Below are 144,179 nucleotides of genomic sequence, written 5' to 3'. Positions count from 1 at the left end.
TGAGAAACCATGTATGCAAAATCTAGCCTGCCTGATGAGAGAAAGTTTAAGGGTGCCTGGAGAATGAGCCCTTCTCTAACACCTGGTTCTCTCATATTACAGCAGATCTCTCGAATCCAGCTTCTATTAAGGATGGCATAGGCAGAATCTGTCCTCCTAGAAGTTATCAAACATATATAAATAAACAGGAAAGCAGTATTTCTCTCCCTTTATTTAAAAAGCAGCTGCTTCATCAACTAAGTTGTAGCATAGATAGAACATGAAAAATTAGAGCTGGCAGAGGATAAATTGGAGAAACAGTATTTCAGTTGGTCCTCCTACAGGAGCAACTTGTCAGACTAACCATGAGCACGGACGGAGCCAGGTTCTCCACCCTCCCTGGCGTTCAGAGGCAGCTCTGCTGGCAAATCCCAGCCAGAGTGCTGTTGGCCCAGCCTTAGCAAAAGCAAAGCCAGCACAGTGCTGAGCAGCCAAGAACAGGGAGGCTGAGACAGCCAAGGCTGGGTAACATGGCATTAGGCAGGAGTCCTCTGTGTGTCTGAAGGCACCAAGTGGAGGAGAGAAAACAAATTGGCTCTGTTCCAAAGAACTTTCATTGCTCCAAGGGGCCTGTAGCCAGCATCTTCTAGTTTCTATTTCTGCTAGTGGGTATTTTTTATTTCTTAATGTGAGCAATCTCTCATATATTGTAAATGCCATTTAAATATGCGTAATGTAATTACAGATAAACTTTGGAGAACAAATGAAATTCATCTCTTTTTTACTTACAGAGCCATAGAAATAGAAGAATGAATAGGACTTTCTTTTCAGCAAATTAGAATAGGAATAATGCTGTTATTTCACTGGCATTATTACTTTGCCATTATTATTAAGACTTTTAACCCCTGAAGTTAAATGCTAATGCTAGCTCCTGCTAAATGTTCCACAGGAAAAAAAAAAATGCAGGGTTACATTTAGACAATCAGCTCAAAAGACAGAATTTAGGTCCAGACTAAATCAAGATGCCACAATTTAAGCTGCATGTTTAAGCTCATATTATACTCAAGGGGGGCCAGTCAATAGTCAGGGAGTACAAAGAGTGATCCAGATTTCTCTAGCACAGTCACATCTACAGCGATTCTCAGACACCAAGAGCCATTTGAGATGCTGTAGACACCTTGCTGGCATTCCAGCAGTGACTTCCCAGGCTTGCTGCCATCCTCACCAGCTTAAACAAGTGTTTACATCTAGAAAAATGCAAGTGGCTCTGTTTAGGCATCCTCAATAGCTGGGAGGACAACTTGCTCTCAGGGCTCAACTAATGGTATACAGTTGCCTAAACAGAGGCTTCTAGTGATATTTGAGGTGCTCAAGAATCTTCTTCCTCAAATACAGCTTTCACACATGGTCACTCTGTGCTGTATCTGCCAGGCTGCTGAAGTTGTTTCACGCAGAGCTTTTCAAGCTGTTCCCTCATAACTCAGGCACTTAAATTGCACTTTCCACTGCCTGTCCTGGGGGTGGCACTCCCCAAGCCCTATCTGTGGATAGGTGCCTCAGAGAGCTCACTAATCTTCCAATACTGGAGTCAGATGGTCCAGGATATCCATCCTCCAGCACCTGCAGGAGCCTCTCTTGTCCCAGACCAGCTTACGTGGGAAAACTGACTCCATCCTGGTGCTGAAGACAAGTATTTCAGCTGCTGAAGTGTCACACTAAAGCTAACGTGCTTTAGTGTCCAAGCCTTCTGCTCAAGCAGTCCATCCAGATCCAGTTGCTTAAAGTCCACCTTAATGTGAGGTTTCTGCAAGACTGTGATGGACAGGTCTGAGATTCATCAGCATGAATGCAAGTAAATTAAACTAAAATAGTAGAGCTTTTCAGGGGTGTTATGACCCACCCCTGAAGGCAAAGTAACTGAGATTCTTCTTAATAGATCCCTTGGGGCAGATTAGAGTGAAACACCACCAAATAACGAGTGTTTATAAATATGCATATGGCAGGTTTATTTCAGAACAATTTGCTTGCAAGGGAAAGTAGGTATGTAGCTGGTTTGGTTATTATCTGTAGAAATATAGCAATATAAAAGCACAAAAATAGCAATTAAGAAAATGTATAAGGAAAAGAAAGAGAAAGAAGGGTTAGAGTAGAAATATATTGCCACCCATGTATCCAATGTGAGACTCGATTGTTGCAGTTTTGATGGCCACTGATCAAAGTGGTGGTGACAGTCTTGATCCATCAGGGGAGGGGGAAGCCTGCGAAACACAACGTTCAGCAGGTTCAGGTTCAGTGGGAATGCCCAGACTCTCCTCCTGGGGCAGGGAGTTTACACTGTCTGATGTAACACTGGATTTAAAGGACACAATTACTGCTAAGTTAAGTGGTGCATATTTTCATCAAAGAATCAATCAAAGAGAAAGAGGAAGAATTGTGAATTGTGAAATAGAAGTACTTGCTTTACTCCTGCAAATAAGTACAAAAACCTCAAATGTTAACTTTGTAATTTAACTCACCCTCTGCAACCATTCCTAATCCCCTTTGAGACTCACCACTTTTAATATTTTAAATAACTCTGCAAGGATTAAATAAGGATTTGGTACTTTTATCCTCCTATGGATAACAACATGAGGCTCTCTCACCTGTTCATTGCTTCATTCACTTCCTTTCCTCTCTGTGTATGTGACAGCAATGTTTTCTATTCCTCTGCTCCCAAAATACTGACATGCTTAACAGCTGTTGTTCCTCAATTTGCAAAAAGATCTAGTATTATTCCATAATGCCACCTAATTTGTCAGCTCTTACACCTCCACAGTCCTGGAATCTTTTTCTCTTTGTCACAAGGTATTTGCATACCTCAGGCCGTATCTAGCCTCCTTATGAAAACCAAATGCAAGCTATGCCTGTTTGTTTTGTAATGTATCAGCAGCCCGAAATCTCTGTTATCTGAGCTAGTTGCAAACAATCCTCTCAGTCAGGGACCCTGTGGAATTGCCTTGGATGGCAGATCTGCCAAAAGCATCACCCTCCCCATTGCTGTTGGGTAAATTCAGTGAGAAATTTGGGGATTTGCCCTAGGGGAAAGCACCCAGCAAATGCCAGTGTTCAGAGCATGCAGGAATGCAGCCCCTGCCACCGTGGTGCCACCATAGCTCCCAGCTGAAGTGCATGAGGCACAGCATCATGACCAAAGACAACTCCCTCCATCATCAGCACCCACATCCAGGATGCTGGCTGCTGCTTTGTGCATGATGCTGATACTGGGAGGACTGAGCTGAGTTGGAGGAGACCAGCTGCTCCTAATCTTTGGATGAGGAGTGGAGCTGTGCATAAATCCCTGCCTATTTAGGGGTGTGGACTCCATTCCTGGCCATATTGAAGTGCCTGCACCTTATGCTATACCAAAATAAAGTGTTTAAGCTTCACAGGCAGCCAATGTTGCTAGAAGTTCTTGATTTGATCTTTGCACATCTTAGCAAAAGATTTGGAAAAAGGTGCAGCTTCCCAGGGAGCACAGATGTGCATAAACAATCTGCCAGGCCACATCCACAGACAGGAGACCCAGGCAGAGGGTTTAGAGGCAGGGGATAGGAGAAGAGAACACTACTTGGATGCCACCATGTAATGTTGGGCCTGCACAAGGCAGCACCAGTGCTGTTTGCAGTCTTACCATCAAAGAAATTCAAGCAGGATCTTCAGGCATCAGAATTTCCTCTCCTGTAGTCACAAGGGAGACTGTGCACATTGTCTTACTGACTTAGGTTGCTACATCTCTCAGGAAGATTCTTGCACTCCCTCAAGCCCACTTCAGCTCCTCCTGTAGAGGTGTCTGTCTCCAGCCCCATCCCTGGCTCACGGATGGAACCTGCTGCTGCCACACCTGCTAAAGGGCAGTGACAGCCATGGCCCCCACCAGGGACCCTCACTGCTCTGCTCCTCACAGAGAAGCTCTCACTCCCCAAAGTCTGGACCCAAAAACCCATCATCACCAGAACCCAGCATACCTGAACACTTCACACACAGCAGCTACAAGACTGCCCTTTTTAGCCCTCTTGTTCCTACAAAATCAGATGAAGATACTGTTCATTACCCTCCAGTTGTCACCTGTGACACCTCTGCCACCTCTCTGCCAGTAACCAGCTGCTTGGTCTAGTCTCTTTCTTGATTTTGGAGTCTCTGCAGCCCGTGGAGAGGCAATGAGAGAGATGTGGGGCTGTGAAGAACCACTCATTTCACATGACAGTCATACCCCACCATGTCCCCTCTGGGCTGGGGTGCTCCTTGGGCAGCAGAGCTGACAGCTCCTGGCAGCAGAGCTGTCCTGCACTTAGAAGACATTGTGGACATGACAAGGGGTAAAAATAGTCTTGCACATTTCAGCCAACTGCATTTCACAGTCTTCCTGAAGTGTCAGAATTGAATTTCCAGATACACCACTCTGCTATGGTGAGGGGATGTAATGCTTCAAGAACATATTTTCTTTCTTGTTCAGATGTAGAAGAAGCCTCACAAGAACAACTATTCTCACGGGATTTTGCCCAGAATTGGTAGAAATCTTAAGAAAACAATTCCATTTTGTAATACCTCTGACTCTCCTGTTCAAAAGTCTCATGAGGATGTTTTCCAGGACAGTTGAATTTAAAGATGAGTGCAACCTAGGTTAGTTGTCAAGTCTTAGTGAGTCCACATATATATTTTTTTTTCTCCCTTCCTTCTTAATAATGACTTGGGTTACTGAAAGAGAGCAGTGTTCCCTACTCTAATGTCTCTGCTCAGTGCTGTGCTATCAGGGGATTTAGGCACAGGTGAACTCAAACCAGCTGCAGGGTAAGCACAGTACAGGGCTGCTTCCTGAGCCACACATGGTGGGATAAGGGCAGAAGCTGGCATTATTCACCACTGATTTTTCACAGCTTCACAGCCTCACTGTGATTACATGAAACTGATGAAAAGCTGGCCCAGCATTGTTCTGCAGCAGCAGGAGAGCACAGAGAGCCTGGAATCTGTGACTGCTTTGACCAGGCTGCCTGACAGTCACACACCTCTGGCCTTCCTGTTTGGGCCTCACTGCAGCTCTACTATGGAATTGTTGAAAAGCAAAACCAACAAGAGCATTTTAGCATTTCAAGTTACCCCATCACCAGGTTCATCATCGCTACATGGCAGGAGTAAGGCACGGGGATTTGCTTATATTGCCAAAGTTTGCAGTGTGGGAGTATCCTGCAGGACTGAATTGTCCTTCATGGTAAAGATGTGTAGGCAGGATTTGTAGCTGGCAGTGCATATTGGCTTTAATGGGGAATGTTGTTTTGAGGAGAAAACAAGAAAAAATAGGAGAGAGAGAGAGAGAAAAAAAAGGAAAAGGGAGAGTGCTTAAGGTCCTTTTCTCTACAGTAACAAATGGCTTGGAGATTGATGGGTAAAACATCTTTGGAAAGAAATAATTGGAAAAGGAAGATCAGGGAGAAGAAAAACACAAGGAAGGGAAGGGGACAGGCTGCAGGAGAAAGGAAATGAACAGATCTGAAGATGTTATCTGTGGCTGACAAACCCTTCCAGTTTTGGCTCGGTGCCTGTGAAAGTCCTTGCAATAAGGACTAATACATTCAGAAGCAAGAGACAGGGATGAAAGAAAAAGAAGAAAACTCTGGATTTTATAAATTTTGTCTTCCAAAGTTACTCTAAGCAGAACTTTATGAGACAGTGAACAGATCCCCAGGAAGCAACACTTGCCTGCATCTCCGGCTGTTAAAACCTGCTCCCTGTAGTCCCAGTGAGCTGTGCTGCAAAATAACCAGGCACAAAGGCAGCTAGCCCCAGCCATGGCTATGAGGAAGAATTTGTGGCTTACCACTCCAAAATCTGACTCCTTCAGACAGATTTTCTGTTTGCAATGTTGCAAAATTCCCCATGTGCACCTCTCCATGCTCCCCCTGGAGAGTGGGTGGACTGCAGGTCAGGACCTGCTTCTCAGTGGGACACGTGCAGCACTACAAGGCCAAGGGCTCAGTGACTATTAGGATCCTCCAGGTAAACTGAAGTTACATTAAGAAAGAATAATGGTATAACATTTACAGACATCCCCAATCCAATTCTAACAAAACTAAAGACTCTCAGTTGGGCAGAGAAGCAGTATCAGATTGCTGTTACTCATTGATAAGATTGGCAGGGCATCCCCCCCTTCGGTGCCCACCAGAGCCCAAAGGTTACAGAGAAGTTTTAAAGATCTGCCTGCAGCCTCCACCTGCAATCAGCACTTTTATCTCAAAGACATATCTTGTCTCTGTGCCATTTCCTAGAGCTGTCAGGTAATCACAGCTGTTTGTGTTCTCCCAACAGATTTCATGGCTACAAGGCTTCAAAATGAAACAGCCGGGCAATGAGGCGTTTCTCTGGAGAAGACAGGTTTTGACTAAACAGTTTAGGAGTTTTACTCACAGTAGAAGTAAAATGGGTTGTATACATGACCAGTCCGAAGCCAGCTTCAGTTCAACAGAAATTAAAAGCCATTACCCTAACCAAAAAGGACAGGAGACAGAAATCTCATAGAGGGCATCAGAGATAAAAGGTCAGATCCATCAAAACTTTGAAGAAAAAAATCAAGACTCATCAAAACTGCTGTGAAATTCTGTAGAACACAGATCCCTACAATGTAACCTGGAGAAAAGGTTTCCCCACTTCTTCTGTCAGAGGAGGTGAAAAGTGCAGAATAGTTTCAGTTAGGGTGTAGCACCTTCAGCACCCCATAGGATGGATCTGGCCCTGCCTAAAAGGCACAAAGTGAGAAGAATAAGATGAGGTCCACTGGCAGTAATTGTTTCTGTAATCTTCTCTTAAGTCTCTGCTTCCTTGGCCTCATGCCCTGACCCAGAGAGCTTGACCTGGGGAAATAAGAATTTCTTCCTTGTCTCTTCAAGCCAGAATGTTTTGGATGGAGCTATGAACCAGATAAGCAGCTGACAGAATTTGAGGAATTTGTCCTATGATGCTACGTTTTGGACATGAAGTACTCTGTTTTTCAGCCTTGAGGTCTTTAAAAGGTAATTCCATGCATGAAGGCAAATGGTGAATGTGATAGCCTTGGAAAAGGGAGCATGGGAAGCTCATTCATCGCCATGAAAATGACTGAAAGATTGAGGGCTGCATCCAAATGAGTCTCACCGAGTCTCCCTTCCTAACAACCAGGAGAAACAGACAGATTTAGGGTAGAGTGGCATTTGGATATTTCTAGATCTGTCTCACCTGTCTGGGTATTCAAATGTCTGTGTGGCCAGATCATACACGCCTGGCATGTATAAAGTTTTAAGCAGTGATTTGATTTCCTGCTTTCTCCTGTGACTATAAATTAGGAGTTTCTCCAGTAGTCTCCTGGAAGTCACCTGGCATAGTCAGAGAGGTTAATAAGACCCTGTAGCTAGGATCTGGCTACAGAGCGAGGTGCAAGGAAATACAAAACCAAAGCTCTGCTCATATTTTACCAGGCAAGATTTGTCTTGACAGGGAAAAAAGGTTTTAAAATATAGTAGAAACAGATCAACTGAAAAACATTTAGGAAAAAATGTGATACGTTACTTGCATCTGATGTATTTTAAATGTCTGAGAGTAATGAACTGGCACCTGGCTCAAATGGAAACAAAAGAGGAAAAGGTCTTGCTCAGGGGGAATGGAGAAGGAATAATCCTGATGCACATGTTGTTCTCAGAATGTAAACCTGCTTCACACTCCTGTAGGTTAACACACCCTCCATGAAAAACATCATTACTCTGAAAAGGTTTTATTTATATTCATACAAAGGGAAACCTTCTGTTGCCCAGAAAATATGAAAAAAAAATTAAACCAGATCTGCCACAGACTGCTGTAAATAGCAAGAATAGAGAACACAAGGTGGTCTTGGTGATAATTTTACTTTATCATCACAAAGCACTATCCCTGCTTCCCCTGAGGTGCACATGCTGCATACATGGAATGGCTGTGCGTGGCCATTGGCTTGAGAGTAGGAACCTAGAAGTTAGGAAGAAGAAATAAATAACCAATAAAGAAAAAAACCCAAACACTTGTGCATTGAAACCTTCAGCTCACTGCTAGGCAATTTTATCATCAAAAAGAATACACACAACTCATCCGTACAGTGCCTCTGTAACTCAAGAGAGGGGATTAGGAAAAAAAGGAATAATCCACTAGATAAATGTTTACTTCCTTTTCTCTTCAGTAACCTCTGTGGCCTCAGGCAGTGGGGAGTCCATTCCAATAGGCAAAGTAAGTGGTGCTTCCCTGTCTCCTGCTGCCAGCTCGGTGAGGTTCAGCACTATCTGCTCACGCAGGTACAGCCTGTTTGATATAACTGCTCCTCACTGCACAAAGTGGCCAGGTGCTGTGACAGCTCGTTGGAGCTCTCCAAGTCATTCCGGCAGGGTTTTTCTACCATTATCCTCCCACAGCCCTCGGGGATATGATTAATTCATGGAGCATCAGTGAAGGCATCTTTCTATGGCATATGGAGTTAAAGTGTCCTCTTCACAAAGCTGCCTGGGGACAACTGTGGAATTTGTACAGACAATCCCACTAGGTAGTCAATCCTGTAAAAGCACTGATATTACAAAGTAAATACAAGTGATCTATTTGTTTAAGGTTATTACTGTGACCGACAGGGTATTAAAACAATCTTTCTACTGACAAAAGATATCAGGCCTGCACTCCCATTTGATGTTCCTAAGCAAGCTTTTCTTCTTTCTTTCTCAGCCACTGAGCTTTGTGGTGTTCATCGACTGATTGGAGTGCACCACACAACCAGCCCATTGAAATTCAATCCAGATATGGGGTTAAATTTTAAAAAGAAACCTTAGCTAGTAATAACACTTTGATGTGCAGATGTGTAAAAGTTTTAACTTCTACTTTCTTCTGAAACAAATCAGCTTCAAGTCATGCTATTTGACTCATCTTTTAGCTTTTAATACATCCAAAGCACAAATAGTAAACATTGCCCTCTGTGGTCAGGAAACTTACAGTGGGTGATGTATGAAGGCTTCCATTTCACCCTTTTATCGAGGCTGTATATGGACACTTCCCCACAACAAAAATACATTGCCTGATGTTTAGAGCAAAAGGTCAGTCACTTTATGTCTGGTCCCTTTTCAAAAACATACCACTTCTCTTGGAACTGGAAATTACAGCTAGGAAAGGACATCACCTTCCTAGATGCATTTGATGTTCTGGTAGCAGAGACACCTAAGGAAAAAGTCAACCCTGACACAGAGCAGCCAGACACGCTCCCCTCTGCTTCATGCTTCGCACACCATGCTTAACTCTCCTGTCCACTTCCTTTTTTTTAAGCACACAGTACTATGCAACTCGCAGTTTGCTTATATATTGATTTTTGCTTTTATTTACATTTATCTTGTAATGTCCAATAACACCTGTGCCAGCCCACAGGAGCCTCAGAGGGATGCCTGTACACAACCCTCCTGCAGGCCCTTAATTCCTGGCTTTAAAGATGACCTCAGCTTTAAGCCTGACACACAGCCTGTGAGAAGCTGCATCACCAGGAAACCAGCCCTCACCTTGACCTGTCAATGTCTCCAGGTGTCAGCCCCAGCTCTTTAGTTCTGTGCACATAAACTCACCTGGACAATCCTCTCACCTGGGTTTGTAACAGCAGCCAAGGAATCAAATTCTATACCTCTTTATCTACCTGCCCCATCACTGGCAGTTTTCAAGGCCAGGCTGGATGGGACTTTGAACAACCTGATCTAGTGGAAGCTGTCCCTGGCCATGGCAGGGGGCTGGAACTGGATGATCTTTAAGGTCCCTTCAAACCCAGACAATTCTATGATTCTATGTTACCTGACCATAATGCAAATGCAACCCTTGGTGAGTCCTGTCTGGTTCAAGCCTTTAGTAGAATCAACCCATACAATTTTCCCAGTCTGACATTTGAATCCTGTGAGCTCTGAAAGTTGTTCATTTCTATATCCACATGAGAAAAGGAAGATGGGTCCTTTTTTGCTTTCATGTTACAACCCTTTCATTTACACTTTTCTTGAGTTTTCTGAAGTCCTCACCTGTATGCTTCTGGCTTGACAGGGGCCTTTTGGCTGGCTGTGTTCAAGTTTTCTGTCTGGGATCAGTCCATCTCCATGTCTTTTCCACTACTCGCAGAGGGAGAGGCACTGATCTCTCCTCTGTCCAGCCTCGTGTATGATGGTTCCTTGTCCCCTGCCATTGCATGCACCGTGTGACTGAGCCACACTGCTCGCTGCTTCTAGTCCCTCACCAAGATACTACTGGCTTTATCCTTGTGCCTACCCTTTTTGAGAAGCTCAAGGTTTAACTTTTTCCCAAAGTCATCTCCTTTTCTCAGGAAAGAGAGTAAGGAGAACCTTCGTGGCTTTCATAAAACAAATAACAATAGTGGTATTAACATGGCATTTGAATAACTGTGTGAAAAACTTGAAAGTTAGAAGTCAACTCTAATTTAATAATCAAATTATATTGGAATGTCTCTGATTTAATTTTCACTCTTGGTGCTACACCTTTTAATGGAGAAGGACCTTCCCCTTCAGAAAAACCAACTCCTGACTCTGCTAAAATTCAGCCTGATGCGGAGCTGGGTCACTGAGTCCTTCTCAGCTCCAGAGGGATGGGGCTCACACAGTGCCCTTGTTGAGAACCCAGGGACATGGCATGTGGGAAATCCCAGGAAGGATTCATGGTTCTTGCACTCCAGTGTGTCCTTGGGCACAGTCCATTGAAAAGCAACAAGTGGGACACAGGGGGTCTAAATGCATTTTGGTCCCAGCAGGTCTTTTACCCTCTGCAACATCATCCCTCATTTATGCCTGAATGTACAAAATCCAGGCTGTCCTGGTGGATGGTCAGTGGCAGGTACCTAACTTATCAGCCACTCATTCCAAGCTGAAGCTAGGGCTCAGGTTAATTTTCCTGACAAGTCTTAACTGTAATTTAAATTTCCTACCTATTTAAGATGAGCAATCTGTACTTCAGATCTCCTGAGCATTAGTAAAACAGTTATGAGAAATTCAGGATAAAAGGTTAAGCCCATAAAAATATGCAACTTCTTTATAAAAATAACTCCATCAGGTTTTCAGAGACTAAGAAGACAAAGGTGCTAATTTCTGCATTTGAAATAACCTTGGGACTGTCACTGGTAGAAGTCACTGGAGTAGCCACACTTTGTGAACTGGCTGGTTACATTTTTCAAAATTTGTCACTACCCACAGGCTCTGCAGCACAATCTCAGTGCAGAACTTTCTGCTTGACAACCAAGGAAGCAGCTTGGGAGAACAAGAGGTGCTCTTGGTCCCCTCTGGAGCTCACCCCTCCTATGACATTCAGTACATGACCTTCTCCCAGCAGGAATGTCCCAGCTGGATGGGCCACGTTCAACACCTGCAGATGGTCTCTGCAGAGTCACAATCTCCCTGTTTTCCCTGACCCCAGCAGTGCAGCCTATGGGAGATTCTTCAGGCCACATAAGGCATCTGAACCACTCCTAATATCTTGTGTCAGCTGGTGTGACCCAGTTTATGTCCCCTGTGACTGGGGAACCGCTGGGGCTGGCTCAGATACAGCCACTTGGCATTGCAGACAGCCTCAGTAGGGTAGAAGGAAGCTGTTCTTGTCTCTCTCCCCTCTCAGTGGGGAGAACCAAGGCTGCCAGTGTTATGAGATGGACCCAATCAAACACAGTTAAAATATTACACAGACATTTAAGGGAAATTTTGTTATTAGTGGCTCCCTTTTGGGCTGAGATTGTGAAAAAGTTGATGTGTTAGCTGCCCAGCAGATATACAAACCCAGTGGGGTCTGAAGGCAACTTTGAAGTTCTATTAAAACTCTGATCTTCTGCTTTTGCTGTAAAATACTATGAAAAATGTTTACGCAGTTCCTCAGGAGCTCAGAAATAACTTTAAAATAAATCAGCTTAAAATAAACCAAATAATTCCTTGTTAGACGTGATACCTTATTCATCCTCATATAAGCAGCTTTTCTCACTAAGCATTAGCTTGTATTTGCGTATCAATTTTAGAAAGCCTGGCTTCTTTCCATCTATCAGCCTTTAAAGCCTTTTCCACTGCAGTATTTGCTGGACAGTCAGGTAAATGCAAGGCAAGCATCCTTCTAGCTCATTACTGCTGATTACCCTGCTCTGGCTTGGCTTTCCTCTCTGCTTGTTCTGCAGGCTCGGCCTTTTCTGGGAACTGCCATCATTCTACACAGCAAAAGGAAAATGTTTTCTTTTGTGGGGGAAAAAGATGCTGTAGAGGTGTTGCTCATAGTATGTGATACTCCAGAGGCACCTCTGGGGGTGGCCTCAAATGTGTAAAAAGAGTCTTAAAAGCATGCAAATTTACATCAAAATCTAAGTTTCTATGAGCAGTGACAACCACTGCAACAAAACCCAGCATGGGGGGCTTCTTGCCTGTTTTACTCTTGGTCACATACTAAACTAAGTGACTAACTATACTACTAAGCTCCAAGTGGTTTGTTTTAGTTTTAATCTGACAACTAATATTTATGGTTGGTCCAATGTCTTATCCAGTCTTACTTATTACAAGATGTATTTTAATAGAAATCACTTCTCAAACCAATACCTTTATGGAAGGGAAAATTGCCCTCTCCTCTAGCCTGTCCAGGGGCAAGGGAGCAGGTGGCCCTCACCCATGGCCAGAAAGTGACTTCAAGTGAGGAGTCATCAGATGGGGACAAACTGTGGCTGATGCCACAGTATCTTTCCAGCCACCATAATTTCATATAAGACAGTTCACCATAGGCTGGCAATCCTCTTAGGTGTATCTTTCTGTTGTTCCTGTTTGTGTTAAAAATGAGACCAGAAGCAGCAGAGTACTCAGAGTACTTAAGCATAAGGATATACTGTGGGAATAGAAGTGGCAATAATAGTACTTAGCCTTTATGTGTAGGGTTTTCATCTGCCGATTTCAAAGCACTTCCACAAGAGGACATTTCCATCACTCTCTGTGTTCTCCTGAAAGGAGAAGGGACGTGACCAAGTTCACCAGCGTGTCCCACCAGCCTCCCACAGCTGCCAGCTCTCATGCTGTCCTCCCCACCACTTGTCCTGGTGTGCTTCACCTCTACTGGGCTCCTTCTCATCACCTTCCTCCCTCATGTACCCACAAGGAAAGGAGCAGTCCTAAGTGGATGGGAGCAAACTTTGTGTGGGGGCCGCTGCCAGGGATCCCAGGCTGCTTGGTGCAGGTAAAGGACTCTCTCCAGGCAAAGGCATCATCCCAGCTTCTCAAGGTGGGCTGCCTGAAAAGCTGTTTCTCTCTCTCCTGATGGTATAAAAGGAAACAGTCAATTAGTGGAGTGTTGCAAAACACACCTCCAGGTTTGTTTGCCTTTTCTTATAAATGCATAATATGCATACGCAAAAGTAAAACATATGCAAAACCTAGCTGCTTTTTTCTAAATGGGGAGCAAGGAATGCTCTCAGAGCCCTCTTGCATTCATCCCTTCAGCAGCTACATAAACTTGAGGGGTGTTGAAGCACTGCCTGGAGAGGGGCAGTCATACTGCAGCGGGTTTTGTACCACCTGCAGGTCTTTTACAGAGATGGATTCCGTAAATGTGTTTCAAGGCAGTGAAAGGCTGCAAAGCTGATGCTTAAAAACATTTTAAGGTGAACTGTGGTACTGAATAAGCAAAGAGCAGTGGGGAGCCCCTGGCAGCTGCAGCAGAATCTGGGCCTGTTCTTTATAGGACAAAAATGCATCTTCTGTGTTTTGTCCTCCTGAGCTGTGAATGCTGAACAATACCAGCATTTCCATGGAGATGGAGGCATTGCATATTGTTGAGGAAAGGATGTGAATTTAAAACAGAAATATGATAGATCTCCAAATGCTGCTCAGGAGGCGAGGCACTGTTATGCTAAAAAGTATGTTTTCCAGCCCCCTGCCTTGGGCATGGAGGGCTGACACTGTTAACTCCTTCAGGTCCAAACCAAATGGGCACCAGGATAGTGAACAGTCTGTCACAGCTTAAAATCTATTCAGAAATAGCAAGGTACTTGTCTGCCTCACTCAGCCTCACTTTTTCCATGATACATCATTTCCAGTGCTCCCCCTGCAAGGTATTAGGAAACTTCAGTACTCCCAGAGAATGAGAGGGTAGACTCAGCATCCTGAAGGATAAAACCACTAGATTTTGGATTTGCAGAAGAATTTAATATGAAGAGTTAACAAAAAAAAAATACATATATTCATAATATTTATATGTCAGCCTTCCATTAACTGCCAGGAAATGCAAGGGAAACATGTTATTCAAGCCAAACAAGTATTAGGGGCCATTATTTCTACTTTTACATCTTCATGCGACTTGACACTTAAACTGTGCTTGAAACCAGGAGAAAGCAGAGAAAAACCCAGGAAGGTGACTTGGAAAGTGGTTTCACTTCTAAGTGAAGAAGTTCTCTCCTCACATAAATGTCCTTTCATAGGAATGGGCAATCTCAGAAATATGAAAGACAAGGTGTGGTGTGCCACTGTGGAGGCGCAGGCAGCCCTGCAAAAGCCTCACCCAAATCAAAACGGAGCAGTCAGCCAGGAAAGTACATGGGAGGGGTGCTTGGGAGAGACACATGGAGGCAGGGAAGGTGGTCATCTCAACAGAAATAAGACAGAATGGTACCTGCAAGAAGCCAGAAGGGAGCAGATGTGTTTGCTAACCCTGCCAACAAGGAATTAAGTGTGGTAGGAGGCAGGGAGAATCTCTGCTCCCTGCCCAGGAAAAGCAGGGTCTCTGCTTCCCCAGATGTCTGGCTGGGGATAGGACCTCTGCTTCCAGTGTCCTCCAGACCCACAGATGTACCTGTCACACAGGACAGGGTCCCTGACCGCAGGGCACCCCCCAAGGAACAGGCACTGCCATGAGCAGCAGCACCAGGAAAGACTACAGAGTCTTCCATTTACTTGCAAAGAGCAGAATGCCTCGTGAACATCATTATGAAATTACTTTCTTTTATTTAGAACCAGAGATGGAGGGAATGGAATGAGGAGTTAGCAGCATAGCCCCACATGCTGCATTTCTGTCTATGATAAGTAATGAAACTCTACCCCAGCAGTCTTCAGGGCTCAGCATCCTCTCGTCCTCAGACAGGCAGGCCTGAAGCATGAACAGCCATTCCTGACCCTCAGGCCACAGCAGCTTTCCCAAGCCACTCCCTCCTGCTCTCCAGGATGCCCAGCTGCATGTGTCTGTCCTCATTTCCCCTGTCTGGTTGCAGATGGAAAATGTCACATCATTAATTGCATGGGGGCAGGTCAAATGCTTGTCTTTCACTGCTCTTCAGATGCTACAGAAAAAGAAGCATTTTACATACTTGTGATTAGACAAATGGACCACTGAAGGCAATATTCATTAAAACTCCATATTCATAAGAATCATTAAAACATAGCGCTGGCTTGTCCACACACACACACAAAAATTTTCTAATGTTAAATCAAGGAATTTTAACTTAATGATGTTAGAAAAAAAGTTAATATGGCAACAAACCATGAAAAATCTACCACAGGCCTGAAATTCACAGTAAAACTATGGCTTATTTACTGGGTTAGGTTTTTTACTGTTTTTTTTTTCACTCTATCCACAATGTCTGGAAACCACAGACTTAAAATTTCTTATTGTTGTAAATAAACACACTGGGTGGAAGGGAGAAATCAGAAAACACCAGGCTGCCATTTGGCATGAGACTTTCGGGAGAACAGGGGTAAACCTGGCTCAAGGCTGGGGCTACCTCCCTGGTCAAACAGTCAGCCTTGTCCACTTCAGCAGGCAGGTAATATGGCCTTCATAAACTGACCTAGATCCACATTAAAGTTATTAAGGTAAATGCATTTCCTGCACTAGGACACTATGGTTCTTATTCTTCTAATAGACTGGGACACTTCTGGTAATTTCCAGCTTGTCTTTATTCGAGACCGGTTTATAGCCCACATCTAAGCTGCCCTTCAGATGAAATATCCCTGAGGACCATTCTCTGACTATTGAATATTGAATATATTCTCTCTCTTTATATGTTTTACCAGGCTAAACACAGACCCTTTGCTGCCCTCTTGACTGGCAGCTTTTCCTTACCACAGACAGCCATAATAATGTCTGTGGTTTGCAGGAATCCCTGCTGGACACTGCTTATCAGACCTACGTGTTTGCTGTCCAGAGGATGGGTACAGATTTGAAGGAGGTCTAGAAGGTCAGTGTTGTCAGTGCAAAAGTAGCCTTATGGCTTGATGCTAAGATGTCTCTGATGCTTGGGGAAGATAATGATTTACCATCCAATTATTTTGGCAAAAATAATTAATTTCCCTGGTGACATTCTCTAACACAGCCAAGGAAACGATTAGAAAAGACATCCACCTTTGTGACTCTGGGGCAGGATGGGCTGAAAGCCACCACTCATGGCTGTGGGTTCTCTCATTTCATGCCTGCCAGGCTGCTGACTAGCTTGGCCTTCATGTGGGTGCATCCTTATGCTCCATCTTAGTGAAAGTTGGATCTGACAAAAAGATTCAACATAACACAAGTTTCAGAGCAAGTGACAGAGTACTAACATCTAAGCAGAGGATAAACATACAAGGTTAGCATGATCAAAATTAAATTACCTTCTCATTGTTCTTTATAGACTGCATATTGACCATGAAAGTGAACTTCTTTCTGTAGCATGTTCAATTGACTTTGGGAAACTTCCTTAAATCAAATTGAAAATGTTTTGAGATTTCTCAAGAGAATAAATGGGAAATAAATGGCAAAGCAGCATTTCACTGAAGTGTCTAGTCACCAGTCATCATTAGATCTGACAGACAGAACAAGATGTTTGGAAAACTTATTGAATAGAGTCTGTTATCTAGCTATGCATCAAGGCTTTTATCTGACATATCTATGGTATTCTTTATATAAAAAGAACTCTGTTGCATTTGCAACAAAAGTATCTGTTTATGCTAAGGACCTTGTTGTCTACAGTATGTTGTTTCTGAGCCCTATACAATTTATTTCATGGCAACGTAGTTCTCTGTTTTAGTATTGCTGTGAAAAATTAGGAATGTTGCTGTTTATCTGGTGAAGGGCTGACAAAAATCTGCTCTTATTTATGCTTGAATAAATCTAAAACAAGTGCTGACTTAAGTTGCTAATCTAGATACCCACTGCTGTACCAGAGGAGAAACTCATCCACTGAATGCTCATTTTTTTCAATAATGGCTGTCCCTGCATGGCTGAGCCCAGGCTCCTGATGGATAATGTGCAAAGATTTTGAAGAAGTCATTTTCCTCCATCCTAGATCTTCAGCCTTCCTCTGACCCTTCAGCTTCAGCCTTTTGTTGCTGTGCTAGAGACTCAGAAACTTCAAAAACCTTTTCCCTGGGTAGAGGCTTACAGGCTATGACCAAGGCACTTAAGCTCTTCTGGATAAATTATATTGAGCTCTTGGCATACTCTGAGCTTTTCCAGACTTCAAATCATTCTTGCAGTACTTTGGTGTATCCTCTCCAATTTATCAGCATATTTTTTAAACTGGGGATCCAAGAAGTGGTCAGTTTGTTCCAGTAAAGCTCTTGCTAATGCCTCACAGAGTGATAATTTCCCTTCCCACTTCTCATCAGTGTTTCCTTCCCATGCAGCCATGGATTACTTTAGCATTTTAACCACTTTGCTAGTCTGGGAGCCCACCAGCTATCCACTGTGAAGCCATTTCTTGGCCACTGCTTGTGGAAATACAGTCCTAAGTCCTGTCACTGGTACCTGTAATAAAAACATTCCAGCTGTGCAGTTCCCTCTCCAGGAGTTCACCCCACTGTTACAACGTGCCTCACTCAAGGGAGCCCAAGCTGCTGTGCCAATGGATAGCTCTGAAGGGCTGCCCTTCCTTCATCACTCTCCCCCACAAAAACTTTTTGCAGCCGAGTCCCCTGGGGTGTATTTGCACCCTGGCTGCAGAGAATATTGATGAGAGCAGGACCATGAGCCAGCACCTTGTGAAATCCCAGTGAGCACACTCCACTGGGACTCTGGTTTCTTAGATATAATTACTTTCTGAGATCTGTCCATCAGCTGATTCCTGAGCCTTTTGATAGGAATTTGTAATGCTTTGTGTACAAAAATGCTGGGTTTTTTCCAGCAGAAAGTTATCCATTATCAAATGAAATGCCTTACAGTGTCAAGCTTGGCAATGCTATTGCTTTTATCAGTCAAACTGCATCTCAAAGAAAAAGCAATATCAAGTTCAACAGAAATACTGCGCTGTGCTCATTTGCCTATACATACAAAAAAGCAATCAGTCTGCAAAACCTTGGCAAATAAGAAAATATATTCAGTTATTTAAATTTTCAAAGAAAAATCTTTTGTTCATCCAGTTCGCAATGTACCTGAAAACAGAAAGGTTTTTTCTCCTTCCTGGTATTCAGCAACTCCTATAAAGTCTGAGACAGCCAATTTCACTCTCAAGCCATTTAAAGCAGATGGATTGTAGCCATGCACAAAACTCTCTAATGAATAAGTAAAACTACAGTTACTTATTATATTATATAATAGCCATTTGTAAAGAACTGATCATTGAAGCAGCTGAAGTTTTCAGCTTCTCCCTGCCTTGCTTTATTTAATTGCCTTTGTCTGCCTGGGTTTTGTTGGGCATTTACTGCCATCCAGTGCTTCTCTGAGATATGACTCCGCCATCCACTATTAAGAGCTAGCACAAAGCAAGAATATTTGGCTCTTAACGAACTCACTGACCTCATTTGGAGAAGTGCTACAGGTATTTTACAGCAATAAGTCATCACTGTGCTGCAGCAGTGCTTGAAATGCTGCGGTACCTGACCGTGCTGGCAGCTTCATCCTGGTGGGACTCGGCTGTCAAAGCCTGCAGTCAGACCCTGTCTGCCCACCAGCCAGGGGGGCTGATGTGAGCTGATCTTTCACAGGTGTCAAAGAGAAAATGTTTCATGATAAGTAATGTAAATAACGGTTTGCTTTGGTTTTAAGATATTAATCTTCTTGGATTTCTTTTAATTTTTTAATTCATTGCATACAATTTGCTTTTGTGTTTCGTAGCCTGCAAGTATTCAGTGTTCACTGCTTCTTCTTCCCTGAGAGATAAAGCTCCATATTTGAAAAGTATTCATCTTACTGGGATTTTTTGTTTTATTTTATTTTGAGGGGGTTTTTATTTTTTCGGACAAAACCCACACTTCATAAGACCTGCTCATGTTTATGCAATGTGTAAGAAGGTTAAAATAGTAAAGATTTTGATTATACAATATCCACTTTTTTTCATATTTTCATGAAATATTGAGTGACATTCAAAATGAAAAATCCATGTAGCAAAAAAACCCAGTGGTACTCCAATATTATACTCCTTTTAATAAGACAAAATGTCTTAATTCCACGAGGAATAAAATGTGTCAGGCTTTGGAAAGGCCAAAACTGTTACTTTATATCTCATGCGGAGAGAGAAGACAGAACAAGTACAACAAGAGGTTTAGGGTGGTGAGCCAAGGAGTCAGGCTCAACCTTTATCCTGGCCAAGTTATTCAGAATACATTTTGGAAGCTCTGTACACACCCCTTGTTTTGGTTGGGTGTGAGATACCTAAATAGCTTTGTGCATCCAGCCATCGCATTTGTACCAGCTAGTGGCACTTTCCTTGCTGCAATAAGATAATGCATTGTGGTAGAAACGTACTTAGGATGAAATGTGTGATGGTTTATTTAAACTGATTTCTATTTTGCTTTGCATGGTGATTTAAGGAAGCCAGAATCTGTAGCATATGGCACTTAACCACTATTTTATTGTGAGAGTTCAAACACTGGAAGGCTGCCCCAAGAGGCTGTAGCGTGTCCACCTTGGCTGTGACCCTGTTTTGAGCAGGGCATGGACTAGATGGTCTTCTGAGATGCTTCCAGCTTCAGCAATTTGGTTTTGTGTGGTACAATACATAACTTTGTCCTGAAACAAAATGTTAGACAGATGCAGGAAAAAGTTGTACACCGACAATAAAATTATAGCCAAACTCTTTAATTATGTCATGAACTTGCCACCTTTCACTTTCGATTAAGATAATGAATTTCTAATGACACAGAAACTCATAACAGCATTCATAAATATCACATAATTATATTTCCTACATATAAAAATGTTCAAGCACATGCTTAAGTATCAGAATAAGCCTGCTGTGATCAATACTCATATTTAGAATAAGCATATGTTAGATGAATACATAAACTTTACCTCTTTCAACACATTCATTTCTCTGGTATCTGTATTCCAGACCATAGAGCTGGAGAGTAAAGGGCAAAAGGAAAGTTATATATACTAGAAGTTGGTGTGTGTCCAGATGAGACAGAAGTGAACTGGGAAAATGAGAGCCCAAAAAAGGGAAAAGTTGACCCAGAAAACACTTCTCATACAACCATAAATTCCCCATGTAAAACTTCTAGCACATACAGCTGAGGTGTTCCACATACTCCAGCCAAGTTTGGCCTCAGAATGGAAACATGGAGGGATTATTTTCTTCTACAGCTGTGTTTAACCAGGAAAGTTTGCATATGTGAAGCCCCTCAGCTATCCTGATCCAGTTTTGCTGGTCACCTTTCCTTGCCTGGCACAGCACCCCAGTGGTCACCCCATTCCCAGGAGCACAGATCCCAACAGGGACAGCTCTCCCTGAGCACCAAAGCCTTCATATCTCCTTACCATAAATCCCCCCTACATGTACACCTCCCCAGCTTTCCCTTTCCCCTTGAGTAGAACCAAAAAGCCTCCACAAAGCTCAACTGCACAATAGGAAAAGAGGTGGTGGTTTTAAACTAAAGGAGGACAGATTAAAACTATAAGTAATGAAGAAATGTTTTATGATTAGAGTGGTGAAACATGCTACATGTTTCCCAGAGGGGTGGTGGATGCCCCATCCCTGCTCCAGGTCATGTTGGATGGGGCTCTGAGAAACTTGATCTAGCAGAAGGTGTCACTGCAGGAGGGTTGGGCTAGATGGCCTTTAAAGGTCCTTTCCAGCCCAAATTATGCCATGAACCTGTGATTCTCTGATGTGGACACTCACATCACCACAGGCATCTGAGCAGAGATGCCACACTGCCCTCTTTCCTTAGCTGCTGTCCCACTGCAAGGAGGCTACAAGGAACTGCTGAATGCAATGTTGCAGTATGAGATTTTGTGCTGCAGTGTTGTATTTTATTTTGAGATAATAGTAACTAAAAATCTTTGCCTCAGCTTATCTCCACAGCTTAGAGAATTTCAACTGAACTTTACAAAAATTATTTTCCTCTTTATCATTGTTTGTAATTCTGCATTTATTACACAGTTGTGATACAAAGAGGTTTAATTTGACTCACTTGGCTTTATAATAAACTCCAAATCTGAATAATTCTACACCCTTCAGATGCCTCAAAGAGCGATGGCATGGGAATGCTGATCCATTCTAATAACAAAACTAAACCTGTCCCAAAGACTTTCACCCTCATCTAAAACCAACCACCAAAAACAATAAAGGATTCAGCCAGGATTTTGCTGACAGTCTGTACAGGAGACAAGAACCTTGGGGGAAGCAAACTGTGATTTTTAATCTTCAGTGGGAAACAAAACAACTTATTATTGAATTTTTTTTAATTACCTCTTAATGCCTTAAAAAAAAATCTCAGACACCAAGAAATTGCTTGAGTTTTGTGATTCACAAATGTAGGAGGGAGCTTGTTTGTTGGTCTCACTTTTTTTTAAAGGAAAGTTAGAGTCTGATCCCATGGCTGGATCCACCAGCAGCTTTACCACTCATGTGAGCCCATGTATATCAAAACAATGCTCTTAATTTTAACCTGGCCTCAGCTAGTCCAAAATGGGAGCACTGAGATAAAATGAGCTTTGATATTGCTTTACCAAAGGCTCTAAGTGGAAAACTGATCATTTTCAACTTTATTTTTAAATCTTTATTTATTTTTAGATATTTCTTTTAAAAATTGTAACACATTGAATCCTGAAATCGTAACAAACCACAAAAAAAAATAGGTTTGCCCATTTGAAGAAATGGGTTTGTTTTCTCCAACAAGTGTCTTAAAATTGGAAAAAGAGACTACTTTGCCCTTCTGGTCAGTGAAAATTTTACAAGATCATTTCATCTGTCATTTCTTCAAACCTTCATTTAACTAGGTACCTGCATTTTCAGTGTCTCAACTCCCTATTTCACCACGCCTTAGTTTGTTATTCTGAGGTTTGTCACAGTGTGTAGCCTACCTGGTTTTATCTACCACCTCTGAAGAACTCTTGACCTCCCAAACCTGCTGACATGAAAGTATTTAAAGGCTACAAGGCCATCCCATCAACATCCTTCCCATACTGCATCAGACTCAGTTTCTTCAGGAGCTCCTCATGTCACCCAGAATTTAAATTCTCTTTGGTTTATGCTTTCCTCATGCTTTTAGAAACTCTGTGAATCATGCTAATGCCTCTCCCTGCATTTTAAATTTTGTTTCTGGATCTGAAATGAGCATAAATATGTGATGGATGCTCCAGAGCCTTGGCAGACCTGGGCACTAAAACAAGTGAAGAAAACTTGCTTTGCATTTAGCCATAAAGAACTTTTGATTCCTGCTTGATTGCACCCAGAAATCCTTTCAGTCATTTCACAGTGCCTGATTTGGCAGAAATCCCATCAAACCTAAGATATCAATTGGACCCTGTCTAATGTGACAGCAATCTGGGAGTCAACACAGTTCTGAAGGTAACATAGCACAGATGAATTCACCACAGAGAAATGTGGTGGGTTGTTTGAGTCTCATTTTTCAAGATGGGAATTTGGATCTTTGGAATTTGGAAAAATGAGTCTCATTTTTCAAGATGGGAATTTGGAATTTGGTGCCATTACCAAAAAAGATTGCAATGCTCCAGCAGGAGCTTTCTATCAAAAGAAGGTTTTTATTCAGCATTACTGTGGGTAAATGATGAATGTAGTTACACCCAAGAGAGGATCCTCAGACTCCCAGACCTTCAGGTGTTCCCCGGAGGCTGACGAGAATCCATAAGAAGCTGAGTTGAGAGAAAGCAAAGTAGGTTGCTGTCTAATTGGCATTTCTTCCCCAGGATTTTTGTTTATGAGTTAGCTAAGCCTGAAGATTAATGCTACAAGGGAAAATGGGCACAAAGGGAATCTAAAGTCACGGCCCCAAGGACTGCAGCTCCAGGAACAGGTATGTGCTGTAGATTGCAGCTTGAAACAAAAACATCAAGATGTTTTCAAATTAGAGGGTGTTTTTTGAACAATTTGTTCAGATTTTTATGTGTGCTCATGTGAACATTCCAACTTGCATCAGGCCAAACAACAAATGTTGAAGAACTCATTTCCCCCCAGGATATAAAACCTAATATGTATTTGGCAGTGGAAAATAAACAATCTGCAGTAGCTTAGAGGCTTAATTAAAAGCCAGCTATACCTGTGGTAAAAACTGGCAAACATCAGCTTTCAATGGCTTCTGTGAACAACTCAAAAAAAACCAACCAAAATTCAAACATACTTGACTTGACAGTATAAAGAGAAAAGCAATTCTGAAGAGCAGCTGGGCTTTGGGAACACAGACTTGGCTGATGGAACCCTTGGAGATAAACACAACTTAGACAAACACTTAAGTGATGCACAGGATAGAAAAAGTTACCTTAACAAGATGTATTTTATAGAGCTGTATGTTTTTACTACCAGCTTGCACCAAAGACCTCATGAAAAAGAGAAATAGAAGTGAGTCTGAAATGGTGGAAAGAAAAGTGTATTGGCACCACTGGTTGAACAGCCAAGGGATCTGAGACAGTTCCTCAGGCTTGGAGCAGCTGTGCAGTGATGCAGCTGAACACCTCATGGGAAATGCAGTAAAGCTCAGCAGAGATCACAGGGGCAGGATTTTAAAGAAATTACACTTAAACCTGCAGAGTTTAAGTTTCTTTTAAAGGAACACTTACTGTGAACCTTCCAAGAAAGACCCTCACTTGTTCTAAGCCTGGCTCACAAGTGAAATGAAAGCCATCCTTGCAGAGCTCACTGGTATTCAGCTGTCCTCATTACACATCCCAATAAGAGACAATTAATGGTGTCCAACAGGACAGCAGATGAACAGGAAACAATTTCTGTGAAAGTCTCATCCTTGCTGCTCTAAAACACACTCTAAGGCTCATTCCATTTGTGTGAATGGTTTCGAAATAGCCCACTTATTTAAAACTCCATTTTTGCTGAATCTCCCTCCCAGAAAGAGAGACAGAGTGACATTTATAGTAGTGCTGCAGCCAGAGAACTCCAGCAAGCACAGAACTCCTTCCTGATGCATTTTGGCTTGCCATTTAGTTCATTTCACACTGAAGAATTACTAGGGAGAAGATGCAATAGCAAATCAGTCTTGCTCATCTGTTAGTCAAATAACAAGAGAGGGAAGCTAGTTAATTTGGTAGCAGTAAGTCTTTCCTTATTGAAACATCACAGGCAAAAAATAACCACTCAGTGAGATTTTCTTCTCTTCATTGCTCTGTGACGCTGACAAAAGATAATTCATCTGGTGTCATGTTTAAATGAAGAAAAACATATATATATATATATATATTCATTTATACAGAAGTCATATGGGGGAAACCTAAGATGTTTGCAAAGAAAGGTGATAATGGAAAATAAAACACACACAATTTATAACTGACTTTAATCCTTTTTCTTCTTTCTTTTGGACAAGCTCATTACAGAAGGAGAACTGAAATTCAGCAGTAGCTGCCTTTGCTCACAGGCCTCTGATGAGCAATCAGCACTGTGCACTGAAGCATGAACCCTATATGTGTACAGAAATTCATAGTTCAACAAATTCCCCAGATCAGCCTGGAGACGGAATAACAACAGAATTAGATGTGTTATTAGAGATAGTGACCCAACACCTTCATTTTTTGCCTTTCATTTACCTTTCCATTTGCCTGCATTCAAAATGACAAGCTGCATCTGCCTTCACTCAGTCCCTTCTGTGATGAATTGTTTGATTAAATTTCTGCAGGCCAAAAATATATGGTTTTCTTTTTAATTTTGATGTTGTTTTTCTTGCATTGCAATTCACATAGAAGCCACATACGGGTGGAGGAGATAAAGGAAAATGTCACATTGTGCATGCTTTGAATTAAAATAAAGTTATTTTTTCATGGAGCAAAACACCTGAAAGATCCTGCATTTTTTCCACTTTTTAAGAGGTTCTCCTCAGTGAGTTCATCTTTGCCAGTGAAAGCAGCAAGTTTCAGAGTGGAACAGGTTCAATAATTTTAGTATCTCTTGTTGCCTACAAAGTAAACTTCCTATCTAAATATTCAGCCTCCACATGAGGCTGCCACCATGGCCCTGGTAATGGCAATTTCCAAAGGGCAGCTCCAGATCCTCTGTGGTGCCTGAGCCACAGCAATGGGCACCCCATGACACCAACAAGTGGGAGCCAAAACACTGATGTCTCTGGTTCATCAGGGTCATCTGCAGCCTGCTGGGGTAGGCAGATACTGGTATTAAATTATAAGGATATATTATTAGGTTCAGCATTTTTAGTGTACCTTGGTTTACCTTCTTCAAACCAGGTGTTACATATAAATAATACATATACTATATATGTGTGTGTGTATATATGTATAAGGTAAGGAAAGGGTGGCAGTCTCAAGTTTGGATTTACTAAAACTTTTGAATTTACTTCAAGTACCTCTCCTACAGAAGGTGGACCAAGGAGCAAGTGTTGCATTAGCAAGGCACAGCTGGGCCATGATGACACCAGAGAGTTTTTCAGGAACATACTGCCCAGCTCCCAGCTTTTCAGAGCCTGGTTTCTGGAGAGGGACTTCTCACTACACATCACATGCTGACACAGCCTGTCAGCACTGTTTGTGCAACAACAAATAACACCTAGGTTTACCCCTAGGTAAAGGGAAGAAGGTCAAGCATAAATATTATAAAATCAATACCTTGCTTTTTCTAAATTTTATTTTATTTTATTTGCAATTCATTGTATCTGGAACCAGTGGCAGACAGATTCTAGAGCCAGGTGCTGAGACAAGAGTACTTCCAGTTGTACCTGTTGTGCCTCCTGCACAGGAGCAGCTGTAAGCACCAGACTCTTGCCTCTGAAATTAGAGTTTCACCACTTGTTGGATGACTCAGGATATAACAAGTTCCTCATTTTCAGAAGTGAAAAAGAATTCAGCCTTGAACAGAAGGTGATATTTTTGTCCTTCAGCTCAAACTTTTTTTCTTAACAGGGAAAGGAAAGGCTTTAATTTTCTGGGAACCTTATAAAAATAGTCACAGTAAATTTACCTTGATAGCTCCTGTCTGTCATATCTGGAACTTCAGACTCCTCTTGCCTCATACAAGTCTTAAACCAAAGCAGCATCAGCGACACCAGCAGCATAGGGTCTGCCACTTCATCTATTTTATTATTTTATCTTAGCTCTTCCCCTCCTCCTGCCAGCTGGTCAGTATTTTTACGATTTTCAGTCACTAAAATATATTTTAGAGTATATTTCACTAAACAAGATACTTTGGAGTCAGTGAGGACAAATATTTAATGGACCCAGTTTGCAGGGGGGTGGCATTGCAGGGTGCCCCCTCCCTGGATCAGACCTTGCTGCTGGCCAAGGGGTGATGTCTGTCACCTGCCTTATGTCAACTGTGCCTCTCTGGTATGGCAGCCACTGTCCTTTATCTTCACACAGGACCTGTCAGCTGGGTGGAAACATCCTTCCTAGTGCTGGAGGGCATCACAACTCCTGCTGGCACCAAAAACCAGGACCGCCCTGCACAATGATACTTAAGGATAAGAAGCACATTTACTTTATTCACTGAAGGGTTAAATACCCTTCAGTGAATCATAATTTGAAGCAGTCTCCAAAAGACTTAAGGAAGTGCAGGTGTGCCTGGACAGCCTCATCAGTGCTGCCTGAAGGTCCCTGTCCTGCTTCTGCCCCAGCCCCTGCACAGTGGGCCATCCTCCACGTCCCCTCCATAGCCACCGGCCAGTGAAGCTCACCAGGCACTTCCCAGGCCAGCATGTGTGATGCCCTTCATTCATTCAAAGTCCTCTAGCTAAAGCACCTGTGTCCTGACAGGTAGAGAGGTGTCCTGTGGTGAGGGCTGGGGTTCTCTCCCTGCCTGTTCCCCTTCAGAGCACACACTGCAGCTGAGGTCTCACATCACCACTGCACTTCATCAGCTGAAGTGCTGAGGGTGGTGGCTGATGGAATCCCACCATTCAGCTGGCTGGCTCTGAAGACTTGAGGGCCCAAAAGGTTTGGGAACCGAGTTAATATCTGGTACCACCTCAGCAGGACCAGATTCCTCACAGAGCCCAAGTCCGATGTCACACCAGTGGTGGAGGATGCCCCAAAGGTATTTTTATTAATTCAGGCTGCCTTATTCTGCCATAGTGGATCACAAAGGCCCCACAGCTTTATCATCTCAGAGCTCTGAGCTGATGTCTTTGATAGCAGCTTGTATCAGATCTGTTTGCCATTAAACCATTAGCAGCCCATAAAAATTGAAAATAAATCAGACTACTATTCCCCAGGCTTTGGTCATTTCCTAATCTCATGGAACACACAAAAATAGCTATGCTAATGACATTGTTATGAATTTGGTTTTCTTGCTCATCATTACCATTTTAAAGTGGCTTAAATGGACTAGTAATCACCATAGCAACAAAGCAGTGCTCAGGGGGACTACTATCAAGAGAATTTGATATCTTAAAAGGGAATGTGTATTTTTTACATGTTTTCAATGAAATCTGGATTTTTTAATTTTTTTTCTGACTTTGGACCAGATAACAGACATGAAACAACCAGGAAGAAAATATGTACATTCTCATAATAGCACTGAATATCCCTAAATCTATACTTCTTATTTATTGATGCAAAGTTTAGGGGGCATGAATAGGGAAGCAAGTAGGAATTGGTCCATCAGGAAGGAATGTGGGTTTTTTACATCTTTTCAATGAATTTTTTTTTTTTTTTCTGACTTTGAATCAAATAGCTGAAGTCTTCAAGACGACCAATGTCTTGCTGTGCCTCAGCCTTCAGGGATTTTTTTATAATTGATTTTATTTTATTTTTTTTTATAATTGATTTTAATTAATTTTATAATTTATATCTTTCTTGCTTCTACTTCCTCCTTCCGTTGCTAAACACTCAAAGACTCCTAAAATTACTTGTCAGAGTATACAGCATAGTCTAACATGGTTATTTTAGTTGCCCCTTATATACTGACAGCCACAGTTAATTATATTAGAGACAAGATACACTTTTTTTTTTAAAATGTTTGCTACTGCCTGGCTAAACATGTTTAGATCAATAATGACATTGTCTGTTGTCTCTCTTCTGTCTTTGCCTGTTTTCTGGAAGACTTGATGTGTCGAAAAGCAAATTGAGTCAGAGATATAACAAAATTGTTACTATTTTTTTTAAAATATTGAATCAGATCTGCATATATGTCTGACAAACTGTCTCAATAAAAACCCCTTCTGTGAAAATGAACCTACCTGCAGCTGAGGCTGGAGTGCTGGGAAGTTCTGTGAACCCTTCAGCAGCACACAGCAGCAGGACTGAGAAGCAGGATGGAAGGCAGAGGCCAGTTTTAACTTGGTCAGATATTTACCCTTACCTTATTTTGCCCTTCCTCCCCAGGATGCTGATATACTGATATACCTCAGTAAATAGCAATACAGACAGCAGGTACAGGCAATACACCTGCCTAATGCAGGCCTTATTCAGCAGCCTTAGGGAACAGGGTTTTGTAGTGCACAGCTCCTTCCAGCCCTATAAAACACAGTGTTTTCTGCTCAGGAGGGGCTGCCCCTCAGCATTCCACAGTAGCACACAGCTCAGGAACCATGTCCTGACAGCCAGAGCACAAAGCAACCCCTGTGGGGTTCAGAGCCCAGGATGGAGCAGTGGGTGGAGGGTGGCAGGGGAAGCAGTAGGTAGCTACCCCCAGCCACACTAGCCAGCCCCTGGGCTGACCAAGTTACCTGTTAAAGACAACAGATATTGCTCTCTTGAGGGCAATGACCTTGTCCAAGCTATTTTCCACCTGTTTTCCTTGTTGAAGCCTAAGGAACCAGCACATACCCTGCTGGAGCTAAGGCCTCTCCATCCCTCCCCTGCCTACAGCTGCAGCTGTGTTGGGGCTGTGGAGTAGCAGTTCACCTCAGCCTTTAGCCTCCACCTCGGTACAAAAGCATTCCAGTGTTAGAGCACTTGGATTAACAACATTGCTTCTCCTCTTGGAATCTGCAGAGTTTTCTTCTTATAAAGGACTAGGTGCATGCCAAAACCTTGCATCTCAGTGCCCCTGCAATCACTAGGCACAGGGACCTTTTCCAAGACCTGCACACTGCTCTGCAGCCAGATGTTATTTTCACCTCACTGCTGATGAGCAAGTAGAAACTGCCAATGAGATCTAAAGCAGCACACTTACTCCAAGGGCTTTCCCTTAATTTTTAAATACTTGCAGATGGAAGCAGCCCAGAGCTCAGGGAGGATGCAGGTTGTCTTCAAGTATGAGCTGAACGCGGCAGGGCCCACTAGGAGACAGCTCACAGGAAAACACCTTGTTAAAAAATCTACTCCAGAGGTCTCACAGGTGCCCAGATGACCAATATTTTGGGTGATGGAGACCTCCAGTTTCAGGACAGTGGCTGAAGCCTGTGAGGATGAGCAGCTCTTCCCCATTCTGTGCCCAGAGCACGTCACCCCCACAGCTCAGCAGGCTCCTGCATGGTACCCACCACAGCAAATAGTGCCTCTGCTAATTAAAAACATAAAAAATTAGACAGACCACAATGTTGCTTTTCATAAAGAGAGCATCAAAACTAACATCTGATAAATGTACTTCAACCTCATTTCCCACAGGGGCTTCCCTTTCAAATGGTTAAACACCTCACTCAGCTGTAATATTTCAGAAAAAAAACTAACAAAGGGAAAGAGCATTTAAATTACCTCAACCACATCAATAGCAAGAGGAAATGGGGGGATGGTCCCCTGAGCCCCAACTGGCTTGGCATAGCACAGTCCCCCTGGCTCTGACAGCTGTATTTCTGATTTGCAGGCTTAGGGTCCAAATGGAGAGCCTAGGTAGTTCTTTCACTTCAGGAACTACAGAAACCAATATGAAACCAGACAGAAAGTTAACCTAACAGAAGAGGATAAAAGACACAGGACAGGTGAGACCCTCCTTGTAAAGAGTCCCTCTCTCTTCATCACAGCTGCTCTCAGGATCTTGACATAAGGAGCAGTGCAAGCAGCACAGTCCTTCCCACACAGAGCTGGCTGATTAAAACATAATGGATACCATAAATTGTGGAACAATGGGTGGGAATGAGGGTAACAGCCTAAAAAGAATTCTATTTTGCTAAAGCTTTGCCTGAAACTTTTCTGGCTGTTAATGCAGGAGAGGATAGAAGGACTCCTTTCCACCTCTGCCCCCCATCAGTGCCTTGGGGATGGCACCAGCCCAACATGCCCCCAGCCAGGGGCACAAAGCTCAGGCATTTCTGACCCTTCTCCCAGCTGGGACAGGCTCAAGCATGGGTGGTGATGACCCTCCTGGACAAGAGAGGAAAGCAAGGACTTGTACTCAGCTGGGAGCTGCAGTGGGACAGTGCCTGGCTCCAGCTGCTTGCTGTGCAGGGGTATGGCAGCTGTTCTGTTCCACCTCCTCCTGCAGCTGTGTGGGAGCCAGGAGCTCAGGACAGGCACTTCCAACCAGCTGCTGAGGCCAGCAGAGCAGCACAGACTGGGTTCTGTTGGAGGGGCCATCAAGCTCGTGGTCACTGTGAGGCCAAAAGGTTTCAGCAGCTCTGTCTGGTTGGACAACTGCAGGGCTGAGTACCCACCAAAGGCACTTTAAAGCACCAATATTTGGGATTTAATACCTCTTGGAGACACAGCTTTGCCAGAAATCAGAAGTCTGAGAAAGCTTGTCACCACCTTCTCCCCTGTCACAGTGAGAGTCTTCTCCTGTCAGGTGCTCAGGTCTTCATTCATTGATTCATCCTCCCCTGAGCAAACTGATGTAATCACCAAAATAACACTCCTGAAAGCAGGGGAAAAGTGTCTTCCATTAGGGCTTTCTTGACAGTAATAAAGAAACCAAATAGTGTAATTCCTAAAAACAAGAACAAAAACTTAGAAATAACTGAAACCTGGCACCTATATTTTGATAATATATTCCGCACCAAAAATGTTAGCATCAAGGATTAAAATAGAGTGTTATAAAGTATCTCAGCCACAGAATAACAAAAATAACTTAGAAATAACTTAGTGTGATGCATTTCCATGAGGGGCTTACAGATCTGATTCCCAGAGCTGTCACAGGAACCCCTCAACCTCAGCAGCACTGAGAGACAAGCCAGCACAACATTCCTCACCCTGGTCTGGCATTGGTGGGCTCTGCAGCTCCAGCAGCTCATGCTCTAAAAAAGCAAGGGAACAAATTCATACAGACAGAGGGAAACACAGCAAATGCTGGGATCTCTGCCACCAGCACAAGGACACAGATCTCAGGGTGTTTAAGTACAAGATAGTATTCTTTGCAGGCTGAAGATATGGGGTGTAATAGGAGAAGGACATCCCCCATCTGATGTTAGTCCTTTCTCAGTTTTAAAAATAGCAAGTGTTAGAAATGGTGTATACCTGCAAAAAGTTTATACTCAGGCATTTGCTGGCTGGCATCTGGGAAGCCACCACTGCTGCTACAACCCACAGTACATCTTACAAATCAAGGATGAGATTCTTTTCAAAGATACAGGGCACCAGCACTTATTTTTCATGGTTTAACAGCCCAGCCCTGTAACTACCTGCATTTTACACACCTCAGCAGTGCCACCACGTACCAGGCCACACAGTGGCCCTTGGCACCACCAGACTTCCAGGCTCCACGTTCTCGTTCAACAAGGCTTCAGGCAGGTGGGATTGAATCCAATCTCTGTGAGTACTGCTGCAGGTGCAACTCATCTTGTACAAATATTTAACAAAAAACACATTAAAGCAGTACAAGAGGAAAGTTAAGTATTCTCTGAACAAGTTAAGTATTGTCAGAACACTTAAATACCAGCGTAAAACACCATTAAATCACCAGCTGCACTGCTGCCACCAGGAGAAAACTAAATATTGAAATAAGGAAAGCATTCCCATGTGGAGGATCTGTCCCAGACTGATCCATTTCAGAAAGGAGCACTGTAGAGACAAGCAAACAGGTCTGGGTTAGATGAGCAGGCAGCTCAGTTCCAGGATTACATTCCTACGGGCAGACAAAGGCCTGAGAATGCTGCGGAAGCGAGCGCAGGGCAGAGGGACAGGGGGACAGCTTCCCTGGAACACAGCAGCAATGAGGGAGCCTGGCCATGCACCCCCAGCAGGGGAACAGTGCCACACAGGCACACCTGGTGTGACCAGAGAGCTGAGGTGACACAGGGGCTGCACAACAGCTGCTCCTGATTAGGGAATGCTGCTGCTGCTGGGCACACCTCCCACACACCCTGGGGATGGAGAAGAGACCTGAGCTCCTTATCCTGACCTGCAGTGCCCACCTGCAGCAGTGCTGTGGAGCTCTGGCTGACAGCAGTTTGTACTCCTCCCAATAGTCCTGTGCCATCTATGCCCTCCTGCAGCGGCATCTTAGAAATCACTGCTTGCTTTTTTGTGCATTAAATTAACCATGTAACTACAAAGTGACTGATGTACTCACAGAAAAGACCTAACCAAAATCACACATACACTCCACAGTAAAGTAATGGCATTATTCAAAATGAAAATCAAGTTCCTTGGGCTTCAGAAGCAATGACACCCACCCACTTCCCCCCAGAGATGGACCTGTGGCTGTGAATCTGCCAGAAAGCACTAAGTCACTTCCTTCCAAGAAATCAGCTGTAGTTTTGATAGAAAAATAATTGAAGTTTGCAAGAAGCATTAGCACAAAGCATTTTTAGGTTTATTTAAATAAAAATTATAATTTATACAAGACTTTTTAAACAAACAAGATTTTCTTAAAAAACGTACAGGGCAAATAATTTCATTATTTCAATTATTCATACAGTATAAGTCTTCTGTCAAACAAAAGTTACACTGATAATGAATTATTTACAATTTCAAAATATAGACTCAAACTTCAGACATAAAAATTTTAACATCCATTATATTTCAATGATTAGTAGAAATTAAACATCTGCCAAAATGTACAGAGTTCAATAAAAACTACCAATGTTTTCAAACAGGTTTCAGTAGCCAAAAAACAGGTACATCCTTTCATCTCTTCACAGTCGGGTAAAACTCCTTTTCTCTTTGTCTGCAGAATGAGGGTAGAGTTTTGCTGCTGGCATCCTGTGTGATGTTGCTACCAATAAATAGCTTGTTTCATTCAATCTTGCCTCACAAAAGCTACAGTGCACAGAAAGGCATGATTTCATATTTCAGCTTGTTTTGATTTTGAATTTAAATGGTCAGTGATAAAGAATTAGTCAGTTTTCATCTCCCTTTTTTTATTGTCTTTAAAAGGGACTCAAACTAACCAAGGAACTTCTAAAGAAGTTAAATCCAATTATGCGTGAATGATCCGGACATCCACAGACATGAACAGAATTGCAAATATAAACAGCAATCAGACAGAATGACAAGGACATCACTTTCAGCTATTTAGAAGCACTTTACATTAAGTGTTCCGACCCAGCCTGTTTCTCAAGTGCACCAGGCTGTACTGCAAAACTAAGTAGAAGGTTGGAATTTCAGGTGAGAGCTTCAGGGTAATTACACAAGTCAAGTATACATTCACTCACTGCCCATCCCCTCCTGCCCTCCAGACCTGAGAGGGTGCAGCAGGTGAAAAAGTGTGAGTAAACACACTTCAGTGTTACCTTCAGTCTCTGAAGTCATGGACACCGTGGGAGCAGCTGTGCAGCAGGGAAACCGGATAACCCAATGTAAAGTGAAGTTTGCAAAATATGTACACAGATGTCTGTCAATTATATTACAACTCTATTAAAAAAAAAAAAAAGAAATCCAGTCTGTTTTCTCTACATTAGAACCAATGTTGCATTGCAGTTTGCACTAGGTTTGCTGCTTTAAAGATTGCTAACTTTTAAGTTCACACTGTTAAAGTGTGGATTTATTTCAAACTTCAGCACATTACATTTTATAAGACATTTCTAATTTCTTTGTTCAGAAAATAAATTTTAAGATTATATTGTACACATGAGGCATTTCAGTCTGGGAAAAGGATAATGATTTATTTTCTCCTTCTCCAAAGCCTGGGTATGGGTTAATTGTCCTGGCACCATCAGTATAGATCCTATAGCTCCTCCAGGAACCAGAATCTAGGACAACCCTGTACACGAGGGTCAACCAGTGAAGGGTGGGAGGGGGAGGAGGTAATAAGTGCAAGTCAACTGATTTCCTACTGAAACTGCTGTTATGATCAGAGTGAAGGTATAAATTACACTTGAAAAAATGATACAAAAATAAGAAAAAGAGCATGCTCTCTGTAAAAAATATAGTTTTCTGTTTTTTCGAGAAAAAAAAAAAGGATAACCTTAAAACACACCCAAGGGATTTTTTTCTTAAGACAAAATGAATGAATCTGATTAAGATTTATATAACATTAAGCCATTTTAATGCCTATTTCTTAGCCACACTTGCTATTCAAGGAAGATTCTAGAAAGAAAAGCCAAATTATAATATGTAGCAATTACAAAAAAGGTTATTTATTGATTTTAAAGTAGCTTTGATGAGAAAGATTTAAGATCAAGATTTTTTACTTAAACATATAACCTGAATGTGTAAAGTTATGAAACCACAAACTGTCAACCTACATCCACTTTAAACGGTGGCAACATGGACTTTCCACCAGCTTCATTAGATTTGAAGTTTCCAGGCCCTGAGCTACAGCATACCAAAGGTGGTGTTAGAAATACACCCATTTTTCAGGTCATGTACAGACATGCTCAAGTGCTACTCTAAAGTGAGAACTTGAAAATTGCATTTTAGCCATTACAATGGTTTCTCCCCTGTTCTTGCTTACATTTCCACCCAGGGTACACCCCATTAGTGTTTCACTTTACAATACTCAACCAAATTATGGTATTCAACAATACTTCTTCATATAAAATTTGTTTTGCATTCTCATATCCTACAACTCTTCACAGCCAGACTAAAATAAAGTTTGTACAGTTTGACCTCCACCTTCTTCATTACTCCTGCATTTACTGACACACTTCAATTTAAAACTGTGCTAACAGTTAAACACCCTTTGGTGTTTGCTACCCCTCTCCCTCCTTCATTTTACCCCTTTCCTTACAAAGAAAGGAAATTCCTGTTTAAAAAACAGAGGAAAAAAACCCATGGAATTAAGTTCCATTTTTACATAAGAATTGGCATCTCCATTGCTTTTTTTAGGGCTGTTCATATAATGTCTGGAGACATCCATACTGCTGAAGTCAAAAGACAATAGCAAAGGAAAAGACACTCTGGAAGGCTAGGCATAACTCCTACTGTGCTTCCATGAAAATGCAAATAAAATTCTAAACCTCTCAGATGGGTGCTATTATATAGAGTATAAAAGCTTTCTAATATTAAAGACAAAGGTCAATATGTGCTTTGCTGCTAGACAGGCCTGAGAGAGTTTAGAGGAGTGCAGCCTTCCTGTTTTACCTGGCAGTTGGGCTTATTTGTTACTAAAATTTAATTCTGCAAGGGGGAAGACAGAAGTACACCAATGCTCCTCAAATTATGCTCTGAGAGAAACTAGTGCTTTCAGTTGCTGTATTACAGGATTTTTTTATCACAAGTTAACTCAAGAGCCAAATTAAAAAAGGTCACATCTGAATAAAACTTAATCATTCCCACCTCCCCAGCACAAAAAGCCTTCAAGTCTGTAATTCATTAACATACAAACGCCTTGTACACGCAACATGTACAACAGCTGAGCCCTTCTAGGACAAGTACCTATAGAAATAGAATTCTAAGATGCCTAACATTTTAGGAACAACATTTTGGTGCCCTCTTTTATAAAAAGTATCTGCCTGCCTTCCTTCCTCTTACTTTGGTTAATGAGGAAAGGAAGATATAGTCACAAACTTTCTCCTCCAATTCACTGTACAAGTAATTTAAACATCTCTATGCAGGAAAAATTGAAGTTAACCAAACCAGTAAAACATCCTTCTGCAATGAAAAAATTAGCAAGGAGGAGTTATTTTAAATGCAGTTGTACATATGGAAATACTAAGAAGCTAATACTTCCTTGATGATGCCATCAGTTTTAATAAAGGACACAAGTAAAAACTCCAAGCTGAAGAAGGAGGCTTCTGCAATCATCATTCTCACATCTCAGGGAAAATCAACTAAGATAAAGGGATAAATGTATCCCTAGGGACATCAGTGGAGATAAAGGGATCAATCTATTATACAGTCAGGTCTCCGAGCATCTTTCCAGCTTTTAATGTCAGTAAATAAACATTAAAAGTGCTTAATGTGCAAGGCTAATAGTGATGATAGCACTTTCACTGTTTTCATTTGGTTTTTTTGTCTTTTTTTTACAAAAACCTTAAAAACAAACATGAAGGCATATATAAAATACACTTGGTTTATGTAACAGATAGAATATAAACCACCAGACAAGAAAAATTATTGCAAAATAGATGAGGATGTTCATTTTTTTTCACTACCAAGTCATACAATAAGAAAGTTTCCTTTAACTCTTCCAGGATAAGACACTAGCTTTCACTGCTGGGTGATGCAGATGTTATTTTCACATATTGGTTGAAAATTGTCTCAAAAGCTTCATCTCTGTGTACCATGGCACCAAACACCAAAGGCTAAATAACAGAAAAAAACACATCATGTCAGTCCACAAAGAAAAAGAATTTCATCTAGGTATATTTTTGTCAAGTCACTAGGAACAGATTAATTATACTACAAATGCACTGATAAAGGCAAAAATATTCCTTTTCTCTATTACATCCTTGAGTATGTTGTGTATTTTCTAATATTTTTCACTTCCTTAAAAACTTCATCTGATGGACAGGCCCTCCCACCTCAAAGCCTCCCCACCTATGGATACTCTCAAGCCAACAGCTTTTTGTTTCAGACTGCATAGCAGACTGCATGCTCCTGATGTAGGATGCTGGGGAAAATCTTTCTGAGTGTTAAGAGTAAAGCACTTCAGAGGCAGTAGAACAAGCTGAATATTTAATTCATTAAAATTCTGAAGACAAACATACTGAATAATAGACAAGTGATTTTTTTTTTTAAACGAAAAAAAGCCAGCCACTGGCTTAAGGGGATAAAAAAGCCTTTATGCTGGTGCTAACCAGAGGAGGAAAAGAAGGGTAAGAAATCCAACACAGCAATACAGATACAGCAAGCTACTTACTTTCTGTGTAGATGGTGTTGATACAGCAATACCCATCCCTGATCCTGGGAGAACAGAGAGCACTTTATACTAAAAAATAAAACACAAAGACTTAAGGTATCTTCTGTACTGAACAACTGCAAAAGATGCTGCAGAGGTTACACAATTTAGCACTGGCATTTCCTCCCAGCCACAACCAGGATGAAGCCATCTGCCATTCTCTGGAGCCTCATTCTCCTGGACTCGCTGGGTACAGTCTCACCCAGAGAGCCAGGACTGTTCTCTCCACTTCCTCCCAGAGCTGCAGCAATGCCCAACCTGCTGGAACCAGCCCAGCCCCAAAGTGAGCATCAGTCCTGCTCCAGCACACGGGAGCTGGCCCCGCCGTGCCACGGGCAGCTGCAGGCTGCCAGATGGGGTGGGCAGGGCACAGCCCTGTGAGATGGGCCTGTGGGCATCACCCAGAACTCCTCTACAGGTGACATCCATCCAACTCTTCAGAGGAACAGCAAGCAGACCAGAAAAGGCTGCTTTTTCAACATTAGATAGAAAACAGGGTATCACAGACTCATTGCATCATTAAGGTTGAAAAAGAGCTCCCACCTTTGACCAAACACCACCCCATCAACTAAACCATAGCACCCAGTGCCACACGTGGACTGCTTGCTTGATTATTTAGAAAGAAAGTCCATAAAGATAAAAAGGAATACAGTTAGCTGAACTTGGGAGTACTCACAGGGAGGAAGAGACATTCCAGTCAGAGCTGGGTCTCCCACCTCCAAATAAAACCAAGCACAGTACATTTTTATGCTTGGCTGCATGATCCCTGTCTCATCTTCATTAAAAACACTACACAGAAAATTTTATGGCAGTAAAGGCCTACTGAACAACAAACCAGCATTACTTGAAGTATGATGTTTGAAATCCATTAATATGAATTATTAATTCCAGTAAGAATGTTCAATTTGAGCATAAGCTGTCTGCTTTATAGACATGTCATAGAAATAGGAGGAATTAATTTGAAAATCTGGAGGTATTTATGCAGTAGTAAACACCAGGCTGAGGTGTTTCTTTGCTCAACATGATTTATCTGTGATACAGGATGCAGCAGAAAGCAGGGGTGTCTGTTCTCAAGATGAGGACAAGTTCAGAAAGGGTAACAAAAAGTGATGTTAAAGGCCATGGAGAGTGAGAAAGGCACCAGTAAAGCCTTCAGTAACCACAGGCCAATAAACCTCAACCAGAGGAAGGACAACATTGCCCTCACTATGCTTCCAACCTTCTACTTCTTGCCTCTTACTGATGGGTCCCAACTAGATGAAACTCCAGCCCACCCTCCTCTGGCTGTTCTCATGATCTACTTTTCTCCACTGACAACAATCCTGCCTCCCTCTGAGTCACCTGCTTTTGAGATGGTGCATCTATCAATATCCACACCCAAACTGAAGTTAGCAATACACAATTCCTGCTATCAACAGACCTCCTTAAGGCCTACACAGCTCTGGTCAACACTGGAGTTAGTAAATAACACAATTAATTTTTTTTTTAAAAAATGCAGGAGTGTAAGGGGTTAGTAAACTAGTTTGTCTTCATGCTCATAGCAAGTTTGCTTGTGCTGAGTCCAAAAAAGCAGTTCTAGGGAACATTCATAATCAAAGAACTACATTTCACTTATACAAATTATCAATGGTATGCTTTTTCAAGATAACAAAAGCACAAATGCAACTCATGACTAGCTGAACAGAAAAGCAGTTTTCTCCCCCATTTACACCACCAACCAGACATACCTTCTGGATATCTGTTATGTCCGACAGCTTTATAACTTTATTTCTTTTTGATGAGCCGGATTTTGAGCTTTCAAAGCATAAGTAACTGGAAACAATAAAAGAAAATGCTCATTTTGATACAGTGCTTTAAAATAAATTTCTCAAATATCCTCTTGTCTCTTCTGAAGTTTGAAAATTCACAGGTTAAAATAACTTCCAAAATAAAAGAAAGACATTCAGTTCAGTTATGGCTTCTAATTTAGCACAAACATTTTTAAATTCTAGCAACTAGCTGCTGTGTCTGAAAGCCCAGAACATACAGTATGCATACACACACAAAAATTCTTGTATTTATATTACTGCACTGAATGGTCAAACCTGACAAGCATTTTAAAGACACACAAGGGACATATATCCTTAAACAGTTGAATACCAAATCTCAAAAGGCTTATACATCTTTCACTATCCTAAAAGAAGATTAATGAGAAACACTGTGTTAGTTTCATGTTACAGTGCTGCAGACAAAAGCTCAGATTTCTAAACACTGGAGAGTGGCCTCAATCACTAGGTGACACTGCATACAGATGAGCTTTATTTCCTTTCAGTACACTCCAAAGCAACTTCAGTGCAAGACCCAAACAGTAATGACCACAGTTATTCAGTCCTGGGAGGCTGGGAGGTAAGGAAATAAAAAAAAAAAAAAAAACACTCACCCATAAAAATTTGAAACCAAGGCTTAATTTTCAGTTTTCCTCTTTGTTGCTGTCATTTCAAGGAAGCCTATACCTTAGCTTGCTTAAAAAAAACCCCTAAACTGAGAATATTTGTCAAATAGCTGTTGGTCACAATTTTCAAAGTATACTTAGGTTTTAGGTTTCTTTTCTAGTATCTGTACAGTTAGTATGTCATCCACATCAAGAACTGCAGCTACTAACAACTGTCTATTTAGAGCTATTTTGCATTCCTATGCAAGCCTTTCCAAGGCAAAATCTCATCTGTTAAACATAGCCACACACCAGGTTCAGCTCCCCCTCTCCTATGATGCTTCCTTGATGTTGCAAAGCACCTTGAAATGGCATTTTTGCTTCAAATCACTATTAAAAGATCCTTTATAGATTCAAAGACTTTAATGTCTTGAATTTCCCTCCTAGGAAATGTGTGAAGTGCAATGACTCACTTTTCTGTGACATAGAGAACTCCGTTCCTGATGTAGTCTGTAGGCATCTTCCGATCTCTGTTAATCAAGCAACAGCGCCAGCCATTTTCACACACTGGAAAAGTCATAACAACAAATCTTGCTTTAAGAAAAAGAAAGAGAGACTGGCACTATCCCCAACAGTCTCCTTATACAATAGAAAACACTGAATATTAAAATTTAGATACCTAAAACTAAAAGCGCTTACAAAGAAAAGCCTAAATCAGGTGTTCTAGACATCATAACATCTGTTTTAACACTCATTTTGAAAAAAAAAATAAATAAAAACCACCCACACAATTACTCCCTTAACTTGACTGTTGGATTTGCATAACTACAAAAGGCACACCAGGCTGTGCACTCTTTCAAAGAGCTGCAAGGATATGGAATGAAAGAGACCATCTCCATTCATCCTAATTTAAAGCAAGATTTTTAAATCAAAAGCTTACACCTACACAATGCACAGAAAAGGAATTCAACTTTAAACTGTTCCTGGCTTTTTACAAAATATTCTACTAATGTAGCCTTCCTGTGGCATCATACCTGGCAAAGGACGTTCATTCTCAGACAGGTTAAAAATTTCATGGAAATTTCCTCTCTTGGTGCTATGAAAACGACTTGTGTCTTCATCTTTGCTTATTCCAGTTGGGGCACTTGAGCCCATGTAACTCCTGGAGGCTGTTGTTTGAAGCTGCAGAAAAAGAAACACAATTCCAAAATCTGAGCAGCAACATTCAAGCTACACTCTCAAAAATAATTTAGCTAACTACTCTTTTGGGGAAAAAAAAAATCTATAATGCAATAATTTTCATTAACTACTTACATAAATTTACTTTGGACTACTTCACTATGCTGCTGCTGCTAGAGCACAGGCCTCTAATATGGTACATGAACATAACCTTTCAAAGTGCTGCCCTTTGATGGACACACTTTGCTGGGGTAAAGCACATGGTGCTAAATGCACCTATCTTAAAATACCATTTTTCTACAGTAAAGGCTATGTCTCATTAGATACAGCTAAGTCACTGCAAACAGCTCCAACGATTGTAACTAGTGGGACTACTAACAGACAATATATTATCAGCACTTGGCTTGTCTTCAAGAGATAAACAAAGTATTACTGCACAAAAGAAGTTTAGAAAGAAAAAAGAGAAAAAAAAAGCCACACAGAGCTGCATAAGCTCATTATGAATACAAATGTTGAAAATGAAAGGAAGTTTTCCACGCTATGATCCATACCTTTTCATGCCCTGACAGCTAGCAGGAAAAGAAACAAACAACACAAATGTGACAGTGACAAAAGAAAAGAAAGTGAAATCTATTTAACAGTATAATACACAGAATAAAACATGAACCGAGTGGCACTGCATGATCTTGCTCACAAACCAAGACACTACACACAATGAATGCAATTAAAAAAGTTATGAGTGGTTAGAGCACACCAGTTCAATTTATTCAGGTTGCATCAGAACCATTGATCTTTCCTATGCTTTGAAGTTGCACTTTTGAGAGTGTTGACACATAAAACAAAATCTGAATGGTTGTCAGCATCCCTGGGAGGGAAAAAAGGTAGTACAGAGTTCCTGAAACCGAAGTACTTGAGTAAAATCTACTTTTAAACAGAGCTCCTTAACCACTGGAGACTGCCCTGTCAACAAGCCTTGCTTCTGGAAGGACAGCAGGCAGGTTCTTTTGGAAAGCTCTCCTGCACTTTCATTTTCATCTTGGTGGGGCACTACGTGATTCCAAAAGCAGGCACTGGCAGCTCTGCTCCTAGCCCTACCAAGCACTGCAGTTCAGCAGGAGTCAAACTGACAACATGGAAGCTCAGGACTAAAAGCTCTTCTCCTGTAGAGGCCCAATGCTGCTGAAGGCAAACCAGCCTTCAGCTGCTTTTTTTGTTACTTTGCACTAAATTGGCAGCACTCAACACTTCAGAGGATTTACACACTGAGAAAAGGAATCTAAAGCAATGAAAACATGTGAACTGCAACTGCTAACTAGAAAGCAGACTGACAAAACAAGCATGGCAGAGGGCATTTGCCATTTGTCTGGTTAGGGTACCTCAAAGACAATGATGCCTCAGGGGAAAAGAAATATGGAAACATATTAACATGGAAAGCAAATTGCTGATGGTAACTAATATTGCCTCACTTGTGTGGTGCTGAGTCCCTGGGACCAAGGAAAATAACAGCTTATTCAACAATCTGTGTGCAAGTAAAGATGAACAGAATTTTCTGAAGGCCTTCTTCAACAAGCTATTTGGCTGCACATGCACACCATCAGGTGAAGTGCCATGGTCTAAAACATAAAAATGATCAGAGCAAGAGGTCTAATGCTTTTTGAGCAGGAATAAGGACTATTTCTGCTCTCTGCTACACTGCTTCCTACCTACTTGTTATATAAAGAGATTTAAAAAATGGAGTTTAAACTTCAGTACCATTACCCATCTGGTGTCTGAAAATGTAAGTAGTTCTGCCCTCACTTCTAGTCCTGCCTATCCCACGCAAATGTTTCCTCCTGCCACTCGGGCTTCAGACACCCAATGGCCAATTACTAAAAGAAGAGCATTTTAATAAACCTTAAATCTAACTGGAAGTGGTTGGATTTGTAATGGTGGATGATTCCTGATTGTCTAAAATCATCACCAACAACCTGGAGGTAAGGTATTACTTTTCACTTGATCTGTCATCAGCTTTTGACTTACAACCTTTATCTACCAGATACTGTTGTTAAGACTGTTCTCTAAGGACACAAGGTCAGAGAGGTGATACAGGCAATTAATATTGCATTGTGTCTAAGTTTACTCTGTCTTGTATGCTGTTTAATGATAAGAAGCCAAAGCAAATGCACACATGCTGGCAATACATGCTTTTGGGCTCTGCCTTTTCTATGAAAAAAATGAAAAACTCGCTTTGGTTTTTACCTTTTAGTACAAAAATCTATTTTTCATACTATGAGGTCCGCAGAAGTCTCTCAAGGGGTAAGAAAGTTTCTCTAAAATTACTGAGATCAAGTTAATGTTCTCAAAGACATTTGGAAGCAGGTAATGCAGTCCTGTACATCCTTTCCAGGAAGGGAAACCAAGGCCATTGAGCCAGACCTGGTAGTACAAAAACCAGGTCTCTACTTGCAGAACTAAAGCCAGGAAGAAAAGTCAAAAGGAATAATTACTCTCTAAGTTTATGGACTCAAGTTCAGCAATTCAGAATCTTCCCACCTCTAAGGCAGATTAGAGAGACAAGCAAGATGATGTCACAACTACCACAGTATGTGAAGGATAACCTGTAATTGTGGGAAGCACAGAAGCTTTTAAGATCATCTTCTGGAACCAAGAGAAATAAAGGCCCATGGATGGCCTCATCCAAGGGCTTATTTACCCATCTCATTCCATGGAAAACAGAACAGAAGACTCACTTTCTGTAAATAGACTGTCCTTGTCTACTTCCTTCTTAAACACTCACTTGTGCTGCAGTTATTTTACCACCCTCTGCCCCACCAGCCCCCAAGCCCCAGATTTCTTCTTAACAATGAGGGTTCATGTGCTTAACCCTTTTGCTCTCCAGTTGTATAGCCAGGCTGAATCACTGCTCAGTACTGTGCCTTTCAGACAGCACTCAGAAACTCCATGAATGCAATTAGATATTGTGCTAAGAGGCATTAAGCAAATGCTAAAATGGGATTAGACTCAAGATCTACTATAACTATTTTAATTTTTAAACTAATAAAAATTGACAAATCCAGGCATATGGAAAATCCTGACTCAGTTACCATGTCAGGCCCCAAAACAATTTACCAAGATGCACAAAACGCAATACTTTGAGATTTAACTGTGACAAATTCAACTTTAACAAAAAGAAAATGTACTGTTGGGAGTACAAACATGAAGTTATTTATCACCACTATGCTAAAAGGTCACCTAATACAAATCACCATGAAACATGATGTCTAAATATGTAAACTACCTTTGTTAATTATCATCCTATTAGTAAGCTGCATATTATACTCAAGCCTTTATCTATTTTTTAACTGCACTTCAATTTACCTAAGTATATGAATTTCCACTGAAAAAGAATGCCTAACAGTAGAGAAAGTGGATACAAAAAGACTGTATTTAACAACAGAATTACACAGAATGTATGTTAAAGAAATTGGTATGAATATGTATGGTGTTATATTTGTGTGTTTAGCTTCAAGATTCACAGTGTATCTATACAAACATACACATTTTTGATAACTGATTCCTTTCATACAAGAAACAGAATCCATAGAAGAACTGTGGATCTTGAAAATAATAAAAAAATGCAATTAACTAACATAGATTGTAAGGATTTAACCATCTCTTTAATGTGCTCTAGTCACTGAAGAAAAGGAAAAGGGAGAAAGGGATCTGATTTTCAGAGGCAGAGAACACAGGGGCAAAAAGATTCATTACCCTTACCCGTCTTGACACTGTAGCATTAGATCTTTCTTTGAGCTGAGGATCTGTCAGGAGGCTTATCCAGATGATATAAGGAGTATCATACTTAGCTCTTAGTCTGGGGCATCGTTTGAAGATAAAATCAATAAGGAAAAACTTGATTCCAGCATAGAGTCCTGAAAAAAAGGTCACTTCAGTTTGAATGCTTAAGAGGCATTAAGAACATCACTGTTTTGATCATATTTTTGAAAGCTCACAAATGAAACCGAATTCTGTGCATTTAGTCACAGCGTTAAAACCATTCTCCTGGGTTTACTATTTTACTCTTCTTTCCTTTCCATCCTCAGTTCTTTTAAACATTTACATAGCCACTATTATGCAGAAGAACATTTGAATAATTCAAACATATGTTCCTTATTACCAGAAGCATTCTGAAAACATGATAGACTACCAAAACAAAAAACACACCAGATCATTCAACTATGCAGCTCCTGCAAGAATTTTAATGGCAACAGAGGGCTCTCATGTACTACACAAAACTCTGTCTTCCAGTCCCAACTCTAATCTTATACAAGTTATTTCCTTGCATTCTGCCATTCAAAATGGGCTTAAAATACTCTCTCAAAACTTTATTGAGTGTAATCCAGATCTCCTAAGAGTCAGAGTAAAACAATTATTCCTCACATGTCTAAATTCAACTGCTGTATAAAGCAAACCTACATTTATGTTCAAGCTAACCAAATTTGAAGTTCAGTGCTGTGGTAGTTTGGCAAGTGCCACTAAAAGAAATACTGATTTGATTATATCATTACTTCAATGAAAAAAATTAAAGGTTCACAGTACAGGGCTTCATACCTCAGCAAAAACAGTCCCATGATGTAGTGAGAACCTTTTTCTCAATTCCCACTTAAGACTGAGTTTCTGTAACAGACCCACAGTAGTCTGTTCATGTTGTCCAGTACATTCTCCAAGTTTTACCAGGAATCCCACTTACTCTTTTATTTTTTCCTACATTGTCACTTACACGTCTCCTGTGTCATGCCACTTATTTCATTAACAAGGATGTATGAGCAAAAAACCCTCAACATATAGGATTTTCTGGAAGCCTTACAGCTGACAGTCTGAGAAGTTCTGCTAACAGCTCCTCATGGATTTCTCCTCTTCAAGATAAGCAAAAGCATTATCCAGTCTTTTCCTATTATACACTGAGATGGTTTTCAAAATGGTCATGACAAATGATGCTAAGCACAATGGAAATACTTTAAAACATTGCATGATTTATTAATGCAGGTTTTCTCTCTTAAACTCTAAAATTCTCCCTCTAAAGATCATGTAGGTTTTAACCATTAAGTCTAGACTGTAATAGGTGAATTATTTATTGTGTTTACCCAATGCAAGCCCAAGAATCCTGTAGGGCAAAAAGCAGGATGCAATAAAAGCTGCCCATAGAGCAATGTAGAGCTTCTGCGTTATTTCTGGCTGGACCCACATGAACAAGCTGAAAAAAAACAAAGAAAAATTTTATTATTAGTGTTACACATATTGGCAAGTCTTGTTTTAAAAGGGAAGAAAATCTCACATCAGATAACTTACTTTTTAAATTTTTCCAGTATATCTGCCATCTTGCCAAAAAGGTTCTGTGTAAGAAGGAAAAGAATTAAAACCAATTCCTGCATTGTCTTGGGTTTTTTATCCACACAATGAAAACAAATAGCTTTCTGACTTTGTTGGTAAGCAATTCCCAGAAGCAATTTTTTTTAAAAACTAATTTTTAGCCATTTATATACTTCACAACTGAGTAAATATAGAACAGAATATCAATACTTGGTGACTTCCATCTCATTTAACCTTGTTCTGTAACTTGTGATTGATCATTGTAACTGATGAAATTATTTGATCCCACTGTCATAACTGGAAAGCACTCACATTACTGCAAATATTTTAAATTAAGCTCTCAATCTAAGAGTAAAGAGCTTCTGTTAGTAGGTAACAAAATGGAAAGTTTCTTCACACACTTTGCTGAAATTTCAGGAAGTGGTAACTGAGTTCATCAAAAGGGCTATTAGCTTCTTGGAAACAGACCATTATCAGGTTTTATAATAAACCATTGGAGACAGCAGATTTCAAGTAATTCCAACAAATGGTGAAGCAGCAGCTGACCCCTACTCAGGACTCAGGCCTTATTCTCTCACCAATCCTTACTGTCAGAGCACCTGAAAATTTCACCTTCCAAATAAATTTCCAAATGTGTTCATACAAACATATGCACCACCCCAGCAGAGGGAAGGAGCTGAGCATTCACAGTCAGCAAAGGAAGGTTAAACCCCTTTTGACAGCAACATATCATTAGGCATGGCACAAGGCTGCAGTTCAACTGGATGGTGCAGTCACTCAGCTGCTACCTCATCCAATTTATGGAGCTGGGAGAAAAACCTTCCTTCAGCCTCTCCAACATCAGCAGATTTCAAGGCTTGGAGGGGGTGGAGTTCTTTAAAACATGCTATTTTAGAGATGCAGAGCAAACTGTTGAATTAACACAGCTAAACAGACCACAGCCTTCAGCTAAATCTTAAAGGAACAGAGTCTCCTACATCAGTTTTATGACTAGCAGATTTGGCATGAGGATACACAGTCCAGTACATTTTTAAGATTCACAACCCAATCTGCATTAACAGAAGCTTATATGCATATATAAGGTAGAAAACTATGAGAAGTTGCTTCTGCTTCCCTCTGGAGCTTGCTCAGAGCTGTAGTCAGAGAACCTCAACCCATTCTCTGAAGCATCATGCCATTTCAGAAGCTCTGAAAATCTTACTGAGCTCTCCACTGCTCATAGGTAAAGTTCCCTTTGCAAGGAAAGTATTTCTTCTTTAAGCATTTGTTTTCATATGCTGTATAACAAGCTCCTTTGACCACCTGGACTATGAACTCCCTTGTTTCGAAGGAGGCAGCCGAGAGCAGCACATTACCTGCGCCTTCTGAGCCACGTCTAGAACAAGCTGAAACTTTTCAGACACGGTCAGGTCCTCTTTTGGCTGCTCCTTAGACAAGAAAGTGAAAATTCATTGATTTGCAGCTCAGATAAAACGTATTTTATAAAACTTGTCAGAACAAGGTGACTCCTCAACATTCTTGGTAATACTCATCTCCCTTTTAATAGTCCCTACACTTACCATTTTCCTTCCTTGTTTCAGATCTACTTTTTATGTCTTTCATTGCTGCTTATTTTTAGTTTTCAATGCTTTGGAGGGCTCAGGGGAAACTTTATAATTCTCTACAGCTATCTGAAAGGAGGCTGTAATGAGGTGGGGGTCAGTCTTCTCTCCCAGGTAACAAGTGACAGATCAAGAGGAAATGGCCTCACTTTGCCAGGGGAGATGTAGATTGGCTATACAGAAAAATAAGTTCATTAAAAGGGATGTCAAGCCTTGAAACAGGCAACCCGGGGAAGTGGAGTCACTATCCCTGGAAGTATTTACATGACACTTAGGGACATGGATCCAGTGATGGGGTTGGCAATGCTAAACTAACAGATGGACTTGATATTCTTAAAGAAAACAGAATGCAATACTCCTTGAAGATCCCACAGGACCTAATTTGTTCCAAGCTGATAAATTAAAATTCATTTCAGAAATGTGTTTTAAGTTTGGAATATTTTAGGGTGAAGCATCTGAACCCAAGAGTGCTGTTAGTAAAGACTTTTAAATTACAAGGGAAAGAAAAAAAAATGTAGTGTCTTCACTTGTAGCTTGCTCTTCCTTCCTTTCCAACTACCCACACAAACACAGAGGAAGGTTTAAAGATGCAATTTTTTTTGCAGGTGTACAGGTGAAGCTGATCAAAGACCTACCATGTGTTCAGAAACTTCAGGCACAATGCTCCACTGTATTCTCCAACCCCTAGAAATTATGGATATAGTTAAAGAGAGCAAGAACTCCATCCATCAACATGGATTATTTGTAAAAGGTTAAAAAGTAGTTTTTTGCAATAAGCACTTATGGCTTAAAAGTAAATAATATAATCCCAAATTGACGAAGAACCAAAAACATAACAGAAGTACAAGTGACCAAAAACAGCCAGCTTAAAAATATTAGTTAAGTAGATACTAAACAGAATCACTGCTTGTGGGTTTTACAACAAAAATTAATGGTGTCCATGGAGTAAAGGATTAGGAATATTTTTCTCTTATTTTTTCATAAAAAGAAAATTACATCAACTTATTCAGAAGCCTATTTGCTATCAGCAATTTCCAGGGAATAAAATGTTAAACAGAGAGTATCATTTAAGAAGTCAGAAAATTATTTTACAATATGCACATTAAGATCCTCTATACCATTTTGAAGTCCATTAAAAAAAAACCTCAGACTTAATTTTTGTAAGAGATTAAATTTACAAATGGAAGATATTTTGGATAAAGTAGGTCAAGAGCTCTGGAAAAAGGCAAAACTGCCATTTTAGGCCTAGGTGAACATCCTCTGCTTGGAAAAACAGCAAGCTTCAATATTGAAGGTGATGTTCTTCAATTACTCTAAATATCACAGAATTACAAATATTAGAATTTTAGTGTGCTGAGTGATTTGTCTGAGAGCATGCAACATTGTTTACGATAACCCAAGCCACAGGATACAAAGATAATTCCCAATAACTGTGAAAGATTATAGAAACTGAGCAATGATACTAAGGATATTGCAGTTTGAATTTCACCGTGTTAAATGTAACTCACAATATTAGAAAAGGTAGCAGTTCACAACCTAGTGCAAGAATAACAAAACATCTTTCAAACAAAGCATTACTTAAGCGAGTAAGCTAGTATTTATGCAAATACCTGGCTATGAGGTAATTTAGGGATAACCTCAAAATTGCTAAAAATAAGAACATAGGAATGGCCCAGCCATGCCATACAGCATTGATGTAAATCTGCAGATTAAGAAGAAAAAACAAACAGAGAGAGATGCGGATTACAAACTGGGGTACAGTGAGTTACATTAAATACCACTTCCCACTGTGCTGTTGGGCTCAGGATCATGCAATTCATATTTTTAAAAAATTAATAAATTTTAGCCACTCCATGACTGACAATGGCCCTGCACTCAGAAAGGCAAAATCAAAACTAAGAATAAACCAAATCTCCAGAGATGACACTTAACTAGTTCTCAGCTGCCTCAGAGAGTATTGAGTATTTTCAGCACTACAATTACTTGAAGGGGTAGGAGTTAAAAAAAAAAAAAAAAAAAAGATAAACCCCCCAAGTCTGTGGATCTGCTGCATGACCACGGTATGGTCAGCAATGGACAGAAGCCATGCTATAGAAGAGGAGTTACAGCAATTAGCTCCATACTGGCCAACAGGATAAACTCTTACTCTATTATTTCAGGTCAATTAAATTCCAAGTCTTTTCCAAGACTAAAAAGATTGCAGGAAAACAGGTTTTATTTTATGTAAAAAGTACAAACACAAAGAACTTCAAAAGGTATTCTGTTCTCAGCTTCTGAAAACAGAGACTAGAGTCTCTCTGTGAGAGACACTAGGGTTTTCACTGATAACCCCAAAGTGAAACATTGCTCTGGCTCCCAGGTCCCAGAGCTTTCAAAAAAAAACCAGTTCAAGTTTCTTCTTTCAGCTTTTATCTGAAAAATGGGCTTATCAGATGAGGCAAGAGAAAAATCAGCAGATATGGAAAAGGGACAGACAGAGGGCACTGCGAGGGAAGTCTCCTCCTCAATATTCCTTCCACTGTGCCATGCAAAGTAGCATAAGGTCCATAACTTACAGGGAGGTATTACTTAGGAAAAAGGTGTTACATTTTCACCACACAGCTATTGGTAATTCCTTTGACAGAAATTAATTTTATATAAACTATAACCAAAATAATTTAGATAATTTAATTAGCAATAGGAGGAAGGAAAACAAATCAAAACTCCACTAGTTATATCTTTTTCCAGCATCCAAACCTCATTAAGACAGCTTAGAAATGCTTGAACTTAACTCACAGACCTGATGTTTGCACATTGAATCCTACTGAAATCAAGGCATTTTGCCTCTCATCAGCATGATCCTAACAAATGGCAAAGAGCCCTTATGGGGACAATAGCTTCTCATCAAAATGTAGCCACTATCAGCAGTTCAGCCCTGGTCAAAAAGAAACTTCACAGAGGCCAAAGTAACCACTGAATTACCAGGACTGGGAGATGAGAAACAAGAAAGGAGTGAACAATACTGAGATAGTTCTAAGTTATTTTAACAGTTACAAAACTATGCAACAAGAGGCCCGGGAAACATAATTGAACTGGTTTTATATATAATGGAAGTGACCACTACTGGTATTTTGTGTCAAATGACATTATACCATTTGATTTGACTTGAATTGTAGCACAACCCCTATGCAGATACGGCAGTTTCAAAGAATTTTAGCAAATAATGTATTTTTTCAAGTTCTTACTACTCCTGGAGGAGTAGGATAACTTACAATAAAGGCAATAGCAGAAGTGTAGATAGAATACCAGTCTAGTAAGGCAGAAAGATTCTTCACAAAATTTGTAACAGGTTTGGCACCTCTCTCTAAATGGAAGTTGAGATTAAAAAAAAAATGTTAGAATTAGCTGGCAGTGGTTAAATGACTTGTAAATTACAAACAATCAAATTAGAAAACTATAGGAATATTCAAAACATGTAATGATAAAAAAGGCCTATCCAAATGAAATAAAAATAAAAGCCACCAATGTAACTGAACAATTAAAGAATGCATTTCCAAAAACTAAAGTGTTACCCAAGACAAAGATTATGTCTAAACTCTTAAGTATAGACAAAGGGAAAAAAATCAGCATCCTTTACAGGGGTACCCTGGCTGCTAAAAGCAGCTTGCTCTCACCCACGTTCTTATTACGACAAACACCACTGCACAAGTCAGTTTGTCTCACTGTAAAACAATGTACATTAACCTCACTGAAGTACAAGCCACCAAGGAACAACTTAGAATCACAGAATTATTTAGGTGGGAGAAGACCCTTAGGATCATCATTGCGTTTAACTATTAGCCCAGCACTGCCAAATCCACCACTAAACCATGTCCCTAAACGATTTTCTCTGCAGAGCCCTCCTGTCCACCATCAGATCAACACTCCTATCCAACTTAGTGTCATGTGCAAACTGACAGGGAGCATTCCATCCTCTGCCCAGACCATTGATGAAGACATTAAACAGCACAGACCCCAGTACTGAGCTCTGGGGGCACCACTTGAGACCAGGTGGATGTTCCATCTCCCACCACTCTCTGGGCCTGGCCATCAGCCAGTTTTCCACCCAGAAAAGCATACACCTGTCCAAGCCATGATCAGCCACTTTCTTCAGGAGAACACTGTGGGAAACAGCATCAAAGGCTTTACTACAGTCTAGGTAGACAACATCCAGAGCCCTTTCCTCCCTTGCTGCTGCTTTACCAGCTAGATTAAAGCCAGGCAAGATCTCTTGGCTGTATCTCTGCAGGACTCTACCCATTGCTAGCACTGCTGCTTACTCTTCCTAAGCCAAGCAACCCAGCACATGACTCCCTGAAGAAGTCTCTCCCACCTATGCAGACCCTTGGTCCTGTTGTCACTGCATGGGAGCCTGACCTGTGCTGGGAGAGGCCCAGAGCCAGGTGCACCCAGCAGCAAGAGCAAGAGGAGCTCTTCCTCAGCTCCCTAAAACTCTCTTAACTTTTACCCTCTTCCTCTACACTCTCTCACTACTTGGGCAAACCAGCTAGGGAACACAAGGAAACCTAGAGAGGGCTGCTGCAAACCACTTTTGCCTTCTCTGTTGGACCACACCAGTTTTGCCTTTCCTGATGAGAAGACTGCCGACACCTCCTGCAGAGAGAGCCTCAGAAGCTCTCACTCTCTTTTGCAGTAGAACTCACAACTTTTCAAGTTTTTCTTCAAGAGAGCCTCTGACTTGTCCTAATTTGTTTGGCTTGAGATTCGGCTATCCTAAACACAATTCTCGTGTGCAGTAATTAAGCAATTAGTACTAGATTTCATTAAGAATCAGCAGCACAACCAAAGCAGCAGATGAAGTAAGTGGAAGGGCACACCCAAGGCACTGGAAGAGCTCATAGACTCAAGTGCTGCTTCCACCTGCTCTTCTCCAGTAGCCTACACCAAGCCCGGAGAGAAGATCAAGACTTGGAAATCACTGGTGACAACGTTCTGGAGAGCTGAGTCAGGCTCCTCGGATAACAGGGATCTAGATTTTGTGGCTAACCTACTGGAAGTTAAGAACCACACAAAGCTGAAGTTTAATATTGTTCTTTAAAAGGTATTCTGAAGGCAGTGCATGTAGACCACTGACAACAAGTCACAAGTATTCTCCCAAATGAAACTAGAACAAATACAACAAATAAAATACTGCTAAGTACTTACTTAATCTTCTCATATTTTCAGTCAACCTGAAAAATAATAGATAAAGACAACTTGTTAAATAGACAACTAGTGCACACTTGTCTACATTTGATCCCTGAAATACTCTTCACAGTTATCAACTGTATGTGCATAAAGCTTCATTCTTGCCTGTTACAAAATGTGTTTCTAGTAACTTATACAGTCTACCTTGCATCACACTGAAAACTGAAGTTTAAAAGCTCTCCAGCCTATCTAAGACTTTGTTCACAGTTTCTAGGAGGCATGTGACAAAATCTGGTAAATAATACAGATCTTATTTTATTTCAGACAGCAGATAAAATCTCAGCCTTTGTCCAAAGCAGTCACAAAACTTTAGAGGTAGTTCTGCACTTTTGATGCTACTATTTGTTATTGAAACACTCGTTCAAACCATACAAAAGATTGTTTAAAAAAAAAAAAAGTGAGAAAAAAAAACAACTTCTAAAGGCACCAACAGTTTCTCACAAGGACATCAGGGATTTACCTTCTAGCACTAAGTGGCTCTTCTGTTTCCACTGTATTCTCTTCTGGCTGAAATCTGAAGTCCTCAACATACTCCCCAAATTTGTCAAAAAACCACTTTTGGAGTCTTGAAGAGACTGTGTGACTACTCTTATCTGTAAAAGAGAAGCACTAAGGATCAGGATAATGCTAGAAGACATCTTTATCCAATGCCAGCCCCTGTTCCCACACACCACACTTTGTTGGGAAGCACACTTTGTACAGCTTCCTCATCCTTCACCAACACTCCGTGGAAACCTGCAATTTATTTATGCTGTTGCACAAGAGCCCCAGCTGCATTAAATTGGTAAAATAGGAGTAAAGGTGACTCCTGCATTGCTCTTACGACAGCATGGAAGCACCTTATTACCCGAAGATTAAAACATCCTAACAAAGAATAATTTTTAGCAAACAGAGTAAAAACATTTTCTGGTAAAGAGATTTCTGTAAAGAAAAGACTGACGTAAATATCAGCTCTCTGTTGTGCTGAAGGGTCACCTTGAGAAAAGCAAGTGCAAAGCAAAACACTCCTGAGCACAGAGCTCAAAAACCACCTTGCAGCCATAGGGATTTGACAGGAAAGGGAAGTGGAAACATAAGCAAGATTCTGCTAGAGGTGTTTTTACTTCCACTTTCCAGCCACTGATAGTTTATAAAGACTGTATGTGTAGATAAGGATTTTTTAAAAAAACTTTAATAAAGATTGTGAAAGCTATACAAAAAAACACATAGTTTCATTTTTTCTAAAGTCAGCCTTCATAAATTATGTTGCACATGGCACATTCTATATATGGAATATACAGTCATAATACTACCTAGGAAGTCTTACACAGCAAAATAATGAAGTGATGCACACTTTCTGTACGTCAGTTTCAGTGGAAAAATATAACATAATATAGGGGTACATGGAAATAACATCAGGGTAAAAGCCTTAAGGCACAGCAAGTGAGGACTAATCAATCACCTGTAACTCACAAAACAGTGGTCTAGAAGGAACAGACTGACTATTTGGAAACATAGCTCAATACAGCAATGTCACAAAGAGGATACTGGTCATAATTACTCCAGGACCAAATTTAGTACAGAACTCCATGACATTAATACATAATTAAACAGAGACATGGAAGATTACAACAGCCAAAATGATGCAGTTAAGCTCCTGAGAAAAAGCCACTGGTGCTCAAAAATATAGTAAAATTATTTATTAATGATTTACAATGAAATCTAGAAAAACAACGAATCTAGTGATTATTTACAGCTGAGACACCACTTCCATTTGAGAACAAAAATATGAAGTAGCTTCCCACATGCTAATACTTCAGAAAGTACTGAGAAAGAAATTTTGACAAGAGAAAAAATTGTCAGCTTCACATAACAGAAAGCATTGACACTACGGAAGTACAGGGGGGAGAATTTCAGATTTAGTCTACATATTTAAAAGCCTAAGTCTTGATTACAAGCTGTAGGAAGGAAAGTAAAAATGTACTGAAAGATTCAGACTTTGACTATTGCCTTAGTTCTTTCAGACATTGGTACATTATTGAATTCATAATAAGCATCAGCTTGAGAAATGTAGATAACAGTGTAGGTGTCAAAAAATTTTTAACTCTTAAGCTTACTCCCTCTCCAGAATGTCTCTTCTTTTAGAGGAAGGAAGTAGTAATATGGTTAGTGGCATAAAAGAACTTCTGCAACTAAGAACAAAACAGAACATTTTTTTCTATGTATTACACCTGTTTTCTGGTAAGTCAAGGATCAGCAAGGCATGCGAGAATGATGAGATGAGCCAACAGGTTTCATTACATACCTAAAGGCCTTACAATACACAATAAATTCCTTGCAAAGTCAACTACAAAAAGTAAATGCAGAATCATGTACAAAGAGAGAAGTTGTTTGAATTGTCATTCATATTCAACTCCTTCAGAAGCAAGATTTGATCTTCTAAAGATCAAAAATAAACAAAAAAATCCAAATGAATTGAAGGGCTGTTAGAGATCTGACCAAGCTCACCTGTTCCATTGGCTTGTGCCTGTGGCTTTGCAGGTTGCTGAGCTGCAGGCACCTCTTCTGCCCTACAAATAAAACAGAAACAATGTGAAATGTTACCAAGGAAAAATTTATTCCCTTTTAGGTAAAGGAAGCATTAGAACCTCCATGGTTTCCACAGCTGAGATTATACAATCATGACAAGAGAAAAACCAGCTTGTACCCTCTCACAAGACTCAAAATATTCATTGCACTTAGAATCCTGGGAAATACCATCCACTGTGAGGAGAGGCGGGGTTTAGCCATTCCTGTCGCCAACAGCTCAATTTCATCTTAAAACTGCTCAACAATGTACTATCAAATTTCTTGCATTATTTATGCCTTTGTGTGGTATATTCATTGCAGTGCCTGCCAGGAAAACTCTTCAGAGCCATGACTTTTCCCACAGCAATAAATTAAAAGGGATTCCATATCACAAGCTGATAACCATCGCAGTAGAGCAAAACCACAATTTAATGCATGAGTCTTGAATTCTGCCATCGCTACTAGGGTCAAACACCACTCAACTTCACAAGAGGAACAGGTGTTAAGAATGACTTAAAATGTTATGCTGTAAGCTCTCAAAATATACGGATCACAACCAATTTGAAAAATATCTTGAAAAACTCAAATAGCCTGAAAAACTGCAACAAAAATGTTCTAAAAATATATGTCAAGCAGCAGGCATCATTGGTCTCACCTTTCAAAATGAGTCAAGAATATTCTCATCCATTAAAAGTGAACAGATTTTTTAAAACACAAATGATTTTGGCATTCTGTACATGTGCAAGGCTTCGAATTACATTTGTACACAGCCTCCAACTGCCAACCTATCTTGAGAATACTTCAGGCTTCAGTCCCAAAGCCTTCAGTCATCCATGCAGATATCATACAGAAAGATTTTTCTAATGAAGCAGGAGCTTTGACAACAAAACACCAGCCACAGCAAGCTTTACTTGACAGGGAACTGTATGATTGAAAAGATTACTTCTTGAAACAAAGAAGTGTCAGTTGAGCAATTTCATGATCACTCATTTATCAGGCAATGTAAATACTTTCAAATGTTCCTGTCATCTTTTGCTCCTCAGGAAGGGAATCAAGTGAAACATGGTCAGCAAATGAAGAGCAAGAAGAGGGATCCCACTGCACTGGACCAGTTGCAGCAATACAGACAGACATAAAGTCCTCTCTCCTGCTGTTCCTCTGGAAAGGACATTAGAAAAAGATGCCACTGTAATGTCTGCACATGGAAAAGGTCATTACTATTGTGTGCTGCCCCAACATTACCATATATCAATGAATATGATGGAGAAACTATGGAACTTGTTACTTCCCTTCCTTCCTAAGCATTACCCATCCTTAATGAGCTTTCCACATCCTTGTTCATTTCTAAAAAGAACATTTAGAAGTAATTTACTGATTTATGAATTACAGCTTGACATTTATTGGTGTTGATGAGCTGCATTCAATGTCTTTTGCTTTGAAAGACACTTGTTTTCATGGCTAGTCAGGACTTTTCCCCACGGCTTCTGTATTTGCAGCAACTCTTCTTTTCAAAAGCCACCTTTTATCAGTTTATTTTCTTTTGCTATTTGGTTCCTGGAGAATGGTGCCATTCTCCCCCAGCTTCTATATGCACCACGGGTCCCTCAACTAAAAACTCCTGTCTTTCCTTCTTCTCCTACACCCTTGCATCTCCTCCATTTCCAGCTCTCAAAAAGCAGACAGCAATAAACATGATCAAATTTGCATCGACTATTATACAGTGGTATCTTGTTTTCCTCTATCAGCCACACATCAGATGGTTACACTATAGAGTTGAGCATTTTCATCTGAAATCTGTTGTTGGAACTGTGTTTCATTGAAGCTGAAGACACATTTCTGTGGAAAAGAGGTGGACAACCACAAGCAGGCAGGAGCCAGCTACTCAACCCATTCCAGCTGTGTGGAGGCACTGACTGGGGTGGTGTCACACCAGAACAGCTCCTGTGACAGAGCCAAGATGAGATCCCACCACTGACAGCTGCCAGAGCCTTCAGCCTGGGTCTTCCTTTGACATGCTGGGATATATTTCCAGAAGCATCACAGCATCATTACTCCCCATGTTTCTTAGGCAAAAAATCTAAATCTCATCAAGAAGTAGTTCTGTACAGAGCCTTACTGGGCCCCATCAGGAGCACATGACAGTTGGCTTTGGCCCTTCTTGGTGCTTTTATTGCATTTTTTTGGCAGTGTCTTACTTGCCATCTGCCTGTTACTTCTTCCCCATGAAGAACCTGACCTTTACGAATCATCAGGTTAATGACAGCTCATTACTGCACCTGTGAATCAGGTTATAATTAGCCACTTCAGACATATCCACGACAGGAAGCTCAGAATTCATTGTTTGGGCTTGCACACCTACTGGGAAGTTCAATTCCAAAACCAGGTCATGTTGAACCATCCAGTTCATCAAGACCACTGACGGAGGGAAGAAATTATCTTTCAGAGTTTCTGAACTACTCTTCATGCCAGAGATGATTTAAAAGGCTGAAAAACATAAACAATCCTCAGAATAACACTATGTTCCTACGTGGGCTTCCTAACCGCAGCCTGAACCTAAGAACACAGGCTGCATTAACTCCTCTTGGACCACACTTTTCATCCAGAAAAGGGGTGTAACTAGTAACATCAACACATCCCCAACATGAAGCTAGGTCATCTTCATGCAGCCAGAGATTGCAGCCATTTAAAGCACAGGCTGTTTAAAACAGCTAAGAGCAACCTCAGACAGTGGAGGAGACAAACACAAACTGCCTTTTTTTCCTTCTCTCTTTTTTTTTAATATACTGAGGTTAGGGAAGCATCAATATTAATGAATATTAGAGCTGTTCATGACCAGGCACATGTACCACTCAAAAGCAACTAGCATACTCTGAGACAGTGTCTATTCACTGCTGCCCCATGAACAGCACCCAAATGTCATTTAGTTATTTAGCTGCAAGTGTAACACAAAAGTTAAGGGAACCTTGACACTGAAGGGCATTTCCCTTAAATAAACATTTTTTGTTTGGGCTTATTAGGCCCTGAACACAGCTGCAGGTCGAAATGTGTGTGAATCAACAGATGCCCTCAAAAAACTGGATGCAGATAAGAACTGCTGGGCACAACAGGTGCAGTCACCTGTTCTCAGACGTATTCAAAGCAATTTTCCCACAGGCTAACTCCAGGTTCACAAGCAACCCACCACTAGTTTTTCAAACACTGTTTTAGAAGACATTCAAGGCTATTAACACCTTTCCTACTGTTTAATGCAACCTGAATATGTGTGTACTTCCACTGAAAGCACATTCCAACTTCATACACACAAAAACAAGCCAGTATTCTCTTAGCCTAGTCTAAAAACCTATCTTTCAGGTATGCATAGCTTCTTACCCTGAAGAGCTGTTTAAAAAAACAAGTTAAATAATTTTCATCTCCTTCCATCTCCTTCCCATTAAAATACACAAACTATTTCAGAAGCCCTTGCTATTCTCATCCACAATGAAGAAACAGTGACTTATGCGGAAGCACTGTCTATTTGGTCCTTGTAAAAGTAGTTCACAATGATACTAATAACAAGGTGCGCTGCATAAGTCACAGGCTGCTGGTAAGAGTTGTTGCAAAACTTTTTGTTATTTTTGTTTTCTCCAAGATTGTAGCTCACAATTTGCAAAATATGTCAGTAACAGCTCACACAAACTATTTCAGATTATTTATGCATCATTCTGCTTGTGAAATGTCATAAGCTTCAGCTGCCATACCAAATGCTGGGATGTTCTGAACTATATCTGTGGAAAACTTCAACTGCATATCAATCAGATATACAAACAATAAACACCATGACAAACAAAAGCACCAAAAATCCTCTTCTTCTACTCCACCCTTTCCCTGTGCACAACTGCGACCTCAATGAAGAAAGCCCATGTTTTTCACTAGAAAAAAAAATTAGATTGTGAACTTTTCTCCTTGCCAAACATTTTTTCATCATGTTTTATATTACTACATGTATTGATCTGCCTCATAAATACTTTTGAATACTGTAACTTTTAAAGTAATTTCATTCTGTATATATACCACAATATAGTTTAGTTTTCATTAGCAGTTTACATCTGCAAGCAGAAAGAACAGTACACACGAACCTCAGCTTTCAACTAAGCACCAAAAAGCTGCTCTCTCCCCTACCAGGGGACATATAAATATCTATTTTAAAACTGAAAACAATTACCTTAGAAGCAGAGTGAATTTGACATAAGCAGATAAAACCTTCTGCAGTTACTCTGCTTAACAAAATTAAATTTCCATCAGGCATAATAAATATGACCCCTTACATATCTGACTATGTAAGGCAACATTTCACCTATAGTCCTAATAAAAGTATTTTTAAATATCTACACTGAAGTGTAAAATACTGTAAGCAGTGAAGAATTTCACACAATGAAGCACAAGTTAAGAGAAAATCAATAGACAAACAGATTTTTCTCCTCCTGGGTAGAAACTGAAAAATTTTCAAAGTCTTATTTTGTTGTCACCTGCCTATCACAAAAAGGTTGAAATAGTAGTAAGACTACTTAGAGAAACACTTGAGTAGAGAGGATAATTGGCTGAATGTAATCCCCAAGTGCAATACCAAGCTAATGTAATCCTTAAGATATCTAAATGGCATTCAGGGAGCTATGTCATCGTACCTTAATTTAGCAATGCCACTCCTGCTAGAATGACAATCCAACAAGGCACAGATGTTGACACAAATATTGATAAACAAAGACCTTCCATCTATTTTCTCTGTAAAACCTGTACTCATAAGCTGCAGTGGGCCAGATCAGACTCTGAGTCAGCCTTCTTGTTCTGAAACAGAGCAGGATGATGTGTACCTTCCTGCAGAAGGAGACAGCTCCTCATCCTCCTCCAGGACTCGCAGCAATGGGATCTCTTTCCCCCTTCCCTGTGCACGACAGGCATGGCTGCCCTCGGGACAAAGCCGAAGGCCTGTGCCAGCACCAAAGACAAGCACGTGGAGTTTGCCCTCAAGCAACTTCTTCAAGGCAACAAGTCACAGGGAAGAAAGTATCCTCTCCTTGAGCATCAGTTTCATCTTCCAACAGCAACAAGGCTCACTGCTTTGTACAGCTGTTATTGTGCTGGCAGATGCTCTCAGCATGCAACAGGCCCAAGTTTCTCCTCTTCAACTGTCTGCTCTAAAAGGCAATAGCAGTCTGGAAGCACAGCCACACCAACCAGCACCAGCAATAAAAATGCACTCTCACATCCCAGATGTAAGAGCAACTTTAAAATGTCACTCAAAAAACATCCAGATCGGAGCAGTCTGGGCCACCTTCCCACTGCACAGTTGTGGTGCTGGCTTGGGAACCAGACTCATCCACAAGGAACTTTGAGAGCCCCTTCTAAGCTGACTTGGCAGCACAGGTCAAGACTTCACATAGACCACCCTTGCAGAACCACTGATTTTGGAAAACCATCCCTGTGAAATATCACCTAAAAAAAAATCCCCCTGTAGTTGGTACTGAGAGTAAGAGGGAAGGCCTAATCTATCTTTTATCTAAAGCCTTGATGCACCAACACTCTGAATACTGTTCAAACTCTTAAAACAGTTAAAGAATGGCAACTGAAGTGATGAAAAGGATGAAGTACTCTTAAAGAGACAGTGGAAAAGCTGGAACTCTTTAGTCTGGAGAGCATGTAAGAAGAAAGGACTCATTAAGGATGGCAAAAAAACTGAATGCCGAACAGTTATTCACCAAATCTTACAATTCTGTAACTACGGGACACTTCTTCAAACCGCTATAAAATCTGTTTAAAAGGAAAGCAAATAAAATCCTTCTTTAGAGTTAAGAAGGGAATTCTGTAATTATTGTCTCAATAGTTTCCAGTGGAAGATTGCTCCAGCACTTACTAGTGTTAAATACAATAGTTTCTAGTAGAAGATAGTTCCAGCACTTAGTAGTGTTAAATAAATTCATGGATAACAGGTCTGCAAACAGACTGAAGTGAAAGACAGCAATGTACTTTCTGACACCAGTAAATAAAGTCTTTGTGCATGCTTACAACAAGTGGTTGAGAGAATGGGGGCAGTTTAGGCTGGAGAAAAGGAGGCTCAGGGGAGATCTCATTGCCGTCTCCTGCCTGAAAGGAGGCTGTAGACAGGTGGGGATCAGCCTCTTCTCCCACATAAAAAGCTATAGGACATGAAGAAATAACCTCAAGTTGCACTGGGGAGTTTTATATTTGGTATTAGGAAAAATTCCTTCACCAGAAGGGCTCTCCATCACTGGGACAGGCTACCAAGGGAAGTGGTTGAGTCACCATCCCTGGAGGTACTTAAGGGACATGCAGATGTGGCTCTGAACTGCATGGTTTAGTGGTGGCCTTGGCAGTGCTGGGTTAACGGCTGGACTTGATGATATTGAAGGTCTTTTCCAAACTAAATAATTCCATGATTCCATAGGATCAGGAAGTAGACAGACCCACCCAAAGCAACTAGGCCCACATGTTTCCCATAAATAGCTCCTATTTCCATTGCTACCAGTGAATGTGGACTGGCCCTAGCAGGAAGGTATTTTTACACCTGAGTACAGAAGGAAGCAGGATGCTGGGAAGAGTTTGCATGGCGTTGGGAAACCGCATATCCAAGCAAAATGTTTTGCCTGTTTGCTCTTGCCTGTCACCTCTAAGTAACTGGCAGTGCTTAGCATGGGATCACCAACTCAGCCTGCACTATTTTCTGATGACAGCACTTCGTGGTGAGCCACAGATCCTGCTGCTCAGCTGAGTAATCTCAGCTTCTGCTGGGGAAGATAAAACAGGCAGCTACGACACAAGTGGTCTAGAACAACCAGGCCCCCAAGCAACTGCCATGGTCTTAAGATCTATGTAGCTAAACAGAGGAATGAGAGACAACATCAAATGTGATGCCTTGCATCATTAAGATAGATGTCCCTGAGGGTGAAAGGACCTAGGGACATGGGGAGGTGTTTCCATCTGTCATTGCAGTGGCAAGGAAAGCTCAAATTGCTGTTACTCACATGCATTTAAGGCTTTGCTGTGGCACTGGGACGTGCCTGCTGCTGCTAGAATAGGAGAAACGAGGATTGGGCAGTCTGGAGAAGACACTGGTTTTGAGAAAGGTAATTGTATGCAATGGCATGACAAAGGCTCTGGCATTCAGTAGATACAGGCAGGCAAGATCCCAGAGTTAGGGTATCAGAAGAGGTGAAAAGAAGAATATCTCATCTAGAAAGTGTCATGGCACTTCTGTAGGTACAGCAGTATATATGGCAAATTAACTTATATGTACATGAATGTTAATTATGTAGTTTTACAGGACAACATAGACAGCTGATCCCTCTGTGAACTACTGATTTATTTTAAGAGCACCTAGGCTTGAAACATAAGCTTTTAACGGCATTTTCCAGAGACAGTCAGCATTCTTGAGTGGCTTTTAGCTTTAAAGTGAAGAAGTTCCTCTTACCTTGCTTTAAGTACTTCATTGACTCTTTGTTCTAGTTCTAATCTCCTCTGCCGCTCCTTTTCTAGCTCCTGCCTTAACGTTTCAGCGTTTGTTTCTTCTCTCAGCTTCCTGAGCTCCTCCTCTGTTAATTAAAGAAGAAGATAAAGATTTAGTTATCCTGAAGTATTTCTTTAAGAAATTTTAAATCTAATTATGACAGGTAAGTTGTGGGGGATTTTTTTAGCTGTGCTATACCAAATATGTTCACCAGAAGAAAACAAGTATTCAGGGGCTAGACAGACTTGCTAAAAAGCACACAGCTGTATCAAGTACAAAATGTTTCATTACAATTGTTAAGCAAGGAGGAAAACAAGTCTAATGTTTTCTTTTCAAGATGCAAAATAAGCCCTTGGTACAAGCTATCTTTACTTAAACACAACATACTCTTCATTCCCCAAAGAAATAATCAGCAGGAAAGGCTGTCTATTGCTAAATCCAGTGGTCATAACAAAAAAAAAAAAGTATATGTTTTCTTCCCTCATGTCTGTGGGTGGGAAAACATGAAACCATGAACTCAAAACAGGGTATATGATGCCATATAAACCCATGCCCATTAATTTCTGGCACCAAGTCAGATGGTCCCTCTATGAGCCTCAGCACCATACAGAAAGGGTTGTGAAACAACAAACTAAGCTAGAATTCTTACGCTTTTCCAAGGTTATTGTGTGCCCTACTAACTTATGTGTAATAATTATATATATAAACACACTCACTTATTTACTTATAAAAACACATACACAGTCTCACAGCGTCTTCACATGAAGTTAGTATCAAGTATGCATAAGGCTTTTTTGTGGCTAATTAGCCTTGCTTTTGTCACTGGCAGTGTCCTTGCTCATGACCTTATTTTACTCTAGAGTTAAAATGGGGTCACTATTACAGACAACATTTCCCAGACAGGCATACATGAGATATTTCTTTTTTTTTTTTCTTTTTAAACCAAACTCTACATTTTGTTCTCTGGGATGGTTTTTAAGCTCAATCACAACAATCAATAATAGAACAGCAGGTGTATTTCAAGTTTACAACAAACCAGAACATAAACTACTTGCTATTTCCACTATCATCACAAACACAGGGGGTTCAGGCTTTTAACACTGTTTTACAAAATTGGTATATTATGTTATACCCTCCAGAGGACTGTTACACAATCTCTTTTGTTTATTTTCACATACTGCCTTCTAAATCTCTGATAATCAGAGACTTTTGGTATCTGAGCCTCTCTGACTCCAATCACCATGCTTCTTAAGAAGGTCTGAAGCTGCAGTGCAAATATCCAGAGGAACTGATACACTCTCCATGCCCTGCAGGAAGCCCTAGTGCAGTGTGTCCAATCACTTCACCTGCTGCTGGGGGACTGTCTGCACTCCTGCAGCAGGAAGAGCTTTAGAGCACAGAATTAGGAGAGATGGGAAGAAGATACAGGAATCAAGGGGACAACACAATGGCTTCCACTGTGAGGCTACAGACTGAACTCCACCAAAGAGCAAGCAGTGATGTTATCCATCTCCCCACTGAGACATGGTGACCCTGGGAAGAAGAGCTGGAGCACAGAAACCAAGTTATCCTCCAGCAACTAAAACTGAGAATCCCCAAGGATAGGGCAGGGAAATGTCACTGTTGCAGCAGGTATTGTCTCTCCTGCAAATTAATGGAAAGATATGGTTATAAGGCCACACTTCTACGTGGAGCTGTTCCTAACTGCATATCCACAAGGAATTTTAAATCCAACAAGAAAACTACAGTTATAATTTGTTTACCCTACTTTCAAACGCTTGCCTTGTTCCAGAGCAAGAGCCTGCACACAGCTGAGGGGAAACATCTGTTGCACTTCAAGTGCACTGGAGCTTGTGCAATATCATGAAGATATCACAGAAAGTTCCAAAGCCTGACAGAGATGCTATCTTCTCAAGACCATTAAAGGGAAAAAATTCTTCATTACGCATTTTTTGTTTTATTAAAGAGGAAGTGACTATGCATTTTGTGTATATAAGAAAACCACACACATTATAAATTAACCTCAATGTCCTTGAAAGTCAGATCTTCCAGCTTCCTTAATTCCAGTTGTTCTAATTGCACTACATCTTGTACTACTAAAACCAAAACAAAACCTCCAGAAATGTTACCTCTTGTCCTCCAAAAAGGACAAGCAGTGCCAAATATTCTTTATGGAAAGAGGCAGAGTTACAGGGCACACAGAAAGAGGCAGAACTCCTATAAAACAAACAACAAAAAAATACAACATCCAAACTTTAAGGGCTGTCAGCTTCACATTTCAGAGCATTTCCTAACTTTCCCATACATGACTGCAATTCAAATCCACCCCATCAAGTCCTTAAAGCAGTATTTGTTGCTGCTTTGGCAGCAGTGTGGTCTGGCACTGTAAAACCTTCGTGTTCAGTTAGTTAAATACTCTTAAGTCTGCTAAGCAACACAAGCCACAGAGAGAGGAAGGGGGGGAAGTTCTTCCTTGCTCTCTCCTCTGAAATAATTTACCATTTGGCCTGAACTACACTTTCAAAGCAAATTTCTCAGTCCCTGAAGAGTCTTCCTGCAGAATGAGTGAACCTGGCTACAAAGAGCAGGGGTCACAGACCCCCGAGAAGAATCCATAAGAACATTTCACCATGGTATCCATCTACTGGGTTTTACAGATGAGTACCCTCCTTGATGATGAGACTGAAGGGCTCCTTGGATTTCATCTTCAGTCAGTCAAAATTCAAACATCCTTGCCACTCTGCACACACACAAAAGGGTAAAACATGAAAGGTCAAGCTTCCAGATGAATCAGTTTCCACAATTTCCTTCCCAAGTATATCCATCACGGCTCACTATCTTCTCCAGGGCAAGAAACATTAAAATACTGCTAGAGACTCAGTGCATGTCTTAGCTGGACATTCATTCAGGTGAAGTGAGTAGCCATAAAGATGATTTGGTTAGAGGGGGGAAATTACTAAAAGAAGAAAATGTCTGCTGAAATACTGACAGAGAAAATGCTGGCAAGCCTGGGAACTAGGCCTGGGAACCAGAAGCCTTGTGAGAAGTGCAGCTGGCCTCTCTGAAATGCATAGCCTGGTACCTAGAAACCTGAGACACCCTGAGTCACCACCAATAAGTACGAAAACAAGGAACTGTAACAAACACATATCATCTGAAAAGATGAAAAATAGTCTGAAAACATGAGAAACATCCTGACAAAGTAAGACTTGGTAACTGCCATTGGCTGTTATATCTGCAAGACAAAGAAAACAGTCCAGAAAAATAATAATTGGCTTGAGAGAACAGAAAACAACATCCATTGGTTATTCTAGGTGAAATATAGAAATTAACAGCATCTACTGGCTGCTGAAGCAGAAGTGTCCTACACTTCCTTATTTCTCTCTGATATGAAATAATTTTTATCCAAAACAAAACTCCTCTCTCCAAGAACTTTGCATGCTGCACATACTTTTCCTTTCCTAAACAGGATGAGCTCTTCACACAAACTTTCTAAGAGACCTTGGACCCTCACTCAGGACAGTTTGGTTTGTCCTCCCACATCTGGCATGGTTTGGCCCATTCTGACATCTGTCCAATAAGCTAGAAACTGGTATTAATGTAAACATTTGTATATGTGCATATAAATAATCATAACTACATTTTCTGTGGTTTTACTGGAAAGTTTGCTTCATTAGTGAAAAGTCTGTAGTAGCCTGTAACAGTATAGACCTGCTTGGTTGCTGCCAAGAATTTATAATAATTCTTAGCTCAATAAATATATTTTTATACACACACACACACACACACACACACATATATATATATATATATTTGAGTTATAAATCATAGGTATAGTTGCTAGCCATGATTTTTGTCGCAATCTGTAATAAGTGGAGAATTTAGTGTAAAAAAGCTCCATACCCTCAAGTCTTACAGAAGTCTATGAAGTCAGTCACAACTGCTAAATACCTACACACTGGGTAGCCCTTTAGGTTGTGACAGCAGATGTGAGCCTGAAAAAATGCTTTAGAAGCTCTCTAGCAAAGCCAACTTGTGTAGAAAGGCAGGACAATATCTGGATGGTATTGCTCTTTTAAAATGAGCTATAAAAGTCTGTAAAACAAGGCAACAGTGGTGTTTCAATGACAGTAATTATTACACTTATTATTGCACTGTAAACCCTAGGAGAACTGACCCCATAATAAAGACCATCATCAGTGATGTATCTCACAGGTTACCAAAAAATTGTATCCATTTCAGTTTTTCTACAGCATTTTATCCTCTGTGAGGTGCAATGGAACTGTCGCACCTGAACTCTAAGGATTTGGAAATTGAAATTGAAAGATTTAACATTTCAAAAAGGTTAGCTGATGCCAAATAACTTCTAAGACAGCAGCGCCCACTGCTTTGTTGCATCATCTTACAGCATCAGCCACTACAGCAAATGAAAAATTTCAATTTGCTCCACAGAATACTTGCCTATAAGAAATGTTCTGATAAAAAGCATTTAAACACCCAAGTATTTAGTCCTGGTGAAACTGAACAAAATGCTAGTGTTTAGAAAAGAAGGATGATACATCAGGCTAGAAAGGCGTGGTAGAATGCTGGATTTCTAATTCAAAACTGCTTGTGCAGTAAAGCGGATGTTTCCCTTAATCCCAGGATTGGAGGTAGATTAGGGAGCCTCCTCATAGCTGTTTTACATAATACCATTCCTTGCTAGATCTACAGGTATGTTGCAAAATCCCCCTCTAGGACAAAACAACCAAAATTTTCTTTCAGAGCAGAGCTAGAGACAGATAGTCACTGTGTCTAGCTACCTGAATTCAGCTTAGTGTTAAATCTAAGGAAACTGAGTTAAAAACTAGAAATGGCAAAAAGCATGTGTGCAACCCTGTCATATTTATATGGGGAAACACCAGTACTTAACAGGACAAAAATAACCTTTCTACATCTATGTTAATCATGGTAAATCTCCTTACAACCCTTTGAACATTACTGGAGTTCAAGTATGTTATTTAATTGTTACTAAACACACTAAATCCCAAACACACACTTTCAATCTGGATCTCACTAGTTGTGCTGACAGAGCCAGACACTGGCAGTTTCTCAAGGGAGGCAGCTTCCACCCTTACCAGGCTCCCAATTCCTACAGAAAGCTAATATGTCAACTTTGTCCCAAATAGACCGACTATATGACACTACTAACAAAATGTCAGGAGTCTGAAAACAGATTTATTATCATCATAGACACTCAAGAGCTTTTAGTCTTCACCTTAAAAACCAGCAGCAAATGGCAGTGCTGTGAAACACATGGAATGGCTTCATCACATATGATAAAGCAAAGACAAAGAAAGAATGTTGTCTGTTCATTCAACTCTGTGATGGAGAAGAACCCACAATGAAATTTCCTAACGTGTTTTTTTCCTTACAGTACAGTTACAGTAACTGCAATTTACATACTCCTCTGAAGACATGTTCACAGTTTATAGCTATAACTAGACACAGCTTAATTGTGCATTATTTGCTACCTGTTCTTCTTCTAATCCATGATTCTCCTTCTCCAGGGCATATGTTTTTTCCACCAGTGACTTGAGAACCATGGAGATTGCCGAAGAACTTAACATAATCTACCCAAAAGACTTCAGATAAAACATTACCTTTTGATCCCAGACATTGTGAGATATTCTACTTCTTTGCATGCCAGATGCTTGGCAAAGTGCTTATTTAAGTCATCACTCTAGCAGCTCAACTTTATTAACTGTCCTTTTTTCTTTAAGCCATCCCTTAAAGTCATGTCATCTTTCATGCTTGGACTTCCACATTTCACTTGGGAATCCCAAAACTCACTGCTTAGGAGGATTACTCTTAGTATTTTACGAAGGAATAACCTAAAAATGACCTAAAATATCCTTTGTCAAAATGGATACCAGCATTCTTGCTCTCCATAGCCAGACAACTGGTCTGGAAGAACTCTTTTTTTTGTTTGTTTGTTTTTGGTGTTTTGTTTTGTTTGCGTTTGTGAACAACTTGATTTGCCAATTTAATGGCTTTCCTTTGTGGTCAGGCCATGCTTGTTTGCATGCATCTTTCATACAGACAATGTAACAAAAAAGATTTTCTAATAGACACTAATATTGGTGTCATGAAAAGCCAAAAGGCAGACAGAATCACTAAAGATTTAGTATCTTTATTGAGCACCTATCTTTTCCTCCTCTCTGTCCTGTTTTATATAGGCCACAGATAAACATAAAACCCACGTTTTCAATACCACCTTTCTCCATCTCAGTCTGCAAACATCAAAACAAAGAAGTGACCTGTCACATTCACAACTAGTCATGCCATTTTCCCTTTAAAAACTTTAACACAGGTTTGGCCATTTAACAATCACTTTTTGCTTTGTTTTATTTCCATCACTCCTTTGTGCTTCTCTTTGCTGTTCCAAAGACAGAGCTCCTGCCCCAGTTCTCACACTAAGCAGAGATTCAGAGGACCAGTTTCTGAGCCTCTTTGCATACGCCTACAGGGCGGGGAGCAGCGTGGGCTCCTGCTCTGCTGATAGGAAATAAGCCAACTCCAATCCAGAGACAGTGGAGGGAAGGCTGAGTCTGAACCATCATCCTCTCTCAGTCAGTTAATATTCACTGGTGGTACTCTCCTCACCTGAACAGCAAGAGTTTCATATAAAGTGTTCTCTTGCATGTGATAAGGAGGACTGATTTACAGAACACATCATATTTGACAAAGTGTTCTTCCTCTGTGCAAGCTGTTCCAACCTCCTCTCTCACCATTCCTGTTATGTCCTACTTGGAGTGGATGAGGTTAGAAAGAACTGAGATGCCATTGCTAAGGTTTGCACAAAATAGTTATGCTAACTACCAATTAGTAACTTTACATTTACATTTAGTGCTTTCAGTGGAGCTTTATCATGTTGTAATAGACACAGACCTGGATCATTTCCCCTTCATTAGGGAAGGATTTTAAATTACACTTCCTGAAAATACAGTTTACTGAGACAGAGCCCTTTCTCAAAACATCAAGTGGAAAGTTTTGTATTGCTGGATACACTTAAAAAGTCAGTTTAAAAGTCATGAAAAATACTGCTGCTCTATGAATTTTCAGAAATTTCAGAGAATAAAAATGCCAGAAGTGTCGCAAAACCCACCTAAAATAAACAGAACTGCAAAAATGTTGTCATTATTGCCGGAATGTTTTTCACTCTGTGGTTTTGGCAGAAGTGAAACAGTCTATAAATGTTGAAATAACGTCTGGCTTAGGAATAGCAGCAGGCTCTTCCAAGGCTTTTGTGTTACTAAACTGAGCAGGGAAATGCAGGTTCCACATGGGGCTCCCAGAATCTCCATCCCAGTTAAACAAAAGGGAGAGGCACAACAGTGCTGACCATTGCCCTGCCTGGGTTTTCACACCCTTTCTGCAATTCACAAAGCCAAGCTGGGAACACACACAAAGGCAGAAACAAGCACAGCCCACGTACATAACACAGTGTGTAGGTGGTATCTGTTCAAGGCTCTGGAGGAGCTCAAACAATACATCCCTCTGAGCACTGTGCTGCATTTTGGTTCATCAGTCTCATGAAAAGGCAGTGTGACAATACAAGATCCTCCAGCATTTGGGCATCTTCATGCATAGCATCATCACCTACACCATCAAGTACATGCTTTGTCCAATGACAAGGGCAGATTGCACAAGCCAGGCTCAGACCAAGGATCAGCCCAGGACTCCAGCCTGCTGCTCTACTGGCATGGAGTCACATCCTTTCCCTATCCCCTGGTCTCAGGAACCTCGTGCTGAAGCCAAGCTGAGAGCGAGCAAAAGCCCAACCTATCTCCTCCACCAGTCAGAGCAGAGTCCCTGAAGATGAGAAATGGAGATCTGCTCATTAGTCTGTATTGAGGCCTCTTGACCCCCAAACAATGCCCTACACTGCTCACAACTGTCTCTTCCAACAGTGTTTCCAGGAAAATGAAGCCAGAGTTTTGGAGAGTTTGGGTTGGGTTTTTTTTGCCCAGGAAAGCTAGAAATGAACTCAACATACATGGTATGTAAGTATCTTTGGGTACAAGCAAAACCTTTCCTACACCTCTTAAGAAAATTTCTGTAGTCTTTGAGAAGTCTCCTAGTCAGAGGTCAGATCTAGAAATAATTTTGCAACTCATTAGTAAGCAAATGAGATGTTAGTAAGCAAATTAGAGACAGCTCTGTAGCAAAGCCTGGACTCATGTATTTTTACTGCATCATCTCTGGGTGTCCAGGATAAACATTGAAGATTTCCCACCAGTCACCACAGGCAAACCAGTCTTCATCAGAGGGACTCTACAATCTCAAACGAGACATGTAAATTTCCCAGGGACACATTTTTAGTGCTAGGGAGTCCAGGATTTTAAACTGAAACAAAGGAAGTTTAGAGGAAGGAGTAAAGGATGTGAGAAACCCAGGGTAAGCTCTAGTGCCACAGCACCCTCAGCAGTATCAGCACACTTTTTTTCAGAGCCCATGGTGCAGTACCAGGATCCCTTGGCCAAGGGTTGACCATGTAGAAAGGAATGGCTATTATGCCCCACAGCTGGTATTTGGGTCTCTCAGATAAACACAGCAGCTGCACGTTATCTTGCCAGGAGATGCTGCTATGGACATCAGCTCAAATCAGCTCTAGATTCTGCTTCAAGATTTTCTATCTTTACCTATGGTTCAGACTACAGGCTGATAGGTCAGTAAGAAAACAGCAAAACCAATACTGAATCTGTTCTGCTCTTCTCTAGCTCTGCCACTGCAGCTGGTGTGACCCTCACACCAGGAGAAATTAAACCAAAGGTATTCTGACACAGCTGGTAATTGGACTCTGGCACAGCTTCACTGTCTATTTGTTGCATACAATTACTGGGACTGTTTGAGGAGGTATTAGCATTTCTGTACAGAACTGAACTTTTCAGCATAGTCTTTTGCTGGTCAGCACACGCTTGGTCTCTGAGTTTTAACACTTTCTAACATGCCAGTTCTGCCTGAGAATCATGTATGGTTTTCTAGAGCTCTGCTTCCATGAGGTCATTATTCTGCTAGGTTGCTCTTAAAAAGAATCATCGGGTCATCTACATCAGAAAGTGGGAACCAGAGAATATACTCTGGAGTTAGTCACATAAATGGTTCAAAAAGGCACAAGGACGAACAGTGTGCCAGAGTAGAAATTTCAATAGGAAAGCAACAGAATCCCAACTACTTTTGTCATGTGGTATAAACATCATGACTGAAACCAATGATTTGGTAAGACCTTCAAGATTCCTGCCACAAACTGCTGTATGGAGTGGAATGCAAAAACCCTAGTGGGAGAGGATTTTATTTCCTTCTAGTACTCCTCATCCTCATGTGAGGTTCCTTTGATTTACCAGTTCATGACTAATCCTCTTCTCTAATAGTCACCTGGTTTATTTCACTCAGCTGGTGCTACCAACCCTTCCTGGGCTGCTGAATTTCTGCATTGCAAAAGGCTTGAACATCCTTGAATTAGAATTGGCTAATACTTTATGTAAACCACAGGGTGCATGTATGCTTACAAAGCACCTTGTGGCACCAGGACAAGAGTGCTGGTATCTCCAAAACTGCCCTCTATAAGCAGGCACAGGAAGTAACAGGAAGCAAGCTGTTTACCTCAAACAAAAAGGCATAAAAGCAGAAAGACTGTTTTGCTGGTTGTTTTGTCTTTCAAATGCAAGAGCAGCAAGCACAATTTTATTTTTTTTTAAGATACAACTAGGTTCTGAAATGGAAACACTAAAACCACTACTAATCTTAGCATATCAAACTAACTGCCCTGGATCAGTAGTTTCCTTCCCAAACTGAGCCCCCAACTAGCCTAAGGCAGTGTTCACTTGTGTTAAAAGCTAGGTTATAATAACAGAAAACCCTTTAGAAATAAATTATTCTGATTGTACCAGCTCCAAGACAAAACTTTTTAGAACCACATGCACCAGCAACTCCAGCAGACTAAGTTCTTTGCACTTTCATTCAGCTGGTGTTCCGAGACTTTCTGAAGGAACCCACACCAATACCACAAACCCAACACACACATTTCAGCATTCCTATAGTAAGGCTCAGACTGAGCCATTGTATCAAAGAGATTAAGACCATTCTCACACAGACAGGAAAAGCAACTTTAGCCCCTTTGACTGGGAGAATCAGGTGTCCCCTCCCCCTTGCTAAAGACATTATCCAAGATCCCTTCCTCTGTGTGCCTCATCCTCCCATCAGCTTAAATCCCTTGCATTTCCAGACACGTTTTACTTGCATTTACAGCTCTGCACACGCTAAGCCATTCCTCTCCATCTTCACATCTCCGGGTGTTCAGATTACCTCTTTGCTAAAGACAGGCATCTCGATGAAGATATTTCCCCTTAGACACAACAGCTTGACTCTATACCTACTTGCTCCGGATCTCCCATGCAGTTTGTAGAGGCTACACTTCAGTTTGGGATGTCTTTCACTGAATGTACTACTCGGCCAAACTGCACCCATTGCTTGTGCCTACTAACAGCTGAATGGAGTCTAGAGAAAAGCTTTAGCCAGGCACCTCAAATTACAGACCCACGCTGACTTGCAGCTGTGTAATGTATGTGCACATTACACATGACATATAGCTGAAAGGAAATCTCTCCTCCTTAAACCTCCTGGCTACTGAGACCAATACAAATAAAAGTATCTAAGAGGCAAAAACAAAAAAGTCAGAATCAAGCTGATAACAAGCAGAACCATAGCACACTAAAAAGCAAATGCATGAAACTTTAGGTATTTCCCTCATGAACTAGCAATTGCTTTGATTTTTGCATGCCCAGCTGGAGGAAATGGAGTATGTAGACGTGGCAGTTTATGCAAAATCACAATCATAGCAAGGTGTCCTTAAGGAATTCCATAGCTAAAAATAGTATAGAAATCCTGCAGAGCAACTAGCCTTCCTAAAAAACATCTACTGCAGCAATAGGATTTTCAAAAAATAATGACCAGGCTTTCTTTCAAGGGCAAACCGAAATGAACAAACTACACATGTCATAATGTTTTTCTGCACATCATTAGTTCACTTTTGGGAAGACAACAATAATGAAGCATTCTGGGTACCAAAAAATCCCAAAATAACTCAGAAGGAAAAAGGAAAGGTAAGAACTCAGGAGCCATACACAAAAGCTGAACTCCTACTTCACTCCAACTGACAAACATGGTGACCTATTTAATCCCAAAATTTTCAATGGAAAATGGCCAAGGAAGGGATAAGCTTTATCTCATTTATTTTTCAGCCAGTTTATGATTCTTACTCTTGTTTTTATGTACAGAGTTACAATTTGTCAGGACAACTCTAATTTCAGCAGACGTCAGGCTTTGGTGAGGAGGTGAGGGCTGGAGACACCCCTGGCTGACTCGAGCCACCCAGCTGAACCACCCCATGGGCCTGAACCCTCAAACATCTGCTCAAAGTTTACACAGAAGGGTGAACTTCTTTATCCTTCACCTCAGAGTTTACTGCAAAGTTCTGCACAAGGGAAGAATGATTCAGCCACAAGTAACAGTTGATCAGAAGATTTTCAAATTAGAGCACGAACCTGAAGACTACCAGTATTCACAAACCTGCGTGCCCCATTTAGTTACTGTGAGAACATACTAAGAAGAATGAATTCACCAGCCATGGAAGTGTCTGGGAGCCCTGTAATGGTTTTACATCAAAAAGCACATCCTACTACAGAGCTACTAATCAGCTCTGCTATGTCCTACTGTTTCTGCTGCACATGAGATTGCTTTGAGAAATCACATGTGTCCTGTCTAGTTTAAAAAAACACTTGTATAATAGGAGCTTTAGCAATGTGTCTTTGGGGATGGAAGGAGTACATGGTAACTCTGTACTGAATAATTAAATAAAAATCAAGTAAATCACTGAAACTAACAAGGCAAGTCAAACAAGTCTTTCAGTTTTCGCTTGACGTTCCAACCATGATACCTCTTCCAGGTATCAGTGGAAGTTGACAGCAGCTTGTTATAAATGCCTGCCCAGTCTCCTTCATCAGGCCTCCATCACATCAGGAGGAAAACATATCAAACATTGCCAAGTGAAAAACAAGTCACAGAAAATTAATGACAAATCCTAGAGAATATGCTGAAGATAAAAATCTAAGTCTTGTCATTGGATTATAGCCTAGAAATTGAACAGATTCTATAGTCTTGTTATTTCTACCCCTTAAACAATACCTGACAAGCTTTGAACACATAAAAACAACCCTCATAGTCTGAAGTTTAAAACCAAAATATTAAAATGGCCATTTTGGGAAGCAACTGAGCAAGAATTCTCACTAGTTTACTATAGAGATCTCTACTTTTATCGAGGTATTTTGTTTTCCATTTTTCTGTTTTTAACTGTCTTAAAAATCCAACAGTTCAGACCTGCTGAGATAAAATCCTCAAAATCTTGCAGGTGCCTCTAGCCATAAATGACAACTTTTTCTCATAACACACACATATGTACATATATACAAGCATAAACCCTAACAACTAACACTTGAAATCTACAGACACTCCTCTCTGTATTTCTTACACCACTCACCAATAATACATATAACATTAAGAGAAATGTGTTTTAAGATACATTATTTGCTGAAACAGCTTCCACGAAAACGAAATGGTCTCCCCTTCATACATCTCTTCTTAGCAATTACAACTAGAAAGAAAGACACCTATTGCAGGCACATTAACGCTGACTTAGTTCTAAGACAACCTGCAGATGTCAACATCAAGACTTTAACTATACAGCTTTTGTCACATAGTATGTTGCGAGGAATGCAATGAGAAAAAAAATACCCAAGTGACCCAGAAACCCTGCGAATGCTTTTAAGTTCTTCTTAGGGAAGCATAAACGCACGTACTATCTGCTCTGCACATCAGCACACCTCAAATTTCTGATGCCAACTTCTACAGTTAGATTAAAATTATTTCAGAAGGCCTAAACCATTCCTCTCCACAGAGCATTTTGTACTTACGTAAGAAGTGTTTTTCCAGTAAGGCTATTTCCAGGTGACCTTTGATCTCATTCAGTCTGTCAGACTCTGTTCTGTTAAAATCCTGGACTCCTGAAGCCATGATGATGGTCCCTGGACCAGCCTATAAGAAAACCAGAACATACTGAAAGTTCAGAAGGTTTTTTGTTTTGTTTTGTTTTTTTGGTGTAACAAATACATCGACTGATTTCTGGTGCAGTAAAGAAACAAGCATGTGAGAAACATGCAAATAACAACACCTCTCCACGCCTCTTTCAGCATCAGATTACCAAAATAGATGAATGAAAGCTAATCAAATGTGAGTTTACAGAACACTTCTGCAGACCTTGGGAAGCTACAAAAAACAAGTGGGAACACCACCACCCTTACTAGTTATACTGCATCATCATTTAAACCCTTCTTCTGCTGACTGAAAGCTGTATTTATACTACCCCTCCCCTCTCCTCACAGAATGAATGGTCAATGCTACATACTTTAAACATAAAATTGTGAAGCCAGCAAAAGTAAAACTTTTCTGGATAATTACTGAGCTATTGGGAAACACATATTGTGTATTTTACTATCCATTTATGGAATGTGTAGCTCTCAAGACCACAGTTTCCCAGCAAGGAAGAGGGTTCCCAGCTCCCCCACAACCCAGTCACTGCAGAAGGATGTTGTTGGTGCCCAGGAGCTCATCCTGGCAGGCCAGGAGAGCAGGAAATCCGAAGATTGCATGCCTCAACAGATTTATCAACACCCCCTGAATGAACTCAGCAGAATACCGAAAATCCTGCAGAAAGCAGGAATTAAAAAGCAATTTGATTAGAAAGACCAGTGACAACCATCACCTCCATGAAGTAAACACAAAAAAACCCCAGTCCCACACAGCAGAAGGTGGCAGGTGATGCCTTCTTTCTCTCCTAAAGTTGACATCTTCAGATAGCAGGGAAAAGGGTGGGTGAGGGCATCTCCTGGGTAATGGCTGCTCAGCACTTGTCCCCACAGTCCCCACCAGATACAAAAAATCTGTCAATGAGAATTACAGGAGCTTCTCTAGCAGCTTATACTCAAAATCAAAGTGATAGATTATAGAAACCTACATCTCAGAAATTATGTCAAGAAAAAAAGGAATTTATTTACCTATTCTGACTATTCTCCACTCCTTGTATGAACCCTAAAACATACAGGAACTGTATTCCTTTCAAACACCAGCCTGCATACATTTAACCATGACAGGTTAAATTTCATACATATATAAATTCAAGTAATCTACAGGAGACATTAAATTAAGACATTTTCTATGTTTTGGGAAGACGTGCAGAAAGCTTACTGATAGCAAAGTACTTTCACAGTTGGGATTGATTTTCACTTTCAAGACAAAACAGTGTGGAAATACCTATTAAACACCTGTTTTCTTGTTTGAACTGAACAGATGCTGAGTTTAGTCTCAGAATTTGTCTATATGGGCATATTAGCACTCTGTAGGCAGTTACTGGCCAACATTTACCTAGCACCAACTCCCCACCTGGGCTTGCTCAATACCATGCCAAGCAGAGATGCTATTTCCAGCCCCCTAAGCAGCACCCACCCACACAGCACTCTGTCAGCGCTGCTGCCCTGGCGAGGAGCAGAAGCTGTTAGCTCAGCAGCAGCCTTGGGCTACTTCCCATTTTGGAGCCGGCACAAATGACGCCACAGCACAGAGGGACAGACCCCAGGGCAGTCCCCACACAGGGAGCTGCAGCACAGCATCCTCCTCACCATGCCTCACGTTTCCCCATCACTCCTGCCTTTAGCCGATGAGAGATGCCATTTGCAGCTGCTCCAGCCACTGCAGAAGATTTTCAGATGAGCACAGGATGCGAATTAACACTGTGCTGATCTCTTATCTACAGAGCTGGGCTGCATTTATTTACGCTGCAAGATTTAGTGCTATCACTCACAGACATTTGGAGAGCCCCAAGGAGGATGGTGTGACTGAAGCCGAAAAGCAGCACCCTTACAGCACACTCCATGGGCAGGCACAAGGGAAATGTTATTAAAATACAGACTGCTGCCCAGGTGTTCACACACTGCTTTCTGTATTGTACACCCACATCAAGCACACAGGGACAATCTGCTCCCAGCATGCAGGAGTTCACAGGGAGCTACCTGAAGAAACAGTGCCACTGCTGAAATACTTTATTGATAAATAAATTAAATCACATACAGGACAAAGAGCAAGGTGCTGTACTCAAAAGGAATGTGCTTGGACTCTGGGCACCAGCCCCCGTGCTTGGACAGCAGCTGTCCACCCCAGGTGAGGGAGGACAGGAAAAAGAAAGAGGCTATTAAGTACCTAAGCATATTCGAGTTTTCATCCTCATTGAAGATACTCAAGATATTTTACCCAAAGATGTGCTACATTTCAGAAATCCATCTAGAGAACCAGCTCTGCTTTTGCTTCTCAGAGATGTTGAGTCAGTAATTATAGCCCAGGATACCTTAAGGTGCCTCTAAGGAAGAAGGAAAGAGCAAGAGGTGTGAAGCACTGGGGAGAGTGGTACCAGTTAACATGACTCATTCTTAGAGCTTCCAAATATATTTATCTGCTAAAGCATTGAATCCAAGCAGCCTGACATCCACCGATGGCTAAAAATCAGAAGGTACCCATCTTTAAACTAGCTATGTAAGGTTACAATGAGCTTCTAACTTAGAGAGGAGAAAAAAAGAGAAAAAAAATCCAGTGAGTTAAAACATAAGGCTGCTTACTAGAACACTAGGAGCAAGATCATGTAATTAACATGTAATAATAAAATGGTTTATTAAGATACGTGGTGACACAAGTTTGGTGGTGCACCCAATTTCCAAAATTAGCATCACCATAACATTTTATTACTATCATACAGAAAAACTGAGGACACCAGGACAGAAATATGGGAAACATTTAAGCAGATGTCTCTGTCACAGAAGTTTTTGCCCCATACCAACACACCTAAGAAAACAAGAAACAAGGTCTGTACATTTGTTGCAGGTCAACTGCCTGCCTCTGAATTCAAGGAGTCCCTCTTCCTGAAGCTCGCATATCTGGCTCAATTGACAAGTTAACAAAATCCTTGTATGAATTCCAGTTTCATCTGGGTACAGGTTTCTCCTCTCCACTGCCTCTGTAGGACAGCACTGGGACTCAGGCTGGGTTAACTACACTGCACTGTACAGATGTCCTTTCCAGTTTCTGACTCACAGTAAAAGCCTTGAAGGCTTCCACAGATTCCTGCTTTTCCTTCTGCCTCTCTAGCTTTGACTAGTATTGACACAGCATTTGACACAGGAGCCCTTTTAAAATGTTGGCAATCATGATTACTTAGCCAAGACCATGAGCAAGGCCTGGCAGTGCCTAGGAGGACAGAGAAATGCCAGAGGTGAACATAGAGACAGGGGTGTTAACATTTCTGATGATGACAGACTGCCTGTAACCCATTAGCAGAGTTCAGGGCTGTTTGTCCAAGCCACATCCAGCTCCAGATCTAAAACCCACATCTCCCCACAAAAGCGTTTCTGAAGCCATCTGCAGTTCAGGCTTTTCAAAACAGAACTTCCCAGCCCGAGACTTCTCTGCCCTCCCTCTCCAAAACCCCTTCACCCTGCGAACCCTGGGATTTGGTTCTGTGTGTTGCCACTGCTGCCCTACGGCCACAGAAGTGGTCCAAGTCACTTCCCAACTAAGCGGCTATGGATCTGACCTCTCCATCTGCAGCACAGCACACCTCCAGTATCACACAGAAACACTACTGCCCAACCCTATGCTTCTCATTTCCTTCCACAACATCATACGTATGTGGATGATTTTTTCTAGGAATATCTAAGAAAATGGTGGTCTGATTTCCAAGTTTGTCCTTAACTTGGAGAGGATCAATCCTCAAACACGAAGAATGGGGAGCAGTGAGGACACAACACACCAACCCCAGGGGCAAAACCATCCACTCAAGTCACTCCTCAGAGTCCAGAAAGTGGCTGGGACACAACACAGGGAAGAAGTAGTTTAAAATGGAAAATTTTAACTTGCATTAATTTGAGGAAAAAAGAGGAGGGGGGAATTGTTCAGCAAACTATGCAGCTTGTGTCGCAAAGTTCTAGCCTCCTGAGCTTTTCATCTGACACTTCATGTTCATTTTCTTACTTCAAACTATGAAAGGGCTCCCCATGAATGCTGCAATTACCTGCTGTAAGAAAAGGAAAAACTCAACAACATTGTTTAAGAATGAAGGCATCTGCATGAATAGTTAATCCTTAGCAGCTATTCTTGGAAGCATACCCATACTGGCATGCTCCCAAAACACAGCTATATTCTACATAAATTTTTAAAAATCTAGTGCTAGCCAGGTTTAGAGACCTTAACTTATTACTGCAATGTTTGCATCATGCTTTGTATCTTCCAATCACTGTAAATGAGATGACCAACAGAGCAGCGTTTAAGGTTTTAATTGACATGTGTCAGGAAAAAACAAGCTGTACTGCAAGAGCAATTAAAGTAATGTTTTCTGTACCACAATAACTCAGATTTAATCCTAGCACGCTGGCAGGGGACTTGCATAAGTAGATTAGGCTGCTTTCAGTACAATATGCCAGATACAAGACAGCTTTACTAGTAATTCTCACTGCCAGGTTAGTGCCAGCCTCTACAGGTTTAAATACAGTTTGCTCTTCTCCACTCTGTGAAGGGGATGTGATCTCTGCAGCATGTTCATTCATATGAACATAGCACTCAGAACTGGAACTTGTCTCCCCTTCTGTACAAATAGGAAGGGTAGTACTGAATAAAGGGGACTTTAATTACTGAGCAAGCAATATTACCTCAATTTCTAATGTAACAACAAATCAAATGCTAATTGATTTGGAATGGACCAGGTTACTCCCTCTACCTATTTTGCAATTGTGGTGTTTTCACAAAACAATGCAGAAGCAAGCAGAACTGCATGCAGTGTCTAATGCCCCTGCCTTAAAAAAAAAGAAACAGTTATGATAAAGAGAGAACAAAGGAAGAAATACAGGAAGCCATTCAGGCATTGAAAGAAATGTTTAGCACAGAGTTAAATTTGTTAACCAGCACTGCTGTCTTGGCAATGATCTGATCACAGTGTCTCAACACCCACAGGGACCTAAGAAAGTATCTCCTATTCAAGGCATATCTGGTAGCTGGGGCACTTAAATGAGGGGGAAACCCACACAAGCAAGCAGCCAGTCTGTAAGTTGAATCCAAACTAGTAAAAATTAAGACACCTTTTGAAAAAAAACTCTCAGAAACAACTGAGAATTTGAATGAAAATATAAATCCTTCTGTCTCCAGAGTCCTCCAACCAGGAGCTAGCTGTGTGCTTTACCCAAACACTGGTTAGGATGTTGATTAATGAACTAAACAGGTAAAGCTCAGTTTAAAGCGAAAGAATATGAAATGACCTCATCTGACCATCCTTTCTGTCTTTTCACAGGGTGTGAATTTTACATGTGTGACTTCAGTAAAGCATGTGAAGTGCTGGGACTAAGTGCCACTGTGCAATCTGTGGCCTGGGACTGAACATTCACTTCGCTTGCTGCAAGTGCAACAGAGGATGACGCTCGTCCTGGCAGATGGTCAGGGCTCTGCAATCACAAGCTTTTATGATAAGGCTTTTTACTCTGCAACCTCCATTTGTATCAAGTTTTTGCACACGCTTGTCAAGTTCAGATACATACCTAAAGAAGAGGCACATCTTTAAGTGCACTGTAAACACGTGAAGCACAGAAGGGTCCTTCATTCATGACTGCACTGTGCTGTTCTAACAGAGAGATCTTTCCTTAATGTCTCCACAATGATTAATACACCAGGCAGGGGGAGGGAAGTGGAGAGTGGCAGAGATTAAATCTTTGTCTAGGGAATAGATAACATGAAAATGCAGATGGGGGGACTAGGACTCTAATTCTTCATGCCTGTGTTCAGTTCCAAGCCCCCAATCTTGCTCTTTCAACAACATGAATTCTGTCCCCAGATTTCAACAGAAACAATGAAGGAACAGAACTAGAAGCACTTTACACCTCACATCTATCATAAAAGACATGTAACCTAACTTCCATTTACACAGAGAAGACTTGCATTGGTTTTTGTGTGCTTTCAACAGTTTCCCAAAGGTATTAGACAGGAAGAAAACAGTAAGACTTGGTCTTCCCATGATCAGTGTAATACAAGTATAATACTAAGTTGCTTACAGAGCCTATAAAAGAAAAACATCCTGTACAAGCAATTTAAGTTATGAGTTTTAGACACTGAATAAAACCAATTCAGGCACAACACAACTATATAATCTCAATAAGAAACAGAAAAATAATTCAGAATTGCACTGTTCACACAGCCTCAGACACCACTACTTTTATATTGATTTAAATACATAAGCACTACTTTCTTTACTCTTGGCACCTCTGCAGCACAGGGGATTATTTCTTCTCCCTTCATTTTATACCTGCTTAGTGTGCAGATGCCTGTGAGGGCCAACTGTTAAGTCCTCAAAAATCCCATCTGAAATTTATCCCTCAGACATCAGACCTTTTTCCTCACACCAATTTGCTCCTTTTGCTCATATCTGTAACACAGCTGCTGCTCATAGGCTGTTCCAGCATCACCCTGGGTTTGGAGCTTAAAAACATCCAGAGCGGGGCAAAGCAAGTTTGATGCCATTTCTGCTTTCCTCTCTCTCTTTCTCCCTGATTTTAGAGAACTGCCCTCAGCTGTATCCCAAGGACTCAGGCCACAACAGCCTAGTGCGGTATGTAATCAGCCAGAAAGCAAAGTGTATCTCCAAGTTCCCTTCTCAGCACACAGAGCTCGACATTCTGAGACCACTACTACAGATGCACAGCTGTTAAGGCTTTATAATTATTCAAAACTACAAGTTTACCTTGCTGTGCCTCAGCTACCGCTCCATGCCACCCAGGAGCTACTACTCCCCTGAAGAAATACAGAAAATAGTACCTGGAGTTTAACACAGAACTTTGTGTAGCCTCTAGCTCTGCCATCCAGATACTTCTGATTAAATACAAAAGGCATCTAATATATACCCACACAAAACATAAAGCTTTACGTTTAATGAAAATAAGTCAGTATTTCCCTATAAAAAACTCACAAAATACCACATTGGAAGGGCAGCAGAAGAGATTAGTAACAGTATACACAATATTTACATCCCAACAAATGACAGATGTCTTCAGTAGAATAAGAGCAAAGGAACAGCATTGAACAGACTTCCTTGTCTGAGAAGCTTGAGGATTTACATATAACAGGCTTTTTGTGACCAAAACATGCTCTGTCATTACCACCTGCTTGTTCCATGATCATAGGAAAAACATTCTGGCAAAAAAGCTCTCTATAAGCAGGACTGTATGTAGTACAACGAAAGCCCGCTTAAATTAAAAAAAGCTAACAGCTACAAAACTGGATACAAGCTGCAACCCCAAAGGAGATGCATAAGCATATACAGTTTAAAATCTTTTGTTTTACAGCTTGATGTGAGCAAGCTCCACCTCCTAGAAATGAGCCTTCAGAGAACAGTCAGACCACATTTTTGGGATAAAAACTGCACAGTAAGTTTTCATAGGGTGATATAAATTCTGAATTCCAACTCACTTCTACAATACAATTATACAGACAAATCTAAATTAATATTGTAGCACTCCAAGCTCATGGATCCACAGCCATTTTTTTTAACAGTTAAAGAAGGATTTTATTTTACTTTTTAACCAATATTTGCCTTTTCCTGAAGCAGTGTCTTTGAAAAAGGTTTATCTGCTTTTGTGCTTCTGCTTATGAGCACCAAAATGTTTTAGTAGTGTATCACAGGTTTAAACCAGCTCTAATTGCATGGAAGCACTACTGGTTCCAACACTACAGTGGAGAAGGAGACTGTGTGACCCTCTAACACTAATGAAGCAACCAGAAGTCTTATCCTCAAAGTCCTAGACAGTGCCACTTGAGCAGATCTGAGCTCCTTAGACTGAAAAGTTGCCTTTTCTTTTTCACATGTTCATTAGTAATTCAACAAAACCAAAACCAGAGAACATTCAGAAGCACATCCAAAGTTAACAAACCTGTCAACTCACAATACCTAAATTAGAAGTAGGGATAGGGAACTCTGATATTGAGAAATTAATTGATCTTTCCACAAAATAGAAGCCTATTACTGGAAAGTTACTTCCTAGCCCACAGATTTTCAAGTGTTACAACTGTAATAGAAGGATAAAGAATTAGTAATTTCTGTTCTTTTTCTGCCTGAAAACTATAAAACAAAGTATAACAATACCCAAATGGAGTACTTACAGGGTCTCTCAACTCTTCATTGTCTCGAGCTGACGTTCGAGGTATCTTCACCGGGATTTCATCTCCACATTCAGTGTCTGAAGCATTTGGAGACTCTGCTAAATCAAGGAACTCATCTCTCTTGTGACCTCTGAACCTTATTTTGTCCAACTTCTTTAGCATGTTCAGCACTGCACTTTTCTGCTTTACCTTAACATGACGGTTGGAGTCTCTGCAAGATCAAAAAATCAAGAGTATTTTAGAAAGCTTGCAATAAATCAAATCACACACATTCTTATCACTAACTACTCCCTACCACCTTCCAAGTGCCTTTCCACCTTTCAAGTTCCAAATGCCACTGGAGGAAAAACACGCTTAGCTTTTAAACAGGCATTTTTTCCATAGTGTAGGAGATGCATGGTTTGGTTTGCAGTAGCTGATCATTTACGTTCTTCCCAAACTATCATGGCCTCTCTCTCCTGGCAGTTTTTAAAGCAAGTCAGAATAGGCAGAAACTAACAACTTGCACTCCAAAGGAAGATTACCAAGTCAGTTCCTGACAGGTTACTTGAAACAAAAACAACGTTTAGTTGATAAGTCAACATTTTTCAATTTGTGATGCTTCTAATCAAAAACAGGAAAATCCACCAAGCTCCACACACTTTTAAATTCCTGGACAAACCAGAGCAAAAGAGTAAGGATGCTATCATATCTCTCTACAACCTCGGGCTAAGAAAACAGGAAGTACCAAGGGATAACTGAAAAAAGCCAAAGACAGATCCATGCAGAAGACTTCACCGGAAGTTAGACAGCTGAAATAAACCATAAATCATATTCAAACACACTGCCAAAATCCTTAAAATTGCCACAACTGACTATCTTGAATACCCCTGAAATTACACTAGGAGAAACATTTTGCTTTTTAAAAGACAAGAGAAGAAAGCTCAATTTATGTGCATAACCTCATTGTAATCACAGGTTTTCAAGACACTGCACTGTATAATTTCTGATTTAAACCAGACTTGCCAAACTGGTCCCATTCAATGAATCACACTCTGCACCAAAGGTCCCAAGCTCCATCTTTAAACAAAAAAAAAAAAAAGGCAAACCCAACAGTTAGTTCCTTGATCTTGTCACTCCAGCAAGCCCCTGCTCTGTCAGTTTATAACAAAACAGCCACAATTATTTCAGCACACAGATTCATCTGGAGTATGATGCCATGCTCTAGCAAATGGATTTTTTAAAATTTATTTTGAGGCACTTGTTCCTGGTACTACCCTTTTGTCCTCTATGGTCAGCACTACCATCCTCTTCATTAGAAGTCAAGCTTAGCTCCATGGCACATTATCCCAGACAACAGGGTGAGATGAAAGTGCAAAGGTAAATTGGAATTCAGACACATGTCACTTCAGGAGGAAAAATAAAGAGCAAAGTAGAAAAATCTTTTGCTACCACAGCCTTTGCACCTAAGGCAATTCTCATTCCCTAGGATAAACCTCTTTTCCACAGAGCTCTTCAACTCTCCTTATGGATTCTCCACTTACCCTAACACTTTAGCAGTGACTATTCACACCAAGTTCAAACCAGATCATTCCATCAAGTATGTCTTTGTTTGCACTTCTGCCAAGGTTTATTAGCACCTTTCAATTAAACCCAGAAGTTTCAAACTAACACAAACCCCTTAGAGTACAGCTGGCAAAAAATAAAAAACCACAAAATTCCTCCTTTATCAGAGATGCTTGAAGTTGTAACCCTGTGTTTAATCTATTACTTATAGAGAAACACTTGTGATAACTCACACCAAGGTTATTTTCTAAGAACAACTATTCTTTGAAGTTCTTTTACTTGTGAGAGCTATGCTTAAAATAGAAACACTTCTTGCTCATTCATTGACTATTTGATGAAGAAACTTGTCAGCTATCATATCCAGAAATATCTCTAGGCCCTACTATTAATAGCAACTAGGGAACAAATGGTATGAGGGAAGTTTAAACCTCTGATAAGCACCAGCACAATTGTATCGCTCTCTCTCCCATCACAATGATCTCCATCTATTTTCAACCAGATTTGCATACCATGTAAGAGACCTACAGCAAAGCAACTGGAAACCAAATCCTGTCTGTTCATCATGTCACTGCAAATGACACAGCAATGCATGGGAATAACAAAGCATGGCAGAGTGTTACTTCTTTTCTGGCATGGTTGGCAGCCATCAGCCCATAATGATGGAGGACAAACATGCATCCCTCACCTTCTCAATCCCTCTTAGAGATGGATCAGGTACTGCAGATGAGCACTGCTGTCCTGGACAGAAACAGGAGTCCTCAGCATCCTCCTGTTAAAACCACATTTATCCACTGCTCCTCAAAGACCAGGGCTGCATCTGGACATCTTTTATAGCCTGGTATATCCAGCACTTCCACAGATGGTTCCAGATCAGAATTCAGCTTTCTTTCCCCTTAGCATAAATTCATATTCACTTATCACACGTAAGAAATGAGAAGCATCCAAAACATCTCGAGACAAAGCCATCTCCAACCCTTACCATCAAGCTTTGAATGAAGACTGAAAAAGCCACAAGGACAGTGAAAAGGCCTATTGGCATAACTGCCAGGGATGGGCACCATTTTGGGAAACTGAACTCCATTCTCATCCTAGGATGGTTCATGCATTTCAGCCTTAGGTTACAGAATAACCCGGCCAACAGATTACCCATGAACATCTACACCTACAGGCTTTTTTTTACTCAAAAAGCTGATGATTTACCCCTACGTATGTTACCACCTAGACTTTTAAAAAGGCAAACCTTTAATTGAATCACTCCACTGAATTAAGTCAGCATAAATTCTGATTTGACAGATATGCTATAAGGGTTAATATTTTTAAAGGATTATTCAGTAGGTTAAGCATTAGAAGAGGGCATAGTAGAGAAACACACTCCAAGGCATTTCTAAAGTGCTTGAAGTAAAAGAAGCTGGTTTATAAAAATATTTTCAGTTAAAATTTAAAAATAATAAGATCATTTTGTCTAAAAATTGTTTTGCATGTACCAGGTTCCCAAATTACTTACAGTTACTTTACATTAACCTAAGCAGAAATGTAAGCTTGCCAACAAGCTTCTATGAAAACTCATTATCTGGCCTCCAGCCAAATGCTGGATTTAAGACAGGCTTTTTATGTCAGCAGCCTGTTCCTGCAACCAGCAACTTTTTTTTCATGGTGACATTTCAGCAGTTTCACTAGAAAAAAAGATTCTTGGAGATTCTGTATTCCAACTGACTTGAATCAAATTTAAATAAGCTTGAGGAAGCTTTTGTAAAATTAAAGACCAGAATCTTAACTAGAATTAGATTTATTGTAAAACACAGTAACTAAGTAACTAAATATCAAACCACTTGCTTCACCATCATAGCTATTCATCCCTCACCTTCTCCCAACTACCTATCCTGGACCCATCCCTACCCAAATACCCATTCTGAGCTCAGCTGGTTCAGCTGTGAGTTTCAAGCTGTTTCTAGGAACTCCCCATACCCACTACATCAAAACCACCATGCAACTCTGCACATGAGGAGCTCAGAGTGCAAAGGCAGATCCACATCTCACTCTGCTTTCAAACTAACAAATACTATAACACTCTAATAAAAATACAAGTATTTTAACTCCATGCATTTTAAACACTGCCATTTCCCAACACTGTCATACATGTGACAATAATCAAGTGGAAAATGCCTATTTTTTCCATGCTTAAAAAGCCTCCTAGCTAAAAGAACCTTTAAAGATTTTCTTTTTAATTGCCATTAATATCTACCAGTTAACACAATTCCTTCAAGCCTGAAGCTTTATTGCTTTTACAGAGGGCCAGGGAAGAGATGACTTTATTGTGACCTAATATGTAAAGCTCTCAAACAACTGTCAGATCTTTATTTTAAATTAATATATCAAAACACAAAAAGCAAATTCAATGTACATTCACATTCCAAATTTATAATAACAACAGAAAAATCAAGTTTTCCCAAACTTTCACATAAAAATCATAAAGAGATTTACAAGAAATTTTTCAGCCTACATTTATAGAGAGGCATCAGTAAGCAGAAACCAGCTTCCAGGGAATATTGACAGCCACCCCTGCCATCTGGAGGGACTTGCTTATGAGATGCGTTCCTGTGGACAGGAACAGCCCTCCCACCCCTTCATGCCACTGCTACCCCATTTCTACTCCTGCATGAACGTGGAAGGGGTTGGGATGCAGAGGGAACTCAGGAAAGTGCAGTACCCAATGAACCACTGCTGTCTGAAAGCTGCCTTAACTCACCCCAGAGTCTCCTACAAGTAGTTTTTAGGTTTTGGTTTTCTGTTATTGCATTTAGTTTTTACACAAGTACAGTCTGTGGCCTGGCAGACCTGGCAGGGACAGAACAGCTAAATCTTCACGTGCACTTTTTAGAGAAAGGGCTCTGCTTCACAACAGAGGGTTCAGTCAGCTTTCCTTAGCTGTTAATGAAACACAAACCTGCTACACCAAGTCAAACAGCATTGACTCAGCAAGTGTTAGTCTGGAGCCTGAGGGAAAACAAACAGAGAAACCACTTAAAACATCGTGGATGAATTTCATCCCAGGTCAAAAAGGCCCTACAAGACTGTGACACAGTACAGTAACCTTCACAGCACTCGTGTTCATTTTAGTAGAAAAACAGCTTTTGAGAAAGTTGTAGATGACCTGAAAATCTAGCATGCCCCTAGTTCCCATCTTTACATTCTATCTCCTTCATATTTTCCTTTCATTCTCAAAATACATTTCTGCAGAAGTCCAACATAAGAGCCCTGATATTCAAGAAAAGCCAGGCTGTGTGGATGAACAAATACAGACGTTGTCAACACCAGGACATTTTGGTCTTATCATGAGGAAGGGATGTGCAAACCGAGGGCGTGGAAAGTGTCAGGATTACTTTTGGTATTACTTCTACACTGAAATGCTCCTGAATAATATCCTGAGAGTTGACGGGAGAGCAGTAACACAAGACAAATTCAATCCATCCACATACATTGAAAATTAAGCTTGGTGCATTCTTTTCTAGACATGTCTAACTAAAACTGGAAGGAAAAACGAGTATATCTAAGCCTAATACAGATGAAGAGTCCTCTGTATAATGTTCTGTGCAAAAAGTTCCCTCTTGCTATATGATGTTTTTCCCCCAATTTCTCATTTTAATGAATGGAATCTCATTTCAAGTCACTTTCTGAACATTTCGTACTCATTAATATTTAAGAAACTAACCAGAGAAAGATCAACTGCGCTAGAGAGCTCCTCATCTGCTCAGCTTTTCACAGAATCACAGAATGGGTCAGGGTGGAAGGGACCACAGTGGGTCATCTGGTCCAACCTCCCTACTCCAGCAGGGTAAAAAACAAGGATACTTTTCTTCCCCCTGTGTACAGACTTCTCCCAAACTACTCTCCAGAAGGCTCACATCTGTGAAGAAAGCTGAACTTTACCCACAGCACCTCTTGCTGAACAACAGGGAATGGTTTTGTAAAGGTGAAGTTGGCACCTTTCAAGAAAACTTTACATTAAACTCAACAAGGACATTTAGCAGACAGAAGGGCCAGAACTCACACTCAACACAGCCCTTTCATGAACAGCCCCAATATGAGATTGAGCTCATCCAGGACAATACAACATTTTAGGTTCTCAGAATGATAGAATGATGTCATCGTTTGTCACTGGAAACCAAGACTGCAATACTTTGGGCCAAATATTCATTTGGATTGGCCAAGAGCAGCTTACAAACACTCTCTGAAAATTACATGCGTTGCACAAGTGCCCTCGATTTCTGACATCAACAAACATGCAAACAAGTCTTCAAACTGAGCTCTCCCCACACTCATCACAACAGGTTCATCCTGAAATAATATTCCCTGCCTCAGCGTCACAGTCTGGTTAAGTCTTCCTCCAATTACATCACCCTTGGCTTCAGAGTCATAACATACCCAGAACAAACTCCTTTCTGGTTTTGAGCAACATCTACTAAAAGCTCCATTCAGGGCCAGGAGTCCTTAAAACTCTAGGAACAGACTAGACTAGACAGGGATAGACTTGATAGACTAGGGGGATGGACTTTGGAGGGTTGTTTTATTCATGATGGATGAAGTTATCAGGCTACCTTTGAAGAAACATTATGCTTAGTAACTCAGGATTATTTTGCCTTCAAGTTTGAAGGGATATGAACAAAAAAACCCCACCAGAATCACTTTCTCTGTCTTACAGACTTCCAGCAAAAGAAACACTCAGTTAACAGAGTTTGGAAACCACCAGGAAGTTGTGCTTTGGTATCACAGACTTAAACAGATGCAGCTATTAATTAAGCATCAACTCAAACAATTTGAATTGTCCACCGACTGGGAGGAGGAAGGGAGGAAGCAGAAAGTGGAGAGCTGTGTAACATGTTCTGTCGTTCAATATGGGGACTGGAGAAGGAAGTTCAACATACAGACCTCGGCTGCCACTGGTGAGGTTGTCACAGCAACCATAATGCAGCTTCATGAATATGCATTACACTAAAATGTATCTTTTTTTCCCCCAAAAGAGAGTAACCAGTCATTCAGCTCACGGCATTAAACTCCCTGGGAGACAAATCAGGACTGCACAGTAAAAGTGACTTGTCTTCAAAACCTTCAGCTTGGCTGCTGCAAACAAAAGGGTTGGGGGAAGAGGGAAGACAGAAGATGGTGGCTTGGGGCTGTAGCGTTCTCTTCTGTCCCTTCCTCAGACAGTTCTTCACACATATTTGGCAAAAATGTTAATGCAAACATTCCCAAAATGAGCTGCTCAGCTCCTGCACAGTTGCAGTCCTTAATCCCTCAAGCACCTGGGTGGGGACCAGCCCTTCAGTCAGCCAGAGGCTGACCCTCCACAGAAGGATGGAGAACCGACAGCTGCTGCTCAGTGTCCAAGAGAGCTGAAACTGGGGGCCTTGACTTGACCACCACTGGAAAATTGTGGGTGGACTGGCTCACAAAAAAGAAAAATCCAAAACCTACCACACACACCTACCTATCCAGATTGTACCCAATGTGTCAAGGAACAAAAGGCAGTAATTGTTTCCACTGAGTATCTTTGCCCTTAACCCCCCACTTACCCTAACACCTCTTCTGCTATCATAGCCACCATACTTCTGTCATTGTGAAACCTCTATCTCTCATTGTGAAACCTGAAATTAGCAAGCTTTGCTAAATTAATTTGTCTGTAAATTGACAATTTTAACTCCCAAGCAGGAAGATAAAACTTATTTTTCCTCAGGGCGCCTGTGTGGGAGAAAATAAAAGTGAGACACTGACTGTGCCACCAGAAGAGCTGCATAAAAAGCCTTGCATGAAGACTGCCTGCAGACAGGATCTCCAGCAGCATGCATGGACTGGAGGAGCCACCAGCTCAAGCCATGACAGATATCCCGTGGCATGCGATGGCATGTCATGATAAAGGCTATTGCTGACATGAACTTCTCCCTCTGGTCACCCACTGGGTCCTCCTTTCTCCCTGCTGTGTTCCCATCCCAATCCCAAAGGAGCCCAGCAAAGCCTGAAGCCCACTAGATCAACAGCTAACACCAGAGGGAGCAACCCCATAATTTCTGCCACAGCCTTTATGTCATTTGATCACTCATGCAGTTTATCAGCTCATTGCTGAGCAGATAATTTTTGTGTTTGTTTTCTGGCAAGGTCAATCTAATCAGAGCAGAGAGGGATGCAGTCCCACTCAGGAAAGCACAGACTACTGGGAGATTTTGCTACTCCTACACAGAAAATGTCTGTGGTGGTGGGCAGAGGGAGAAAGCACCCTTTTACAGCAGCCACCTGCACTTAAATGAGGTTAAACAACTGCAAAGCTTCACCCTAAAGACAGTGTTTATGAAGCTGCCACCAAGGCACATTTCAGATATTGGATGCCAGAGCTTCAGTCCCTACTCTGAAGAACAGGGAAGAGTTTGTAACAGCTTGGCATTGACAAAAGGCTTTTTTCTGCTTCCTTGCTCTGAGTTTTGTCTACTAGTCAGGGTAGAACTGAGGGTGCAGACAGGAAGATGAACATCACCAGTTTAGCAAAAGCCTTTGCATAGAAGAAGGTTCAGGCAGCTCAGAATTGGAAGGGCTTCCAGCAGGTAAGAAGCTGGGGGACACAAGTGCTGCCCTAAGCAAGCACAACTTCTGCCTACAAAAACAGAGATATGGGGGTGACAAATGGGGGAGAAGGATAGGACACAACACAGATTGGCTGTAAGATTGTAAGATTAAGCTGTCACTGCATTTATCTCCTCTTCCACTGTTCAAATGGAAACTGTAGCAAGTCTAACTTGACACAACACTCACAATAATGCTGGTCTTTTACAATCTACTTAAAAATAAATTTTAAAGTCAGAAGTACATATACTGGTAGGAGCATCTTATGCAGACTAATAAGTTTATTAAGAATATAATTACTGACTGTTAAGAAAAAGCATGAGCCCTGCCAGCTCTGAAGAATTTTGATTCTATCCCTTCAAGTTAAAAAAGGGCAAGTTACTAAGACCTCTTTGATGCTAAGTTTTTCATTATCTCAGCTGTATGTTTGTCATCTTCAGAGGGCAACTACAGATAAAACAGAAAATGAAGGTACTGCTAAGAAAAAATACACTGTAGAAATGAGCTGCAATGCAAGTGTAATAAGATACTTTGAGAACAGCTTTCCAAGGTCTACACAGACTGGCTTGGTCCTAGCAGGTATTTCTTTGAGAGGACTCTCAGAAGTAAGTGCCTCATCAGCTCAGGGTGTCTGATCATAGCTCACTCAGCAATCTATGAAAACAGAGCCAAGGTACATTGTCCACTTCTGAAGAATGTCCATGCACTCCTCTTTGTTTGTTGTGTCTAAAAACAAAGATGTACCATGTGAAGCAGGACACAGCTCTAAGGACAGCAGCCTGACGAATCTCAGCACAGCTGAGAGCACAACCAGCGCTCAGGAGAAGCCCGTCCCTCACCAACCTCTGCACCTCGCACAGCTGAGGAACACTTCCCCTTGGCCACAGTGCCAAGCCTCATGTGCATCATCATTTCAGGGCAAGGCCATACAGAAGGAATTACTCAAGCTAATAGGCAAAGAAGCCCAGACCTACAACTGCTGCGTTACATACGCAGTGATAAAAGGAACCCCCCGCCTTTCTGACATTAGGAAAGCACAGGGCCAGGTTCATACTTCCCAAATCACATACCTAGCAGGGTACTCCACCGAGAACAAGACTAACGGCCAGAGTACAGCAAGATGGTCTATTTTGTGGGTCTTCCCTCAATTTAGGGAGACAATCCAGTAGAAGCCAACACCAGAACTTTATGAGTATCCAGTTAACGTGAAACCATCCAGATCCAAGTGTACAGTGAGAGATTCCCAAGACACAGTAATTTTGTGTACAACACTTTGCAACTTGTTCTTCCGAGTTTTGACTATCCTACTGCTGATCTGAGAATTCATCGACCTTCTGAAATGTGAATGTTGCAAAAAAATCAAGTGTTTCAGTTATGCTGACTACAAAAATCAAAAGACATACATGGCTGCGGAAAAGAAATGAGCATTTTATCAAACACCAGTAGCTCTCCAACTGCTACGCAGTTATAAACATAATGTTAATGCATTAAAGATTTTTAACTTCTCCCCTTGTGGTTAAATACAACATTGCTATTCCATGAAGAACTACAAAGACATAGCCAGTACATGCCAATTACAACCATCAATATAATTCAGAATATTTTATTTCCTTCCTATATACTGGCCCTGAGCTTACAAAGAATGTGTATAATCCCCAAATCAAAGACATTTCCATGCAAGAAGCAGGGCTGCTGCTCATTCTATTCCTTGTCCCTTTCTCCCGACAAAAACCTGGAAATGCTTCTGAAGTTTGTGCTACAAGTACACAAGAGAGGGATGGGGAAAAAAGTTAGAATACACCACAAATTACACAAGTTTTCAGTGTTATAATTACTCATCATGTCAACCTCTAAATGTAGGGGCAGAACATACTGTGTAAAAACTTGAATAAATAATGTGTAAAAGGACAGGCACAGCACACAAAGATGGGATTTATCAGACTATGTTAAATAAAGGAGTACCACAGAAAGATCAGGTTTTATACATTAAGTCTGGCTTCAGGCATCAGCTTAATTTCTGGCACTGTCTGTACTATACAGCCACTTGTAAAAGCCATATAAACTATTCCTTGAAATCTTACCACAGAGTAAAAAAAGTCAAGGTCAAGTTCCCACCAGACTGACAGCAGCTCTGCTGGAAAGCAGCACTCTGGAAAAGAGCCTTCTTCATTCCACCCACACAGCTTGTCAAAAGATGAGAGAGATATTTTACTCCACGTAGAAGAGTTAGGAAATAGCAGGAGAAGTTGTGTGACACAGGAAAGCACTGAACTTGGTCTCTAGTTATCACAGACCCCTCCTGCATTGCTCCTGACTGCAACCCTTTATGTTAGTCCAACTGCACTGCTGTTACATTTGCTGTGAAAAGAAAGAAATCGCTGTACCCGAAACACGGTTTTGATATCTGAACTGCAATTACTTGTTTAAATAATTAACCCAGTGAAATGGCAGGCTCCAGACTGAAAGGCCCTGCTGCTCTAGGTAATCTTCCTTACAGGAGCAAACCTCTATTCTCTTACATTTCAAACTGCATCATTCCCACAGGAACCAGAATATCTGTTCTTTGTCCCCATGCTTACAATAGAAATCCTAAATTTAAAAAAAAAAAAAAAAAAAAAACAACCCCCCAGCTAGTATAGTCATACCAGGGAGCAGAGGGTAGAGTCCTGCGAGAAACTAGATCCCTAAGGAATAGAACCACAATCCTGCAAGTTAGCTCTTTTGTTGAGTAAACTGCCCAGGGCTTCTGCCAGAGCTGCAGATCTTTCAGTTCACGTGTTGACTTCAAAATGCTTTAGACAATAAAACTCAGTAGAAATCTCTGCTATGAAACCTGATTCTTCCAAGAAGCAGCTGCTGTCTGGGTATCTCCTCCACACTCCTTCCCAGCAACCTCTGCCTGTAGTATCAACTGCTGTCAAAAAAGCCAATTTGGGTGAAACCACTAACTGCTCCAAGAAGAGGATTGAAGATGGACACCAGTCCAGCCCTGGAAAACGCTGCCAGAGATGCTCAGCCGTAGTGAGAGTTAAATAGGCAACTGATGGGGAAGTATGAAGGTGAGGCTGAGCAAAGTACATCCCCTCACCCCACCAATAGGTACAGATGGGGACCACAGCCTATGAGCAAGTAGAATAACCTCAGAAAGAATGATGGAGAAGGGAGGGAAGGAGAGAGGAAAAAAAAGACATTACTGAAGTTTCCCATGCATTCTTGTATTTTCTCCCAAATTTTATTAGTTGAGAAAACCTATTTCATTTTGCAAACAAAACCAAAATAACTCATCACTCAAGACACTCAACACTGCTGGAAACGAGCTCCAGTCAGCAATCATATCCCGCTCATCTTCACACACACACAGAGCAGCTCAGCTCCCCACCTGGAGCAGCCTGGCACACACACATGGCTGGCACAGGAGCAGGGACAAAAGATGGAGATGTGAGGCCACATTCTATGAGCAATTTTGAGGCTTCCTTAAAGCATGAATAGAGTCAAGGAAAACTAAAGAAAAAAAATCCATAATTTCAAGGAAACACAGTAATTATGCTTTACGTGTGTCTGTAAGAAAGATACAAAGCCTCTTCCTAACAATGAGCCAAACAGCTGAGGTTATTACCAGAAGTGTATCCATTCATACTAATTTGGTCATATTTGTAAAAAAATAATGTTCTAATGGTGCTTCTCATATTCTATTGCCTCATAACTGCAGAGGACAAAAAGTTATGCACATAAGCTAACAGCAACATTTCTGAAGCTGCTTGAAACAAATAGAACAAGATTATCTTAGAGCAAGTCTTTAAATAAAGCAGGGCATATCAACAAACCAAACTACACTTCTCTGCAGAGGGGGAACCTGCTGCTGGCATCACCCCCAAAGTATACATATGTATGCTAAGTGGCATTTCTCCCAAGAGAAGCCAGCTTCTCTCCTGAAACAGCCATATTAGCAAGTTTTCCACCAGGTTTCAACATGAGATGTACTGAACACATGGAAAAGGAAAAAAAAATAACTCTGACAGATCTGTCTGTTTGATCCCAAACATGGGGTAACACATGAATCCAATGGTGTCTGCACTTCATGGATCAGCTTTTTGGTTTATTAACCAAGCCTGTAAAAGCACTCTAAATTACCACACTTTTTGCATGCTCTATTACAAAAAAAAAAAACCCAGTACTTTCTTGTCTCAAAATGTCACAGATACAACGCAAAGCCTGTCAGGCTGCTAAAATAATCCAAACCCAATGACAGCAAATAGCAACCTGGCACATGTTGAGCCTTCAGACTCGAAATAGATTTAAATTAACACAAAGATAGCAGAAGACAGTTTAGTAACAAAGTGAAGAAACCAAACTAGAAGAAATAAGATTATATCAGTCATCATTTCAATCAGACCAAACAAGTTAAAAGCCAGCTAGAGGATGGCATTTATGTCTGCCTCTAAGGCTGGGAAGAGGGCCAGAATCACACTCCTTGATCTGACTTATTTATGCCATGCTGACACTTCAGCTGGCAATGATAAGGGTCCAAAGGTCAAAGTACTCGGAGGCAGAGAGCCGTGTACACAGGGTTTATCTTTCCAGGCACTCAGGTCTGGGTAGCAAGGGGCAGGGAGGGAGCCACAGTCCTTGCACCCATCCACCTACCTGCCACCATAAAACCACTTCAGCTGGGCCCATTTCACAGCTGCCTCAGTCCACAAAGGAGATTTCTGGAGAGATCCCACCTCTCTTCATCCAACCACTCTTTCCAAATGGTTTGGTGTTTTTCCAAGTCAAAGCCAGAAAAGCCAGTGGTGGCTCACGTTAAAACTGAGGCTATGTCACCAGCTGAAGCCCAGAGAACACCCACAGACCTCCAAAGACCTCATGAAAACTCCTTAAAGAATGTGGGGACTGAGTATAAATGAAGGCAGAGAGCAACATTTTTGGCACTTCTGTCAGTTTCTTAACCAGGATTTCTTCCAGCTCTAACTTATTCCAAATTACTTAAACAATATTCATATATTTAAATCTTGGAATTTTAAAACTTAAACCACAGATTTCACTTTCCAAGAAGGATCCCAAAAGCTGAATTAGAAGTCAGGCTCAAATTCCAGTATAGGGATATCAACCCTTTTGTTTATAATACACAAATGTTTAAACAGATACAGTCTCTCAAATTCACGGAAACTTGGAATCCTAAGACTTTTTGTATTAATGTCAGAAGTATACTCAATACTGCAGAATATGATGGAACCACTGAACTGAACTCCCACTAACCTCTGACTTGCTTGCATGATCAGCATAAAAGTTTTTTTTAAATAAAAAAAAAAAAAAAAGAAAGAAAAGAAAAAGTCACACCACATTATTCTTGAATGATTTAGGGATCAACAGAGCAATATATGCCCAAAAGCAAATTACAAAACATCAAATTTGGTGAAGGGAAGAAAAAATGGAAAAGAAAGATGATATATTTGGATTTCTTTGTTGCAGACATCTGGAGCCTGCATCCAGCTGCAGGATCTAGGCAGACAGACTAAACTTGAGCAGGGACTTGGATGGCTGAAAATGGGAGTCTGCTCTAAACAACACCTTAGTCTTGGAAGAAGAGCTGACAAGTAACAGGGACCAGCTGTCTTTAGCATGAAAATAAAAGCTGTAAATATACAGTGAAAGGATAGCTCATTTCCTACAGATACCGCCAAACTGTTCTATTTATTGGATGGTACAAAAGCTTCAGAAACTAAACAGCAGTTTTAGTCAGGGACTGTTCTAGCTTTTAATTGCTGCACTCAACTTTGATGCCCCACACCATACCAGGGACATCAGGCTTTTCAAAAGATGTACTGTAACATGCAAAATAAAAACCTCTCCTTACTAAAACCCTTCCTTCAAAAGAGGCAGGCATGAAAGCAAGTCCTTCCAAACTAGAAGACTGTTTTCTAGTAAGTGTGAAGGTTTCTGAGTGCCCAGGAATCACAACTGACACCGGGATCAGGAAGCTGGCTTGGATTTGTATATAACCAGCACTAAGAACTTTGACCAAGAGCTCACATACGTACAGAAAAAAAAGTCTTTGGATTTGGTATATAGTTAACAAGCCTACAGAAGAGGTTAGACCAATTCATACTGGCATTCTTACACAAGGGTGCACACTGGACTATAATCACATTGCTAGTTATGACTGCACTCTTCAAAACAACTTTTACTTTAGAAGTTGAACCTACTAGTAAGTCCATATTTAAAAACAAAAATAAGCTATTCTAATTATCAACTTGTAAGAATGAAAACCTGCACGCTTGTAGCTGATCTACCTCAAGAGCTCATGTCTGGTGCTTCCTCCATGGTTGAGAAACCACGCAAAACCATGCAAAACCACACAAAGCATCTGTTTCCTAAACACATGTCCCATTCCAGATACTGAGCAATCTGTGGTCATTCAGTCATCTTCAAGGTCAAACCCCTACACAGTGTTTCCAGTAAGTATATGCGTCTTTAACCGACTTTTCTTCTGACTTTCACAAGAATGTAGTATTAACCCACAGAAACTAAACCACTCGTTAAAAAGTTCTAGAAAACATCACTCTGTGTAACTACAAACACTGTTCTGCTGGAGCTTCTGAAATGAGAAGAGGAAGTAAAAAAAAGCAAGGAAACAGACACTTTTTTGGTGTCAGTCTATGTAGCATTTTCAAAACTCATCTAACACAACTGTTCAACAGTTAAATATGCACACGAAATATTTTGTTCAATGAATGAGGTCTGCTGTACTTTCATATTAGCTCCCAGACGTTATTATGAACTTTTAGCCAGATGAGAAGAAAGCCTCCTTCAGGGTAAAACAAACAGCTGTAGTTTGCTTCAGACAATAAGGAATATAAACTGCATGGAAGGATTTTCCATGATTTAAATGTCACCAACAATAGACTAATGAGTCACAGACAACAGCTTAATACTTAGAGCTTAGCTTACTGCTAAAGAAAACCATATTTATGCAATTTCAAAGTATGATCAACAAAACACAAAATGCATTTTGAATAGATGCCTGTAGTGTCTCAAACCAGGTTAGCTGTATGCATCCAAGGGAAACTCGAAGTGGATACTGGACACAGCCAGGCTTGCACTGCACCAGGAAAATGGGACTGAAAATGTCAGCCATTGTTTCATACTCGAAAAGCAGAAACTGTCCCTTCTCTCCTGTAAGAGGACTTCAAGGGCCAGAGAGCTTCACCAAGCAAAATCAAACTGCTAAACAAAGTAAGCTCCACATTCCTCCAGTAAAATATTCCAAGAAATGGTATTTGAGCTTCATTTATTTTCAAGAGGGATAAGTGATTCAACATTTAGAGGGAATCTTTGTTGGCAGTGTCCTCAAACTGGGGAAAGATTGGTATTGGAAGAAACAGGAAAGAAGCAGAAGTAGCTTTACAAAAAGTTTATTTGCTGTAAAAATATTGCCCAGTGTAGTTTTCTGGGGAAGTTGGAACTATCCCACATTATTCCCATGACTGAAAGTAAAAAGAGCTGTTGAATGCATCTACAATGATAAGTCCCACAAGCAACTCTGCCAGGGAGGGAAGACAAAGTTTTTCAAAAGGCTGAGACCCTTCATAAGTATCAAAAACTTTCATATTCAGAACACTTCTTCCAAACAGAAAAGGGCTTGCTCCAGATAATCTGGAAGAGAACAGAGTTCCCATTTCTGCACTGTTTTGAAAACTCTTGACATTAGTTTTATTTACTGCAAGTTTCCAGGAAGCTCTTACACCAGATGAAAATCTTTCAAGCACAGCACCTTATAGCAGCTGGAAGTTCTCCTAAAGGATCAAGATGTCCAACCACACTGTTCAGGACTTGCTGGGAAGGGCATTCCCCACTGCACAACCACAGGTGATGCCACAGAGCTGCTGAGACCACAGACACTTGGAGCTATTTTCTGGGTTACTTTGTAGATTAGCTTTTAAAGGAGTGTGAGATATTGGGTAAAAACACTGCAGAAGTCCAAGGAATTATAAACTTAATCTAACTGTAATAACACCCGCAAGTGGTTTAATGCTTTGAAAAGTCAGACTACATAAAGAGTATCTTCAGACAGACTGCGCTTTTTCCTACTCCTTCCAATGACACGATCCTTGCAGGGTGATGGAAGACTTAGAAGTCTACAGAGATGGTTTCTACTGTTACCTGAAGAGCCCATCAGTCCAAAGACATCGTAGTGTAAGTCCCATGTGGATGCTGTGGATGTTTTGCTGCTCCTAAGTTCCACATTTCACATTTACCTTTGCTCCACACAAATAGGATGGCAGCTGCTGGGAATCAAATACCTCAGCTCAATACAGCAAGGTACATGCAGGCAACTCCTTTGGCACTACTCCCTGTCTCACAAGGGAAAAGGTGAGCAAGAGAGCAGATGAAGAAAGCCCCTAACACAAAAATGAGTTCAGAGAGGATCATGGATTGCAAATCATCTTGCACTTGATTTGAATCAGGTAAAGATCATGTTCATCAGGGCCATGTAACTGCAAGGAATACCACACTGAAGGTATGCTGTACTTCATCTTTGGATGCTAAAAATGCTTTTTTTTTTTTCCCTGTTCCAACCTGGTATCTCATTGCAATAGTTGTGCATTACACAAAGCGCTCAAGAGCCCAGGCTGTTGCTCCCTGCACTCCCAAAATGGGATACTGGTATTTTCAGACTGGTCTTTGCTGCTAAGGTTGCTAAGACTCCAAGTGGACATCCCATTCTCTCCAGACAATACAGAAAGCATAAACTCGCCCATTTTCTGGTTTACCCTTGGAACAAAATCTGATACTGGCAGTGGTCCCACTACTACAGAAGTGTCATGGGACCCAAAGCACACAACCATACAGTTCGCTGGATTCTGATCTGGAGCAAATTACAGTAAATCACAGGGCTTAGACACTGTGAGAAACAGCCATTCACTTTACAATTTTAAATGTTTATTAAATCTCAAAAAACACAACAAAAATATCATCCCTTAACTGCAAGAGCAAGTCATCATATTGCCCATCTATAAAAGACACCTTCATCAGTCCTAACACAACTAGGTGGGTCCCTGAAGCTGTACAGCTACAGGCATCACCTGACTCTAACATGGGAAAAAATTATATCCTCATCGGGCTTGTAACACAGCAGCAGGGACTACTCAAAGTGAAGTCCAAAAAACACCTACATTTTAAGAGATCCTTCTCCAGACACTTCACATTTCCCCACCACTATGGCTATGACACTCCTGAAAAACTGCTGACAGCTAGAAATCTGCACACCTCTCTACAGCCCTGTGACACTTCCCAGGAATTACAACATGCTTTTAACCTTGAGAAGTGCAGCAAGGTATTTTAAAGCAGTTACTGTGCACACCTGGGAATGCAGAGAAGAGATACAGAGAGAAAGAAAGAAAAACATGCAAACCATTTTCTGAATGTAGGAAATGTGGATCCTCAGGTAGTAAAATACAGAGTGAGAGGCTGGAGGACTTTTTTTTCTGAAGGTATCTCTAAAGCTAAAATTCTCTTAAGATGTCAGCTTTTTCATACACATTTCTAACTTAAGAAGTCAGTTTTCAAAATTTAAGCAAACTATAAACTTTAATTTATTAATTAAATCCTACCCTGAGAGCATCTAAAGATGCTTGTGCGTAGCCTTCACTGAAGAACCCGGTACTAATTTTCGATCCCTGAAAATTGGTCAGTTTCCAAACCAGTGAATTTGATATGTTCTGTATGTCAGTAACCCTGATACCTGACATGAATATTGAAGGAACAAGTGGCTTTTACAACATGGTAAAATGCCAAGCATTAATAATGCTGGGTACCAGTACAAACTGCTGATAGTCCTGTCAAGAGATCTGGTCAGACAGTTTTAGCAGCTGGAAACTAATTGCACTCAGTCATTAATTGCATGCATTAGGCCAGCATGAAGATTATGTTTTTGTTCTTTCCAATTACGGTAAGTACAGACCTCTCATGTTGTGAAGTTACTTTTCGGGGGATACTAAGAAAATTTGGAAGGTGCCTATTAACCACGGTATTTGGACACAGAGAAGGCAAGCAACTGCCAACTGCTTTTTACACATGATTTTGCTATATCCTTTAAAAACCTTCAAAAAGTCCTATCTTAACCAGCTACACGCACCTACATTAATGGACATTAACAGACGAGGACACTTAATGGTAAAGAAATTAGCAACCCCTCTCAAAGATTTTGATGCAAAACCCAAGGATAAAGTGTTATTTTGTGCTTTATGCCTTTTTCTTGTTTTCTCTGCCTCCTGTCTATGACCACTGTTAGCAGCGTTACACCAACATCTTTATTCTCCACCTAGAAGTGCTCACCTAAAAATAGAAACCCTGTTGACCTAAAAATAAAGCCCCTGTTTACAATTTCTGCATTTAACATCAACTGCAGAATTACCCATATATGCACACAGCACCCATCCAGCCTTCCCTCAGTTAAGTCTAGAGACAGCTGCTCACCTCCAGGCTCATCTCTGGGGAAATGCACTTATGCAGAAGGTGCCCACGGGCCAGGCAGCTCAGCCCCAACAGAGCACGAGGGTGGCTGCTGGAGCACCAAACCAGCCCACAGCAGGAATGTGCTCTCACAAATGTAAGCACACGTTCATTATAAGCTGCAATGAGCTCTGTTTCAGACAGGAGTCTGTATCAACATGCCCCAAAAACACATGTCCCCATGTGACTCAGCATCCAATGGTTACGCTTATTAGGCATGTGTAGCCAGCAAACCTAGTCACAAATCCCTTAATCACAGGTCAAAAGAGTTGTCAAAGCCTGCACTGATGGGATCAGGAAAATGCTGAAGGGTTTTAAACAAGGAACATCAACTCCTATGAAAAGGCAAAAGCACTCAGAAGCTGTATCAGTGATTTACAGCACCAAAGTGATCTCTTGGACCTTCATCCAAAAAAAACCACGTGCACAATTTACTTCAGAAGTTTCTTATTTTTAAAGCATTCTGGGAAACACGAGGCCACAACTGTAGTACTGTGCCCAGTTCTGTGGGCCCCAGCACAAGGGATACATGGACATACTGGAGATAGTCCAGCAAAGGGACTGGAGCATCTCTCCTGTGAGGAGAGGCTGGGAGAACTGTGACTGTTCAGCTTGGAGAAGAGAAGGCTCAAGGGGAGGATTTTATAAATGTATATAAAAAGCTGAAGGAAGGGTGTAGAGAGGACAGAGCTGGGCTCTGCTCAGTGGTGCCCAGTGATGGAGACAGAGGTAAAGGGAAGAAACTAACACAGGAAGTTCTCTCTGAACATCAAGAAACACTTTTTTTACTGTCGAGGTGACTAAGAATTTGCACAGGCTGCCCAGGAAGGTTGTGGAGTCTCCATCCTTGGAGATACTCAAGAGCCATCTGGACTTCTCCCTGAGCAGCCTGCTTTAGCTGGCTCTGCTTGAGCCAAGGTTTGGATCAGGTATCTCCAGAGGTCCCTTCTAACCTCACTCATTCCAACATTCTGCAAAATATAAAGATGAGTTCTCTTTAATTACTGATGAGACGCCTAGATCAAGTTTTAAAAGAATACATCAAACTTCATCTAACATGTGTCTACAGGTGAAGTGTTCTTTATGGATCATCACAGAAAACTTTCTGCACTAACCTGGGATTTATAGGAAGCTGCAACTAAATGGAATTTCAGTTTTTATTAAAATGAAAGTTAGTTTTTAAACTTAGAGACAATTTTAAGTATTCTCAAGGCATGTTTAGAGAATATTACCTGTGGGTTTTTTTCCTCATTAACACAGGCAACTATTAAACATATATAGTAACCCAAGATGCAAATAAAAAAGATTTTTCAATCCAAGTGAACAAGTTGTGAATTTTTACCTTCCATTACCCTCAGACACAAAAAACCTGCATTTTCAATCATTTAAGCACCTCTGAAGATCTCATCTTGTAAGCCAGGGAATTAAATGTACTGCTCCCAGAGCATGCACCAGGAAAAGGACTGGATGTTCAAGAGAGAAGGGGAAACCCAGCAAGAGTGCTCCCACCCACAAATACAGTACTTCTGATTTGCATCTGATAACTGCTCTTTCAGTTTAGTCAAGACAAGAAGATTTACTGTGCAAATGAAACCATACTATTAAAGGTGAAGAAAAACATCCAGAACCTACTCTCTCTGAAGACTACAGAGTATGTTAATATTTATGAAGTCTGAAGGAGCTTCAAAGACTCTTTACTTCATTTTCTTATGTCATAACAGAAAGCAGCACTAAGTCATTAAATTTTAAGGGGAGTTCACAACTAAACTATAAGTCTTTCAGTAAATTCTGACCTCTAGGAAAAGGTCTAAACTAATTTCTTTGGTTTGTGTGTGTCCTATAGCAATGGCAATGAACACAAGGTACAAAGAGGAAACCTGCAAGTTCAGAAACTTCAAAGACCAAAATGCATGAAAACCTCAAAGCACGCAACATTATGACTGAGTTGTATTTCTGTGCACAGATTATTTCATGGATTAACCTGCCAGGTTAAGGGCAGTGGGCAGAAAGAAAATCTGTTTTGAAAAACCCTGATGAAGCACTTACTGTCCAAAGCTTTCCCTCTGATCAAACGCTGTGTCATAAAAATAACACATTAGAGAAAGTGATCTCTCCTCCTAGCATGGATGCTGCCATGCAGATATTCTTTAGCTGCAAAAAATCTGTGTAGGAAAGAAATGGAATCAGTGTTACAGGATAAAGCTAGAAAATTGCATACTTTATTTGAGCCTGACGCAGGTTTGGACAAGACAGCCTCCAATTCAAGATGACAGAATTCTCTGAATACTGGAGTATTTTGGCTGTAGCCAGGGCTTTCAGGACTTTGAATTTAGAGAGTATCATTACAAAGCCTGATAAATACTGGGGGTAATGGGAGGGAGGAAGAGACCACGATAAACCATTGAATATCTACATAACTTTAACCCAAAAAAATTAGTGAGGTATACATTGCCCTTGACACATGCCTTCCTGAACAGTATTTATTACCCAGACCTACAAAAATAAAACATCAGGAAATGTGATCTATTACTCTTTAAATAAAAAAATATTCACTGTAAAATTGCTAATGGGACCATATGTTATACAAAACACAGACTGGTGTTCAAGAGTCCCTATAGATTTGGTGGTGATACAGTCAAAAAATAAAAAGTGAATTTTCAGCAGACAAAATAAGGAGAAATGGGATCTTTGTTATTCTTCCCACAGATCTGTCATCACTTTGGGGGTTAAACAGTTAATGCCTCTCCTTAGGTTTGAAGTCTCTGTGTTAAGGATTGCATATTTTAGTACCAGAATGATGCTGAAGACATACCACATATTTGTATTTCATATGTATCCACAGACAGTGTATCATACCCAGGACCTATACCCGAGCTTTAAGAGCAGTACTAATCGCTTACAGACACTGCAAGGGTTCCCTTGCCAAAACATAGTATTCCAGCTTGGCTTTTTTTCCCCCCAGGTCTCAAACAACACTGAATCTCTTTGGCACATAATAGTGCTCCAGCCATTCATTCTCATAATGAACTTCTATACCCATAACCTCTTGATATAACAGACAGAGTGAAAGGGGCAGGGGCAGGGAACAGTTTCTGCTGTGAATTACTGGGAATTAGTTTCCAGCTGGAAAGACAGCAGGGCTGCCAGTCAGCCCCTTTATTTTGCCTTCTTATTTGGGATCTCCCTTCTACCAGTCTCTTCAAAACCAGGTCCCATGAAAGAGCCTGTCCTGTCCTCACTGCTGCCCTTGATTCCTCGCCCCCCACAGGTACTAATGTCAGGTCACCAGGACACAGCAATGCTGGCAAGATGTCAAGCAGGAGGTCAAAGCCTGGGTGATAGCTTCACCCAGAGCAGAAGCTGTACCATGCCAAGGAGTGGTACACATACATCCAAACAGAAGCAGCCAACCCCAGGCTGCTTAAGAACCACCCCCTGACCAAGGACATGCTGAGCAAATCAGGTCACAATAGTGCCACAGTTAAATGAGAAAAAAAAAACCAAAACCAAACCCATCAGTCTGATACTTGAACTCAGGTCAGTCCCACATACCACCATCCGACACCAGCTCCAAGAGCTTACCTGCAGAGCAGGATGCACGACATGGCTCATTTCAGTTCAGTCTGGCATCTCAGCCCAAAAACCATCTTTATTATGTATGGCAGAGGGATGAGCCAAACATTCTTGTGGCCACCATATGAAAATAGTGAAACATAACTCAGACTTTCATGGAATTTTGCACAATTCAGTGCCAAAACAACACCAATTTTGTATTTCGCCAGTTTCAGAGCTAGTAGCTTAACTGTCAGCTTCCGAAGAAGATGGACTAGAACTAAAAAAAGCGCTCACTTTCTGAATAACTAGATGTGATATTTGATAACTAAATATGGCATTAAAAAAAGTAGTTAAGCTCATACTTCTAATTCTGTGGAATGAAACTATTTATCACATGTTAATAGCAAAGGCAGGATACTGCCAGATGATGCAAAGCACAGGGGCCTGAGAGCCCTACTATTAAATATTTCCTATCCCTACCCACATCTCAACCACCACTGGAAATGTGATACTGAGAACTTGTCCATCATTCATTCCATAACCACACAAGCTTAACACATCTATTCATCTAAAACTCCGGAGCTGCAGCAACAAGGCACGACACAAAAGCACGACAAAAAGCTGTGATTTCCCATTAGTGCACACAAGCCCAGCGATGACCCACCGGAGCACACAGAAGGCAACAAAATCTACGCGTACCTATTGACCTGTCTGAAGGAGTCCAGGCTGGCAGCCTGAATTGCAAAACAGCCATTTACCGTGCCATTCTCTCTGTCCCCTTGCGAGCAAGCTCTCCAGCGGCATTCCTCTGCTTCTACTGCTCCAGCACTCCCGTGCCTCACTGCCCCACACCAGGATGCATCCAGACACTGCATGCTCTGGGGAATCAGTACATTGCTGGCTGCTATTTAACACCAACGTGCGGCTAGCCCCGATCTCGGCCAGGCACAGCCACCGCTCAGGAATCAAACCTCGCAGCAGAACCCGCACTGCCAGCCCTCGTTGCTAAATCGGACGGCAGCAGCTGCCCCCCGGCCGGGGGCGGGAGGAGGTGAAGGCGGGTGTGACGCAGCTCGCCGCTGCTCCCTCGCCAGGGGAGATCCCTGCACGCAGCCGGGGAACACCGCCGAGCACAGCCAGCGGCCGGGAGCAGCCACAGCCGCCGGCAGCCGCCGCAGCGTGCCCAGCACAGCAGCTGGGGAGCCCACACAGGTCGGGCTGCGTGTGCACACAAGGATGCGACCTTTAGCGGGCTCACCGCCGCCCCACGCGCTGTGTTTACTACAGCCGCTGCCTTCTGGCTGCTGGCGGCGATGCCACCGCCCGTCCCCGCAGCCCAGGGCGGCTCCTCCGTGCTGGAGGGGCGCGGGGAGGAGCAGAGGGCCCCTGCTCTGCCCGGGAAGCAGGGAGGGGGCAGCCGGACAGCCCCTGCGCACGGGAACAGCGTCCCGTGTGCCGCAACCGCCCGGACAGCTGCGCCACCGGCCGGGACCTCCGTTGGCTCCCCGCAACCTCCCGGTCCGCCCCTTTCCCCAGCCCCGGGAGAGCCGAACAAAAGGGAACGGAGGGACCGAAAGACAGCAACCCCCTCCCGAGGGTCCCCGTCCGAGGGTGGCGAGAAGCACCGCTCCCCGTACGAACCCTGCTACCCAGGGAGCTGGCGCCGGGTTAGTATGTAAAGGTATGGACATCCCAAAATAAAATAAATAAAATAAAAAAAAATTACTATTATTATTAGTAGTAGTACTGTAATTATTATTATTCCCCCGAGACGGCCGGCGCGGCACTCACCCTGCTCGGAAATCGGAGCAAACTCTCATTCACGCTCCGCACCGTGCCCAGGCCGCCGGAGCCAGGCGACGCCCCGAGAGCCGCCGGCCGCTGTGCTGAGCCGGGCCGGGCGCCGCCGGGGCCGGGCGCGCCCGCTGAGCCCGGACAAAGCGCGGCGCCGCTGCGGGCGAGGCGGCAGCAGGTGCCCGTCCGCCGCCGCGGCCGTGCCGAGCGCCCCGCGCAGCCGCCACAGCGCCCGAGCCGCTCGCCGGGGCCGCGCTGCGCGCCCGCCCCGCCCCCGGCGGCCCCGCGGCGGGAGCCCGCAGAGGCGGGGGCGGGCGGAGCCGGCGGGCGGGCTATGGGCGGTGCGGCACGGCCCGGGCCGCAGCGGCGGCGCACAGCGAGGCGCCCCGCCGGTCGCAGCCTGGTCGGGACCGGAGGCGGGTCCCGGTCCCGCGGCCCGTCCGGCGCGGCGCCCGCCGGATCTGCGCGGAGCGGCAGCGAGCAGCCCCCCGGCCCCGCCGTGCGCACCTGCCCCGCGCCACGCCGGCGCCTGGAGCTCGCCTACGGAGGAGCCCAGACGCCCAGCAGGCAAGACCCTCCCCTGCGCCGGCTGCCTGCGGTGCGGCAGCGGTGGGCACCGCACGCCGCAGTGGCCGCAGTGTGGCTGCGCTGGCCGAGCGAGCGAGCTGCCGCACCGCTGTACCGCGATGCCGTGTGCGGGCAGCCCTGCCCTGCCTTGTGCTGGACCCCGAGCCCCGCTGAGCCGGGGCTTCGTCGTTCTCCGGGCTTGGCGAATGCACCGAAACGGTGTCAGCCTTGCCAGTGCTCTGCTGCGATCGTAGGAGTCGTATGTCCGGAGCTCAGCGCGCTCCGCTTAGCCGGGGGCTGAGGGCGAAGCCTGGGCCGGGGCACGGCCTGGCGGGGCCGGCGCCGCAGCCGGGCCCTGCCCGCAGTGGGCCGGCGGTGCCCGCGGGCCGGGCTGGCCGTCTGCAGCCTGACCGCACACATGCTGAGGAGCCCGGGCCCCCAGGGAAGGAAGGGATTATCCTGTATACAGACCCCCACTGTGTCAACACTCTGTGAGGTTGTTAATTATTTAGTACGTGTATAGGGCTGTAGACCATTGTCATGCACTGTTTGTTGTGTTTTGTGTTGCTTGTGGTTAACTGATCTTTTTTCCGTAGCTTAAAAAATACAAGGAGTATATGCCCTAAGAAACCCTTTTATTTCTCATTCCTCTCACCTCCAATCTCACGGGTTTGGCGATGCAGGGGCTGCCTAACCGAGTGGCTGCTGTGCAGCGTAAGCAATATTATACAATTTTGTAATAGATTTGTCTACCTCAGCATGCGCCTCTGGTGCAGTGGAGATGATCTGTGCCTTGCTGCGCGGCATCCTCCAGCGAGCCCCTGGAGAGGGTGGCCCTGTCTCCACTGCTTATCTCCAGCAGATTTGTCCATTTGCAGGGTGGTGATTGATGGCACGTTCTGTGCTCACCAGCATCCTTGTATTTCACGTCATCTCGTGCCCTTTGCATGCTGGCTTTGTAACTCTTTTATTTTTTGATATCAAGAATTTATGAATCAAAAGATGGGGGAGTGTGGAGGCTGAGTCAGATCGTGAAAAAGGAAAGCCAAGTGAGAGTGTGCAATTGCATATCACATTTACAAACATGGTTTCATTCATCTCCATATGTTGCTCCTGTTACTACTAATAAAGCTCTGGTTTCTCAGATTGGAGCTACCCTGGGAACACTGATCTTCCTGGGGTTTTTTCCTCTATAGCCTCCATAGTATTTGTATTACAATACATTATTTTCCTGATTATGTTTTCATTACATTGAACACGTTAATATCAGAAAGAATTTGATAATATGAATGTACTTCCCACACACTCCCTCTTGTTCCTATTATTTGATGTGCAAAGGAGTGACAGTTTATTTACAGGCAGCAATTTCTTTCCCTCTGTACTGGTTAAATTTCCTAATTACAATAACAAAAAAAAGGCTTTTCCTGAGTGCTTACCCCTGTTTCCTTCCTCTTTCTTTCCTCATTTTACTAATGATAGCCAAATCCATCGTGGTGATTTTGGAGCTGCAGGAAATTTACCTTTGTCTACTGAAAGGTTTCTACAGAAGCCTCTATAGGCAAAGGGAGCCAGAGATGAAGATCTGCTTTTGAGCAGAATGGTGTCTGGGGTTTTCTTCCCCAGCAGGGAGGTACAACTGTGGAGTGTACAGTAATTAATTTAATCCAGCATTGAGAGAGGAGGAAGAATGATTGCATTGGGAAAGAGGTTTTTTTTTCAAGTATCAGATGTAAGATTTAAGCAGCAATTTCAATGACCTTTGTGATTTCTGTTTCAGACAAAAGGCAGCAACCCAGTACAGGGGTATTGTTATCTTCTCCCAGTGTCGACCTTTGTTCTGCTTGGGTTTAGCCTGTCACTTCCTAGGGTTTGCCTCTGTCCCTTGTTGGGACAGCAGCACCTCTCACCCACTAGCAGGTGATTTATTTTTGCCCTGCCGCTTATTTCACATATTCTCTGCTGTGCAAGGTCTTTTTTTCTTCTTGTGACCCTTCTTATGAGTCTCTCTTTTCTCTGTCTTATTTATACTTCAGTATTTCTGCTTTACCAAACATTGTGCCCATTACTTTACCTTCCTCCTCTCTCTATTTTTTGTCCACTCATGTCTTTTCTCTCATTTTTATTCCCTTTCATATGTCTTCTTTTTACATCTCTTTTTTTCCCCCTCTGTGTCATTTTTTTTATACCCTCTCCTCCTTTCTCTCCTTTCTGACATCTCACTTCTGTCCACTGCTTAACTCTACCTTCCTCTTGACATTTCTTCTCCAAGCTATTCCTTTGGTCACTATCCTTTTCATCCCTTACATTTACATATATTTTATTTAAATATTACATGTATATATGTACACATTTATTTTCCCTCCACATCTTTCGCTTTCCAGCTGAAAACCAGAAATTACTCATGGGATAGTCTGATCCTATTTCACCCCTTTCTTATCACCTGAAATACGCTTCTCCTGCCCATCCTCAAACATATGTATTGGGCAGACTGAAGAATTAAGTATGTGGGAAATGTTCCTCTATTCAGATGTGTACTTAAGAAAGCATCTTGCTCAGGCTGCACTGTGAACAGAGCAGATGTTGTGTTCCCACTGACAATACCAGAGGAGGACTTTTAGCCCCTTGAACTCAAGGACTTCATGACATTCTTTTTTACATTTCTCAATTTCACTTTTTTTGTAAATGAAAAGACTTTCATTTTAAGTGAGGGACACTGTCATATCTTTGAAATATCCCTTGGATGCTGGACTGACCCAAAATAAGACCTCACAAAATGTTTTTCTTTTTTCCCCACAATTGTTTTCTTTTATGCATTTCTTAAGCCACTTCTGTGCAGCTATTGGAAGATAAATGCTTTCTCCTCAGCAGAGCTAAGCTCTTCCTCTGAAAAGGGTTCTGTGTGGGGTGAGACTGGGATTTCAGCCTGTCAGCTTCCCTTTTTTCTGGAGCCAGAGGGAGAGGAGAAAGCTGTGACTGCAGGATCATATGCATTGGGTGGGAGATGGAAGAATAGATGCATAATCCAAAAATGCTACATTAACCTTGGAAGGTGGGGGTAAGAGTTGTTTAGTAATTTTTTCCCTTGACTGTCACTGACTATAAACACCATTGCTGGGGATCAAGGGCAATTGATAGATTTTGCTATTTAGATAAGAGTCTTAGTCTTAAAAAATATAATTTATTATTTAAACTATTTTTTTTTTTTTTTTTTTTTTTTGTTCAAAGAGCTTACTACTAACTGGCTGGAATGAAAACAGCTCCATCCCACAGATTCCACCTCCGCTTTCTGGCAGCTTACCTGACTCATAAAGAGAGTGGGGGGTTTTATATGCCACCTACATCAACTCAACATTTTCCTTTGTGGTGAGACTTAATCACCACCCTTGTCATATTATTTCATCGACCCTCTTGGAGTAGGAATTCTTTACCTTTCAAAACAGCCTTAAAACTTCTTTTAAAATAGGGTGAGGTTTTTTTCCTGAGTTTGGTGAAAGTATATAGGTGGTCCAACGCAGCAAGGTTTTCTGTATTTTTTTTTTTTTAATGGCCTTTACCTGAGGACCATGGAAAAAGAGTTTCCATTTGCAGAGAAGACATCTCTGACATGAGATGTGTCACCTGGAGGGTTGAAATCCATCATCTGAAGGTAGAGGATCATCCCCCAGGTAATCACTGCAGGTGGTGTGTGCTGAGGGGGAAACTGTGGGCTTTTAGCCACAAACAAGGATGTAAGTGGGCAAAGTTTGTCAGAGGCAGTGCCTATATCAGTCAGAGTCAGGAAAGACGGACATGCTTTTGGACACAAAAGATCTTTCCTTAGAACCTGTTCCTTAGAACCCGTTTGTATAACCTGTGTAACTCTGTCTCTTGAGGGGAGAGAGTTCATATGAAGCAGACTGATATTTGTCAAGCAGAAAATACTGCATGAAAGAAGACTGCAAGGTAGAAATGAAAACAAAACACAGAGGTGGCAAGGCAATAGGTAGTGTGTACAGGAGGCAAAGGGTAGGAGAACACAACCACCCCAGGTTGTTGGGAGTTACAGAAAGGATATGAGTTATGCTAGAAAGCTGGAACAGAAAAGCATGTGACATTTTTTCTGAAGAAATTCTTGAAATGACATAGGGAAAGGGCAGAAAGGAAGGTATTCTGGAGCTCAGCAGTTGAAGATAAAACTTAGTGTGAAGGAAGGCCAGGGAAAGCATTTGGTAAGAGTCTCCTCATTTCTCTATCACAAAGGCAGGTAGAAACAAGGAACAGGAGGGAAAGGGGAAAATTGAAAGGACTGAAGTGAACCATTGGTAAATGTCACTGAAAGAAACATAGGGAAGCTGCCCCCACACTGACAGAAAGGCAGAAGTCCTCTTTGGGTCCTCTGAGGGACCTGGAAATTGACTGAGTAACAAGTGGAGTTACAAGACAGGAGACTGAGATGATCCTGTCAGGAAGGAGCTGACCATACCTAATATAAATACAGGCTGTTTTCAGTCTTCATGTGTTTGTCTTAAAATGCACTGCAGGTGCAGCAGCTCTGCCCTGAAGATATGGAGGCTGCAGCTGCCTTGACCTTCCTGTACCACCCTGCTCTTTCTCACATGCCAGAATTAACCCATATTATCTCCTCTCCTGCACTGTGGGTCCTTAGCCCAGCTCCAGTCATCCTCCTTATCAACTGCAGCTCCCTGATAACTGGGGCACAACTCAAGAAAAGGACTTGGCAGTCACCTGAAAAGAAGCAGAGGCACTAATGAGCTCTGTGGAGGGAGTGGGCTGGGAGAGGCACCAGCAGGGAGGGAGAAGAGCAAAGGGTGAGCACTTCATCTGAGGAAGAAACAGCTTGGGAGACTATTGGACTAAAGCACTGGGGAAACTAAGGGCATGGAAAGCTCAGGAGGAAAGTGAATGTGGGAGGATGGAGCCAAGAATGGTTAAAAATATCAGTATTGTACTGCTCACATGGCAGTCCACTGGCATTTTAAACCTGCTGCCTTTGAAAGTCTTCTGAATTTTGAAAAGTGAGCTTCACATTTTGTGTTTCTAATTGCTACTGACCATCCTGAACCACTGTCATTTTGTCCAGCAGCCCCCATTTTCTTCACTCCTTGTCTAGTGGTTGCAACCAAGTCTTCATCATATTGCTCTTTGCACCTGTGCCTGATGTAAATATTGGTGTATCCCCAGTTATGGCTTGATTTCTCTGGAAGGGAGATGGTGTTTTTTAGCCTGCATCAACATAGTGACTAGCTCACTAAATCCATGCAGTAACGATGCTATCCCAAATTAGAGGTAAATTAAAACACTATTCACAAGCAATTTGTACAATGTGGAATTTGGGCATGGGTTAACTTGACAGCCATTTCTTTAAGTTTCTGGAGAGCTGCCAGTTTTTCAACCCTGTGGCTGTTCAAAGTACTGTGTTAGTCTCTGTACAAATACCACATATGAGACAGGACCTGCTGGGGCGTTGAACCTCCTGGTCCTTGTAATGGATGTGAGAAAAAGAAGGAAGGAACAGTAAATAATAAAGGAAAGAGAAGTACAAAGTAGAGAACATCTGTGCATTTTGATAACAATTCTTCAGTAGCACAGCACCATAGAAAAGTGTTGCCTTGTTAAAGTAGAGCAGTTACTGGCTATACTGAAGCCATTTCCTAGAATTTTTATAATACCAAGTTTTGTTGTTGAAATACGTAAGGACTGGATTTCTTTGTCCTTCTCCTCTCCTCCCTTGCATTTATTCTCCCCCTTCCAAGTAAAGATGTAAGGATCTCCAGTGTAAATTTATTCATTGACATTTTAAAACAGTTTATTGTCAGTTCTTATTTCAGAGTTTACTTTTACCCTCAGTAACTCTTGTGTCTTAGTGCTCACCCCTATCTGTTTCTGGAGAAAAGCCAGCTTGCCACTTCAGGGGAGCTTTGCCAGAGCTGGCTGTCCCAGCCCTGCTTTTCTCCTCTCCTTCCATCTGACAGACTCTCCATTTTGCTGTTTCCTACAGAAGATGACCTCTAATGCTCAGAGGACTCTCTGCCTGTGGTAATGTGATCTGGTGGCAGCAGCAGCAGAAAAAAGTGTCAGCAGTTTTGGATCGTGTTCCCTATCCGGTTATTGAATGGTGTGAGATCTGGGGAAGGACATTTATCTTTGTTTCCCTGCAGGTTCCAGTAATAGTCACACATCTCTGTTTTACAGTAAAATTGCTTTTACTATGCCAAATTAATTATTAATACACACATTACAGTATTTTCAGTGTCCTGTAGCAATGAAATCAGATGCTGTGCCACTTGCTGTCCTTTAGCTTGTGGCATGGCATGCAGTCCTTTTGGATATACCTGTCTGGTACCCCCACCTCCCGTGTTTACACTCTGTTCCCAGGCACCTAGGCTTTACCACCATGATAAAGCAGCTTTCACATATCCCTGACTTTTTTGATTGCATGCTTTCTGCTGTTTTTTCTGAAACCATTTTCAGGACTTGCTGAAATGTGAGTAATATAACTGGGAAGTGATGATTGAAGTGAGAGACTCTCATTTAGAAGGGATGTCAGTCATGATTGATTACAGCTGCACACATCATGCCCTTGCCTGACACTTTCTCCCCATGTAGGGGGAGAGTTGATGCTGGTAATGTCCAGGTCTGTTGAGTATACATGCCTTAGACCCATATACACACCTTGAAGGTTGTTAAAAGGTTTTGATGGATATATGTTATCCATGACATTGAGAATATATGGTAACACCTACATTGTGATGTACCTATCACATCACTAATAAAGCCTCAGCGACCTTGGTCTGGTCTTCAGCCTAATATGAGCACATAGCTTTCCACTTCAGCATGGGGAAAATTATTAATCCCAGTCAGTATAGTTTGGCCAAAGTACACATTTTGGGGTACAATCTCCGCTTTTGTTTCTTTTTGTTACATAAATTATCTGTGGTGCTGGAAAAGGGTTACAGGGACCTGCTAAAGCTTGGGTGTGGGGTGTGTAGGAGGAAGAGGTGCTGCATGTGTCTGCATTGATTCCCACATAACTCCTGCCTTAACTCAGAGCAGCTCTCATCTCTTTGGGAGGCTGCTTCTCCCTCTCCCACCCACTCTCTCCCTACGGCCTGCAGGTGTTGGGCTGTAGCTTCTCTCCTATTTTTGGCTGAATGGCTGAATTAGCACATTTTTAATGGATGCCTTTTTCAGCACTTATGAAAATAGTCTAGAATTTTGATAATTCTCCATTACTCCATAAAATGCATAAAAATAGTTTGCTTAAAAGTGATAGCAGTTCTTTAGGCTTGTTCTCATTACTAGTTTAGAGACCACAGTTCCACTGTAGAAGGAGTTATTTAGATATAGCAGGCTTAGTGAGTTTTTGCTCTTTTCCTTTTCCAGAGAAACTGAAATGATGTGGATAAGGAGCAAGTGATTTTCATTTTTGACACAGCACAGAGCAACTTATTTCAAATCTGCACTTCTTATTTTCAGTAGCATAGGGCATCATGGAATAAGTAAAGCACCTTTCTTCCATTGATATTATACATTCCAGTCATCTATGATTTTGGTTCTTGCACCCATCAACAATAGTCTGTCCTTTGCAAATCACCAAAAAGATATATAGAGCTTGTGATGCTTCTGAGCAGTGGAGCTGCTGTGCTGTCTTGCTCCTCCTGCCCAGCAGGATTGTCCCAGGTCAGCTGGACATCAGCTGCTCTTAACACGGTTAGCAGGCTCTGACCGCTCCCTACCTCCAGAGCAATTTTGCTGGGTTAATCTAAGGGTGGGAGCTAAACCCTGCAGTTGGACACAGGTTGACTACCAGTGGGTCCAATTGAGTTGCAGTGGGATATGAAGGGGAAGAGACGGCAGTTGTTTCAGGAAAGGATTTGTGGCAGAAGCAGAAAATCTTGATTCTAAAACTTGGAGAGGAGACTCATGCTGCATTTTATGTGTGAGATTTTGAGTTATTGATAAAACCCCAGGAAGGAAGTGAACCTGCTTGTGTTCTCTGTTGGGCTTCCTGAGGATGGTTGTGATAATACAGAGTCACGGAATATTCCAAGTTGGAAGGGGCCAACAAGGGTCCTCCAATCTAACTCCTACAGGTTCCTCTGAAACCCTGACACTCTGTGGGAAAGCTGACTGGAGTGTAATTGTAGCAGATGCTGGTACTGGGTGTACCCCACATACATTTAACAGGTATTGATCCATAGAAAATGTCTTTCTCCTTTTTGTATTTATTGGATACTTGCTCAAGCATGTAGATTGGAGCTATACCAAAGTATGTATACAATGAGTACTCTTACAAAGAGCAGATAATAAAGCTTTTCTAAGTACTCGTTTATTAACAGTAACAAAACCTTGATAAAATATGAAGTCTGATTTTTGTAAAGTACTGAGTCTTGTGGATTCCAGTGGAAATCAATGTCAGCTGTTGGTGCTAAGCATCTCTAAACATTGTACTTGTGCTTTCAGACGTGTTAAATCCCCATTGACTTCAGACACTCTTACAGCATAAGGACTGCAGTATTTAGTCTCCTGGCAGTAATTCTTCTTGCAACATTGTCTCTCTGTTGTTCTGCCTGACTCATGGGTAAGATTTTATATTCTTTTAAATTTCATTGTATCTTCTCTGCAGGGAGCTCTGATGTAGGGTCCTGCTCCTTACTTTGTAGGTAATACATAATCCGATTGATACTCCAGCAGCCCTGAGAAGTACTTGCAATTTGGGTAGAAGAAGCACAAGAAATTACAGTTGTTACTGTGATTAAAAATGTGCTTTCTAAAAATCATAAATTGAAATTATAGAAAATAATAGAAAGGATTCCTGTAGTATTCTGTACAGAACTCCCAAGAAATGGGTTAACACAAGCAAGATGAGTATCAGTCAAAGAGCTCGGACACAGCGCTCTGTTCTGCTTGAATTTGTTCTAAAGAAATCTGAAGATCTGTGTGAGCATCGTGTGTCTGTGTCAGAGACTGAGTTTGTAGCATTTCTTTCTTGGTCAGTAAGTAGGTGTCATCTTCAGTTTTAACCTATAGTCAGAGTCCTCTGTTCACGAGAAAACTGCATGTGTATATCCAACTTTGAAAGGTAGCTATTTAAATGAAAACTTTACAAGAACAGGGATATATAGTGTAGCAGAACATGTGGAACTGAGAATGGGGTTTTAGTACTGGTACTGGATTACTTGGGAGGAAACCTAGTATCTCAAAACTCTTTTCTGCACCCCTCCACCATTGGAAGAAATCAGGCATTTCAGATTAGCTTAACTTATTCTAGGAAATTCTCCTCCTCCTTTCTTCAAAGCAAATAATACCTCATCATCACATGCTAGACAACATACCAAGAGACATATTCTTTCCAGACCAAAATATGACTATCAGTTTTTGCACAAGGCAACATCACCAGTGTCTCACAATGACTCATCATGCTTCTGATCTGCTTTATACCTGAGGCAGAGCTTGCTACCAAATAGTCACAAACACTGTTTTCTCAGTTATTACTATAAAATGACACCTGACAGATGAACAAATTATTTTATAATAGTAGATGGCCATACATAATAAAAGGAAGGGGATTTGCAGTTTGCAGAAATTCTCTTTTCAAATAACAGTCATTTGTTGACACCTGGTAATTTGTAAACTATATTTACCAGATCTTAAAAGCATTTCAGAGCAGGTGAATCCATTATAAAGCCTTTTCCTTTTAGTGGAAACATTCCCTAATTTGTTATCCTTTGTGTTTCAAAGAAAATAAAACAAAAAGCAGCAGCAACTTTTGTTTAGTATTTCTTGGCATGCAGGAATAAAGCCAAGTATTTTTTCTTTTATATAGTATGAGAAAATGAGGAAAAGGGCAATAATTGGACAGAATGGACAGGGCATTTGTATTTAAGGGGCAGAACTATCAGCAGGTGCCCATTGGTTCTCATTTGCTCTAGCAAGGATTAAAGTAGAACATCAGAAGATTAACAAATGTCAGAATTTCAGATGTCAAAAAGATGAGAGCTCGAGTTTTTCCTACAAATGTTTAATTTGTCAACAAAACCTCCTAAAACCAAATGCTGATTCTAGAAATGTGACTTTTATGGTTGACTAGGAAATTACAGAAAGGGCTTGGGGATTTACAGTGGATGCACCAGAGCTCATCATTACAAGGACAAATTTCCAAAGAAAAAATAAAGTAAAAAAAAATCCTAGTGCTGTTTCCAGCCCTGCATGAGAAAAGGTCCAAAAGGCCAGCTCATAGTCCACCAGCAATCACCTATACACACTGCTGGCAGCAGCTTGGCACTGGTCCTACAGACTCGGCAGTAAGGCCAAAAATGAACAAAAATCTTGCAGGAGCTTCCCTGCTTGTCTCTCTCCATTGATATATCAAGCCTGGGGAAAAGAGACAGCATCAGGTTCCACGTGGGATTTCTCAGCAGGGCTCGTCTCCCATTTCAGATCTGAGAGACTCTGGTGATTTGTATCTTTGAATATGTTTTTCTGTTCACTTTCCTTTTAATGATGCTGAAGAAAGGAGTGTCAACACAAAGGAAGATGTATCTGTCACTCTGCACCGCTCTGCTTTCTGGCAGCAGTCAGGCTGCTGCTTGAAACTGGCTGGAAAAATTACTGTGGTTGGTTTTGTTGTTGGTTTTCTGAGGAAGGAAAAAACTGCCAGCACTGATAACTGATTCAACTCAGAGCATACAAAACCATAAAGAAAAGAATGTTCTCAGAATTTTCCTCAAAAACCTGAAACTTTCCAAATATGCTGCTAGAAAGTGCATTCTCTTTCATGGCCATACTCTGTATCCCAGGGACCTCAGTGGCTTGGACCTGGAAATGAACACCATCTCTTCTTAGGGTCCATGTGGGAATCTTGGGCAGCAGTATCCCAATGTCAATGGGAATTGACAATCTTGGGAACACAGCTCATAAGTATGTTCCACCCAGTTTCAGTCTCCAAAGGTCACAGAATGGATGTGGTTGGAGGTGCTTCTGGCAAACATCCATCCAGTCCATACTCGGAGCAGAGTCAGCCACTGTAGGTTTCTCAGAACTGTGTCCAGTTAGATTTTGAGTATTTTCAAGGATGGAGATCCTGCAACCTCTCTGAGCAACCTGTATCCAGTGCTTGGTCTACCTCACAGCAGAGAAGTCAATCATACCAGCAACACTTTGAAAATAAAAACCAAAAATTATTAACCTCTTCAGGTTCTCTCTCCAACTCTTTTTTTTTTCCTTAAGGAAACAAAGATATGGAACTACTTTTATAAAAATAAACCATTCTTTTAAAGGTCACCTTTTTGTTTTCCTCAAAACAGAAAACTCGCCACATGGACACTTTGGGAATAATCCCACTGCTTCTGTCTTTATACCTGAGCAGCACTTGCTCTGCTTTGCGTTGCACTGTTGACAGAAGGATTGGTGATACTTTTGACCATTGTTAACATTATTTATTTAGCACCTGGCAAATGCACTCAGACTCTACATGCTAGGCACTGCCCAAATAAACCACAAAGAACACAACCTGTTTGCAAAGAAGGTGTAATTTACCTGTTAAACAATCAGCTGCAAAGAAATGGGTGGAGTTAAGCACAAGTTTTTGTGCTTATCTCTGAATTTCAGCATCATTGCTTCTCTCATTGCAGCTATACATGGGAGAGGAGTGAGACCCAGGCTGTGCTACCCAAGGCCATTAGCTGAGCAAATGGAGATGTCCAGTAGCTGTGACCTGTTCTGGAGCCATGTGAAATCACTCTGGTGCCTGTTGGGTTCTCTATTCATTTTTTAAAAACTACGGTAGAAGTGCACTTAAGAATTAATACATATTTTAGAGGGACATACTTTTCAAAAAGCCTAAGAAATACTCCTCTGCATTTCTCAGTTGTGGTGTTTTCCAGGCAGGAAATGAGCTCAAAAGAAAAAGAAGCAAATGCACAGTTATTTCTTGTAGAAAAATCATTTTCTGTTGAAAAGACATATTTTCAAGTCTACAAGCAGAGCAGTAGGGGATTTCTTTTCCCAATGCTGTTTCCCAAGTAGAGAAAAAAAGGGAAGAAAACTTGTGGTTTCACCAGAGGAAGAAAATGTGGTGTTTAAGGGAAAGGTGTCAGTTTTAAAAAGTGTCCAGAACTTTTGGGGTAGTCCAGCACTTGCCCTTCCAAACGCCACCACTAGGAAGAATGCTAGAAAAAATTAAGGACATGAAGTGGCAGAGTGAAAAACTCAGCACATGAAAATCGTGGTTTCGGAGAAGTTGTTCTGGAGCAGAAATCCAGACCTAAGAAGAGTGTTGACTTTGGCTTCTAGCCAGGCGGGTGTTTGGGAGGGCTGGGGGAGACCTTTCCCCGGCCCCAGCGGCCCCGCTGCTCCCGCTGCTGCGGCCTTCGGGAACCGGAGCTGCTCTCCGCTCAGGTGGGACATCTCTGGGCACTAAAGCCAGCCTCAGCGCCAGAGATGTCTCCTCCCACAGCGAGCAGCCCGGAGCTTTGTGTAGACTGGGCTGCATGGGTGCTGCTGCATCTGGCTCTGATGGCAGATGGAGAATTCAGTCTCGCTCGCTCTTTCCCAAGGAGGAAGGGCAGGGTTGAGCATGCGGCCAATTGCCTTGGCACAGGCACTGTTTAGGTCCTTCTCTGATACTCAGCGTGCAGACCATATGTTACATCCCAGCTTTCTCTCTTCTGTTTACTTCTATCCATTTTCCCCTGTGCCATCAGCCCTGAAGCTCTTTTTTCTCTACTAGTCTGTCTTGGCCGGCAGACTGTAATTCCTAGGACATCTTCAAAGGATATGCAGAGCAGTAAAACCCAAGCCCTGGGGTGATGCTGTAAGCTTTTCCTCCAGCAAAACCTGGAGGAGCCTTGTCTTTGATGGGAGCATTCAAAGTATTCTCTGAAACACAAAACAATTTACCAGGTTGCAACACAGTTATTCCCCTTGGTCCATGAAGTAAAGCACATGTAAATCTGTGGTATAAGGGAGGCACACAGTTTTTTGATGGGTTTGTATACTGGTTTTTTGTTACTGCACTTCTGTATGAGAGCAGCCAGCTGCAGGTCATAGCTCTGCATGTTGTGACCTATTGAAGAAAAACTCAGAGGGAGGATCAGGCATCTTTGGTGTAAACTGTCCAGCAAAGGCTTGCTCTCTCAAGAGCAAAAAGCATCAAATAGCGGGAAACAATCTTTTCCATCAACGCGTAGCCCAAGAGCACTTTGCTCTTTGACTCCTATCCGCATTCCTGTTTCTTGGCCAGGTGATTCCTGCCACCTCCTCTAAGCTTTTCCACTCTCTGGTATCTTTTGATAGCTGATGTGAATACTGATATATTCCTGTAGCTCAGCTAGCTAGCTTAAAACTATATAATTTTTTATATTTCACTGGAAAGCATGGTGTCAAACAATAGCTACAGAAATGCAAGCACCCTCAAAATAAACTTCTATCTACATGCAAATAAGAAAGGATTTATTGGAGATTGTTAATCACATAAAATAATTTTGACCAGTCTCATGTAAAGGTGGCTGCAGTGATGCCTTGCAATAGTCTTGGGCCTGTTTCAGCAAGATTTTATTTAATCCGTGCTGAAGTTAGAGTTTTCTTTGGAACTGCAGTGTTCTCAGACAGATGTTCAGGCTCCATCTCATATTTACTAAGTAGATGCCAATTAGACTTGTGTTCAGAGATGTTGACAAGGCCAGTGTTCTAGGTATTTAAACAGAAAACAACAAAAAGCCATACATAAACCAGAGAAATTCTTGCTGGCAATTCAGAAATGCTCACACAGCGCCATGGGGTATCTGTCGTCTCAGATTCTGAGCTGTTGCTTGCCTCCAGCATTACAATTATTCTGTAGGTGGTCAAAAAATAATTAGATTTTTTTTTATGTTCTCTCCAAGCAGCTCCAAGACACAGCGGAAGAGGTCTCAGGATGCCAGAGCCAGCAAAGTCAACCTCAGCCCCCAAAAAGGGCTCCAAGAAAGCCGTGACAAAGACCCAGAAGAAGGGTGACAAAAAGCGTCACAAAAGCAGGAAAGAGAGCTACTCCATCTATGTCTACAAGGTGCTGAAGCAGGTCCATCCTGACACTGGCATCTCCTCCAAGGCCATGGGCATCATGAACTCCTTCGTCAATGACATCTTTGAGCGCATTGCTGGAGAAGCCTCCCGCCTGGCCCACTACAACAAGCGTTCTACCATCACATCCCGGGAGATCCAGACAGCCGTGCGCCTGCTGCTCCCAGGAGAGCTGGCCAAGCACGCCGTCTCAGAGGGCACCAAGGCTGTCACCAAGTACACCAGCTCCAAATAGCTGGGCAATTGTCCCCTCTGCAGTGGGACCATCGAGCTCCGGGCCCTCCACGCAAGCACAGGTAGGCAGCCATGGTCTGGATGAATGGTCACAGCTATTATCCACAGCAATTTGCAGCCTGGGGATGGGCACGAGAAGCTGCCCAGTGGAAGAGGAGACAGTGTTCTGGATGTCAGCTGATTTTCATAGTCTGTGCAGGATGTGGAAAGGATTTGTCGAGGCTGGTAGTGGAGGCCCTTGCTTTCACATCTCATTCGAAGAACTGACCAACCATAGTACATCCAGTCTCCTCTGTGCTTGGCAAACACTCATGTTTGGCACTGGGAGGGGGGGACTGGCAGTGGCAACGCAGAGACACCATCACTGAAGTCTTCCTGTTTGACTGCTCTCTCACAGTCATCTGATGTGGGTACTGAAGAGTCAGCGCTGCATCCTCTCTCTCAGAGCCCGAATCCCTCCTGGTGTGCAGTGGCTCAGCCCACCCTGTGCTGGCAGAAGTGGCATCAACAGCTATCAGGCACATATTGATTCAACAGCTATCTGTGCTTGACAGCCTGTTTTAAAGAGCAAGCCTGGCAGGCAGGCAGATGCCCACGATGATGCCAAGCTCTAATCCTCCTCCTTGCTCCTGATGGATGAGCCATGGAGCAGGATGAGGGTACTGGCACTGGAGCTGCCCACTGCCTCCCACCTTGTGCTGAGGTGGAGGAATGGACAAGGTGGGATGTTGGGAATGGGTCTCTGTCTTTCCTGGCTGCTGCTTTGCCTGCCTTAGGACTTGCTTTGGCATGCAAGACATTGCTAATTCTGCTGCTTTTCAGAGACTTTTCCTGCCTTGATGCTGCCTGGGTGCTCCATTCCACCATAAATGTGGGCAAGATGGGGTGGTGCCCATGGGGGTCTCCTCTCCTGTGAGGAATAGGGTGATGCAGGACAAACAGCACAGCTGTTTTGGGCAGATACTGAGGATTTGGGAAGGCATCTGGTGTGGGAGCAGAGGTGGTTAGTGCATTTTGAGGGGTAGGAGGAAGCTGGCTCCCCACAAAGATCACTGCAGGCAGCTGGCCTGGCCCTGCCCTCCCTAATTCATTCAGCAGTTAAAAAGCAAAAGCAAAGTTGGGGGCTGGGTGAATATATAGGGACACTTGCCTGCATCCCAGATATTTAAAAGATTAAATAGTTTTAAACTACTTCAGATACTCCCCGTATCTTTTCAAAGTCCACAGTAAGGTGAGCAATAATAAAATCATGATAAAGCCATAGAGGTTAAGGGAGGAATGTCTTGGTTACAGGTTTATCTTGCCCAGACTGCTGGATAGCAGAAGGGCCTGTGTAGAACTGGTGTGAAGTTGAAGCTTCCTACTCAAAACACAAAATTAGCCAACGTTAAAAAAAAAAATAAAAAAGCAAAGTCTCTGGTAGGCAGTAACACTCAAATAAAAAATATTCATGTCTAAAATAACAACAGCTTTCAGTAACTTACTCTGTAAATAAAAGGAGCAGCAAAGAAATAGGATCCAGAACTAAGTGCAGATTCTCCCTAAGCTTCAAGACCTTGTTTTTAATTAAAAGGTAAATTCATATCCCAAAATAGCAGCCATGCAGTACATTTCTATCTTTCCCCTGCATGTATCCCTATCCTGTTTCTTTACACTTAGAGAGTGATTGGGACCTTTGACAAATTTATGTTGCTTTTGGAGCTGTAGGACTCTGCAGCTCCAGAAGATTCGCATTGCAGTAATTTTTCCAGTTGGTCTGAGGAAAGGACTGCATAGCCCTGCTCAGAAACCTGAGAGCAGCCTGGGGCCTCCTGTGGTCTCTGTGCAAGAGTGAAGGTCAATTTATTTATGGGCTACTCCCACACCCCTACTTTGGGCATGAGCACCCCACACCTGAGAAAGGGCTTTCCTCCCACGCTCTGCCCAGCAGTTCCTCACAGCTGTGTTTCATAGCCTAATGCCAGCAGGAATCTCTGCTGATAGCTCTCAGAAAGAACAAAACCCAGCTCCCTGAGTGCCAGCACCCACAAGGAGCAGCTCCCAACAGCAGCACCTGTACTCAGTATCAGTAGCATTGGTAACCTTGGCCTTTTGGCCAGGGCACTTTGCAGGTGACAGCTTAGTACTTCTTTTTGTTTCCAATCAAATAGTCAAAATCAGGTACCAAAGATTAACCTGTACCTGCGCTGGGCCTAGAGCCACTGTCCCTGATGCCTCCACCACAAGAAATCCAGGCAGTGGATGATGCATCAGGGGGCCTCTTGGGAGTGAGGGGCTGGATGGTAATGCTGGAGCTTTCTTCTTCTGTCACTGCGAGGTGCAGGTCAGAATTCATCCCCTTGGGGAGTCCTCTTGAAGGCAGGAATTCAGAGTGGAATGAGCCCAAACAGTGTGTTTGAGCCAGGACACACATCTCCCAGGATTACCTGGCACAGCCTCTAAACTCTCGCTTTTTTGCACAGAGCAGAGTCCCACTTTAGTCTCACAGGCTGCAGGAAATTAGGAAAATAAAATGAGATATTGGCTATCCAGGGTCTCCTGGGCAGCTCAGGGAGCCAGGAATGAGGCTGGGCACTCAGATGAGAGCTGCTGACTCCATACACAGAGTACTGGTCCCATTTTCTTCTGCCACTGTTGTCATTCTCCATTTTTGGAGATTGTTTCAGAGAGAAGAGAACCAGTGGTTTAAAGCTACAAAAAGACTTATAAGCTTAAAGAAGATTTTTATATTGTCTAAAGCCAAGTGACTGAAACTGATCATGTCCATGCATTTATAGTTTAGGTTGTCCTTTTATGCATCATTTGCTCTTCACTGTCCGTTTGTATTATTTTTTTTCCCCCTCTCTCTTGACATTATGAAGCACAGGATTGGTGAACTGGTCCATATTAAAACAGGCCTTTTTTATTTTTTCCTCTCTTTCAAACCCTGTTCTGGTGGCTGCTCTGTTCTCTCACTGTTGTACGGACATTTGTGCCGGCAAAGGGAAGGGATGATCCAGAAAAGGCTGGTATAAGCTAGGACTGACACAGAAAGCATTTGGGAAGTTCATGTGCAGGACACCATCCAGTGCAGTTAAAAGGGAATTAGTTTGAACGTGATGACCTTGGGCTGAGCCTTAATATTAGAGGCAATAGAAGGTGGTCTAAAAGTTCAAGGAGTCATTGTCCACTAAGTAATCTGAGATGTGACATACTTCACAGTTTCCTGGTAAGGAGGTTTGCTGCAGAAGATAGATTCTGCACTACAGAATCTGTGTTTTTAAAGAATACCTATTTCCAGCTTTGGAATTGAGAAAATGTTTTGAAACTGAAGATAATATACCAAGCCCCACTATCCCTACCTGATTCCTGCTGCAGTCCCAGATGCATCTCTGGTCCATGCCTGTGTTTTGCCAGGCAGATTTTAAAAAAATAAATCAACTACAAATTGAAGGTTGGAAATGAAGATGAAAAAGGTAATACAGCCTTGGTATTAACTTCTTATTGACCCCAAGGATATCACTGCACTGAGTTACTTGTTCTCATGTAATACTTAAAAGAGAAAACAAGCTGCTGTAGATCTGATTTTCCACTCTGCTTCCCTAGAAGGGCCTAAGGTCCATCTGCCCTTCACAGCAGAGTTGAACCTGTAGAGGAACTGAGTGGCTACCTGCATGGAGGCTTGCTCCTGCTCAGGACAGACAGGCTTCTAGTCAAGCATGAGGAAAACGAGCAAAAACAAGTGTGGAGGATGAGTGCCTGTCCTGGACACAACTGTGTGTCCCACAAAGGGAGACTAAAGAGTCCTGCCCAGTGGAGTTGTGGGGTCTGTGCACCCTTCACTCTGGTGACAGGCAGCCATATGGGTAGCCCCATGTCCTGCCACCCCAGGAGCAGAGTTTGGCATGGTCTCTGCACAGCCCTGAGCATTTGTTCCATCATAGCATTTCCTGATGGTTTACATCCAGATCAAATTGTTTACAGGAAAAGGAAGAATGGGATCTGAATAATAAAAATCACTTACTGACAGAATTTGGAGAGTTTCCTGGGACCACCACCTGGGGAGCAGTCTTTCATGCTTACTCCATGCATGGTATCTTGTGGGCTTATGTACACAGGGTTTTTCTGACAATAAGTGTTACATCAAGTGTGATCCATGTTATATTGCTGCTGGGTTATGACCTTAGTGCTAATTACCTGCTGTCTGTTAAATGTCTAAATAAAAGTTAACTTCCAAGCTGTTGGAAGTCAATGGTACCCAGCTGTTGGGGTGTCTTTGCTTCTGCCTTATCACTGGTGTTCCCCCAAGCCCTGCGTTTTTCCTTCTCCATGATATTTCCTCCAGACCTGGAGTGACAGCAACCACCCTTTCAGCAGAGATGGAGCACAGCTGGTCCTGACAGAGGGTCAGTCAAAACCCAGAGGAGCCCAGCACTGAAGGGATATCACAGGCTGCCACTGCAAGTCCTCATGGGGAGTCACCCCAAATATGAATGCAACATAAACATCTGTTTTTCTCAAGCCCTTCCAATGATCTTGTCCCAGGCTGAGCTGAGCCTGTAGCCTGTCCTTGCCACACTCCTGCTTGGGGTGTGTTCTGCCTGGCAGCCATCATTTACCCCCAAGCAGGAGCAGTTTGGACTGAACAATGTGAGATTCTGTGGCTGAAGAAGTGTTTTATGCACATTCAGAATTTCTGTTGATCTGAATTAACAATTGCTAATGCTAGAAACATCTTTTTTTTGACTCTGAGTTTATAGGCAACAAACATGGAATGAGATGTAGCACCTGAAAACCCCAGAAGGAAAAATATCTTCCCTTTAAAGAATGATTGGTAAATACACTCCAATGAAACACCTGCTGGATATCAGCATCATAATGCATTCACTGGAGTGGGAAATGCATGTACCATGCTGGACACTGTCTGCTGGAGAAACAAGTTAAGACTTCAGATATGGCATATAACAGAAATCGGAGCTAAAAATGTTTCTAGGGTCTCTAAAGAAATACAAGCTTAACATAATGGGGAAAAATAAGTATATAGAGAAAAAAATCCCAACTTACAACTAGCTGATCTAAAGTATTTATTTCCAAGGAAATAAATTTTGCTGCTTGTACTGATTTCCATATTGATACCCCTTCCCAGAGACACACCCATAGTGCACTTTCAAAGCAGAGCTGACACCAAGGTATCAGGAAGACCCAAATCAGGCTATAAAAGGTAGAGCATAACCCTATGGTCATGCTTCTCCAGGATGTTGGGAGATATTTTTTTTTTTTTTAATTCTTCAGTTACTATCTAATAATTACTGACTGATTATTCAAAGACCATTAATTGGACTCAGGAACCAGATGAATATGCCTGTTGGCAGAACCAAGTAGAAGAACTCAGGAACATCAAAAGAAATTATGAGAGGATGAGGTTTGAATTAAGAGGAGCAGCTCTTCATGCAGTGAGTAGTCCACCTATAGAACCTTTGCCAATGGCTGTTGAAGATGCTAGAATTGTCTGAAAGACAAGCTATTGGGAGAAAAATTCTTAAAGTCTTGCTAAATACTTATAAACTATGCTGAAAAATATTATAGGCCAAGAGAATACAGAAAGGAAGCAACAGTATGTGTCTGTCCTGTTTCTACAGTCATTCTTGCCTATTTTGTCACAGCCACAGCTGGAAACAAGATTTTGGGTTGGATGCACCAAAGGACTGGTCCAGGTTGGCTCCATACACACATGAACTGTAAAAAGTTTCAGGCAGTTTTCTGAGGCCTGTGGAGCTTAGAAATAATCATAAAAGAAATTTTTTACCTTGCTTTTCTATATGGTTCCTGCACTTGCTTTGATAGGTATGTGGACTCTGTTACCCTGGCTTACATGAAAGATGTAAGAGATGTTTTGTTTTTAAAATAGTTAGGGTTAATAAAAACAGATGGTGTGAGAATGAGGAATGGAGCTTCTGCTTTCTCATCTAATGGAAAGCTGTTCTCAAATGCATTTCTCATTTTCTCCCTTGAAGCAGTTGATTAAAAAAAAAAAAACACCATTTCCTGCCTTCTAATGTCCATAATGCTAATTCCATCCCCTGGCAAAAAAAATCTCTCATAGAAATTCATTCAGAAAAAGAATTCTTACAGATGTAACTGTCTTGTAACAAAAGAAGAATATTCCAATAGTAATAGAAATGGGAAGACTGGTAGGAATGAGAAAGGAATGGCAATGGGTGGGTGTGAGGCACCAGAAGGGACCAAAGGCAGGAGGCTGTAAGTGATTGCTGCAGGAGTGACAGATGCTGGTGTTACCTTGCTGAGGAGCTCACCAAGATGCCAGCACACACGGTGTGTTGCTTTTTGGGAGACGTTTTGGACTCATTTGGAAGTGAAGGGCAGGAAGTGAATCCTGGTAACTCCCAGGGGTGGAGCAGGATGGACAGTGTAGTGGCTACCAGAAAAGGTAGAAAAAGCACATCCAGAGCCAGCACACGTCACCAATTCAAGAGCAACACAGGAAATGTGATGCAGACATTCAGGCATCATCCCTCATGTTCAAAGTAATTGCAAAGTTGGACACACATATCCTGCTGGCCAGACAGCTTGGATACAGCCATCTCATGAGCGTGCTGCTTTAAAATAACTTCATCCACCAATAAGGAGACAAAATCACTCTCCTGTAGGGATTTGTGTTCAGTTTGCTGTGCACTGTGGCTGCTCATCAATCATTTGGGTACATCCAGCCTTGGGACGGGAAAACTGTCCCATCTTCTGGTCACGGATCCCACTTACGGGCTGTTAAACCTCTTCCTAATCAGGTGCTGAGAGCATTCTTTATACAAAGTACATCCAAATTTGCAGATTCAGAAAAATGTCCTGCACAACTTTCCAAATAAACCAGGAGATGTTTCTCACTTAATCTGCCCCATGGATTCAACACATTCTGATGGATACTGTTGCCGCTGAAGATGAATAGATCACACGGACACAGCTCGAGGTGTGGTGAAAAGAAGAGCAGAGTTTATTTTTCCTCCCAGGATTTATAGGCTTCTGACCACGGCCAGGGATTGGATGGTCAGGATAACACTTTCTCACTGCACTGGCCATGAGAGATGCTCATCACAAGATGTGTAACAGAAAGAATGTACACATATCTATGTTTACAGTTACTGTCCTGGGAAAGTCTTTAGGAAACCATGTCAGCAAGCTCAGAAGCTGAGTTTTCAGGGCGACATCTCACCCTTTTTGGTTTAAACAAAAAGAAAAGAAAAAAGAAAAATGAACAAATTAGCAACATTATAAACAATCAAAAGGATAAATAATAGGAGAATACAATACTCCATACAATCAGAAGGCTGTAATTTCAGGGTGATAGAATACCATGCCTGCCTCTGAAAAAGTCACTCTGGACAGGAGAGCTACGAGTGCAGTTGATAGGAGCACTCAGTGTCAAGCCTTTGCCTCAGGTTGCCTGGAAGAAAAAAACAAAAAAGCAAGGAATATAAGGGCACCACACTGAATTTCACTCAAGTGAAGGAAATGTGAGGGTACTGAAGCTTTTCTTTGGTGCTTTTGTCTTGTTTGTTTGGGGTTTTTTGGTTTTGTTTTTTATTTTTTTCTTTTGGTGGGCTTTTGGTTTGTTTGGATTGCTGTAGTATTCAAGGGATTCAAGGAAGCCTGGTCTTGCAGGCACAGATGAAAACAGGCTATTGAACTGCTCCATTCCAATAAAACCTGCCCTTGCACAAAGCTTTCTGAGGCATGACTAAGTTATAGCAAAGTGGGAAGCCTACAGCAGTAAGGGCTGCCTGAGCATGTTGAGAGGAAGATGGTTGCTTTGTTGGGAGGTTACTTTTTTTGGGATGAACGTATCTCACAGTTAGTTTCTCCTGTCATCAAGGTAATAAAAAGTCATATCTGAGTATTGACTTCAGAGACGCAGGATCCTCCCATCTGTTCCACAAACACCCTGCAAACGCTACATCCACAGGTACTCGCACTAAATCCATGCTGCTCCCATACTGACTTGCACTCTGGCCCTGGGTTAGAGCCAAACAACTGCAGCTTCCAGGGGAAAACTCCACGGCAGAGCAAGAGACGAAAATCGGAATTCATCCCAGTGCCTTTTGCAGCTTGTTCTGTAGTGAAAGGACCGAGACACCTCACGCTGCAGCTGATCCTGGCTAACAAAAGCTGTCTCAGTGGGGTCCGCCAGCAGTCACTGGCCACTCAGCAGGAGAGCCCGAGCTCTTTTTAGCCCGGATGATTCAGCACAAAGAAGCCTCTGGAGCTCAGCAGCAGGCATCTCGCTCCTCTTCGCATCACGCCTCTTCTCAGCTTTTAAATACAAGGGGACAAAAGTTCTTACAAACCCCTGATTCTGTCAGTTCCCTGAACATACGCCTGAAATGCTCTTTCTGGCATTTAAATGTCTTTAAATGGGAAAGATGTAGCTGAGGATTGCATGCACCATCTCCCTTTGAGAGGCAGCTTGTGCTGGGCCGCAGGGCAGGAGCCGAGCCCCCAGGGAGCCCGCTGCCAGCAGGGCTGAGCTGTCCGTGACAAAGGGACTGCAAGCGCAAGAGCATCTTCGTAACAAAAGATGTAGATGCAAGTTTGCAAGCAACCCTAGCTCTCCGCTTTATGGGAAAGTTACACTAGAGAGAAACCGCAGGAAGAAGCGGTTCCACCCTGCCCGCTGCTGTGGGGATTGCAGCATCCTCACAAACAGCCCATGCCTGCTGGTCCAGGCAAGGAGCCTTCTCTAGGTAAAGGCACAACAGAAAGTCACGCCCTAGCTGCCCTATCCATGTGAATGAATAGTCAGTTCAGACTTCAGAATGAAATACCCAGATTTTGGAAATTTTCCCTCTATTTTTTTTGCTTCAGTTTTGGGGTTTTTTTTTATTTCTTCTGCTGTTGCTTTTATTTTTGTTTGTTTGTTTGTTTGTTTGCTTACTTTGTTTATAATTTACCATTTTGATAAAATTATTCATGGTTTTTTTCCTGCTGCTTTTTCCAATTGCTTCCCAACACATGACCCCCAGTCCTGCCATTACTCCTATTCCTATCCTGGGATACGATTTTCTACCCCACTGCTGAGGCTGAGCAGCTATTTGGAAAAAAGAAATCAAGTAAAATACATATAGGAAGAACCAAGCATTTCTGAAGCAAGGGATAACAGATCAGTACCCTAGAAACTGTATTTATAATGTAAATTATTAGTGAGGAAGCGTGTGTGACTTTGAGCAGAAATCCATTCCCCAGTGAGTGCCATCTCTTCCAGGCTCCCCACTGAGTGCACTTTTGCTTTCTAATATTTTTGGACAAGAGATCAGTTTAGGAGGAAGCCAAGGGTGAGAACTCCTTGGAAATTAGACACAGTAGTACTGTTATTTAAATCTCTCACACATCTCTTTACCACTGCTAGGTGCCTGCAATGGATGAAAATCCAACCTCTCCTTCTCATTCTAGTTTCAAAACAGGTACATTAGCTGGGTCTGGTGATCCATGTACTAGTAGTAGTACTAGCATCTGTTGTTGCTGTAATCAACCTTCATAAAAGGTATTTTGCCTGTCCTTGAAGGCTGTTTGACAATGAAACTGTTTCCAGCATTGAAAATAGTGTCCTCTCCATTTTGTGATTATCCCACATTCCTGCACTTGTCAGATGATGACCTAGAAGAGGCAGCAGCCATATCAGACAGTCTTCTCTATTCCCTGGAGTCAGCCAGGGATAAGGTTTGACTGGGTACTATAAAAAATTTATCAGAAGACGTGTGATTAAGCTGACATCTCTGGGCACTTGTGGGATTTCATGGCACAGCACAGTTAGGTTGCATTTCACTGTGCAGGGCTGCTCTTCTCCTGCGCTGGTATCTCCCTGGCTTTGTCAGTGAGCCCTCACAGTCAGAGATTTCAGCTGTGGACATGCACAGTCTAAACCATATCATGTGTTATATCATGTGTGTCTTGCTAGAGGCCCAGTTGCTGTGCTCAGGAAGCTCCTGGATGCTCAGGCTATAACTGAGATTTCATTAAGAATTTAAATTATTTTTAGCAAGTTGGAAAAAGTCCTTTTTCATCATCTAAGATTTAGTTGTCTCCTTCAAGTCAGCCAGCCAAGAAACTTCCACCGGGGTGCTGAGTCACACAGCTGAAGATGGTAGCACCTTGTTCTTGCAGGAATGAGTGTGATATCATCTGGGTTTGAGCCCTGAGCTGAAATAGCACCCATGACATACTGACAAGCTGAGTCAGTGAGACAGCCAGAGGGGAAGAGGCCTTGGACACAGCAACCACCCTCTCCAGCAACCCAGTCCAAAGCCTTGAGCCTCAAAGGCGACACACACAGCTCCTTCCAGCAGCTCCTCTAAAAGCTGGCTTAAACCTGCTGCTGACAGTTATTTTCATTCTCATAGATAAATGTAAGCTGTGGGTATGGCAGAGCAGTATTTGGTATAAATCAGTTAATTGAAACTCAGCCAACTTGTGTCAGGGCTGAAATAAACCTGAAAGGTTTCATCTCAAACATTTTATTTTTATTTTAGCAATGTTAAAATAATTAAAAGGAGAGCAAGTCTCAACACTAAAGAAAACAGCTTCTCTTCCAGAGAGACTGCTCCCAGGCACAGGACAGGCTGGGAGGATGGCAAGGAGGAGTGCCAGGGGATACTGCCAGGTGCCAGGCGTGCTGCAGGCAAGGGCTTGTTCCTGGCTCTGCTGCCCTCCCCTCACCAGCACTTTGCACAAGCATCCCCCTCTTTCTGCTGCTCCTCACTGCATGTGGCTTTGGCTAGCTCTTCCCTAACAGCCAAGGAGCTACCAGCTCCTCTCCTTCTGAGCTCCTGTCTCCAGAAGCAGATTAAAGTTGAAGAAATGAAGGGGTTATCCATTTCAAAGCCCCCCAACCACAATCTACAGGTGAAAAGGCCTCAGAAGATTGCTCATCATGCCACCACGTGGAGGAGGTAAGTTTTTACAGTACTGTTGAAGGAGGAGTTTTAGTCTCCACACATGCTGTCAGCTGCAAAAACCCAGCATGGATAAAGGAAAATCATTTTGCTTTACTCCTCTCTGTCTGGATGACATGTATCTGATGTGCTGGTACCTTTCAGCACTGGACTTAAGAGCAATTTCCACTTTATGAGCTGACATGCACTAGGAGGAAGTGACCTATAGCCCAGGAGCGCACACTTCTCTCATTTTAAAATGGAAGGAACCTGAAAACCTTCCTTGAAGAGCAATATCTGAAATTAGGCAAGGCTATAGTAAGTAAGACATGGCTGAGGGGGAGCACAGATCCATGAAGTGTCCACACATCCAGCAGTGTCTGGTGGCTGTGTATCCCCCAGGATGTCACATTGCTGACCTTCCCACCAGCAGCCATGTGTAAGTTGTTAACTGTTTGCCATGGCAAGCTGCTGGGCTGAGAGATGCTGAACAACATCCAATTCAGCTCAGTATGAAGCTCATTCAGCTCAGGCTGGCATAGCCATGTCCTCTCCACAGACCTGATGCTCACAGGGACAGCCAAAAGCCCTTCCAGGCTTCCATTTACCATCTTTGTATATTTTAGGGCAGAAACTCTCCCTGAGTCAAGTCTCAGCAGGGTTTATCTAAAGGCAGGATGTCAGGGACATGGGTCATGGCCTTTTGGAAAAGTGGACAGCCCCTTGAGAAGATTATCCTGTAGATCTGTTCTCACTCCCCTGCTGGACTGGCACAGCTGCTTTGTCTTCCCCACAGGAAACCTCTCCACTGAAAGAGAAAACTTAGTGCTGCTTTCTGAATCCCACAGAGTGCAAGATAAATCCATCTGCAGAGAAAAAAAAAGAATAAATAGAGTATGCAAGTTTTGCAGACAGCTTTTGCAGGCACCTGACATCAGCTGCACACCTCTGTCCTGCCTGCAGCTGCTGCCAGAAATTTTTGCCATTCCCATGTCTGTCCTGGAAGAAGTTGTCACTCTGCTGTTTGGAGATTGTGGGCACAGGCAGCAGCTTGAGAACAGTCTTGGGCTTCAGGAGCTCCAGCTTTACCTGCTCACTTCGTAGGGCTGTCACCATGAGGAATTCACTGAGCCACCTGGCTGGGTTTCTCCTGCACTGAGTGGCACGAGCAGCACAAACCTGGGAAAATTCAAACAACAACTTCTCAGGGACTCAGCTCATGTCTAGTGCCATGGTCATGGAATGGCCTACATGTACCCTTTCATCTTCTAGTTAGAAACAAAACAGGAAAATTATCATTTCTCTTACCCTGCCTCCCATAAGAAAAGGAGTAAGGAGAGCAGAGATTCCTGAAGCTTATGGAGAGTAGCTAAATATTATTGCAGACTGACCAAGCCTTGTATTCAGCCATCCCTGCTCTCCCTCCAGTGTTTCTTCTGCCTAACAGCACTGGTCAAATCCATGGTGCTCATATCTCCAGTGGGCATATTCTGCAGCAGAGTTTTGATTACATGAAGTGGGTGTTAGCTTCATCCAGTGCCGTAATTCTGAAGGTGGGACTGCAGGTTCCCTCCTCTACCCTGATCTGGAGATGTCCTGGGGCAGACAAACCTATGCACTCACACAGAGGCAGTGGGGGAATTAGGGACAGATTTTTGAAGCCTGTGTCTTTTCTCCTGATGCTGAAAGAGCCAGGATCTAGCTGGCAGAGCACAGTGCTTTCCTCATTCTGCAGAGCAAGCTGAGATATGGGTTCCATTGATTCTTCTTGCAAGTCAAATCCAATGCTTTGATTACTTCTTGAGGGAATCTGACATGCTGCATCTCTCCCTTAAACTAACATGGTCCTACTACAGTGGAAGTTTGGGGGATTAGTAGCACTTAATGACACAGTTCTTCGAGTAGTATAAATCTTCCTCATTCTCAGGTTGGAAGAGTCACAAGGTAATGACAAATATTTGTTCTCTTTAATGTGTGTACCAAGGGAGGAGAGCCCGGCTCCTTCCAGCTTTCCTCCTCCATCCCTCTGACAGCTTCAACACCACCTGCTCTTAGAGCAAAGTGGGCACAGAAATAAAATCCAAGCTGATTTTTGGACGGGCAGGCAACACAGGCTTATAATGTGAGAACATGTACTTTATTTTTAAGTACAGTGAAGAACTTGGACACACCTTGTTGCAGATGGAGTGATTCGCTTCACTTGCAACAAAAAAGTATCAATATTCTTATTGATATAAAACATCAATTTAAAAATGTTTCATAGTAAATGCAACAGATTTAACAAATTCAGTCGCAAGGTACACTTGGTTATTTGCTGAGTAGAGGACAGAGTAGGACAAAACTGTCAGGGAGACTCTCCCATTGAATCCTCAGGTTCAGAAAGGACTCTCCTGCATTCTAAACTCCTACTTTGAGGGGAGTTTAGGGATGGCTGGATCCAGACTTAGTCACAAAACTGGTCAATGATTTGTAAATAATTGTGTAAAGGCTTTTACATGTGCAATCAATCCTTTTCATTACTTAGCTAAGATTTGAAAGTTTCAGAAAACATAAAAATGAAAATTTAGGTCTTTTCTCCAGGCTGCCTTTCCTGTACATTACTGTTATTCTACCATCTTTCCTCCAAGACCCAGCATCATTGCTCAAATTCCCTGAGAGCCAGGACCAGCCTCACAGGCTCCCACTGCTTCACCTCACTCCTCAGCTGTCAAGGACCTTGAGCACTCTCCTCTGCCTCCCAGGCTGTCCCAAAATTGGCTCCTACTCCCCAGCAGCTCTTCTCATCCTTGTCCTCCTCCTCATCATCATGTGTTCACCCCTCTCCCTCATCTGTAAAGACAGATATAGCCTGTATCTTCTTTTGCCAAAGCCTGTAAATGCTGGATCATCCTGCCCTTCTCTGGTCTGTTCCCACTAAGGAATCAGACAAAAAAGAAGTTTCTGCTTTTCTTGTGTAGTTTGCAGATTACAAAAAGGTTTCAACACAGTTCCTCACTGGTGTAAGCACCTCACAGTGAGGACACTGGGAAGACTGACTGGCTGGCTGGTCTCACCCTGCAAGGCTCAGTCAGAGCGATCACCAGCTAATGGAACAAGCTGTACTTGAAGCCCTGGGGCTTCAGACTGAAACACTGTGGTCCAGAGATGTGACCAGGTCCCAGGCTGGCAGGGATCTATGGTGGCAGGGAAATAGCATGAAAAGAAACACAGAGGCTGCTTTTCAACAGCAGTGTCCCCCTGCTGAGTGCCACCATTGTGCTGCTGAGCCTTGGCACCTCCCAGTGCTGCACACCGCACCGGGATGGCAGAGATGGAGCCCCTGCAGCAGTACATGGCTGGTGTAGCCACATCCCACATCCCCATCCCAGGGTGTCCACAGCACCCTTCAGATGTGGGACTAGGCCCATCATTTACACCCTTTGGGTTCCAGGGGGTGTGTGGTTTGAGTTTTTGGTTTGCTTTGCCTTTTTTTTTGCACTGGTGAATGAACCATTCTTTATGTTGTTATCATGGGGGATGGTTAAGAATCTACAGCCTGGCTCTGCCAAGACAGACATGTATTATCAGTGCTCTCCTTTGAGCTTGTATGTGCATGGTCTGTGGAATAATGGGGTCCTGATCCACATGAGGGTCTTCAGTGAGCTGCTGCAATACGGAAGATAGCAGGTACAGCTGATACATAAGGTTCAGAGAAGATTCATGTCTTTGAAAATTCAAAATTGATGCTGCTCCTGTACAGAGAATAAACTATCTATGTGGACTTTGTCCTTAGTTTTCCATTAGCTTACATTTGCTAATGTTTCTGCTCCATGTAAGTAAAACTGATAAAAACTCATGAAAAGATCATTAGCATAATATGTACACTGCTGTGGATATCTAAGGTGTCATACCTTTGAATATTGATGCCAAGATTTGGCCCCCTTTTTAATAACTCTTTTTGTAAGGCCACACTTGAAAAATCTGTGATTTAGAAAACATTTTACAGGAGAATTATTAAATTTTACAAAAAAACAAAACAAAACCAAAACAAAACAAAAAACAAAAACAAAAACCAAAACCAAAACCAAAAAAACCAACAACCCACCCTCCTTCTAAAGAGCTTCATTGGATACTCTTTGAGACCAGTTATTCAAATATTGTTATCGTATTAAAAGGTACAGCAACTCTAGCATGATTAATTTTTCATGTATTGAGTAGAAAGGGATAATTAGAGTGTGCTTCATACCGATTGACTGCAAAAGCTTTCTCATTAAGTAGATGACTGCAGAGATAATGAGATTCAAAATTAATTTTTATATATGAATTTGGCCAGACCTATTTTAAGAGCCAAGAAGACAGATTGGTCAGAAGCTTTCTTTTGATGTAAATCAGACTGCTATTTTGGAAATAGGCGTTTTATCACCAGGGCGGCTGTTTTGCAACGGCTTTGCCTCTACCTGGTGGCTGGAAGATGTATTGCATGATTCCCAGGGGTTGATTATTTTTGGTTGCAGGCGGGCAGTATTTTTGGACAAGAATATATATATAAACATGAAAAGCACTCTAAGCTTTTACTATCTGAGGACTCATCTTTTTTCCCCACTCCACAGCTGAGTCAAGTAACTATTGGAGAGGATTGGTGGTGTGGATATGTGAATAAATAAGGTACATTAATCACAGTTAGCATCAGCAGTCATGATTCACATATCTGTAAGATTCCTTTGAAACCATCAACAAACTGCTGTTAACAGACAAGAAAAACCTGAAAGATACAGTCAATTCGATTTTCCAAAGGCACTGGGGAAATCCTTCAACAGCAGCTTGTGAAATAGCTGCCATGGATTAAGAGAGAGTGTTTTCATGTGAGCAAGCAATTGGCAAAACCCAGGAATACAGCATTATTCACAGGGAAGGGGAGTCCCAGCTGGAGTCCTACACTGACATATGCTGCGGCTCCTCTGAGCAACCAGTTTCTACAAAATCCGCAAAAGAAGGTGAATAATAGACCTTCTGGGAGATTGAGTAAAGTCAGCCAATTATATGCTCAAAATAATAATGACAAAAGTTACTTCAGCAGTTGCAGAAGGGTTTCAGAATACACAGAAAATGGACAATAAAATGGCAAGTGAAATTGCAGATAAAAGACAACGTTTAAGTCAAACCTGTTAGCAAACCTAATTGCAGCCTTCAATGTGCAGACATAAAACCTGAACAAGCTATTGCAAATCAAAACAAGATGCAGAGTTCTGGGCCCCCATTTCAAGGCAAATATAAATGTGAAAATCAGTTACAGGAAAAACTGTAGCCATTAGCCCTGAACACAAATAACAGGGGGGGAGGTGGGGGGTGGTGTTGTTGCAGAGAATGACTGTGTGCATGAAGGCTTGAGCAGGATGAAGAAAGGGAGCAGAGGACATTGTTTGAGGGTGTTTGCAACCCCCACCTGGGGAAGCTACAGGGATGCTGTAGCTGGGATGCTACAGAGAAGGAAGGGAGGGGTTTCTCACACAATGAATGCTGAAGTTTCACCATAGTCTGTGGGAGGATGCCAAAGTTTGCACAGTTCAGAAAGCAATCAGCCAAATTCCTTGAAGAAAAATCCATTCGGCACTATTAAAAACAAAGGTGTTATTTCTAGTCAGGAAGTCTTTGGACCACAAATAGTTGCAGTTTGCAAGCACTTCTGTGAAACACCAGCACTTTCTCGTTAGCTCCTTTTGCTCTGCCTGCAGGACCTGTCACTGCCAGAGACAGAGTAACAAGCCAGGAAGCTCTCTGGCCTGCTTATTCTTGATTTTTTGGTATCATTTATATCCTGTACATTCCACATTTGAGGAAAAACATCAAAGGCTACTAAGCATTTCCTGGAACACATCTCCCACTAGAAGACATTTCAAACCTCAGCAGGAGTCATCTACAGTGATGAGATGACTATATATCTATAACAGGAATGCAGACAGCTAGCCAGAAAAACCTCGACTAATTGTGAAAGTGGGCTAAAATCCTTTCTGTTACTAAGTCTACAGTGTTCAACAAATGTTACACTGAGAAACTGCAACAAATTTCCGTAGTACCTGTACTTAGAAGTCTGTATAGCATCTATAGGTCACCTTAATTCTGGCATACTCTTGCAAACTTGACTTTACGAAGGCAGTAAAGTTAATTTAATTTGGTCTCTGTGAATTTTTGTGTGAATAGTTAGTAGGAATAATTTTTAAAATCAGCAAGACTTTACATTTGTACTGTACATTTTTACAGTTTGGGATGATTTTCCTTCATCAGACCCACTATGGATCAAGCTGCTCTCTTCCTGTAAGTGTAGGCAAAGCTTGCCCCAGACATGGAAGCAACCCATTGGAGGGTCTTGTCTGCCTGCACCTTTTAGTCAGATTGTGTCTCAGGGCAGTCAGTGTTCCCACAGCACTGAAACCCTGATCATGGTCCATGGTGAACGCTGGTGCTTTGCAGGCTCAGCCCAAGAGGTGCTGAGTACCCCCTGCCATGGCCACCCCACATGTGGCACAGTCTTCACTGCACAGCCAGCCTCAAGCAACACCAAGAGGAAGAGAACAGGTCTGTATGGCTTTCAAATAAGCCAACAGCACCCTATAAACCCTTCAGTGACACTGCTGGTTATAGTAATACAGAGGCAATCCAACACAAGCAAAGAAACTGGGCTCAGACCTGCCAGCAGACGTCATACCAGCTGTGACTATCACACCTAGCATATCTCAATTAGCAAAACTCTCAGTGCATAACAGGACAAGCTAGATGAACACCACCAGTGAGGGCTGCCAGGAAGGTCCACCCAGCATTCCACATTCTTGATGTGCCATCTGCTTCTGATTGACCACTGCAGTACTGCAAGCTCATGCCCCAAACAGCTCCAGTGGCTGGGATTTAGACTCCAAGGGAGAGGGAAAACCACAGAAAAATGCTTGATTAGGAGCAGCCATGGCTCTTGGATCACCCTGCCATTGTCTCTGCACATCCAAAGGAAGCCTCTGTACAGGGTGATGAAGTGCAGTGACAGTGCCGATACTGGGCAACTCTTCCAGCACTTCCAGGTTTCACTAGCTGGGTTTTACAGGAGGTAAATAGCTTGCACAGGTTGACTGCAACCCATGACAACCATCCTGAGAAGTTCAATACCAGGTAGGAAGCCTGCCAAATTGTGAGATTATTGTGATTTTTCACTTTGCAACCAATTTCTACTGCAGCATTATATCTCAGCAAGTCCTAAAATATTGGTTTCAGATGGGGCTAGAAGAAAGGGAACACTAACTGATGCTTCCTCCTGGCAGTTTCATCCCTCTCTTCTGTTCTGCCACAGTAATTTACCTCACTCTATCTTCCTTGCCCTGTTTTATCCTGCTATTTTTCCACTGTTTGCTGTCCTGTTTTGAACCACAGAAAGGTTGAATTTGGAAAAGACCTCTGGAAGTATCTGGTCAAAGCCTCTGAACAAAAAAGGTCATCTACAGCTGGTTGGCCAGACCCATAGTAAGATGGCCTTTTGGGTATCTCCAAGGACAGAGACTCCCCAAGATGAAGACTGGCAGTCTGTGCCAGTGCTCAGTCACCCTCTCAGTGAGAAGGTGTTTCCTTGATGTTCAGAGGGAACCTCCTGTGTTTTGGTTTGTGCCCATTGCCTTTGGCCCTGTCACTGGGCACCACTGAGAAGAGCCCAGCTCCATCCTCTGTGCACCCTCCCTTCAGGTAGCTGTATACCTTGATGAGATTCCCCCTGAGCCATCTCTTCTCCAGGCTGAGCAGTCCCAGCTCGCTCAGCCTTTCCTTACAGGAGAGGTGCTCCAGCCCTCTCAGGGTCTGCTTGGCCCTTCTCTGGGCTGTCTCCAGTATGTCCTGTACAGGGGAGAGCACAACTGGACCCAGCACTCCAGCTGTGGGCTCCCCAGTGCTGAGCAGAGGGGCAGGATTCTCCTGACATCCTCCTCCTGGGAATGCTTCAGTGCAGCCTGGAAAGACACCAACAGCTCTCTTTGCACTCCACTGCACAAGACTGGGGGAACAACACTGCAGAACTCACCTGAGAAGAGATGTTTCATTGAAAGAACTGCAATAGTCACCAAGTTCCTACCAATGGATTAGCAAGGCTAACCATATTGTATTTTAGAAAAATGCTGCCTTGAGGCTGAACAAACCATTGGATCAAAAGTTACAGTATATGAAAAAGGCAAGGCCTTTCCAAGAGAGCCTTGCCTCAATACAATAATAGAGATCATGGATTAGGACAGGAAGCAATCTTGGCTGTAGAACAGTAAAACACAGACACAGGGCAACATGCCTTCAGCAACCCAAATATTCACATATCTCTGGCATCTGCAGGTTTTATACAGCATGCAGTTTGGTGAGAAAGCAAAGAAAGAATATGAGAATATTCTCTTCCAAACAAGACTAAAGGCTTCCCTTCATCCCCTTTCCCAAGAAGCAACCCATTAGCATCCAGTGATATCCACCTGTGAGAAGTCCAGCATCCCAGGACTCCAGCACTGTGCCCCATGACTACCCCAGGACTCTTCTCTGTCCCAGTCTGTGCTGACAGCATGCTCTGTGGGTTAAAATTTTCAGAATAAGCCAATTTTGACAACCTTTTTCATCAGTGACAGTGGCAACTGTGGGAACGCTTTTACTTCCAAGTCTCTCAGCCTCCTCATAGTTCAGAAAATATTTCATTTTCTCCACTGTGGGTGGAAATGGAGATCAGCACTTTCTAATGTTAGAGCAATGCTCTCTGCATCAGTAGCAGAGTCCCAGTGTTTCACCCAGTCTGCAAAACCCAAGGGCACCCTGCATTTCTCTAACATGACATGGCAAAAGGTGCAACTCACTGTAAAGGCAGCAGCTAAGGGTGATGATACACACTCCAGTAGGAATGGTTAGAGACATTCCCAGAGGATTTCTTTCACCTGAAAATGTGGTTTAGGCCCCTGAAGACAATGAAATAATCAAAATGGCATTTATAGCTGAAGATCAGGTCAGGAATTATAGAATTATCAAGGTTGGAAGAGACCTTATAGATCATCAAGTCCAATCGTCAGCCCTAATCTACTGAGCTGTTAGGGAGAAGCAGGCAGGGTGGGAGCAGTGCTGTTTTGGCTCTGCAGAGCCCTGTGAAACCATTGCTGTGGCATGGCTCATGGTGGGGTTTGAAACCAAAGCTCCTCTGTGGAAACCATCTTGTGTGACTTGCTTCTTTGAGGTCTGTGAGAGCCATGCCTGTCGGTACAGGGAAAATCAGCCTGGCAGCAGAGGTGGAGCTGGAGTACATCCCTGACAGCCTAATGAGCCTCCCATTCCCCCAGCCTGTCTAACCAGCGATCATTTTTGTCCTTTTTCCTAACTACAGTGTTCAGACTGGAAAATGTGAAGATAAGGCTGTTTTGGGGCATGCCAGATAGGACAGGAAATGACTCCTGGCTGTAACTGAGCAGGAAAGAGGGGTCTTGTATCCACATGGCACATCCTCCCACAGCCACTGTGGTGCTGCCAGTGAGGCTGCTGTGTGCTGAGGGGCTCCAGTCACTGCAAATAAGCTCCACCAATTTTACTTAAAAAGCAGAATTTGGACTGCTTCCCAGATTATAATTACCTATATATAAATATAATGATAATTACGCTACCTGAGAGAGACCTCAGAGCACAAAGCTGACAAGTGATGACAACTAAATTCATTAAGAGTGCAAACGCTCTTCCTCTCCTTTATGAAACAACACTGAGTGATCTCTGAAGAAATCCAGCAACCAGAGACATAGTCTGTTAATAAGTGCTGAGCCTGGTGAAAGCTGCTGGA

General features: G+C 42.0%; 2 protein-coding genes across 6 annotated transcripts; one reads left to right on the top strand and one right to left on the bottom strand.

Moving 5' to 3' along the window:
- Positions 1 to 32,958: 32,958 nt before the first annotated feature.
- GRAMD4 (GRAM domain containing 4) lies at positions 32,959 to 108,854 on the bottom strand. Of its 3 annotated transcripts, none has more exons than XM_086886865.1 (19): positions 108,606 to 108,854; positions 84,591 to 84,801; positions 76,268 to 76,388; positions 63,222 to 63,342; positions 55,700 to 55,761; positions 53,673 to 53,805; positions 53,171 to 53,196; positions 51,238 to 51,329; positions 49,597 to 49,688; positions 48,622 to 48,670; positions 47,741 to 47,812; positions 46,365 to 46,408; positions 46,160 to 46,269; positions 44,793 to 44,947; positions 40,895 to 41,042; positions 40,334 to 40,427; positions 39,178 to 39,262; positions 37,412 to 37,480; positions 32,959 to 36,854 (listed from the first exon to the last, which is right to left on the bottom strand). In XM_086886865.1, exons 1-19 carry the CDS (start codon positions 108,632 to 108,634, stop codon positions 36,753 to 36,755), a joined length of 1,815 nt encoding a protein of 604 aa, XP_086742991.1. In that variant the 5' UTR covers positions 108,635 to 108,854; the 3' UTR covers positions 32,959 to 36,752. The 3 variants fall into 3 exon arrangements, with proteins under 3 accessions (XP_086742991.1, XP_023774424.1, XP_023774423.1); XM_023918656.2 differs by lacking the exon at positions 108,606 to 108,854 and adding an exon at positions 107,573 to 108,281; XM_023918655.2 differs by lacking the exon at positions 108,606 to 108,854 and adding an exon at positions 107,514 to 108,277.
- A 193-nt stretch (positions 108,855 to 109,047) lies between these two features.
- LOC111923026 (histone H2B 5-like) lies at positions 109,048 to 127,706 on the top strand. 3 transcript variants are annotated; one of them, XM_086886863.1, is made up of 2 exons: positions 109,048 to 109,175; positions 123,062 to 127,706. In XM_086886863.1, exon 2 carries the CDS (start codon positions 123,091 to 123,093, stop codon positions 123,469 to 123,471), a length of 381 nt encoding a protein of 126 aa, XP_086742989.1. In that variant the 5' UTR covers positions 109,048 to 109,175; positions 123,062 to 123,090; the 3' UTR covers positions 123,472 to 127,706. The 3 variants fall into 3 exon arrangements, with proteins under 3 accessions (XP_086742989.1, XP_023774422.1, XP_023774421.1); XM_023918654.2 differs by lacking the exon at positions 109,048 to 109,175 and adding an exon at positions 109,582 to 109,671; XM_023918653.2 differs by lacking the exon at positions 109,048 to 109,175 and adding an exon at positions 112,370 to 117,756.
- The last annotated feature ends 16,473 nt before the right edge of the window (positions 127,707 to 144,179 follow it).

Source organism: Cyanistes caeruleus, chromosome 4 (genome assembly GCF_971803275.1).
Source record: "Cyanistes caeruleus chromosome 4, bCyaCae1.hap1.1, whole genome shotgun sequence".
In the NCBI taxonomy this organism is placed as follows: domain Eukaryota; kingdom Metazoa; phylum Chordata; class Aves; order Passeriformes; family Paridae; genus Cyanistes; species Cyanistes caeruleus.
The sequence above is the reverse complement of the archived record's forward strand: the minus strand, read 5'-3'. Positions and strand labels throughout refer to the sequence as shown.

What these genes read in the sequence shown, in the direction of transcription:
- GRAMD4 (XM_023918655.2), bottom strand. Translation starts at nt 107,689, where the DNA reads ATGCAGTGTCTGGATGCATCCTGGTGTGGGGCAGTGAGGCACGGGAGT. An exon ending in ATGAAGAGTTGAGAGACCCT is followed by an intron (nt 76,389 to 84,590) that starts GTAAGTACTCCA and finishes GTTTTCTTATAG; the next exon opens with GCTGGTCCAGGGACCATCAT. An exon ending in GGCACAAGCCAATGGAACAG is followed by an intron (nt 53,806 to 55,699) that starts GTGAGCTTGGTC and finishes TCTCTTTTACAG; the next exon opens with ATAAGAGTAGTCACACAGTC.